Source organism: Macaca fascicularis, chromosome 13 (genome assembly GCF_037993035.2).
Source record: "Macaca fascicularis isolate 582-1 chromosome 13, T2T-MFA8v1.1".
Lineage (NCBI taxonomy): Eukaryota > Metazoa > Chordata > Mammalia > Primates > Cercopithecidae > Macaca > Macaca fascicularis.
The window spans coordinates 11,022,826-11,167,004 of NC_088387.1; the positions used below are offsets into that span (position 1 = coordinate 11,022,826).

At 41.5% G+C, this 144,179-nt stretch overlaps 1 protein-coding gene across 2 annotated transcripts; it reads right to left on the reverse strand.

Annotated features, from left to right (window-relative positions):
• Positions 1-27,269: 27,269 nt before the first annotated feature.
• ST6GAL2 (ST6 beta-galactoside alpha-2,6-sialyltransferase 2) lies at positions 27,270-113,180 on the reverse strand. 2 transcript variants are annotated; one of them, XM_015433351.4, is made up of 6 exons: positions 112,912-113,180; positions 68,874-69,873; positions 59,922-60,019; positions 58,429-58,530; positions 55,924-56,098; positions 27,270-32,581 (listed from the first exon to the last, which is right to left on the reverse strand). In XM_015433351.4, exons 2-6 carry the CDS (start codon positions 69,814-69,816, stop codon positions 32,310-32,312), a joined length of 1,590 nt encoding a protein of 529 aa, XP_015288837.1. In that variant the 5' UTR covers positions 69,817-69,873; positions 112,912-113,180; the 3' UTR covers positions 27,270-32,309. The 2 variants fall into 2 exon arrangements, with proteins under 2 accessions (XP_015288837.1, XP_005575256.1); XM_005575199.4 differs by lacking the exon at positions 112,912-113,180 and adding an exon at positions 112,477-112,837.
• Between the last annotated feature and the right edge of the window lie 30,999 nt (positions 113,181-144,179).

Genomic DNA, 144,179 nt, shown 5'->3' on the forward strand with positions numbered 1-144,179 from the left:
GGCAGAAAGAGCAGAGGACACTTGTTTAAGGCAGGAAATCCAAATATGCAGTTACATTGTTTTCAAGTTAGTGATGTAAACCTTCTTTGTCTCTCTTGAGTTTCGGGAAAATCTGCTCAGAGGCTTTCAAGGAAAATAAAGGGTAAGAGGCTAGTCCAGCTCTCTCTGGTGTGAAGTGGGGTTACAAAGCCACAGATTGTGAAGCAGCGAATGGCAATTTGTCGGAAGCAGAAAGTCCAAATCAGAAGCCTGTACGCACAATGAGAGGCTCCAGAAAAACGCAGAATTCTTAGGGAGACTATTGAAATCACTGAGAAGCCATGAAATGGGCTTGTGGGTCTTGCAAGTGGGGCAGCCTTACAAAAGGGGTCACCAAGATGTCATTTTCTGGACAGTAGAGGCTCTACCCATGAACACAGCATAGTTTCCAGCACTTTCTTATGAAAATTTGCAAGCAGTCATCAAAGTTGAGATAATGTTATATATACTCACTACCTAGTTCTATCACTAACACACACACACACACACACACACACACACATATATATTTAATTGGCCAAGTGTGGTGACTCATGCCTATAATCCTAGCACTCTGGGAGGTGAAGGCAAGAGGATCACTTGAACCAAGGAGTTTGAAACCAACCCTGGCAACATAGAAAGTCCTCATTTCTACAAAAAATAAGAGAAATAGTCAGGCATGGTGTCATGTGCCTGTAGTTTCAGCTACTTGAGAGGCTGAGGTGGGAGGACTTTTTGAACCCAGGAGTTGGAGGCTGCAGTAAGCCATGATAGTGTCACTGCACTCCATCCTGGGCAACAGAATGAGACCCTGTCTCAAAAAATAAAAATAAAAATAAAAATAAAATAAAAACAAATTACATATCTATTTCTTTATCAAATCCTCCATTTATTCATAATTCCTCTTATTTTTGACACGTTTGAAAGTAAATTCCATACCTCAGTATACATCCTTCTAAATACTGTACTGTGTGACTGGGTGCAGTGGCTCATGTTTGTAATCCCAGCACTTTGGGAGGTCAAGGCTGGTGGATCATCTGAGGTCAGGAGTTTGAGACCATCCTGGCCACCATGGTGAAACAACCCTGTCTCTACTAAAAATACAAAAATTAGCTGGGCATGGTGGTGGACGCTTGTAATCCCAGCTACTTGGGAGGCTGAGACAGGAGAATTGCTTGAACCCAGGAGGCAGATGTTGAGAAGGACCAAGATTGTGCCATTGCATTCCAGCTTGGGCAAGAAGAGTGAAATTCTGTCTCAATAAAATGAAATAAAATAGAAATACTGTAGTGTGCATATTGCAGGGGCTCAAGGTATGCCTCCCCAAAATATGCCACTTTGGCCTAAGGATTATTTTGAGCCATAGACAATTGAGAATCAACGGATGCAGGAAGAGTTCTCTTTCTTCCCCTTTTCTGCCAAAAAAGAAGGGCATACATTTCCCTTTGTGAAGTGTTTCTCTGTCCTATACCAGAAAGATGAAAGCAACTCATCACCAGAGACACAGTTGGCACCAACGAGTTTGCATAAACAGACCTAAGGAAAATAACATTCAACTTCCATTAATTTCGCACATAAGTTGGTGCAAAGGTAATTGCAGTTTCTGCCAAAGTAATGACAAAACTGCAATAATTTTTGCACCAACCTAATATTTCCTAGTCACTTTCCCGTAATTTATCACTCCTAGAAGCTCAAACCTTCTTTCCTTGGTTAAAATGGTATATAAGCCCCAAGTCTGCTTCTTTGAGTTTCTCTTCTTTTCTGTGAACTCCCATGTGTGCAAAACATTAAAACATATTGTGTTTCCGTCAATCTGTCTTTTGACATTCTTTGTTGTTGTTGTTTTGCTATTGAGACAGTCTTGCTCTGTTGCTCAGGCTGGAGGGCAGTGGCGTGATCTAGGCTCACTGCCACCTCCACCTCCTGGGTTTTACCAATCCTCCTGCCTCAGGCTCCCAAGTAGCTGGGATTACAGGCATGTGCCACCATGCCAGGCTAATTTTTGTATTTTTAGTAGACACAAGGTTTCTTCATGTTGGCCAGGCTAGTCTCAAACTCCTGACCTCAAGTGATCCACCCACCTCGGCCTCTCAAAATGCTGGGATTACAGACATGAGCCACCGTGTCTGGCCAATCTGTTTTCTTCAGTTAAATTTACAGTCACTGTAAATTTAAAAAAGCAACGACTCTTCTGATTTTTTTTCCTACCATAGGTTAGTTTTGCCCCTTCTCGAAATTCATGTAAATGGAATCCTACCGTGTGTACTCTTTGATAAGGCTTCTTTTACTCAGCATGATATTTTGAGATTCACCCATGTTGTTGCAAAGCACAACATTCAAAGGCTTTCCTCACTCAAACAAGCCAAAACAATTGTATTTCTACTGGACTAAGCATTCAGTATGAAATTTAACATAAAGACATAGACCATCATCATAGTCCATCTTACCCAATATTATCTTTCTGATATTGATAATAGTAGAAAGAAATATCTGTGGACACCATAGTATCACTTCAAACGTTCATGAAGTACAACAATACTAAAACATTGTGTCTTCCTTTCAAGGACATTGGATAAATTCCTCAACCATCAATAGATCATAATGCTTCATTAATTTAGTGTATTCATTTCTTTTCTAATTTTTTATTGTAGTAAAATGCAAATAACTTAAAGTTTACCACCGTAACCATTTTTAAGTGTACAGTTCAGTAGTATTAAGTACAGTTAGATTGTTATATAACTATTACCATCATTTATCTCTAGAACTTCATCTTCCCAAATCAAAATTCTGCACCCATTAAACAATAACCCCATCTCCGCTTCCTCTAGCCTCTGAAAATCACCATTCTACTTTCTGTATCTATGATTTTGCCTACTCTATCTGCCTCATGCAAGTGGAATAATGCAGTCGTTGTCTTTTTTTGACTGGTTTATGTCACTGAGAATAATGTGCTCAAGACTCATTCGTGCTGTAGCATATGTTGGAATTTCCTTTCTTCTTAAGGCTAACTGATAGGGAGAGACTTACTTTTGTCATTTTGCTATTCGTTTTCTACGTGGCTTATAGCTTTTCTGTCTTTCCTTTCTTGCATTACTGTCCTCTTTTGTGTTTAATTCTTTATAGTGAAATATTTCAATTCCTTTCTTATTTTTGTGTATATTCTATAGCTGTTGTCTTTGTGGTTACTCTTGAGATTATCTTTAATATTATAAAGTTAGAGTGCTCTAATTTGTATTTAAACCAGCTTAAGTTCAATAACATATGAAAACACTGCTTCTTTACATCTCTGTCGCTGTCCCCTTTCAGTTGTTAATGTCCCATAATTACATCTGCATACTTTGTATGTTCAACAACGTAAACCAATAGTTTTTAAAAGTGAATTCGTCTCTTAGATTATGTAAGAAACAAAATGTGGTTACAACCCAAAGTTACAGTAATTCTAGCTTTTAGACTAATTGTTTCTTATTTTGTTTTTTAAATAGTCTTTTAGACACACTGAGGATCTTGTGAAGATGGTCATCTACATACCAAGTTGAATGGCCCTCAGAAGAAACCAACCCTATGGACAACTTGATCTTCAACTTCCAGTTTTCAGACCTGTGAGAAAATAAATTGCTGTTGTTTAAATTTTTTAAAAAAAGTCTTTTAAATCATGTATAAAACAAAGCAGTGTTACAAACCATTGTTATATTACTAGCTTTTGTAATTGCCTATGTGTCGATCTTTACTGAGATGTTTATTTCTTCATATGGCTCTGAGTTACTGAGTAGCGTCCTTTTATTTCAACCTGAAGAACTCCCTTGAGCGTTTCTTGTAGGGTATGTCTAGAGGTAACAAATTACCTTAGCTTTTGTTAATCTGGGAATATTGTAATTCTCCTTCACTTTTGAAGGACAATTTTACCAAATATAGAATTTGGGGTTCATATTTTTATTTCTTTTAGCACTTTGAATATATCAGCCCACTGCCTTTTGGTCTCCAATATTTATGATGAGACTCTCTCTTTTTAATCTCATAATTTATTATTTACTATTTTTAAATGTTTCTAGAGATATACAGTAATTAAACATATTTGTGGGATACATGTGATATTTTGATGCAAGAATATACAATGTGTATGCTGTGTATTCAATATACAATCAATGATCAAATCAGGATGCTTAGGATATCCGTCATTTATCATTTCTTTGTGTTGGGAGTATTTTACATCTTCTCTACTAGCTATCATGAAATATGAAATATTTTCTTGTTAGCTAGTCACCCTACTGTGTTATCAAACACTAGAACTTATTCCTCCTATCTAACTGTATCTTTGGACCCATAATCTTATTGATGATCATTTTATGTGATGAATCACTTTTCTGTTGCAACTTTCAAGACTCTGTCTTTGGCTTTTGACAGTTTGATTATATTGTGTCTCAGTGTGGATCTTTTTGAGTTCATCGTACTTGGAGTTACTGAGTTTCTTGAATATTTTTACTTACGTTTTTTATCAAATCTATAAAGATTTTGGCCATCAGTTCTCCTAATAGCTTATCTTCCCTGTTTTATCTTCTCTTTCTGAGCCTACCACCACATATGTGGTTGTTCTGCTCAGCAATGTTCCAGAAGTTCCTTAAGCTCTGTTCACTTTTCTTCAATCATTTTACTTTCTGTTCCTCAGATTCAATGATTTCCTTTGTCCCATTTTCAAATTTGTTGATTTTTCTTCCTTCTCATATCAGCCTTTGAAAAATCCTCTAGTGAATTTTTTATTTCAGTTAGAGCACTTTTTAGCATCAAACTTATTTTTTGTTTCTTCATAGGTTTTCTATATGTTTACAAATATTTCTATTTTGTCCTTAGGTCATTTTCTTGGCTTTTTCTTCATCTTTCTTTAGCTCTTTGAGTATCTTTAAGATAATTGTTTTTGTTTAGTAGATCTGACATCAGATCTTTTTCGGGAGCAGCTTCTTCTTTTTTCCATTAAAATGGTCCATACATTCCTTTTCTTTTGTATGTCTCTTGATTTTTTTGTTAAAAATTGACATTTGAAGTTAATGATTTGATAACACTGGAAATTAGGTTCTCTCCCTTCTCTAGGGTTTGCTGGGCTTTTTTTCTTGGTTTTGTTTTTTGTTGTTGTTGTTGCTTACTGTTTTTGTTTTTTTAAATTGTTGCAGGCTGTCTCAGTGCTGAGGGTTAGCCTGAGGTGTAAACTTAAGGTCTTCTCAGGTCTTTCTGAGCCCGTACCTTTCCTTGGGCATGCATAGTCACCTTCCAATGTCCCCCATACCTGCAGTCACTTTGGAATGTTCCAGTTTCTAATGGATGTCTCCCAAAAGGGGAAAAGATAAAAATTAAAGGGAGGAAAAATAATGCTGGGCTTTTAAGTACCCTGGAAGTCACTTCAGCCAGAGAGAGGCTAGCAATTATGAGGGTGGGACAACAGCAATGGCCACCTGCCTCTTTGTCTATACTTCTGTGATGAGAAGTAGCAATCAGTAATCACAACACAGATATTTGGAGGACTGGGTCCTTATTGCCCACCCTGGCTCCCACAAACTGTATACAGGTTTCTTCATGTGATGTGCACAGCCGCCTGCCACAGGGCTGGAGTGGTCAACAGGTAGTTACTACTGTGCTGAGTCCAAGTTGACCAAAATTAACTGAAATTTACTTCTAAGACAGTCCCTGGAGGTTGCAATCCTTCAATAGACTCCAGAATTCCAAAATAGTTACATCAGGCAGATTCTGCCAGTGCAGTTGTTGTCTGGATGGGGAAACAGATTCCTGGAGCTTCCTATTTCAGCATCTTGCCAGAATCCTCTCCCTATGTGTATTTATTTTATCATATCTTGAGACAGTTTTTGTTTCAGAAGTTTGCTATCCACTATGCTAAGTAGAACTTCAATAGCTGCCCCTGTGTCTAGTAGACTAGAAGTGGTAGACCGCAGCCCGGAAGTACACACTGTGGACACACCCAACCATATGGCAGGAAATAGTCTACTGAGTTTTTGGCTGTCATAATTCTTTGGCATTTCTGGTTTGGTGGCCATTGATTCCTAAATATTAAAGTGGTTCCTAGCATGTATCAGTTGTTTGTTTGTTAAATGACCTTAAATGTTCTGATACTTGCAGAAATGAAAAAAGCTAGTTTCTCTGTCAATAAGACTCTGATCTGAATGTGAATAAATATGCATGAGCAGTAACTTGATGCACATCTTGAAAATATTCCTTCTTAGAAATCTATCACTATTTTTTCTAATTTGGAGAGTTTTTCTCAAGAACAACTGAATATAATCAAATTTAAGGAAATGCATTTTATAAAAAAGTATGAAAGGCTTTATTAAACATCAACTCTTTACTTGAAGAAATAATGTTGTTTAAAAAAAATCTTGTGAATTGGCTCCTGGGAAGTTTGTTAGTGATTTCTTTCTTTCTTGTTCTTTTTCTCCTTATATAAAGTAGCCAAGCTTCATTCCTATAAGCTGTAAATTTTAATAGAAAGCAGACTCACACATATTTATTAACATTCCTAAATTCTCAACATCATTTATTAATCCCTTAAAAGTCATTCCTTCTTTATATTAAGATAATGGCAGCCATAAAGATATATAGTTTCATTATGATGTTCGTGTTTTGTCTCAAGTCTCTTCTGAAATGCCTCCACTGAGTTGGGTGATAATGACAGCACTCAGACATACAGCACAGAGGCAGGGGACAAAGGAATCCCAGGAAAGAAGTAGGAAAAGGTATTTGGTTAGAATTTAAAGTCAAGTGGAGGAATCAATGAGCCAGAAAACAGACAAGGGAAGCTGCTTGTTCATCTGGAGCCTACAGCAGAGCAGGAGTTGGAGTTCACAAAGCAGATGACTGAGATGGGTCTGCCGGGGCGCAGGAGTGACAGACCAAGGTAGGATGCAGCAACCTCTACTCTGGGAAGAAGGTGGCAGCCACTACTGGGCACCATCTCCTTTTAAGGGGTGGACCCACAGAGCATTTAAGGAGGAAGCCCAGTAGATCTAGTTAATTAACATGGTATTGGGAGTCCCTAGAATTTAAGTCCAAAGCATGGTGTGATTTTTCTTTGTTGAACTACCATATGTTGAAGTTCAGGAAAGAAACCATACAGTTGATGTAGCAATAGGATACAAAACCTGCTGGATTATGAGAAATTTCCAAAATTCTTTATTCAACAAGCAAACACTTTTAATGCTTACCTGTGATAGGTTTGGAACTTTTTTTCCCAAGTTGTCACACAGAAGGGAAGCAAGAAAGAAAGCATGAAGACCAATTAGAAGGATCCTTCAATATTTCTCAGAAAAAAAGATGATGGTTTAGACCAGTGGTGATGTTCAAAATCTCACAAAGGTAGAAGATTAGCAACATTTGTGACTGAATTGGATACGGGGGTGTGTGTGTGAAAGAGAAGAGTCAAAGGTGACTTTATTCTTCCTTTTCTGGGCAAATGGAGGAAGGGAGATTGTATTTATGAAGATGGAGGTCTGTGGGAGGTTTTGAGGGGAAAAATTGGGAGCTGAATTTTGGACATGTTAACTTTGAGATCTCTGTTAGAGATCTACAAGTCTCTACAAGTAGAGACGTCAAGAAAGCATTTCGATATAAAATTCTAGAATCCAAAAGGTAAAGAACTGGTTGGTAGTTGTTGGTATGTAGATAGAATTTCAAGCTGTGAGACTGGATTTGACCATCTGAAAAAATATTTAACTTAATATCTGAAATGTCTATTAAGTAGATCCAGAAAAAACGAAAGGACATATTAAAAAAAAATCAGTATTCAAGGAACAATAAAGATAGAATTTATAATTGGGCTTCTGAGAGAGGTGGACAGATTTACAGAAGACTGGAGCTGGGGAACACCTAGCCCCAGCTAAGACTCACAGTGCTTGTCTAATTTATGCCTGTACCTCGAATGGGTGGCAGAGTGCCCGAAATATCACAGATGGCCATTCAATATCTGACAAATGATAAATGAATGGATGAATAAAGGAAGGAAAGAAAGCCTGGTGGAAGGGCAGTCAGGCTTCCTGGAGATGGGACTGGGTTGCGGGGGGTACTATGTAGCAACTGGGTGTCCCTGGGTCTTCCTCACACTGGCTGTTTTCTTGGTTATTTATGACTATTCCTTAGGCTATGACTCTTTGACTTTCTTGCCTGTGCTATGAAAATTAACCTTACTATCTACCTTTTCTTTTACAATAGGGATTCATGGATGAGTGCTCAGGAATCACTAGGCTGAGAAAGGGAAGGGTGAATAAACCAGATACCCCCTAGAGAAGCTCAGGGAAAGGCATTATTGTAGGGTTTACTTCCACAGTCACATTCTTTTATCTTGCAGCACAAGTTCTCGGCATAGAATAGCAATGAGCTGAGGCACATTACTAATTTGCCAGATCGACATAACCTCTAGGGAGAAAAGCAAAAAAGCATTCCTATTAACTTCAGCATTGGGATAATTTGAATCTCTCTTCTAAGACATCTTGTCTCTTTTTTGGTTAATTACTGTGGCAAACCTTATTTTCTCTTTAAATTAAACCCTGAGATGCCTTTAATTCAACCAGGCTACTACTAAAATGTGGTCTTCATGGGAAGGAATTAGGAGTCTTTCTTTTGAGAAAAAACGTATATCATGTTGACTGTTGTCTCTTTGCCACTGATCTTGGAGAGGATGACCTTTTGTCGCTAGCTTACACCTGTGGAGTAGCACACTTATTTACAAACCTGCTCCCAACAAGAAGGTAAGGATGCTTTCCCTGCACAGTCATGAACGTCTGCTGTTCTTCTTGAAAACCACCACCTCTTTCTCTTGTAGCATGAAGTGAGTGCTGTTTGGGAATCTCTTTTAACTTAGAGAGCTCTCAGGCACAGTATTGGCCCCTGGGCAGATTTCTGTGGTTGCTGCTCAGCAAAGAATAGACAGACCTCACATGTGTAGAGCATGCATTGTATTATGGCTGCCTCCCAAGCACTTTATCCATGTCCCCTCATCGAACACCACAACACAAAAGGTTGGGGATGTGAGTATATCCTCACTGTAATATGAAGGAGAGACAAAGGGAGCTCCAGCAATTTACCAGCTGACTTGCTGCTAGTGGGGAGCAGGACTGGACAATAAACTTACCGTCACTACGGTTTGGTCCTTCCATGCTCTCTAATTGAACGGTTCATTTATTCTGTCATTTCAACTGTACTGCAATCTTGTAGAGGTCAGGGATGTTTCCATGGTGCTCATTCCAGGGCTGCAGGAAACCCCAGTGCTAACACCAAGCCAGAAAGCTGACTGCTGAGCCTGCCCTGTGTACCAGGCTTTGGCCAGGCATCCTACCCTGTGCCCCGTTCACGATGTAACATATATGCACTGTCCTTTCTTAAGGAAATGCTGATGGTACTACAATTCCTTTCTCTCCTCTAGAGAGAGCATTCCGCGAGAGTAGGAAGCATTGCTTTCCATCTACCAGCCCACCTCTTCTCCTAACTGACTCTGGGTGGTTAACAGAACATGCCACTCTTCAGGTTGCTATACATACTGTGTCCTCTTACTTTTCCTGGATCCATGTTATTAACTAGTATGGGATGAACAAGAGAGAGAGAACAAGCGGTGGTGTCCATTGGGCAACTATTTGCAAATACTTGTCTCTCTCCTATGAGATGCCCAAAGAGAAGAGATCTTGTGCTTCTCTTTGTTGAATGCCCCACCTGCTAGAATAGTACCTGATACGTAGTACATGCTATTTGAAGGCATCACACAAAAATCCACATAAAATTTTTTGGATGAATTCAGTGCTGATTATTTTCCTTTTCTGATATTGTCTTTCTCCATTGTGAGTGATGAAAACTAGTATCCTATTCAAGAATTATTTTAAGAGTGTAGTTAGAGTGAAATGATCAAAAATGAATTCAAGACTGATGGTCTTAATTGGAGCACACTTCATAAACAACAGCAAATAAAATCTCCATGGCAATTTTAATTTTTTTTTCTCCTACTGTTAAAAATTGTGGCATGTCTTAATAGGCATGCATAGATGCAATAAGTGCTCATATAAATGCAAAACTTGCTCTGATAATTATATATTACTCAGTCACAGTGATTAGTGAAGTGCACAGAAAGAACACTAAGAACAATGCTATTTCATAATAGAGACTAAAGCTGCTGAACTTTTGCTATAGAACTTCTGATAAATGATGAATGATATGAATAGAATTGTACCAATAAACTAAGCCGAGATTCTAGTTTGAGTCTTATTTTAAAACTCAATACACGACAATAAGTACTCATTGTGTACCTTTTGTGTGCCAGGCACTGAAGGTACAAAGTCAGTGAAACACACAAAAGCTAACAAAAAAACTCAGAATGCTTAGATGTTTGACTTTCCATGATCATTTTACAGGTTGGAGTTATGTAACATAAAAGAGGCAACTGAACACAGCTCCTTTGGAAACAGCCAGGGCAGTGGTATTGTCTTAGTCTGTTTTGGGCTGCTATTAGAAAATATCACAAACTGAGCAACTTACAAACAATAGAAATTTATTTCTTAAAATTTTGGAGGCTGGGAAGTCTAAGAACAAGGTGCCAATAGATCTGGTATCTGGTGAGGACCCGTTTCCTGGCTCATAGAAGGCATTTTCTCGCTGGGTCCTCACATTGTGGAAGGGACAGGGAGTCTTTCTTAGGCCTCTTTTATAAAGTCTTTAATCACGTTCACACCGATAATTAGGACTTTGTGGGAAGGCACAAACATTCAGATCACAGCAGGCATTTATATGCAAGTAAAGGAGTCAATTTCAATTTCTTTCTGATACTCAGCTTTGTAGGAGCTGGGAGATAATTCTCCAGGGGCAAGGATCTTTTCAAATGTTCTTTAAAAACATGGAGGAAAAAACAAATGAACATTTACTGAGCATCTACTGTTGCACAGACAAATAGCTCACAATGATAGTGATAAAGATTACTAAAAGACTTGTAAACAGTGCAGATTTCTGGGCTCCACCGCCAGAGGTTCCGACTCAGGGGATCTAGGAATGTGGCATAAGAACCTGTATTGTAATATGAGTGGCCTGAGGGCAGCATTATGAAAAAATGGATCTTGGTGGAGATGAGAAAGATGAATCTGAACCAAATATCTGCTATTTCTGGGCTCTATGAAGCTTGGCTGAGATCAACCAAATGTGGCTTTTCATTACAAACTAGATAGATGTCTGGTCTCAGACTTCTGTTTCTGGCAATATGGGGAAATAGGTACCCTGGGAACCCTCACCCTACAAAATGCCTCTAAATACTAAGTCAAATAGAACAAACACCACCTACTAGTCTTTTATATGAATAGTTAGCTCTTCTCAGTATTGCATAATACTAATGCAGCTTCCAACCTGATTACTGCTCCCAAGCCATTCTTATTTTAAAATTTCAGAGATTCTGGAACTACCTATAGTAGGTGTTTTTGCCTGACTTGACTGATTTACTGACTGGCTTGGTTCTGCCTCAGATGTCACCTCTGACTGTCTCCCACACTCCTTCACTGAGCTTACATGGGTCTTCTTCTGGCTTCAGGCAAAGAACAAATATAGGTTTGTCCCAAGAGAGTGGCTCCTAAGTCTCTAGGTTCCCACAGCTTAGTTATTTACTTTTTAAACTGTTTTCTCCCACATGCCTGCTACTCCTTTATGATTCTGTTTATTCCCAAACCTAGTTTCCTCATCCTCTCAGCTACCAGATGTCTGCTTTAGATGAAGATCAACTGTTAGAAATGACAACTGCCTCACCCCTTACTGGCTCTGCCATCGGATCCTACCACGGGTGCTTTTGCTGTGGTGTTTCCAGGCCCTCTCATGAGTCACAGGTTCAATTCCATGTCTGCTCCTTTACCCCAAACTCTCCCCATCTGGGTCCTCAGCTAGTCTTAAGTCATCCACTCAAGCATGGTGGAATCATACTCTTTTCACCCTTTGAAGGTGTTTACCCTCTTAGAATTCAGACCAGTCGTATTTTCACATGAATATGGGTCTCTTTAAGATAACAATAACAACCACATTTACTGAACATACAGAGAATGTACTGAACACATATGGAGAGGTCCAGAATACGCCACTTCAAAATATGCTACTTTGGGATGAGGATTATTTTGAGCTAAAGGCAGTTGAGAATCAACATGTAAGAAAGCTTCTCTGCCTTCCCCTTTCTGCCTAAAAGCAGAGCATAAATTTCCCTTTGTGCAGTGGCCTAAAATACCCTCAACCCCAGTCCCCATACCAGGATGAGGAGAGTGACTCTTATCACCACAGACAGAGGACTAGAGCTAAGTTTACATAAATGAACCTAACTAAAATAACTCTTATCTTCCATTAGTTTTCCCTACATATTAGCTAGTTCTCTTCCCATAATCTATTGACCCCAGAAGCCCAAACCCTCCTTCCTTTTTCTAGTTACTTCTCCACAATTTCTCACCCTTTGTTAAAATGATATATTAGCCCCCAAGTCTAACATTCTTTGGGTTTTTACTTCTTTTCTGTGAAGCCTCTCTGCACATAACAATATTATAAATATTGTATGTCTTTTCTCTTCTTAATCTTTTGTCAGTTAATTTACAGTCTACAGATTTGAACCTAAGATGGCAGAGAAAAAGCTTTTCCCCATTATGTGTATTGTCTATCAGGCACTGTGCTCAATACGGGCTAGATTTTATTTTAGCCATACCTCACATAGCCATGTAAGGCATTTCTGCTATTATCCACCATGGTTTTAAGACTCAGGAGTTTAACTGCTTTGCCTGAGACCAACAAGAAAGCAAACTGAAGAAAGTATCTCCAATAGAGGAGGTTTGGGTAATGGAGCACAAAGGGGCTGTGTGGAGGAGAGAGAGAGGCCATTCAACTATTGGTAAAATTGTAATTAAATGCATATTTATATGTTCAATATTGATTAGTGGCCTAGGGAATTGGGAAAACAGAAGGGGACAATCAGTGTATCATTTAGAGTAACGTTAGTTGGAATAATACATCAACCCCAAAATATACATTGGGTTAAGACAAGCCTAAGCTTGTTTCCTGCTCATATTGCAGTTCCTAGTAGTTCGGGTCATTTGGGGAGCTTGGTTCCACGCAGCCATTAAGGAAAGAACCTGGAGCCTCATCACACATGAGAAGTGTTTATAGGCCAGACCAGTAATTGGTACCTGTCACTTTCAGTCACATTCCATTGGCTAGAACTCAGTCATGTTGCCCCATTTAATTGTAAAGGAGACTAGGAGATACTGTCTTGCTGAATATACAAAAGGCAGAATAGAACATGAAGTCTGGTGTGATGCCAGCAGTCTCTGTCCTAGTCCATCATTCTGTTCCCCAAATATCCATTCATATCCTTTTTTCCATCTCTGCTCACATTCTATTGGCTAAATGCAGTCATGTGACTACCAACAGCTGCAAGGAAGGATGGGAAATGAAGTCTTTGTGTGTATCTTGAGTCAAGGCTCCTTGGAAGAAGGTTGAGAACATACCTTCTTCTCTCTCTAGAGGAGACAATTTAAGACCTACCCAGATACCACATCAAGTTTAAAGTCCAAGTTCTCCTGGTTATGTGCAGTCTATTCTACCAGGTCTGAAGGTAGCTTTGTATAGTTCGACAAACTAAAAGACAAGTTACCCTCTTCCTACCCTGCCTGGCATCTTCCATTACACTCACTCATAATGCCGAAGCAGGAATAAGATAACCACAACAAAAATGTCCCTATTAAAAAAGGGAATGGTTTTGCACATACAGCAGTCATTGGTCCGTAGCAATAATAAAATCCTTACAGGCAGGAATTGCAAGCCTCTGCCCTGGCATGGGGCACAGTTCTTGATACAATCCTGTTGCTTCTGTGTAGCCTAGAAGGAACTTCCCTATCCATCAATTTTTGTGCTTCCGTCCTCTGGGAGGGCTTTCTTGTTCTTTATTTTATGTGTTCACAGCAGAAGGGAACTTCAGAGTATTAGAAAGGATATCCTCTTAGGGACCATGAACTTTCACTGCCCACTTTCTGCTTATGTGAGTTTGAGGAGCCAAGGTTGCAGTAAGACTCAAACCATCAAAGGCGTTTGTTTTTGTTTTCATTTTGTCCGGCCTTCTTGGCAAGGTAATTCTTTCAAACCTCTGAAGGCTTCCGTCTAATCTGTGTGATTCCACTCTGTTCTGTGCGGGAACACAAGACTTTTCCTAGATGTAATTATCAAGCCTGAATTTATTTTCTTCCTGGACTCCATTATAGCCTCAATGTAATGGCAGCCGCTCTGAGGCCATTTGAACCACTGGTAAGGGTAGGGGAGAAAAAGCCCCACCCTTGATCTGATACTTGCCACAGGACAAGTCACTTAACTGAGAAAACTTAATGGGTCATTATTGATGGAAACCTTTTTTAGTCTTTTTCCTAAAAACGTGTGGTCTAGATATTTTCTGCTCCTTTTAACCCTGCCAGACCCTAAATTTATGCACATACTCTATTCTCTCTCTCTCTTTGATTTTTTTTTTTTTTTTTGCTTACGAACTTGCCAGAATTTCCCAAATTCATCTCTTTCTTGCATCTTGTTAAATGCACCAGCAGGCAGCATTTCAACTGGTTTCCCTCCTTTCCAAGTTGTATTAAGTAACCATTTTACCAAAGTTTTTGTCTTGACCTAACAGGGATGTGTATCGCTGTAGAACTCAGGCTGATGGAAAGTCTGCCATTTTCAGAGTGGCTTCCCAAGGTTACATGGCCTTTGTCACTTGGTTGCAGGGGGGAAAGAACTTGGACATGCAATGTGGCAGGTTTGTAGAGGCTATGGGCGGATATGGTATGCACCATCTCTGCTCACATTCTACTGGCTAAACTCAGTCATGTGACTACTGACAGTTGCAAGGAAGGCTGGCAAATGAAGTCTTTGTGTGTATCTTGGGTCAAGGCTCCTGGGAAACTAGTCATGCCCAGTAACTTCCCACTCACTCTTACAAAACCCAAGACTGACTGCTTTTTAGCCCCAGGAACACATCCTTCTATTGCAGGATTCTCTCCGTCCTTGCACATTCCCCAATCTGAATATCTCATACTGACCTACTTGCTGGCCTCAGACATGCGAAACTCTATGAGAGCTCTGAGCTCTCACAACCCAGATTACCCAAAGTTCCCATACAATCCCCTCCACCCAGCATTTTCCTTCCTCTAGGATGTAACACCTTGCAAATAAAGACTGAAACGTATGTTTTAGCCTCAGAATAAAATTATTTTGTACTCCAAAAGAAAAGTCTGGATTTTGGAGAGCACTAACAATGTTGACCACAATAAGGAAAGAGAAGCTTGTTCGCAGCACTTTTGGGTAGGGTACAGGATAACAAAGAAGAGATTTTTGATCTCCTGTAGCCTTGGAGTTTTGCTTTTGTTATTTTTCTTTGTGGGGTGAGGACTGGGAAGGGGAGTCGTTTCTCCATCAAGGCTGTTCACATATATCAAGGTATTCCTCTCTGCCATTGAAGTACTGCCTGTAAGTAAAGCCTGGGGAATATAATACACTATCTGCTCATTCCTTTGGGAAAGGAATTATAAACTTGACATTTGGGCTGATGAAGTTTTTAATCTCAAATGCTGCCTTTTAGAAACTCCAGGGTCAGCTGTCCGTGTCACTATTACGCTAAGTCCCCCAGGAGCTGTGGCAGCATATTAACTCTTAACTTTCCCAGTGCTCCTTTCCACTGCCACTAGCCAACAAAGAGATAAATCAAAATGTCAAGGCTTGATCCTGCATACACATCCCATTAGCACCTGCATCATTCTTGATAAGCATTTAATTGAGCACAATAAATGGTTTAGCACTGAATCGTGTCAGACTGTACACTTGGGGTCTCATTTAAGGTATCTGGGGAGGGAAGAAACATGGGCAAGGCATGGGTCGTGATTATAAGCCTGAAAAATCTTCAGTCACTTCTCAGTAATGTGCTAGAATCCACTGCCAGACTCTCACCTAAGGAGGAAACATCAAGTCCAAATGGAGATTTGGGTGAACCATCTAGGCTTCTTTTGGTTGTAAGAATAAAGCTTCAGTAACAAAAAAAAATAAATAAATTGTGGCCTTTCCTTTAAATGCAAAATGTCTTTAATCAACAACAAAAAAAATCAGGTTAGAAAAATGCATGACTTGGACATATTCACATCTATGCATGCTCAATCGGCATCAGGAGTCCCATAACCAACGTCCAAGGTCAATGAGGTGGAAATGGGGAGCCAATATTTTGTTGGCGGTTTATGAGAAGTTCCTTGATCCGTGTATTCTAGTTACAGGAAAAATGACAATATATATTGGTCTCTGGTCACATTGCTGTTAGCTTGTTGATGCTACAATTTGTAGTGATAAAGTGTATGGTAAAACCAGTGGATTCCATGGGTATAAGGTCATCACCATACTTCCTGCATTGTAAAATGAGTTACCTGATTGGAAGACTTGTCCTGTGGAATACGACAGAGGATAAGGTCTTCTAAAAGTCCAATAGAGGCACCAGCAGAGGTATTGCAGGCAGGGAATGTGAATCCATATTCAGAGGAAGTGATAATTCCTCTGCCCCCACTTGCTGTGATGGGGGAGGGGGTCCAATGTATCCAACCAGCTGGCCAGCTGACTGCCAGAAAGAAAGTTGCTAAATTAGAGGGCTTGGTGTTACCCTCTGCTGTGGTCAGGATCAGCACTCAGTAGATGCTATGGCCGGGTCAGCCTTGGTGGGGGAAAGCCCATATTGTGGCGCTCATACTTGACCATCAAACCTGCCAGTACAATTACTTCACACATAAGTCTAGTGGGCCCACTTTGGGGAGGTGGCAGAAAGAGTGACTGATAGCCATTCATCAGGCTACCTATTCTGCTGTTTGATAAAAGCCACCTCTACCATAGTTGGGAAGAATTTCCAAGGGGCCCAAGTCCTCATGGTCTGTTACTTCAGAAAGGTCCATTCAAGCACTCTTTTCCCAGAGCATTGATTTTTTCACTTCCAAGTCCCTGAACATCCCATGATGCCATTAGGCGTGACATCTCACTCAATGTGGTTCCATACCTCTGGCCCCTCTCTTCGCAGGTATAGAGAACAAACCTGGGAGGACCCCCCTTTCCACTGCCCTTGAGGTCACTCCCCTGTGGTGCTGTAGAGCTACAGCTGCTGGCTTTCAAAGATGCCAGTAGAACCATATGAAAATGAAGTCAAGGTTCTTTTGGTTTTTTTTTTGTTTTGTTTTTCTTCTTCTTCTTCTTCAATCCACTGGTGTGGCGTGAGTTGAGGTAAAGGTATCAGTGCAAGAGGACAAGCTGCACAAAAGTTGAAGCCACTTGTTCAAGCAACTTACTTGTGCCTTTAAGCCCAATTTCTCATATAGCAGTTTGACTTGATGATGGACAGCAGCTACCATACCCAGCTTTATGGCTCAGTGACTTACAGCAGGACTCCACAATCCTTGGGCCATGGACTGGTACTGGTCCGTGGCCTGTTAGGAACCAGGTCTCACAGCAGGAGGTGAGTGGTCTGTGAGTGTGCATTATCACCTGAGCTCTGCCTCCTGTCAGATCTGCAGCATCACTAGATTCTCACAGGAGCAGGAATCCTATTGTGAACCATGCAATCAAGGGATCTAGGTTGTGTGCTCCTTATGAGAATCTAATGCCTGATGATCTGAGGTGAAACAGTTTGATCCTGAAACCATCCTACCCCCTACAATCACTGTTTGTGGGAAAATTGTCTTCAACAAAACCGGCCCCTGGTGCCAAAAATGTTGGGGATCACTGACTTAGAGAAGATGCACCTCTCAATGTGCATCTTGAGTTACATAATGCTACCAGGGCCCAGAAGCAAGTCAGGAGTTATTTCTTAAAAGGAGAGGAGTTATACGAAGGAGCAGATGATCTTATTCCAAAATTTTAAGGGATTTTCCACATGTAATCTTCTGTCAGGGCCTGCTAATGCCCACATTGGACCTGCTAGACATATGGCCCCTATGTAAGGCCTCTTGCCCAGCAGGCTAGATCAGCTACAGAGCCTTCTGTAACTATGGCACCCATTCAAATCTGGCAACCTGATGGGTAACTTGGGAAACAGGTTGGAACAGTATGGTCAAATAGAGATTTGACCAGGAATCTATTTCAGAATCTATTTCTATACATATTCCTCAGGTTACACTCAATGTAAACCAATAAAATTTTGTAATTATTTTGATGCATATTGTATTAGTCCATTCTAACACTGCTATAAAGAACTATATGAGACTGAGTAATTCATAAAGCAAAGAGATTTAATTGACTCACAGTTCCACACATTGCACAGGAAGCATGGCTGGGGAAACCTCAGGAAATGTACAATCATGGTGGCAGGTTGAAGGGGAAGCAAGCACATTTTCACATGGTAGCAGGAGAGACAGAGAGAGTGAAGAGGGGAGTGCTACACACTTAAACAACCAGAGTTCACGAGAACTCACTCACTATCATGAGAACAACAAGGGGGAAATCCACCCCCACGATCTAATCACCTCCCAACTGGTGCCCCTCCCAACATTGGGAATTGCAATTTGATATTAGATTTGGGTGGGGACACAGAGCCAAACCATATCACATATAGAATCTCTTTTGAGATCACATTTTATACCTCTCCCCTGATGGTCCACGGTGAATCCATAGCTGTTATTTTATTTTATTTATTTATTTATTTTTTGAGACGGAGTCTCGCTCTGCCACCCAGGCTAGAGTGCAGTGGTGCAACGTTGGCTCATGGCAAGCTCCACTGCCCGGGTTCACGTCATTCTCCTGCCTCAGCCTCTCAAGTAGCTGGGACTACAGGCGCCCGCCGCCAAGTCCGGCTATTTTTTTTGTATTTTTAGTAGAGATGGGGTTTCACTGTGTTAGCCAGGATGGTCTCAATATCCTGACCTCATAATCCACCCACCTCAGTCTCCCAAAGTGCTGGGATTACAGGCGTGAGCCACCACACCTGGCCCATCGCTGTTATTAGACTCTAATTACAGATGTGAAAGCTTTGAGAGTTGGTGAGGTGGGTCTGAGGGAGAATCATCACCTCCTGCAAGCTAACTACTTCAAATGCGGTTATTACACAGTCTTCAAGTAAGAGGAGGCTCACTTACTTTGCTTGGGAAGAAAGGGCTACTTTGGCAGGGTGGGGCGCTTGCTGGGATGTGGGATTCTAGGTCCTCAGAATCACAGGAATAGGATCATATTGATCCCATTCTAATCTCAGGGACGTTCTTTCCTGATCAACACTTCAACTTCACGAAAGACACCAGACAACACTGCAATTTCAATTTGTATTATATTTCAGCTACTCTCAGGATTCAGTTTTGGCTTGGTTAGCTTCCCTGAGTCCTGGTTGTTCAGCTATGAGAAACAAGGGATTTCTTGAGGACAGCTGTAGAACCTCTCTATGCATGCCTTAAGATGAGAATTTAAAGTGACAAGCGTGTCACTGCCTTTTCCCCAAATCTTTGAGAAATAACCATTAAGCCCCACATTAAACCTTGGACTCTTCATTTCCATCAGAACATTCCATGTAGCAGCTGCTCAGTTTCCCATATTTCGCCTTCTATAGGCACTTGGTTCCAGGCAACTAACTGCATTTGAGAACTTCAATGGCTTTGCCACAACATGTCATGGGTGGTAAACATCCCATTTTCCACTGGCAATAAGGTCTCCACTACATTCATATCTGGTCAGATCTGAGGAATCCTTTGGTAAGAAAAACCGTGTCCTTCAACATTCAGATAGCGAACAGAAGCCACACTATGTGCTCAAGGTTTAGAGCTTTTAATGTAAGGAAATAGTGGCTTGCACAAACAGTTGGAAGAGGTATGAGTGAAGGTGGGGGAAGCTGCCACCAGTGATCTCAAGCTGGCACACCTGAGGATTGTTCTTAAGTGCACCCCAAGAAGCCCCCATAATTCTCCAGAACTTATGGCAAGCTACTGCCATTCTCCCAGTAGAAGCAATGAAGTAGGGGGGTCTTCAGAAGTTGCTGGGAAGCTGCTGTGAATCACGCATCTGCTCACACCTTTGTCCCCAGTTGCCTCTAGAAACTCATGTCCCTTCACTCTCTTTGATCTTTGAAATCTCCTCTGAATGCCTCTGATTGACACTCTTACCCAGACCCACATGGAGTGAGGATTCCGGAGAGATGGGGTGCACAGCTTCTTTTCTGCATTGTAGAGGGGACCCCAGGGTGCAGCATTGGCAATAGCGAGTCAACTGCAGACTGTCCTGTGCGAGAACATCTCTCTGCTTTTCCATGGGTGGGGAATCTTGCTCCCAATTTGGATGAAGTCATGGGAAAATGGAAACACAGTGACTTGGGCAAGGAGCAATTGGCTTGCAGCAGAAGAAGTGAGGGCTCACATTCAAGTGTGGTGAGCTGCTCTACAGCCACAAATTGTCCCATCTTGACATATGTCCCTTTTCCAGGGTCATTTGGCCACCTTCTCCCTTTTACCCTCTTAGAACCCCACTTTGAGGTCTGCCGGAAGGGAGCCGCCCTGGCTCACTGGAGCCTGGGCGCCTCCATGGAGGAGAGAGGAGGGAATCCAGGCGATGGCCAATGCCACCTGCTGGACATGTGAATGTGACCATCTCGAACCGTCCAGCCCGGCTGCCTTTCCAGCCGAACGTGGCTGCTGGAGCGTGCCAGGAGAAGCGAGCAGAGGAGCTGCCCAGCAAAACCTCGGAAGCATGAGGAATGACACATCACAATTGTTTTGAGCCACTGCAGTCTGTTGTGCCACAAGATAACCAATAACCACAGTGGGAAAGCTCCAGTAAGGCGCGAAGCTGGAAAGAAGAGAGCGCAGAGGGTCGCTGTGCTGTTTACAACACTCCCTCCGTTTGCTAGCTTCATTTGTTTAGTGGGTGTGTGCATTCTGACAAGCATCATTTGAACATGTTTGACCCCGTCCTTGGGGGCCATGAATCGGAGACCTCTCAACAACAGGCGCAGATCCTCTATATGGAAAAAACAAAACAAACAAAAAACACAGGACAAGAAAAAATGTTGAAAAACATTTTTACCTGTATTTCTCATTTCACGAAAAAGGATTCCTGCAGAGTTTTGTTTATAGGACCTTGAAAACAAATCATGACCACAAAGACTTGGTTTTGTTTCACTTTTAAAAATTAAGTAGATGAAACTTCCCTGAAAAAGCAACCATCTGCAACGTCTAGCATTCATCAGTGTTCCCCTCTATTAATTATTTAGATATACTGGACTGGGGAGATCAAAATATAATAATGATAATACCACCACCAATTCATATTCACTAGGTGTCAGACTGTGTTAAATAATTTATATGCAGTGTCTAAATTAATAATTGCAATAAGTCAATGAGTAGGTACTGTCAGTATCTCTATTTTATGCATGAGGAAACTAAACTCAGAGAAAATAAGTAATATACACAAGGTCACATAGCTAGTTAGGGAGGCAGGGACTGACCCATGCCTTTCTAATCAATAATGCGATCCCAGGTGCTTGCCCCAAGGGCTTGGATATAGATGCAATTCTGGTCACCGTGTGCTATGCAGCCAGTGTGGCTGTGGACATCTGGGGCTCTGGCCCTCATCACGCTTGGATTAAAACAATGCATAAACAAAAATCAGGATGTGAACTTTCTTCTCTGATCAGTCACACCATTTATCAAAGCCCAGTCTCTTTTCACTAGACCCCAAGTCTTCCCTAATGTTTTTTAAACTTGCTTTTTAAAATTTGTGATTGTATTTACTGTCCTTCTAAACATGCGTGTGATATAAGATATTAGGACAAGATAGAAACTACCCTTTTCCCCACTGCCCAAAGATAATAACTATTGTTGTATTTTGACATCTTTAAAGATTTTGGTTTTTTGTTTGTTTGTTTTGAGACAGAGTCTAGCTCTGTCACCCAGGCTGGAGTGCAGTGGCCTGAGCTCGGCTCACTGCAACCTCCACATCCCAGGTTCAAGCTATTTTCCTGCCTCAGCCTCCCAAGTAGCTGGGACTACAGGTGCCCACCACCATGCCTGGCTAATGTTTGTATTTTTAATAGAGATGGGTTTCACTATGTTGACCAGGTTGGTCTCAAACTCCTGACCTCAGGTGATCTGCCTGTCTTGGCCTCCCAAAGTGCTGGGATTACAGACATGAGCCACTGCACCTGGCCATCTTTAAAGATTTTTAAGTCATAGAAGTATATAGGTATGACTCATATACATATATCTGTGTATAAATTTATAAGAAATATGTGTGTCTATATGAATAATAAAGAGATTACGATATAGATAGTTTTCTATCATACTTGTTTCCCTTAACATTACATCATATTAGTTCCCACGTCATGCGCTTTTGTTTGAAGACATGGTTTTCATGGCCGCATGGAACTCCCCAAGGCTTTGTTGCAGTCATTCTATGATGTTTTCACTGAGTTAAGACATAAAAGAGCTAAAGTCTAAGACAATCTTCTTGGAAATCCCATTCACGGTGGATGTCCCCATGTTTTTGACACAGGCAAGCCCCCATCTTTATACCTGCATTTGCTTTGTTCCTTACGCAAAGAAGTGGGGGTGAACATATTAGAGACTTTGAGCAAAAGGACCTAGGCTGATATCCTGCCCTGCCACAGTGACCTTGATCAAGGAAGAGAGCCTCCTAGAGCCTCTATTTCTTTGTATATCAAATGGGGGTGATGATATCTATCTTCCAAGGATGTTGTGAGAATTAATGAGGCAATGTTGGTGCAGCATCTGCTACATAGTGGGTGTTCAGTCTCAACATGTATGTTATTTTCTACTTTCCGGGCTTATTTTCCTTGGGGAAGGCAGACAGAGGCTAAATTTTAAATACTAATTATTTGTCTCTCATACTGTCCATTAAGTATGGCTGTTTAGTATGTCTGGTGGCTAATAAGGCTTTGTGGCAGGCTCCTTTTAACAGTCGATAACACAGTAATAGCATAACAAAGGGATCAAGGGCTATGGAGCCAGCTACCCGGATTGGCTCTGCCCCTTACCAGCTCTGTAACCTAGGTTATTTCTCCATGTCTCAGTTTTCTCATTTGTCAAATGCAGAATCAATAGTATTTTGTCTATAAGACTAAATACATTCTTTCATGTGGTATGATACGGTAGGTCATTAGGCAGAATGAAGTGCTTAATAAATATTAGCTCTTAACTATTCAACATCATCTTCCAAATCAGGTAATATACAAGGTCACATAACTAGCATGTGATTGATTTCAGCACAGTGGGCAGAAGTCCTGCATATCATCCCAGGCTAGGCCTGGAAGTGTCCAAGAGGTCCTGCAGCTCTCTCCCCATCTGGTGGCTCATGCAGAGGCTGCAATGGGGGGCGCTGCAGCCTTCAGGCAGGGGGAAGAGCCTCAAGGTGTAGAAACCTGTATCTGCATTCCCCATGTGGAAGGATGTTGACCAAGCACTCTATTGAACTATCATGGATGCACAACCCAAATTTTATACTTGGGAGTTGTTACAACAACAACTTGCTTTATTAATATAGTAATCATTTCCTAATTTACAGGTGTAAAAACTACGATAATTGCTAAATTTTTCTCAATGTAAAGTATGCCATCCATATTTTTCTCTTAAGCCGTTGGCCCCTACTGTTGTCTGCTAATGATGCCAGGAAATGACAAAACTATTAAGTCACAAATGAAGAAAAATTGTAAATTCGAGGAATAAATTATCATTCTTAGCTCAGAAATTTGCTTTGTTGATCTTCAGGCATACTGATGGTTATAATTACAGAAAGTATCAGTAGCTTAGAAGAAAATTCTGGAAACAGTCATGGAGTGCTCTTTAAAAGTAGTGCATTGTCATTGCTTCTGATGGTGCAGAAGACAATTTGGGATAGAAAAAAAATCATAGCAATTGGCTGCGCACGGTGTCTCGTGCCTGTATTCCCAGCACTTTGGGAGGCTGAGGTAGGTGGATCACTTGAGGTCAGGAGTTCAAGACCAGCCGGACCAACATGATGAAACCCTGTTTCTACTAAAAATACAAAATTAACCAGGCATGGTGGCACAAGCCTGTAATCCTAGCTACTCAGGAGGCTGAGGCAGGAGAATCACGTGGACCCAGGAGGCAGAAGTTGTACTGTGCCAAGATTGCACCACTGCCCTCCAGCCTGGGCAAAAAGAGTGAAAACTGTGTCTGAAAAAAAAAAAAAAGAAAGAGAAAAAGGAAGAAAGCATAGTAATTAATGACTTCTTCAAAAAGTGATTCAGAAGAGAACTACTGTAAGTATAAATGTTTTAGGAAAAATTTAAATCATTAGTTTCACACATATTGTGCTTTCCTTTGTAACCCTTGGTGATATGTAATGAAAAATCTATGCCTAAATAAGTCTAAAATGGTTTTTCAACAAATATGGAAGTTCGAAGCTACTATTGTTTGCTGGAAATACAATGTGAGCAGACAATTTTAAATCTTCTAGTAAGCATGTTCAAAGATATAAAAAGGAACGTCAAAATTAATCTTAGTAACGTGTTTTTATTTGAAGAAATATATGGAAAATATCAGTTCAACATGTACTCAATATAACAAAGTTATTGAGGTATTTTACATTCACCTTTTCATACCAAGTCTTGGAAGTCCAGCCTGTATTTTCCACTTCACACCTCAATTCAGGACTGGCCACATTTCAACTACGCCAAATTCACATGTGGCTCATGGCTACTGTGCTTCACAGCACACACCTAAGTGGGACAGGGGACTCGTGTTCTAGTTTGATTACGTTTTTCTTTGTACTAGAGTGCAAAAGAATGGTGCATTTTATACTTTGCGATGTCTTAGATTAGATGAAATAGGGTAGTTTTTACCTTGCATTGAAAAGGGGTTCAAGGTAAGAAATAAATTTAGTTAGGGAAAAATATTTGTTTCTCACGCATACCTACTATGTAGTTTTTAGAAGAAAGTCGTCCGAGAATGCAATTACTTGCACAATATTCCTAAAATGAGATCCGTGAGTCACCATCACAGCTGGCTCTTCCTCTACTTGGGCCCACATGGGTGGCCAAGGTCCCTGGATGCCTTCTTCTAGGTTTTCTAGCACCCACCTCGGCTCTCCCACACCCTCTTTAACCTCTTCATGCCAGCATTGTTTTAAAAACTAAAGAGCATGTTGTTGTTTCTATCACCTTTTTTTCCCCATCCTTGGGACGGTAAGCCAGCAATGACAAGAGAAGACATATTTTCCAAAGTCATTGATTTTTCTTTTGCTTGACTTTTCTGATCAGTTTCTCAGGGGATTCCTCATTCTTAAGTACTGCCTGTTTCTCCAGCATGATACAATTGAGCTAGGAGAGTGGCTGGGCATAGAGTTTGTGGAATGTCAATCTTTCCTGGCTGCGTTCTCTACACCACATCAGAGGCACTCTTTACATTGGGCTGTGACAATCATAGAGGCTGCCTTCTTATAACAAAATAATTGTACTTGACTGACTCATACAGTTCAGAAAGATTCCGGGACTCTGGGGATTTAGAGGACTGGAAAAGCCTCTGGAAAAGCCCAATGTTAGTCTCCATAAATTTGAAAGCACAGTTTCTCACAATATTCAAAGTACAATGATCCTCTGTAGAATTTTTGAGTGTTAGGGCAGCATCCCAGGGCAAGGCTGCTGTTAGAAGACTAACACAATGCTTCTCACCAAAGGCTTTGAAGCCAGAGATTGCATGCCTGGCTCTGTCATTTCCTGGCTGTGTGTCAGAGGCTGACACCTAACCGCTCTGACTTCAACTTTCTTGGGCTAACATAATACCTATTTTAGAAGGTGGTCTTATGATGATTACATGTACATCATCTACCAAAAGACCAGCCTAGAGTTTTCCACAGATTGTATTCACGATCAGAGGTCAGCAAACTATTTCTGTAAAGGGCCAGGTTAGCATGGTGGCTGCAGAGTCTCTGTTGCAACTCAACTCTACCCTTGTAGGGTGAAAGCAACCATAGAAATGTGAATGAATGAGCATGGCTGTGCTCCAATAAACCTTTATTTACAAAAGTAGGCTGTGGGCCAGCCCCTGCTCTAGGCAACGAGGGGCTTGCAGAGATCTAGTGCAGGAGGGCCTTCTCCCTGCCACGCTGTGTGCACCAGGGTGTCTTGAACACAGCACTTCAGTGCATTCAGTGGGGTTGCCTGGGTATGCCTTTGGTTTTGAGGTAGTTCTGTTTCTGAGTCGTTGATTTTGATATGCAAATGGCATCTGGGACCCCTGGACTTACTTTTAACTCCCTCTCACTTTAGCCTTCTCTCTCTATCCTGCTGTTCACTTCCCCTCCTTCCCCTAGCTCCTGCTGTCTGGGAGTGCAACTTATTTTACACAATTCCTTTCTCTTCCTCTGAATCCTGCCAGCAGCATCTAGCACTAACTGACACCAAGTCTCCTGTGTGTGCCCCTCAGAGTCCCTGGGGTTTGCGCATGCCTGGCTTCTCCGAGAACATGGAATAGTATCCTTCCAGTGATCTACTCCAGCCCTTCCCGATCAGGGCTGGTGTAGCCAGGTCTACCTTTTAATTACCTGGAAGAAAGTGGTCATCTTGTGGGGAACGAAATATGACAACAGCACGAAGGTGGTGGGAGTTGTCTCTGATTCAGCACAGCTGTTTGAGGTGATGGAAGACTCTGAATTTCCTACCTGCTCACACTGTCCTCACACCAAAAACCCCAAAGACTTCCTTGATTGGAGGATTTCCTCACATTCTAAACAGAAAGCGCAAATGACCGAGAATTTCTTTCCAGGAGCCTAATTAACTGATTTTCCCTTCACGTCACAAGTATGAAAATATCAAGGCTAATTTGACATTGTGGTGGGTTGCAGGTGACTCAGCTGTCTTTAGACTTTCCTCAAATAACTTATTTATGTTTTCCAAGACTGAATGCCCTGTCAAGCCGAGGAAAAGTCTCCCAAAGCCATGCATTCATCAAAATTCTGGCTTATTAAGTCAACATCAAGATTTCTTAGCCTCAATATGCCTTTTCCACTTGATTTCGCCACTTTCATTCTCCTGCATGTGGCAATTAATCCCTGGAAGAAAAAAACTCGCCCACCTGTGGTTTCAGGCCCAGGCTGCGTCCATATTCATGGCTGAAGGCCTGCTGCTGTTCCTTCTGTTGCCACTCAGTCTTCTAATTAGATTTCAGCTTTACCATTTGTTTTCCTAGGGATGGATTGTTACTTTGCCACTTGCTCATTTGTATGTGTAACTTCTATGAATTAAAACAAGAAACTTCTAGACAAATGAAAACATGTTTTATTTACAAGAAAAAAGTCTGTACATTGTGTATACATAAAAATATACAAAACCAAAATAGAAAATATCAAAGTGTTAAAATGTGTACAAACACTTTTAAAATGCGACTCCTGGAAAACTTCAAGCCTTAATTAGTTTGAAGAGTACACATTTCATTTTAAAAATTATTATACAAAAGAATTCCCAAAGCTGTTAAAAAAGTTCACTGGTTTCCACTGGAAGAACTAAGTATTTCATCTAGAGTAAAACAGGATTTGTTATAAATGTTAGATTTTAACACTCCCAGTGCAATTTGTTTCAAATCTACCTAGCAAGAAGACTATTTTCCATAGAACCAGTAAATGTTTCTTCTAGTCTTTGAAAGCCATGAGCTATAGCTAAGCTTCCCTTCAAAGTTCAGTGTTAAATCAGGCTTCTGACTAGGATACAATATTAAGGTAGTGTTCTACCTACATAGTGCCTTTTAAATAATTCTGTCAGACCATTTTAACGTATCCAAGATGTGCAGAGTATGAGTGTGTGGGAAGCGGTTGGCGGAGGACTGAATTTTTTTTTTTAACAGAAGGACATATAACATTTGTTTCCTTCTCTTAAAATATTAGTGGTTACATAATTAAAATAAAATTTATAGTAAAGGTTTCAGTCAAAAACATTGATGAAAAAGCAATATGAAACCAACCATGTTTGTAGATATGTATATACACAATTATATAACTATATCTACTACATGTATGCTTTTTATACTAAGAACTAGATCATTGTCTTTACTCCTTTAAATTTCATTAGCTCAAGTTTGAACAGAAACATGTTAGATTACTTTTTTTTTAACCAAAAGGCTTCATTCATTTAATAAAACAAGAACTTACATTTTATTTCCTTGAACCGACAGAGAAATACCTTTCATTTATCAAGTGTGTAAATAATGCCCATGTGACACAAACATGCATAATAATCTCACAATGAGAATATCCAGAGTATAAAAGACAAGTTGAAACTCAGGAACATTTTACCTAAACAATTAATTTCCAGATAGAGTTGCCTTGATCAGTCACGTAACCACTGGGTAAGAGTTCTAAACTATCAGAAAGTCAGAAATCGAAACAGACAATACAATAGAACAGACGTGGAAGCTACCTGGCCAATAGGTTCACTCATGTCTCTCTGATAATTCCCCTGATCCCACCTCACTCCCTTTCTCTGTCTCTTACCACAGCTAAGCAGAAATTCAACCAGGTAACTGACCACATGTACTGCGTGTTGATCGATAAGAAAAATTGGAGAGAGAACTTGAATCATGGCATTTGTGTGTATGAAATTCTTCTATCACATACTGGCACTCATCTAAGACTGATCGCACTTAATGCACCCAAACGGGATCTACCTAATTAATGCAGGAGATGTGTTACTGCTTAGAAGAGTCAATCAGCAGCATAAGTATGATCCGTCCCAGCAGAATGACCTGGCTCATACACATGTAAGAGAGTGACTCAGCTACTTTGATTTCCTAATTTTGAAAATGCGAATGATTATTTTAGCACTTCTTTTTGTGCAGATGCTATGGCTACAATGACTGAGGACTACTGGAGAGTCCGGGGTTGATTAAGTGTCTAGCTGAGAGACCAAGAGGACCAGACACATGGGAAGTGCTGTTCCTCAAAGCTCTGCCTTCAGGCAGACAAGGAAATACCTGGTCATTCAAAGATGTATAAAAGCCCCCGCTTGCCCATTTTAATGCACAAGCCTGATGCTGACATGCAACTTTTAATTGACCATCCCTTGGTCCTGAGCACAAAGTTCTCTGTAGGAGCAGCTCTATAAGGACGTAGTGGGAAAGGTCAGCTCCCTGGGACGATCATTGGTATTCCATGAGAACACCAGGTCTGTTAAAGGTTACCTGCCTGCTTGGTGTGACCGGCTGGAGAAATAAGTTAGGGAGAGTCTAGATGTGGTTGAATTGTCACTGCTGGTCAAAATTTATTTCTTTGTGATTACAACAACAACGGGTGAAATTATCTTGAAATACAAAAGAATGTTTGTTGGTCCTGAGAGTGCAAAAAGGAATCCTTAACAGCTTTGGCTTGCACCAAGAGGATTTTTTACCAGCTTCCCTTCATAAGAGAGGATGGAGGATTTTGGAAGAGACAGAACCTGGGAGAAATTCAGTGAGCTGCCACTTATTGTTAACTACTCCACAGAAGAACTGTGTGTTTACTGGAATTCAGTAAATGTAAGGATTTAGGCATGTAAAGATTTAGTCAATGTCTGGCAAAATACTGCCACTTAGGACCCATTTGGCTAATACTAGAAGTAGTCATCACGTTAACTATAACTGCCTAACATTTTTTAGAAGTTAAATAACTTAAACTTTTATAGAAGAATGCCCAGTCAATACTATATTAATATGTGTATTACATTTACTGACTGTTGAACAGACCCTGATTCCCAAGAGTCTTTAAGGCTATAATAAAAGCAAAAATTGTAATTAAATTTCCGTCGTACTCTTCAGTCTTTCTTGTAACCTCAGTGAAACTGAAAGTACTATTTTAAAAGTACAATGATTACAACAAAATTCTATTTAAAAATCTTTTAAGTGTGGGGTTCTGAGGCTTTTGAACTTGAATACTTACACTGACCCCCATAAATTCTCCTCTAACCAAGTTCTCATGTCAGCCAAGGGGGATTGTGCTGGATAGTGAGGATGCCTACAAGTAAATCCACTCGCAAAACTATAAAAGGAGCTTCAATAGTCAGGGGCATTTAATGGCCGGGAAGATCTAGAAAGATCCAAGGATTGTAGGGAGTAATATTCACCCACCAGAGCCACCTCACCCACATTCCAGAGTTGCTGAACTGATTACACACATGTAAACATAAGGACGAGACCAAGTTCTTTCAAGAAATTAGAAAGGAACGGCCGGGCACGGGTGGCTCACGCCTGTAATCCCAGCACTTTGGGAGGCCAAGACAGGCAGATCACAAGGTCAGGAGATCGAGACCATCGTGGCTAACACGGTGAAACCCTGTCTCTACTAAAAATACAAAAAAGTAGCCAGGCATGGTGGCGGGCACCTGTAGTCCCAGTTACTTGGCAGGCTGAGGCAGAAGAATGGTGCGAACCCAGGAGGTGGAGCTGGCAGTGAGCCAAGATGGCACCATTGCACTCCAGCCTGGGTGACACAACAAGACTCCGTTTCAAAAAAAAAAAAAGAAAAATAAATTAGAAAGGAACATGGCTTAACCATGTCTATTTAGACATAAGTTAATACATAGGACAAAGTTATCTATCCCTTCTCATAGACTTAATAACAAAACTCTCAAAATGGGCTTTTATTGGATATTGTTGTGATTAAGACTTTCCAATTTTTCCTTCACGATTATAATAAGCTATAGGAGATGTCTTGTTATTCAGCTCCATATCTGCTGAATAGACTAACCAAACAGAAGCCGCCAGTCTCTGTAAGCCGTTCTTGCTCAAGAAAATAGTCCCGAGAACAGTCTAGAAACCAATCCTGAAACAAGGAAAACTTTTCTACTAAACTCTCCTGACATTCATACACTTTGCAAGGGAGAACGCCTTTAATTAAGCTGCTATTGTCACTGCAACAAGTCTTAACTGTGCCATGGAGATACGTTTTGGTTATACATTGAAATCATAGCATGTTTAATTAAGGTATTACAAAATGTTTCTGTTTCACTATATTCTTGGCAGAAAATGTTCCATGTATCAGTGACAGTTGAGATAAAAAAAAAAAAAAATCAACCCTGAATATAGCTAACATATTGGGATGAAAATTTCCCTCTAGGTGCCTTTCCCTCTGAAGCATCTAGATATTTTCCTTGTTAATAAGCAATGCTTTCGCATAAATGATTTAATTACATGGCTTTGTCATGCTGCTGACATAAAACATATCTGCGAAAGCAAGGATTGGATTCCTAAATGTCTGTAGGAAGATTTAGTGAAGATTCAGTGCTCATCACTGTTGAGCTCCCCCTGGCTGATGAAACCTGCCAGAAACTCATACAATAAAGACAGGCGTGCATCCCTAGAAGCACAGAGTGACGGCTCCGAAATCTTTCCTTCTAGTTTGGAAGGAGCGAGGTGTCTCCTGTCTTCCCCAGCATGGCTGTGCCAATTGTCAGGTGTGTCACTGACTATGCAAAAGCTGTGGGGTAGATCTGCAGGTGAGGAGGTACAAGGCAGAACAGCCGGAACCGGGGAGTGTCCAGGGGCACCTGCAGCCCCGTGATTCTGTGTTACTTGCCAGTGATGTGCCTCCTGGTGGATGTGATACTAATGCTCCTGGTTGAAATTCTGCAGGGAAACAAAGGGCCTCCTCTGTGGTGCTATATGGAATGTGGCTTTTTCTTGGACCTTTCAAGGTGGATGTTTTCTGGTTTTAGAACTCCGTCTTGACGCACAGAAAGCAAAGCATTCAGTGGGCAATGGGAAGCAGAGATGAAGAATGCAACGGTTGGAAACACAAGCATTTACCAGGATGTGCTGGGAATTTTTGCTGTTAAACACATCTGAGTGATAATTTCAGTGTTTGTCATAAAACGTAGGCTATTTAATGATGAAGGCATGTATCAGTGATACACTTGATGCTGTAAATGATGTCCCTCAACTTGGATGTTTCTAAATATAAACCACTTCATGTGGCCAGGAGCATCACCAAAACCTATTACTGAAACCAACCCTGATGAGGGGTACTCATGGCAGAAGAATAAGTTGTTAACATTTCTGGAGGTACCATACCCATGGTCATACACGTTTTCTTTCTAGCTAGCCTTTGTTTTGCATCTTTCTTGTGCCCTACTTTTTAAAAAATCCGTTTCTATATTCAAAGCAGTAATAAATACTCAATGGCTTAGAAAGTGAAGAATTCTCATGACCACCACTAAATCACAGTTTAAAGACTCAAAACTACATTGTCTAAAATCTATCTTCAAGTATTCTTTTGTGACTTTGAGTACAACAGTAGTACCTTATTGCACATTGATTCCCAAGAAACCCTTTTTAAGAGTGTGGAATGACTGGACTCGGTGCAGGGCAGTGCACCGTCTGGAAGCCGGGCAGAACCACCTTGCCCTTGCGATGCAAATCCCCCTGCGTGCCTGTGTTCAGGCGCTGCACCAGAAGCTTCTCATAGAGCAGCGGGTGGTACGCCCCGAGGGTGCAGGCTGCGTCGTAGTACAGCTCGTGGTAGTGGCACAGCTCCGTCTGCCGCACGGACGGGATGTATTCGTACACGTGCACCTCTCTGCACATGGACATCATGATGAGGATTCCTGACATGAAAACGAAAAATTAGAACCTAATGAACAACTCCACGAGAGGGATGATTTTTTTTGTAGGGGGAGGTGGTGGTGATGGGGTATGACCATGGCAAGAGACACTTGCTTTGCATTCACTTTTTTGTTATTGTTACATTTGCAATGTTTATAACTTCCATTAAGTGGTGTGTATGCAGTTCATGGAGTATGGGTGCATATTAAAATGTAATATTATATATATATATATCTATTCACTCATTCAATTTATCACTGTGGGCCTGGTAAGGAGAGATGAAAAGAAGTCAGTGAACTTAAGGGAACCACACTCTAGTGAACGACAGATTTGCAACCCCCAAATCAGAGTCTCCTATATCACGTTCTACACACATGTCCCATCTGGTTTGCAACAGTCCCATCTGGTGGGACTGTTACGTTCCAAAGAAACAAATGCCATAAAAACTAAATTATAAAATAGTTGCTTGATTATAAATTGACTATAATACAGTTGTTCGAAAAGTTGTAACATAAAACTGTACAATGGACCAGCTCTTATAAAATACTATAGTTCTCTGAATGGAAAGAAATGGAGTTAGAGGGACACAGAGTTTAAGATTCATATTAACAAAATTATTTTTCTCACTACACTATCACTGTTAAAGGTTTAATTTTTTCATGTTTCAAATAAACAGCTATAACAGCTAATCATCACTGAGTACATTTTATTCTTTTTTTTCTTTTTTTTGAGACAGAGTCTCACTGTGTCACCCAGGCTGGAGTGCAGTGGCGCGATCTCCGCTCACTGCAAGCTCCACCTCCCAGATTCATGCCATTCTCTTCCCTCAGCCTCCTGAGTAGCTAGGACTACAGGTGCCCACCACCACGCCTGGCTAATTTTTTGTATTTTTAGTAGAGACAGGATTTCACCGTTTTAGCCAGGATGGTGTCGATCTCCTGACCTTGTGATCCGCCCACCTCGGCCTCTCAAAGTGCTGGGATTACAGGCGCGAGCCACCGCGCCCAGCCTGAGTACATTTTATTCTTGATCTAGACTAATGGCTTTCTTTCTTTTCTCAACACCATCAGTGCCACTATTAACTTGAAAGTTAAAAAAAAAACATGCTTATCTGTTTTCTGAAAGGGATATCCCTTGTTATAAAAAACATAAAGCAGCAGTTATTCTTGTTATATAGCCAATATTTATCTGAAGATGACAGTAATATTCCCTAATTAATCAACCATGTGTGCAACACAAAAATCTCATATCAGAGGAGTCCTGTATAAGGGACACTGGGAGAGAAGAGAGAAGGGGCCTAATTTTGCTGAGGGGATCCAGAAAGGCTGCCCAAAGGTGGAGAAGTGTGAAGCTCAAGGGGCTGCCTGGTAGAAGGAAACAGGAGAAGGGATACTGCTCCAGAGACAGCAAGGATAGCTTGCATAGAAGATGTCAGAGTCATGATACGGTATCATAGTTGACAGTAAAACACACTCTTAACAAAGAGAAGGGGATTATGCAGTTCAAATTCTATGCAGTCAAGTTGCTCTCAAGAGCGATGGTCAGAACCTCAGGTTACTGGATCAATTCCTCTTTTCTCCCAGGTCCTTCTACCACTTTCCTTCCTTCTTCCACGGCTGCCTGGCCGCTGCCGCTCCCTTAGGTTAGCCCAAAGCATGTGATTCAGGCATTCAGGTGGCACCAATTGAGAACAAGGAAGCAGCACCCCCCAGATGCTCGGAGTGCCTGCACCCATGGAGAAACATGAATGCAGATGGTCAAAAGTTTGCCTCCTGATTAGTAATGACTGCTCTCAAACATTTTTTCTCCCCTGCATAAAATCATATACAAGGAATTCACATGGTGAATGACATCTGCCCATGGAGAATTAAATTCTTTTATTTCCAGTCACTTGCCGACGTGGTGAAATCCCATCTCTACTAAAAATACAAAAAACTAGCTGGGCATGGTGGCATGCGCTTGTATTCTTAGCTACTTGAGAGGCTGAGGCAGGAGAATCACTTGAGCCTGGGAGGTGGAGGATGCAGTGAGCCAAGACTGCACCACTGCACTCCAGCCTGGGCGACAGAGTGTGACTCCGTCTCAAAACAAAACAAAACAACCCACAGACAAACCTAAACAAACAAGAAACGCTCTGGTGTGAATGTTCTCTGGTGGCTGACGTTTTCCCAGAGCCTGGGTCTGTGGAGCTGAGGACAGCTTCATGCTTTCTAATCAGGGGCTACAGACCAAGTTGCTGTGCATTGCCCAGCATCGGGGGCTCCCTCTCACCTGGGTGTGACATCTGCTTTGCCAGCTCTGCACAAGGAACCACACTGAAGGAGGTAGACTTCATCACGGGCATCATTAATCAATATATTTATTACAACACTTTCCTTGCACATGGCAGGGAGGTGGCTCCAAGGGTGTCTTTTGCACAAAGTCACTGTATAACCTAGCAGTGGAACTGTACCCAGAAACCACAATTCTTTGCTACTTGGGCATTTCTATGAGCTAATAACACAATGGCATCCATAAGGACTGGAGTCAATTGTGTTGGAGTTGTGACCTTTGCAACTCTGGCTTTTAAACTGGATGGTTTTCAAAAGCCAATCTTATACTTAGGGGAGTATGTCAGCCATGCAGTTGGTCCTCCCCATAAAGCAGTAGTCCTCAAAGTTCAGCATAGAAAAGAACGACACAGGCAGCTTGATCAAATGCAGGTTCCTGGGACTTGTCTTCATTTCCAGAAATTCAGGTTCCATTGGTTTGTGCTGGGGTCCAGGAATCTGAATTTTTAACAAGCATTCCCTTTAGGTGAAAGGCCAGTTAGAGAAAATCTCCTAACTATCACAGACCAATGCTTTTGTAAAACACCATAATGAGGAATTATGAGAAAAATGATCACCTATTTGGATGCCATGGCTATGGGAAATTGCTGTAAGGTGTGTAAATCCTTCCAGTTTCTACAGTAATCTAGTTGCAGAGCATTAAGACACGTTCCTGGACCAGTGCTGGTCTCGTCTCCTGCTTTAAAGAAAAGGTTGTTCGAACACACATTTTTTGAGAACTGCTGAGGAATCCCTAAGTTGTCTCATAGGCAGGAAGACATTCTGTATGTTGACAGCTAATCTAGATTTGAACTGCTACCAAATCCAAGTAACTCTGGGGAGTTTCCCTATACATCCTTGCTATCCTCTTGGACTCAGAGAGCTATCAGATGCTTGAATCTGATTGTTTTTCCAGAGACAAATTTTACTCTTGCTGCTAGTTAACCGTTATATCTTAAATCATGTTATCTGCTAAATATACAATATAGATTTTGTCACAGACTATGCAAATAGTTATGCTTTCAATATATGTAAATAGGTACACTTTTAGTATTTTCTTATATAAGTACTCTATATTTAAAAAGAACTTCTTCAGCTTCAGAAATAGAGGGATTTGTCAGTTAGCTCATGGCAGTCCAAATTGAAAGCCAATAGATGCTATGAGAGTGGGTGTTTGACCTGAGTTTTCTGCACAGTTCTTCCTGATCTTTGCCTATTGGATACAGATTTAGCAACAATGATTTCTCCATCTTGTTTTGTAGTCTCATGAACTTGTGCCTGCCTGAAACTATGAACCATGGCTTGGAGCATCCTAAAATTAAAGTAACAGTAGAATCTACCCTGAGTGTTTAAGTGGCAGCCAGCTGCAGCCACTGATATGGAATTGGTATGGAGGCATCTTCCAAAAAACAATGAAAAAATTAATTTAAAACTCACTACGGAGTAAGGCGTGCAGTGGCTCACGCCTGTAATCCCAGTACTTTGGGAGGTCAAGGCAGGTGGATCACTTGAACCGAGGAGTTTGAGACCAGCCTGGTCAACATGGTGAAACCCTGTCTCTACAAAAAAAAAATAAAATAAAATACAAAAATATCAGCCAGGCATGGTGGCTTGTGCCTTTGGTGCCAGCTACTTAAGAGGCTGAGGTGGCAGGATCACTTCAGTCCAGAGGTTGAGGCTGCAGTGAGCCATGATTGTGCCACTGCACTCCAGCCTGAGTGACAGAGTGACATCCTGTCCAAAAAAAAAAAAAAAAAACTAGTAATAAAAATAAAACTCATTGCGTTATGTGAAAGGTAGACAAGGAGATTTATGGTGTCAAAGATGTAGAATATTCTTTAATATTTTTCAGACAGCATGATCAATTCATTTAGCATATGCATACTTTGCTTTTTAATTTTCTTCAAGGCTGTTGTTACACATAAATTTGAGTTTAGATTCAGACTCTGTCATATAATAGTGAAAATTATTAGTATTAAATTTCATTCCATCTACACATCAATTTTCCTAAGAGTTAATAATAGTACTTAGCAATACACAAACACTTGAAGAATAAATTTCTTCATACTTTGCAAAAAAGAACTAGGTAGATGTCAATGTTTGGACATATACAATAATAGCTCTTACATGGTTCAGAATGGGGTATGTGGGGAGTAGATACTGCAGGCAGGCAGAACGGGGACAGGATTAGGGAAGAATAGAGTCTTTAAGTGCTGTTTGAGGCCTCCTCAATTAAATTCAACGTCTATCAAACTGCCCACGTTACTAATCATCAGAGATTTAGAGCACCTTTCTTTAAAAACAAAACGAAGTTAAACAAAACTAAAGATTTCACCTTTAAATTTAATGACAGGTAGAAGGCCCATGACCATTCTCAGGATGGCTTGAAGAAAGTATCCTAAACGTCATACTGAGAAAAATGTTTATGAACTACCATGAGACCTCTTCCGCAATGCCCCAATGCTGAGCCTTGTCATTCACAAATGACTACCAACAGCACACAGCTCTCAAATGAACTCTGCGTCACCACCATTAAGTTACTGTCAGTTCCCAACACACCCTTAGGTTCAATGATTCAATAGGAAGACCCAGTATCTAGCACAGAGTTTTACTCACGATGATGATTTATACAAAATGATACAAAGCAAAATCAGCACAAGCAAAAGGTGCACGGGGTAAACAGTCCAGGGGGCACCAGGTGCGAGCCTCAAGAATCCTCTCCCAGGGAATGGCACAGGGACTGAATTCCCCCAGCACTGAGTTGTGACAACTGCTATGAACCAAATGCGTCTCCATCCCCCACTCACAGGTTGAGATCCTTCCTAATCCTTAATGTGATGGTGTTAGGAAGCGAGGCCTTGGGAAGTGATTAGGTCATGTGAGTGGAGCCCTCATGAATGGTATTAGTGCCTTTGTAAGAAAAGACGTTGTGGAGATGATTTCTCTCTGCAACACCACCATGTGTGGAACCAGCAAGAAGGCTCAGTCTCCGAACCAGGAAGAGAGTCCACACCCGGAGCCAAACTGACCAGTGCCTGCTCTCTAACTTCTCACCTCCAGAACCATGAGACAGAACTTTCTGTTGTTTAAGACATCCAGTCTATGGTATTTGTTATAGCAGCCAGAAATAATGGAGACAGCAACACAAATGAAATGTTGCCAACCAGGGAATCTTTTCAGAGACTCAGTACTCAGTGTTTTTATTTGAAACTGGTCATGTCAGCAGTCTCTGCCTGGCATGTACTAAAATTCCAGACTCTAGGAAGGAAAGCAAGTATTCAGCATAAAACACATTTCTTGCATAAACAGTACACACACAGTGAACAATGCTTATCAATTAGAGGGGTGGGAACCTTCCCAAAAAATCCAAGTTCCCAGACATCAGCCAAGGGCCAGTCTTGCAAGCACGCCTTCCTGAGGATAAGCAGTCAAGCTGGCCATGTTGTCTTTTCTGCCCTGATACCATATATGCACAAATTCAAAGTCTCACATTACTTCGTAATCATTTCCCCATGCCAGATTGATGTGGGGAATTCACATCTGGTTATGCTAAAAATGTTATTGATTCTTTTTTTATTTCCTCTCTTATGTCTGCTCAGGACTACCCAAAATGCAAGAAGAATACAAATCATCTAATAATATGCAATTCAGTAAAGGACAGCTTTTAAAAAGCATTTAAGAAACTTTTATGTTAAGTAATTTTGTTTAAGGACTACCAAAAATTAACAACTTTAATCGCTTATAAAAGTTTTACTGCTTTCAACATGAGGCTGGACTTTTTGATAGGCAGATCAAGATTTAGACACTTTTTAATGTTATTTTTCCAAGCCAATCAAATGGGTGTGGGACCAGCTGTTTAGAATCTTTAAACGGTATGAATGTTAAGTTTCTTATATGGCCAGTTGTTACAAATGAGTCCATATGAGGGATTCATTTGAAGAAAATAAGCATTAGTATTTTCTAGGCAATTATGACTCAAGAAGCATTCATTTGCTAAACTGTATGCTTTTAAACGTTGTATAATGCAAGACAATTATCAAACCAATTAAAAAGCATTTCTACTGGTCTTTATAAAATGTCATGTTATATGATTCAGCATAATAAGCAGAATGAGCACTTATTTGTTCTAAAACCTGGATAAAAGGCAAACTTTGACACATGCTCAGATTATCACAAATTCTAGATGGCTGAGGTTTCCTTTATACATCTTTAATTGGCATATATAGATATATTTGATGTGTTATCAGAGCCTAGTATAATCATTTAGCATTTAGCTTAACTGTGGTTATGCCAAAACTATCTTGTTTTTCACTTGGCAGAATATTTAAAATAACATCCCAAATCATTGAGAAAAACAAAATTTTCTCCTTGATGAAACAGCCTTTCATTAAATAGCAAAATGAGCTATGGATATAAAACAGAACATAATACAAGTAACAGGAAAACTACCAGTTTAAATCAGTTCTAATAAACACTTGAACATAACTCACACATGAAGTAAATTAGCAGTTTCTACGAGTCACCAATAGAACACTGCAGAACACTTTTCTGAATGAGGGGTGAGGGTGAAAGGCTAAGTGTATTAAATATGCCAGGCTAATAAAACTCTAGCAGCTGTTCTGTGGTTTCTCCTTAAATTCAGTCATAAAATGGAAAATAATGAGAGCTACACCTGAGATTCTTAAAGAGATAAAAGTGACTTTTTAAGTGGCAGTTCTAGAAAATATTTGTAACTAAAAGATGCTTTGGAAATTTGAACCTGATGTCATTTAAGAAGACTCTACCACCCTAAACAAAATAGTATAATGCAAGAATAATACTGGAAGGTCAATTTTTAGCTCATTATTTCTTGTTATCACACACTCAGGATTCATTATTTACAGGAAAATACAAAAAGTTGTTCCTAACCAACAAAACTGTGACACATTTTACACAATCCATAGTTTATCATTTTGTGCTAATGTTCTGAGTTTGGGTGACATATTAAAAAATGAGATTCCAAAAACCAATATAAAATGGAAAAGCAAGAAGTTATGACATGTTTTTAAGCCTATTATTCTTGTGCATATATAAATTAGCCTGAAATTACAGTGTTTGCACCTGTAAACTTCAGAAATATTAGTTATAATATTATGAGTAGTGGTTGCATTAAAAAAAGAAAAAAAGTCAGGGTGGGGGTGTTGGTGGCTTCTGCAATGAAAAGAATTGGTAATTGTACCTTAAAAAGGAGTTCCACGTCCGTGTGTATGTTGGGCGGATCCCCTGGCTACAAGGTCTGTTTGCCTGTCAGCACTCAGGCTGGGAGCCAGAGTGGGTGAGGCTGGTGCCTGCTGGTGTGTCTGGATGCCCAACTGCATGCAGATGGCAAACCCATCCAGCCATGCTTGAAGACCCCAGGTGAGATCACTCACCTATAAAAATATGTCATTACGTGGGCAAAATAGAAGCTGCAGGACTCCAAGTAAATTATTCCTTATCCTCAGTCAGGCACATTTCAAAATGACTTCATTGCACTGAATAACAAGATAAAATCTCTACTATCCGACTAGGGATGAAAGAGAGAAATGCTCTTCATATGTGAACAAGTAGCTCCCAATGGGCTGAGTGTAAGGAAGCTAATGAGATGGAGAAGTTGTTCCAAAGAAACGAGTCCTTATGGATCATCTAAATTACCCTGATTCATGTTACATCTTTTTGGTTTTAAAAATACATGTGCAGTCCAATAATAAGTTTATGAATTCCTTTATTGCTTCTCTAGAGAAGGAGATAGTACATGCAATCCAATCCAATGTATCTACTAGTGTCCTTTCTTCTGTGAACCCACAGGACAAACATGGAGTCTAATTAGAAATTCAACTACATAATTCTTGGGAAAGCAATGTATCAGCTCTTATCAACAATCATCAGCATGTCATACCCTTTGCACTGGCACTAATACTCCTGGGAATTTATCTTAAGGAAATAGTTTAAAGAAAAGCCTCTATAGTCACATACTGCACATAATCTATATTAACACATAAATATAGTAATGACTTGTCAACATAATTGTTTGATAATATCAAGCACTCTGAAACAACCAGAATACTCAACAACTAACAAAGGCATACATTATGATACACCTGTTTGATGTAATTATATGATCTCTGTAATAGCAAAGAAAACAAAAGTCTATTTTCACCTTGATTATAGGTCTTAATGAAAGAACAGTCCTTTTCTATTTGGGAAAGAGTCTTATTTGACCTAGCATAAATTTTTAGATGACACACATTACAATAATAGCGAATAGTAAATATTAGTTATTGTGCTTAGGCACATGATAATTCAAAGTTAAAGGTACTATCCGTATCTTCATTTTACAGATGAAGGAACTGGGCTTTAGAGATGCTAAGTAACTTGTTCAAGGTCATATAGCTATTCAGTGGTAGGGCCAAGATTTGATTCTGGTCTCTGTAGAATCTAAGGTCTTAGCCACAGTGCACACATAAAGTGACAGGTCAGGAGGGTGGCCACCCTTCTACATATGAGACCAGTTAAATCAAAGGTGAGAGTCTATAAGATGACATAAATTACAGCCTCCCATTCATTCATTTGTGTTTTCATTCAGGGAACACCGTGCACTGGGCTGTGGTGCTTCACAGTGAGGGAGCCTCATTCATTACAACAATGCTAAGATCTGGATGTGGTCAAGATTTGGAAGAGTATTCACTAAAGTCAAGTCACGATGGCAGTACCAGAAAATGGGGTGGAGTTATTTGGTGTTTTAAAAAATGTGTAAGCATTTAGTTGTATTGTTATTTTCTTTCTTTTTATAAAGACTGCAAAGTTCTAGGGGATTATTCAAAAAAGTTGCAAAGAGAAACTAATGAAGTAAGGCAGAGTCATTCTCTTCCTTAAGGTTTGGTGAAAGCTTTGGACACACACTTATGTGAGAATAAATAGTAACTCTAAACCTCCTCAGCCTTACATATGTTAATAAAATGGGATTTCTTAAAAAGCTATCAGGCTTTTACTGAATTCCAAGTAAGAATCTTGATACCAAAAGCAAAACATATTTGCAAAGTTATGGTTTAAATGTTTTGAAAAATAATTATCAATAATCTATATGCAACTTTGAGTCAGGTTTCCATGATAAATTGCAGTAAATAGTCAACTCTAATAATGATTCTTCAGAATATTTTGTTAGGTGGAGTTGCTCAGTAATAACAAAAATCTGACGTTAAAAACATAGAAAACATGATTTTAAAATATTAATTTAGAAATTTGAGAGGGCTAACTTCAGTATACACTAGTTTTAAAACCTCAATAAAGATATAGGGAGGCAGAGCAAGATGGCCGAATAGAATCCTCCACCAATTGTCCTCCCAGCAGGAACATCAAAGTCAACAACTATCCACACAAGAAAAGCATCTTTGTAAGAACTAAAAATCAGGCGAGTGATCACAGTATCTGTTTTTAACTTCCTATCACTGAAAGGAGCACTGAAGAGAGTAGGAAATTCAGTCTTACACTGCCAGCACCATGCCTCCTCCATCCACCAGCAGGGAGGAGAACCTGTGCACTTGTGGGGAAGGAAAGTGCAGTGACTGGGAGACTTTGCAATGGAACTCGGTGCTGCCCTGTTACAGCAGAAAGCAACACCGGGCAGAACTTAGCCAGCACCTATGGAAGGAGCACTTAGAAGAGCCCTGGCCAAAGGCAAATCATCCATCCCAGTGGTCACAACCTGACCACTGGGATGGTAGTCTGGCAAGCCTCACTACCAGGGGCTAAAGTGCTCCTGTGTCCTAAGTGAACTTCAGTGGCAGTCTAGGACACAAGGACTTCCATTCCTGGGCACGTCCTAGTGCTGTGCTGGGCTCAGAGCCAGTGGACCTGGAGGCATGCAACCCGGTTGAGACACAAGCTAGGGCAGCCAAGGGAGTGCTTGTACCACTCTTCCCCCAGCTCCAGGCAGCACAGGTTGCAGCTCTGGAAGAGACTCCTTCCTTCCTTGTGAGGAGAGGAGAGAGAAGAGTAAAGAGAACTTTGTCTTACAACTTGGATACTAGCTCAGCCACAGTAGGATAGGGCACCAAGTAGAGTCCTGAGGCCCCCGTTCCAGGCCCTAGCTTCTAGATGACATTTCTAGACACACCTGAGCCAAAAGGGAACCTGCTTCATGGAGAGGACTCAGTCCTGGCAGGATCCATCATCTGCTGACTAAAGAGCTGTCAGGTCTTGAATAATCAGCAGTGGTACTCAGGCAGTACTCACTGTGGGCCTTGGGTGAGACTCAAGAGCCATGTTGGCTTCAGGTGACACTCAGCATTTTCCCAGTGGTGGTGGCTACAGAGAGGAACTCCTGCTTGAAAAAAGGAGAAGGAAGAGTAAAGGGCACTTTGTCTTGCAGCAAAGATACCAGCTTGGGCAAAGTAGGGTAGAGCATCAAGCAGGCTCTTGGGGTGCCAGATTCCAGGCCTTGGCTCTCACACAGCCCTTCTTGACCTGCCCTGGGCCAGAGGGGGGCCCCCTGCCTTGAAAGGAGAATCCCAGGTCTGGTAGCATTTACCATAAGCTAACTGAAGAGTCCTTGGGCCTTAAATGTACATTGGTGGAAGCCAGATAATGCTCACTGTGAGTCTGGGCTGGTAGTGGCCATGGGAGACACTCCTCTGCTTGTGAAAAGGGGAGAGAACACGTGGGAGAGGACTTTGTCTTATGCCTTGGGTGCCAGGTTGGCTGTGCTAAGTACAATATCAGGTAGACTCCTAAGTTTCCGACTCTAGGCCCTGGCTTCCAGATGGCATTTCAAGACCCACCTGGGGCCAGAGGGAACTCATTGCCCTGAAGGAAAGGACATAAGCTGGCTGGCTTCATCATTTGCTGATTGTAGAGTCCTGGGACATTGAGTGAACATAGGCAGTAGCCAGCCAGTGGTTACCATGGTCCTTAGGTGAGACCCAGTGCTATGCTGGCTTCAAATCTTACCCAGTACAGTCCCAGTGATGGTGGCCACAGAGGTGCTTTTGTCCCCCGTTCCCCAGTCTAGGCAGCTCAGCACAGAGAGAAAGACTCTGTTTGTTTGACAGAAAGTGAGGGAAGAAAACAAGTCTCTGACTGGCAATCCAGAGAATTCATCTGGATCTTATCCAGGACCACCAAGGCAGTACCTCTACAAGTCTGCAAGGGCCAGAGTGTTACTGGGCTCAGGGTGCCCCTTAATGCAGATACAGCTGAAGTGACCAAAAACTTAGATCATAATACCATACAACTCCTTTCAAAAACCTGGAAAGCCTTCTCAAAAAGGCTGGGTACAAACAAGCCCAGACGGTGAAGACTACAATAATACCTAACACCTGAATGCCCAGACACCAGAAAACATCCACAAGCCTCAAAACCATCCAGGAAAATGATCTCATCAAACAAATTAAATAAGGCACCAGTGACCAAACCCAGAGAGACAGACATACGTGACCTTTGAACAGAAAATGCAAAATAGCTCTTCTGAAGAAAGTCAGTGAAATTCAAGATAACAGAAAGAAGAAATTCAGAATCCTATCAGATAAATTTAACAAAGAGATTGAAATAATTAAATACAATCAGGCAGAAATTCCAGAGTTGAAAAATGCAACTGACATACCAAGGAATGCATCAGGGTCTCTTAACAGCAAAATTATTCAAGCAGAAGAAAGAATTACTGAGCTTGAAGACAGGCTATTTGAAAATATATAGTCAGAAGGGACAAAAGTAAAAAGAATAAGAAAGAATAAAGTACACCTGCAGGATCTAGAAAATAGCCTCAAAAGGACAAATCTAAGAGTTATTGGTCTTAAAGAGGAGGTAGAGCAAGATATAGGGCTAGAGGGTTTATTCAAAGGGATAATAACAGAAAACTTCCAAAACCTAGAGAAATATACCAATATTCCAGTATAAGAACACCAAGCAGATTTAACTTGAAAAAGAATACCTCAAGAAATGTAATAACCAAACTACCACAGGTCAAGGATAAAGAAAGGATCCTAAAGGCAGCAAGAGAAAGAAAAACAAATAATAATAGCATACAATGAAACTCTAATATGTTTGGTAGCAGACTTCTCAATGAAAACCTTACAGGCCAGGAGAGAGTGGCATGACATATTTAAAGTGCAGAAGGAAAAACAAATACACTTTTATCTTAGAATAGTATATCCAGCAAAAATGTCCTTCAAACATAAAGGAGAAATAAAGACCTTCCAAGACACACAAAAACTGAGGGATTTCAGAAAACTAGACATATCTAACAAGAAATGCTAAAGGGAATTCTTCAATCTGAAAGAAAAGAATGTTAATGAGTAACAAGAAATCTGAAGGTACAAAACTCACTGGTAATAGTAAGTCCATAGAATATTATAATACTTAATTGTAGCCTGTAAACTATTCATATCTTGACTAGAAAGACTGAAAAATGATAAAAAAATAATAACTATAACAACTTTTCAAGACACAGACATTTAAAAAAAGATATAAAGAAAAACAACAAAAACTTTAAAACTGGGAGGATGACATTAAAGTGTAGAATTTTTATTGGTTTTCTCTTTATTTATGCAATCAGTTTTGTCATCAGTTTAAAATAATGGATTGTTAAGATATTATATGCCAACCTCATGGTAACCTCAAATTGAAAAACACACAACAGGTACACAAAAAGTTCCTTTTATTCCCACTATTTTGAAGGGATTTTATCATGAAACGATGTTGAATTTCATCAAATGCTTTTTTGATAAAAAAGGTTTTATCAAAGGTTTTACCTCACGGTAACCTCAAATTGAAAAACACGCAACAGGTGCACAAAAAGTAAAAAGCAAGAAATGAAAATACCACCAGAGAAAATCACCTTCACTAAAAGGAAGACGAGAAGGAAGGAAAGAAGGAAGAGGAGACTGCAAAAACAATCAGAAAACAACAAAATGGCAGGAACAAGTCCTTACTTATCAATAATAACACTGAATGTAAGTGGACTAAACTCTCCAATCAAATACATAGAGTGGCTGAATGGATGAGAAAACAAGACCCAGTGATCTACTGCCTACAAGAAACACACTTCACCAATAAAGACACACATAGACTGAAAACAAGGAAACAGAAAAAGACATTCCATGCTAATGGAACCCACTTCCCAACTGAAAGCAGGAGTAGCTACACTTGTATCAGATAAAATAGATTTCCAGCCAAAAACCCATTAAAAAAAGACCAAGTAGGTCATTATATAATGATAAAGGGGTCAATTCAGCAAGAAGATATAACAATCGTAAATATATACTGGACCCAACACTGGAGCACCCAGATCCATAAAGCAAATATTACTAGAGCTAAAGAGAGAGATAGACCCCAAAACAATAAAGGCTGGAGACTTTAACACCCCACTTCCAGCACTGGACAGATCATACAGACTGAAAATCAACAAAGAAACATTAGACTTAATCTGTATCACAGACCAAATGGACCTATAATTATTTACAGGACATTTCATCCAATGGCTGCAGAATACACATTCTTTTCCTTAGCACCTGGATCATTCTCAAGGATAGACCATATGTTAGGGCACAAAACAAGTCTTAAAAAATTTGAAAAAAACTGAAATTGTATCAAGTATCTTCTCTGACTACCATGGAATAAAACTAGAATTAACAAGAGGAATGTTGGAATTAAAAAGATGAATTTTGGAAACTATATAAACACATGAAAATAAAATGGTATTCTCCTGAATGACCAATGGTCCAGTGAAAAAATTTAGAAAAAATTTTAAAGTTTCTTGAAACAAATGATAATGAAAACACAACATACCAAAACCTATGAGATAAAGCAAAAGTAGTAGTGAGAGGAAAGTTTATAGCTATAAGCATCTACATAAAAAAGTAGAACAACTTCAAGGAAACAACTAAATGATATACCTTTAAAAAGTAGAAAAGCAAGAGCAAACCAAAACCAAATTTAGTGGAAGAAATAATAGAGATCAAGCAATATGAATGAAATTGAAATGAAGAAAATGATACAAAGGTCAATGCAACATAAAGTTGGCTTTTTGAAAAGATAAACAAAATTGAAAAAATCTTTAGCCAGACAAAGATAAAAAGAAAGAAGACTCAGATAAATAAAGTCAGAGATGAAAAAGGAGACATAATACAACTGATGTCACAAAAATCCAAAGGCTCATTAGAGGCTACTATGAGCAGCTATACACCAATAAATTGGAAAACCTAGAGAAATGAATACATTCCTAGACGCATACAATCTAGTAAGATTGAGTTATAAAGAAATCCAAAACCTGAACAGACCAATAACAATTAATGAGATCAAAATTGTAATAAAGTTTCCCAGCAAAGAAAAGCCCAGGATTCAATGGCTTTACTGCTGAATTTTACAAAACATTTAAAGAAGAACTAATACCAATCTTACTCAAACCATTCTGAAAAATAAAGGAGGGAATACTTCCAACCTCATTCTACAAGCCATCCTGATACTAAAACCAGACAAAGACACATCGAAAAAGAAAACTACAGGCCAACATCTTTGACAAATATTGACTTTAAAAATCCTCAATAAAATACTAGTAAATTGAATTCAACAACACATTAAAAAACCATTCATCACAACCAAGTGGGATTTATCCCTGGAATGCAAGGATGGTTCAACATACGCAATCAATCAATGTGATACATTAACAAAATGAAGGACAAAAAACATATAATCATTTCAACTGATGCTGAAAAAGCATTTGATAAAATTCAACATCGTTTCATGATAAAATCCCTTCAAAATAGTGGGAATAAAAGGAACATAATTCAACACAATAAAAGCCATATATGACAGATCCATAGCTAATATAATGAATGGAGAAAAATTGAAAACTTTTCCTCTAAGATCTGGAACATGGCAAGGATGCCCACTTTCATCACTGTTATTCAACATAGTACTGAAAGTCCTAGCTAGAGCAATCAGACAAGAGAAAGAAGTAAAGGGCATCCAAATTCAAATAGAAGCAGTCAAATGATCCTTGTTTGCAGATGACATGATCTTATATTTGGAAAAACCTAATTAGAACTGATAAACATTCAGTAAAGCTGCAGGATACAAAATCAACATACAAAAATCAGTAGCATTTCTATATGCCAACAATGAAAAATCTGAAAAAGAGATCAAGATGGTAATCCTATTTACAATAAGTACAAATAAAATACATAGGAATTAACCAAAGAAGTGAAAGATCTCTATAATGAAAATTATAAAACATCCATGAAAGAAGTTGAAGAGGCCACAAAAAATATAGAAATATATTCCATGTTCATGGGTTGGAAGAATCAATATTGTTCACATGTCCATCTGACCCAAAGCAATCGACAGATTCAATACAATCCCTATCAAAATACCAATGACATTCTTCACAGAAACAGAAAAAACAATCTTAATCTTAATATTTATATGTAATCATAAAAGACTTATTCAATAGAATGACCCAGAATAGCCAAAACTATCCTGAGTGAAAAGAACAAAACTGGGGGAAATCACATGACCTGACTTCAAATTATACTAGGTTGGTACAAAAGTAATTATGGTTTTTGCCGTTTTTGCCATGCGGTTTCTCCATTAATAAGAATCTTATTAATATTGAAGTAAGCTTGTAATAAAAGCATAGTTTAATTTCATATTAGAATCTGTTTATATTGTGTCAAGAATATAATTGTTCACATGTTTTGGAATTCATTTATTATAAGGAAAACAATCATTCTTATCTTTGATAAATTTTCTGTGTTCGTAAATTGCAAACTTCTGAAATCAGGTGTTTTTCCAACAATAAAATGACTTTTGTTGAAGAGGTTCTTAGAGTTTGCTTTCTTCAATGCTAGATCAATGTGTTCTTAAAATTTTGAAACCTATTGTTCTTTCTCTTTAAGCAGAAAAGGAAGCCCTGTTATTTTCAGAAAAACAGGAAGAATTTATTGGCTACAAACTTTAGTATTTCTGTCCAAATCTGATTTCACTAGGAAATCTGATTTTCTTTTCCATAGGAAATAGTGCACAGATCTTACAGCACCAAAGAAAACGCTCAGCCCGGCCTATGGGGTACTGGATCAATGACAATTCTGATGTCAAAATATCTCCAGGCCTACTAACCAAGAAACATTCAGACTGGTGCACTCAACAGAAGTTGCTTCTATACTCCTTTTCCCTTTAATATTTATTGCTTTCCTTTTCTCAGCAGAAAACACACGTGCATGCACGTGCACGTGCACACACACACACACACAGAGAGAGAGAGAGAGAGAGAGAGAGAGAGAGACAGACAGAGACAGACAGACAGAGTTCTTAATCCAATAAGACAAGACCATGTGATGTATGAGCCATCAAAGAGACTACTGGTACTGGGCTAGGGGTTGCTAATGAAAGTGCAAAAAGTATGTTATGCTTTTTGAGAGGAAGGTGTTGGCTGAATGTTTTATTCCATTTGGGCTGCTGTACTGAAAGGCAATAAACTGGGTGGCTTATAAATGACAATAATTTATTTTTCATAGTTTTAGGGGCCTGAAAGTCCATGAACAATACGCAGCAGATTCAATGCCTCATGAGGGCCCACTTACTGGTTCATTGATGGCCATCTTTCTGTTGTGTCTTCACAGTGGAAGAGGCAAATGAGCTGTCTGGGGTCTCTTTTACAAGGGCACCAATCCTATCCATGAGGGAAGTTCCACCTTCATGACCTAATCACCTCCCAATGGTCCCACCTGCTAATATCACCTTGAGGGTTAGAATTTCAACATACAAATTTTACAGGGAGAAACATTCAAGTCGATCACACCGAATTTCATCTGCCCAAATGTTAGTGAGAGAATGCCTTCCTGAAATCAACGAGAGTTGGAACTTTGCTTGCTTTTTACAAACTTATACCCCACTAATCAGTATATCCAAGAATCTGGGTCCCAACTTGATAGGAACAAACAAAAATCCACTTTTGAGGAAAACATTTACAGTCCACACTGTTATGTATGTCATTTCACAATAAGTTTTAAGGACAAAACCTGAGTTCATTAGTAAAGTGAGTAAATTTTATAGTTATGTCTTCCAAAGAATCAAAAAGAATAATTGTATTGATAATTAAAACATCCAGTAATGCTGGAATAGGCCAGGCACAGGGGCTCACGCCCATAATCCCAGGATTTTGGAAGGCCAAGGTGGGCAGATCTTGAGTTCAGGAGATCGAGACCATCCTGGCTAACGTGGTGAAACCCCATCTCTACTACAAATACAAAATATTAGCCGGGCATGGTGGCATGTGCCTGTAGTCCCAGCTAGTTGGGAGGCTGAGGCAGGAGAACTGCTTGAACCCAGGAGGCGGAGGTTTCAGTGAGCTGAGATTGCTCCACTGCACTCCAGCCTGGGCAACAGAGCGAGACTCCATCTCAAACAAACAAACAAAAAACACACACACACATCCAATACTGCTGGAATATAGGATTTAATGTTACAGAATTTCAAAAGGCAAAAATATATAAAAAGTTATATTTTTAGTAATATGTTACATTATTTTAACTAAAGACAAATAAAAATAATTATCCCACTTGGGATTGAAGATTGCAATAAGTACATGATTAGTAGTTATTCAAGATTCCTGAGTCCTCCTACTGAGCCAAATGCATATCACGTTGCTGGTACATCCATCAGTACAGAGACTGTGGACTAGATTTCTGAAGTTCTTAAGATTCCACAATTGAACAATAATACAACTGTGACTTAGAGATTTAAAAAATTATCTGCAAATGTTAACATTAGTCAATATGAAGACATTCACAGAAAGACAATGAGGAGATAACATTCCCTCTTTTCTGGAAAGTAAGTTTCTTGTCAAAATAAAGTCTTGTTTCTACTGAAAAAAAAAAAAAAAAAAAGATTCCACAAAGCTAAAAGAATGGTTCTGAAAGCGTGGCCCCTGAACCAACAGTGTCAGTATCACTTGGGAACTTGTTCGAAATGCAAATTCTCACAATCTCCAGCTACTCAAAAACTCTGGGAGTAGGCCCAGTAATCTGGTTTACAAAACTGTGACAGCCACCCTCCAAACTGACTCCATAACGATTGGTGCCTGCTATTCATGTTTTTTGTGTAGTTTCGTCCCATAACAATGGTGCTGACTTGTGTAACAAAGATAATGTAGCAGATGTTTTAGCTTATGACATCATAAAAACATTGGGCCTTCCTCCCTGCTCTTTCTCAGATCCCCTGTTCTCTGGAAGCCAGCTGCCATGTTGTGAGGATGCCCAAGCAGTGCTATGGAAAGAGGTTCATGTGGTAAGGAACTGAGGCCTCCTGCCCTCAGCTACGCAAGTGAGTCATCTTGGAAACACATTATCCAGCCCGAATCCAGACAGTTTGATTGTAACTTTAGGAGACACTGTGAGCCAGAATCATCCAACCAATCTGCTCCCAGATTACTGACCCATGGAAACTGTGAAAGAATAAATGCTTATTATTCTTTTTAGAATCTAACTTTTGCTTTGCAGGAATGGTTTATTAGCACACAAACCTTTTGTGTGATTCTGACGCATGCTAAATTTTGAAAAACATTGAGCTAAAACATTCATTCACTCACCAAGTAATTATTATTTGTATCTACTATGTACCAGGCTAACAGCAGAAATACAATGATGGGCAAAACAGACACAGAACATTCCTTGATGCATTCTTTTCTTTTCCTTCGTTGGACTTATCATACTTTATAACGATTTTATTTACGTCTGCCCTGCAAGTTTTGGGTGGGCAGGACCCTTGCCTGGTTTCTTCACCACCAGGTTTCTGGGGCCCAGTCCTGTGTCTGGCACACAGGAAGTATGCAATTAATATCCACTTGAGTATGACCCTTACCTTCCTTGCTCACTACCTTTCGCCTATATGAAGGATTCAGGCCCCAGTAACGAGGCCTTGAATAGCACTAACAGCACTACATTTAAGGGGCTCAGTAACATCTCCCTGAGAATCCAACTGCCGCTGGATAATCTCCATACAAAGAAATGTCTTTTGTGTTCAAAAGAGTCAGCTTTTTAGAGTCTCTCTATTTCAAACATGCAGATTCCTAAGCATGTATAAAGAAAATGTATGCAGTGGATGTGTCAGTCTGTTCTTGCACTGCTATAATAAAATACCTGAGACTGGGTAAAATATAAAGAAAAGAGATTTAATTGGCTCATAGTTTCGCAAGCTGTGCAGGAAACATAGTGCTGGCATTTGCTTCTTAGGAGGCCTCTGACTTTGGAAGGCAAAGTCAGAGTTGGCACTTCACATGTTGAAAGCAGGAGCAAGAGACAGAGTGGGCGGGAGTTGGTGCCACAACGATCTCAAATAACCAAATCTGTAGTCCCAGCTACTTGGGAGGCTGAGGCAGAAGAACTGCTTGAACCCAAGAGGCGGAGGTTGCAGTGAGCCGAGATCATGCCACTGCACTCCAGCCTGGGTGACAGAGCGAGACTCTGTCTCAAAAAAAAAAAAAAAAAAAAAAAAAAATCAGAAAACAACCAAATCTCATGAGAACTCACTATCATGAAGACAGCAACAAGCCATGAAGGATCTGTCCGCATGATCCAAACACCTCCCACGAGGCCCAGGTGAAGTGGGGATTACAATTCAGCATGAGATCTAGGTGGGGACAAATACCCGAACCATGTCAGAGGGTTTAGAAATGTAAGTAATTGCATGGGAGACTATACGGATGGACACATTAGTAAAGGTTTTAGTTCAAAAATATTGGAAACCAAAAGCCCTATGAAGCCAACCATGCGTGCAGCTACGTGTATATATATGTATCTAATGAGCACATCAGTAAAGGAAGCGGGGCACACTGTTTCACCTCCAGGGCAGCCCCTTGTGGATCAGAACAACCAGAGGCCGGGGACACTGCCAGGGTGATCTTTTGTGATGGTGACCGTCCTGCTGACCGGTGGACCCAGGGCTGAAGATGGGACTGTGCAAACTGAAATGTTCTAATCCCTTCTAACAGCTCTTCGATGGGTTCTTTCGTTCAGCAGCTGACGTTAGAGGTTAGAGCACTTGGAAACAATGAGGTGCTGAGACAACAAGTCAATGCCTTCTCAACATGACCTCAGTACATGAAGGGGGCATTTGGAGAACATTTTTTTGATAACAGAAAAAAAAAAAAAAAACAGTCATTGATTTTTAAAATTCTCATAGCAGACAGATTGAGATGTGGGTGACATCATTTTACTGCTATTTAAGGGTGTCGGATAAATTCTAAAACAGATTCTGGCTCTCAGCCTATTTATGATCAAGATCAAAGAAGAGGGGCAAAGACTACTGCAGTCTTGTGGGTAATCAGAAGGTGCTGGAGGTTTTCTGAGCAGAACTCATCCAAGCTGTCTCCACTGCCCATCCTTGGTGAGGGTTCTCACATGCTTCACCATGACAAGGCACAAGGGCCACAAATAAACTTAACAACGCCAGACCACATCTTCTGTTGCCTCTTCTATCCTCGCCCGACCCTAACCCTTACCCACAGAACACAGCCTGCCCAGTGGGAACTGCGGGATTTCTTATCAACTTGCTGTTTTTCATTCTTTTGTGACTAGCAAAACATAACAGTGCTGTCCTACATAACTTTCTGGGACAATGGAATTGTTCTGTCTCTGCACTATCCAATATGGTAGCCATCAGGAGCATGTGGTGACTCAGAATTTGAGATGGGGCTAGTGAGATTGAGAAACAAAAGGTTTCCTCTTATTTAGTTTGAAGTAATTGAAATGTAAGTAGCCATATTGGTCAGTACAGTGTTAGAAAATAATAATGATTATTAGTACTTCCATTTCTCATCTGTGGATATTCAGGGTCAGAGGATTAAGTAACTTGCCCAAGGTCAGCAAGCCAGCAAGTGGCCGAGGGGAATTCAAACTCAACCCATCCTCTGCCACCTCAACCTCTTGCAATGACATCAAACTGCAGCCCCTTCAAGTCAAAGAAGACTTAAAGATAATCTTCAGCTTCTGAAACTTTAAATTCTCAGTAAAGAGCTTTAAAAGGAAGCTGGCTATACGTGGCATGATTTCTTTTAGCAAAAACAACATAGGAAAGTACTTTTTTTTCAGTTATGACTATCTAACTTGAATTTTTTAAACCACGTGTTGATAATAAGTGTATCTGACAGGCCCCTCTAACTGTGCTTTAAAACTTTTGCTCTCATCAAATATTAGCCACATGAATTTATGAGAGGGTGAGGATATGAAAAAGACTTTATTAAACTTCTGTCACATCTTGTTATGCTGTCTAGGCATTATTCTATCCTGTTTACTCTTTGCTGACAAACTAGATTATACTTTTTTTCCTAAATCAACAAGATCCTATGAAACCACACCAAAGATAAAGAACTTAGGATTTCAAAAGAGTGATTCAGAAACAAAGAGTGTCAAAGGCATGAGTTTAAAAGGGAGAGAAAAAGCTGAGCTTATGGAAAAGAGTATGCAGTCATATTGTAAATTTTTTTCTTAAATTATATGTAAAATAATTCACATTATTATGATACCAAAAACCCACTCTAAAATCTGCAAGCTTCAATTCAGGATACCTGTGTGTCCTGAATTCATAACCAAACCAGTGTTATCTCCACAAGTCTTTCCTTTATTCATGGCGAACCACTGTGCAGCCCAAGAAAGGAAAAGGGTTGTAAATTCATTGAAATTAGGGAAGAGAACATTACAGTTCTTTACAGACAAAACCAATATCGTTTGGTTCTTGTGTAGGTTTTCATATTGCCAAAAGGGTCTAGGATATTCCTTAATATTACCCTACTCAGGCAATATCAAAGAGACAATGGGGTGATGAGCTAAAACAAAGATAAAGAAATGAGGTAAAAACCAAAAACTCTGAGGATCAAAGCTTGACTAGAAGACAATGTAGGCCCAGTGTGATGCTCTTGTTACATAAAACCCATCTGTAGATGAAAGATACTCTTCGGTGAAGAGAGCTAAATGAGATACTGGAACTAGTCTCATCAAAGCCCATACCAACTCATAGTCTTGAAAACCAACACTCTCTCCTGTGGTCACAGATTGAGCTCCACAACCAAGCATGGCATAAGCTACATGAACAGGCATGGGTGGTAGATTCACGATGCCGCACATTCCTGGACATGCCTCCCTCACCTCCCTCAAGAGGCGGGGTCTATGTTTTCTCCCCTGGAATCAATAAGCCCTGAAATGACTCTGGCCGATAGAATTGCACCTGTGATGCTGTACCAGCCCCTAGGTGTTGGCCTTAAGAAACTGGCAGTGGCAGAGAAGAATTCAAATTCTTGAAATTCAAATTCTTGACTTCCTGTGTTTTCGAATGTTCTCCCTGGGATTCATAAGCTGCCATTTAAGAAGTCCAGTTACTTTCAGATCACCATGCAAGAGAGACTATGTGCAGGCACATGGTCAACTGTCCCAGCTGAGCTGGGCCTTTAGCCATCCCTGCAAAGGCACTGGAGGGATGTGGGAGTGAAGTCATCCCATAAAGCAGTGGAATACACCAGACGACCTCCATGGATGCCACATGAAACAGAAAGAACTGCCCAGCCAGGCCTGTCCTGACCTATAAAATCATGAGAAAAATAAAACAGTTCTTTCTTTTACACCTTGAAATTTTGGAGTAGTCTGTTACACAAGTGTTTATTTTTTCCTTAGTTAACCTACCTTTCCTCCAAAACCACCTGTTAATGGCTCTTACTATACAGGTGGAACATGACTAATCTGAATAACCAAAAGCTGAAATGCTCCAAAATTCAAAACTTTTTGTGTGTCCACATGGCACTCAAAGCAAAGGCTCATTGAAGCATTTTGGATTTTTGGATTAGACATTCTCAACCAGTTAAGTATCTATGAATATTCTGAAATCTGAAAAAAATCCAAAATCAGAAACACTTATGGTTCCAGGTATTTCAGATAAGGTATTCTCAAGCCGTATAACATGACTGTATATTTGTTAAATATTAGATCTCATCCTGTCTGGCCCCCACTCATTCCAATTTTTAATATGACACCTACCAATGAAACCAGAAGAAGGTGGGTTTGGCTGAATCTTCTCTTTAGTGTTCTCCTGGATAATATCCCAGAGCTGCCATATAAATTTAGGATGAAGAATGTAAAATGGCTGATTTGGGTTTCTCTGACGATGCTGAATATATGGAGTGAACAGGTTGTAATCCGGTTTTTTGTACCACTAAGGAAAAAAAAAATCAATGCAGTCAAGTAGAAAGAACTAAACCGTGAAAGGAGACAGGGCATGGCTGGTTGATTCGAGGCAGAGGGGCCAGGCTGGGGCTACAGGATGGGGAAGGATCATGACTCACTCCATCTATAGATGCTTCCTCATTGGGACGAGGGGATGAAAACAAAGAGAGACCAGGGTGCTATCCCTAGCAGAGATAATGCTTTGTGCTTTAGTCAAGTGAGAAAAATGGACTAGGTCACAGATCAGCATCCCTCTTCTGCAAAGGGCCAGATAATCAACACCTTGGGCTTTGCAGGCCATAGAGTCGGTCGTCTCTACTCAACTGTACCATCGTAGCACAGAAGCAGCCATGGACAATAAATACTGAATGGGCGTGCTGTGTTCTAATAAAACACTATTTATGAAGGCAGGTGGTGGCTAGATTTGGCCCATGGTGTAGTTTGTTGGCCCCTGGGGACTGGATCAGTGTATTTCAAAAATAAGTTTTCCAAATTTCATCTATAGTGACAGAAATTGTATTGCTGCTGCCTGGGCCTGGGTTGGGGCTGGGAAGATTGACTAGGATGGATTGACAAAGAACTCTCTAGAGTGAAAGAAATGTTCCAGTTTTTCATTATGATAGTAGATACATGAGTATATAGATTTGTTATCATTCTTCAAAATGTACACTTATATTTGTTTACACAATGTATGCTATTGTATGAAAAATCAATAAGGATGTTTTTCAAAAAGGAAGTTTTCAGAAGCGTCTCAGCTGTAACCATGACATGGATTTGGAGAGGGTGGGTGGGAAGAAGCTTAGCTCATAGAACTCCCTTTAAACAGACAGCATTGGTGTATAGTGGGTATACATTAAGATCAAAGGTAATATTTCACTAATGAAATGGCACTGTCACTTTAAAAGCTTTGAGAATGACTGGACCAGAGTATCTTTCATAAACGAAGCCCCAAGCCATGTGATCCTGGCAAGGGAGCAAGAGGAATGTGGGGTCAGAGCGAGAGTCGCTCCTTTACCCTCCCTCCTCTAGGGGCCTCACATGGCAGTAAAGGCCTTACAGAAAGCGGACTTGCCACTGGGATTTTAGCACTGCCAGGTGGCCAGCTCTGTGCCCTGGGTTGGGCTGCTTCCAACAGAGGAAGAAATAAGGTCCAACAGCTAGAAACTCTCAGTCTGTTCACAAATAGCAAGAAAGCTGCAAGAGTTTAAAACCAGGGAGCCTCAGGCTGGAAAGGAAGTTGAAAAGTTCAAACACCCATCTGATGCTTGATTCTCAGTGGAGGGTACATATGAGAATCAAAGAGCCCTCTCAAAAAATATACATCGAGGCTATATATATCCTACATTTCTGGAGATGGGGCTCTGACAGATTTTGAAAAATACTCTCCAGGTGATTTTGACTTGCACGCCAGGTCAGGAATTGTAAGTAATCATACGAGGTAAATGTCCAGCCTCAGTCTCAAGGTCAACAGTGACCAACATGCTCCTTCTCCAGGAGCTGCTTCTATCTTGGGAGGTTACCTCTCGAAGAAGCAAAGATCTTTCCCTGACACTCATCTTAAGAAGGTTGCATCCTCTCTGGTCTTCACTAAACAAGTCAAAGACACTCGTTTACAGAAATGACAGCATCTCTTACTAGGCTAAATACTATCCATCTTTTCCAGCCCTCATTGAAAAACAAGCATGCTGGCTTTTCATGAAAGGTTTCACCAAAAGTAGCTGGTTGCTTGTTTAGATAGGCAATGATTTACCAGAATATCCCAAATATAACCTGTTTGTGTTTTTATGGCTAGTAATAAACTTGTTTCAGCCCTATTGCATAAAATTAAGCAGATTCAGAAGCAGAAGCCAAAAAGGAACACACTCAAGAAAAGCCTGGAACAGGCCCCATTTAAATAAAAATGAGCTGTGGATTCACAAAGTTGAGATTCTCGTGCCAATCACTTTCAATTTATTTCAAAAGGTCTTCCAACTACTTGAAAGGTAATGTAGCCCCATCACAGTGAAACAATTCTGAGTGTAATCAGTCAACCCTTTAGTGTAACTAGAAATTTCTGAATATTTAGATATTCTACATTTCCCCCACCCAGCTGCCCTGCCCACCAATTCTGCACAAAAGTACTTTGGCATTAGATGACTAATGTTCACAAGTGTGCTACTGTAACTGGGTATCAATGTGGTGTTCACAAACATGCATGAAATTGATATTGATGGGTACTTTCGTTGTCTGTCAAAGCTTAATCCTTGCCTAGATCTTATGATCAATTAGTCAAAGCCATTGTCTGACTGTTAGGGTGGGCGAATCCAGGGAAACACTTACCAGGTTAAGATTTGCAGAATATGGCGCAGGATCCCAGGCCACCAAAATGACGTCTTTATACAGTGAACTGTCAATGAAATGATGGCTGGGGTTGGTCAGGATCTGCAAACACACAGAAGAACCATTTTGAAGCCAGGGTTTGGTTTTTAAAAATTGCATTTTAAAAAGAGGTGAAAATTAAAAAGAACTAGGGCAAGAAAAAGGTGGCTCAGACTTTGTAGTTTCTTCTGGGGGAGGGAGAGACGCAGGCATTGCATGCAGAAGCACTTAAAGAATGTTTAAGGAAATTATTATTTTATTTTTTTTTTAAAAAAACACAAGTTCTGACTTTTCACCAGCAATGTACTCATGTCTGGTGGTACTGAATCCAGATCCTGAAGGATGCAACTCCCCAGCTAATTCAAGCCCCACAACCTCTTCTACAATTGCCTCCACATGTAATTTGGAGAGAGCGTTGCAGGTGTGGATGAAGTGAGTCCCGAAGGAGCCTCCAGGGTCCAGCCACAGCCTTCCCTCTGTGGCCCTACCTAATTCTAAATGAATTCTTCAATCTCAGCTGCCAATCATCTTTTTAAAATTATTGTTTCAGGAAAAAACAACATATTATTTTCTCTCGGTTTTAAGACACATTTTTTTTTAACCATTATTACGATGTACTTTTTTCCTTCACGTTAAAGTTTCTAACTTAGAATGTATGTTACAGATGATATGTATTCTAATTTGGTGGCATTTATCTCCTCCTTTGCAAGAAGTTGTTATTAAATGAATGGCAGATTTTACAGTCAAATGACATCTCTGAATTAAGGAAATATGGTAATTGTTTCTTACCTTGAGGCAGGCTGCCTGGTGCAGTGAACTGTGCAGAAAGCTAATCTTTTGTTCTGTAAGCAACTCACCATAAATCACTCATCTCCTCATTTTTTCTACATATTTTGAAACTCCAGAAATTGTTGTGGTTTGTTCTGAGGATAATTTTGCTATACATTTGCAAGGTATTCTTATTAAGAACGTGAATAAACGAGGTATTTTCATTTCCAATTAAATAATTCCTTTTCATTTTTTAAAATTTCCAAATGGCAGACTAAAGTTGCAAAGATCTCCTACGAACTCTCAGATTTTATACTTTGCTTTCTCCCCTTTATCCTCTGCTATCTTTATTGCCATTTCTTCTAAGTTTAACTTTGGTCAGTTCACAAAATGCAACATGCTAAGTCTATGATTACAAATATATATATATATATATTTCTATTTCTACTGATTTTTCCTTTTAATCTGATTCATTTCCTCCTATTCATGTCATGTCTAAATTACCATTTCTCTGCAGTTTTCCTCATTAATGTGCATTAATTATAAGATTGATAGAAATAAACAAGTACCATGGTCATAATTAACCAGGTAACTTCTCTTCACTCATCCAGTTAAACTCATTTCTCTTCACTCATCTAGTTAAACCTAAGAAACATACATCCATGAAAACACTCCATCTGTCTTACCTGCGAATTAATGATGCGTACGGTGGTTTTATTCCCAACATCTTTCTCATAACCACGTGTAGGAGCAGAGTTAAATCTCAAAACTGCATCATGAGAATCTAAGGGCACATAAGTGACAAGCTTACTTTTGTTCTCTGTAGAATCACATAATCTAGGAAAAAATGTTAAAGCAAACCTTTCAATACCTGAAGCTAACGATACACCATCAATAAAGTTAAGATGTCCCCACATGATTTGCAGAGAATTTACTCTTCATGGAGAATGAGATCTTGGCTAGGGGAAACATCAATATGGATATATATATAAAATATATATGGATAAATAATCTGTTCAATTATGGGCGATACTGTATCATCTAAGTGATATTTAGATACCTGCTACCTTTACGGCATTCTTTACAAGTGTCATGCTTGATGCAGCCATTCTCCCAAAGCTTCCAATGCATCTTGAGGGAGACTCTACTGGAGCAGATAAAGACACCAGAAGGCAAGAGCTCCTTTTTGGTGCTGATGTATGCTTAAAAAGAAAGCCAACCCTTCAGCAGAGATTCTGCATTTAATGTCGAAGAAAGAAAGAAAGCCAGCCCTGACTTCCATGCAACCTTACATACTGCTGCCGATGGCAAGAATACCTGTGTGAAAGCAACCTTAGAGCATTCTGCGTTAGCAGCAGACCAGACCGCTGTAGCCCTGAGGATGGGCAAGATAGAGAGACCACCAATGCCACCAGCTGCCAGGGCTCTTATGTTCTATAACCACACACGGTGCTTCACCAAAGTTGAACTATGAATGCAACATAAATCTACATCTCACCTCATTCAACCTGACAGCCCGACTTGCCCAAGTTCTCTGAATGCTGGGCTGGGAGGACCTGGATGAAAACAAGTTACCCCTATCCTGGAGGCTGACAAGGTGGTGAAGAGTGGGAGGCACAGGAAAGTGGGTTCACCTGATTTAGCACTGGGAAGAGGGGATATGTTCCCTTTGCATAAGGCAGTCTATAAACATACATGTGTCTTGAAATTCCTAGAAACCAGCCTGAAGAGTCAATGAGCAAGAAAGCAATTTTCTAAGGGCCATCTTTAGCTGCAAATATCTCATGCAGATTCCAAGCTCCGCCTGGAGCAAGGACAGTGCCTGTCTGTGAGGGAGAGGTGAAAAGAGGTATTTCTGTCATGCCCAAGGGGAGCTGCATGTACAGTCCGAGTCCCACACAAGTGCCTAAGGCAGCCGCCTTCTTCCCCAGTCCCTGCTACCTGCTCCTTTGGAGTCTTCTTCTTGCTCCCCAAATAGCAGAAACTTACCATGCATGCCCCCACTAAAACAATGTGAAAAAAGGTGTCTTCATTGTCAAGCCCTGAACTAAAAGAATTCAAAGTCCAGCTTTAGCGCCAAAATTAATCCACTTTTGGAAGACGTGAATGCGTAGGGTGTAGGTGGCTATGTCATCAAAACCCTGCAACGTTCTTTTAGGGGAAATATTGCAGGAGTTGGCAAACTATGACCTTCTGGCCAAATCTGGCCTGCCACTTGTTTTAGTAAATCAAGTTCCACCATAACATAGACACATCCACTGTACACGCTGTCTATAACTGCAGAGTTGAACTGTTGAGACAGAGACAGAAACATGGTTCACAAAACCTAAAATATTTACTAGGCTCTGTAAAAAAGTCTGCCAATCTCTAGATTCAAGGGGATCTACTCTGGGTACAAACGATGCCAACATACGTAAATGCCTCCAAGTTAAAACCTGTTCTTTACTTCGCAATTTAAGGATTTGTTCATACTTTATTGAGATAATGGATTTATTATTTATTTTTATTGAATAACGTTTTGTCAACAAATTCAAACAATATGTGAGGTGGAAAAACTAGATTACCCCAAACAGTAGACTCTTGAAATTTATTGATAATCCAAACACTTTTTAGGCATATGGAATATATCTACTGATATTTACCATACTAGAAAGTAAAACAGGGAATTTTTAAATGTCTATTAATTTATTTTAAAATACAGTTTTTTCAATTTAAAAAAAAACCCTGTATTTTCAAAAACCAAAAGAATACTGAGAAGACTGGCACCGTTTTCAATGTTTGCAAGTCTCTTTTAGGTCTGGTTTTTTAGAAAGTTGGTTTCTCATATCTGCTTTCGAATTCAACTTGTTGCAATATGTTGTTTTATTTGAAGTATATGAAGGCTCAGACACATTGTTGAATTGAGAAAGCTATTTAAAGAATCCTTTCAAAGAACTGTGAATATTCTTCTTTGATACCTAACAAAACTCTACAAGGGCTAGTTTCTTAGGGTTGGTTATAATTTGGAATCTGAAACCTGTCAATGAACTTTTTGTGCTCTGTTACATTAAAACTTGTGGTCTGTTTTTCTCTTAAAATGGACCTTCCACTCATGCGTAATTGTATAATATTGTACAATGATCACCTGAAAACTATCAGCTAGGCATAGTTATATATAAGTTATATATATATATATGTTAGGCAGATCTTCCAAATGGTGATGCATTTTGTAATAAAGAGTTGAAACACTGGCTGGGCGTGGTGGCTCATGCCTGTAATCCCAGCACTTTGGGAGACCCAGACGGGCGGATCATCTGAGGTCAGGAGTTGGAGACCAGCCTGACCACCAGGGAGAAACCCCATCTCTACTAAAAATGCAAAAAAAAAAAAAAAAAAAAGAAAGAAAGAAAGGAAAGAAGGAAGGAAGGAAGGAAGAAAGAGAAAATTAGCGAGCATGGTAGTGCATGCCTGTAATCCCAGTTACTCGGGAGGCTGAGGTAGGAGAATCGCTTGAACCCAGGGGGCAGACGTTGCGGTGAGCCGAGATCGTACCATTGCACTCCAGTCTGAGCAACAAGAGCAAAACTCCGTCTCAAAAAAAAAAGAATTGAAACACCACATTGGTTAGTATCACCATGGAGTTCACCAGTTTTTAAAGTCTGGATAACTTCCAAGTTCATGGTTCAAAGCTTGAATTTTATCATTGGCAAGAAATACTATCATTTATTTTCCTAAAAGTGACACGCTCCCTTGATTCCTTTTTGAGAACATATCTGTCAAATATCCAAGTCTGAATAATTAACATTTCTTTTCAAGTTGAAATTGCATTTCATGAAAAAAGTGGCTAGTTCGGCTCACAATGCAATTACACAGGGGCTTTTCCTTTGTGAACTGGCACACATAAGCGTTTTTCTCCTATTTCCCCATGCGTCCCACTGAATCTGAAAAACCATGTATTCAAAGGTTGAGCTTTGGGTTCTGCTGCCCTGACTTGTGCTAAGAAGCCCCAGTCCCACGCATCATTGTGTTTGTACCACCAGTGAAAATGTCAACAACTGGAAGGAAAAGAACTCTAAGTATACTTACCACAATAGTTTTTTCTCATGGACCCTCGAAAGGGCCTTGGAAAGTCTAAGGGTAAGCTTAGATCTCACTGTGCCAACTGCCAAGCCAGGGCAACCCTCTGGTTGCAGACAGTGAGAGGAGACTCCAGACAGCGAGGTGACTGCAGGCGCTGGGAGGGAGTCACCCCGAGCCTGAGGGGAAGTGTGATGCCAGCAATCCTCAACCCCAGTTCTCTCCAAACCATGCTGACAACCCCTGAGACACAGCCTAGCCAAGGGCCCCAAGCGGTGGGTGCATTTCTATTAGTTGACTAATAAACGTGAATTAATTGCATCACCCTTGAAAACATCCCAGCATTTAAATGCCCGTTGTCTTATTGTGGAGCTGTGCTCTAAGCCATCCAAGGACTTCACGAGGCACAGGGCACAGAAAGATAAAGCAGTGTAATTCCTTTGGAGGTGGTATTAGTCTGCAGAGTTAAGAGGCCACCTGCGTGCAGATGACAGGGAAGCAGGGTCATGTAGGCTTGTGGCTAGGCCCAGTGCAAGCCCTCTATGAACAGCCTGTATGAGCAGCATGGGGTGGGGATGGAAGGGGAGGGTGCACTGAGACTGTCGTCTGTCACACAGGCATGTTTTATAAACGTACACCTGGCTGTGCATGCCTTGATAATGCACTGTGAGAATAGAAGCTGTCCATTCCTATTTAGACAAAAAGGAATAGGTCAGACAGCAAACACAAGGGGAAGAAAGTCAAGTTTCATTTCTGGAGAAGGCATTCCCAGGCCAGAACCACGCTGTGTTGACCTTGAGAATGGAGCCAGACAAGTGCATCCATGGAAGGAAAATTAAAGTCCTTCAAGGAGCTGCTGGGCCAGCAAGCCCTCCAGCACCCGGTCACTGCCCTGCCCTGGGGCCCATCCCCCACATCCTCCTCCTCTCCTACGCTGATGAGAAAATTCACACAGCGGGAGAGCAAGCCTCCAGTCACTAGAGAATGGCCTGCCTGGGATTGGACGAAGCGATGTTTTCCCAGCACCCCGGAGGCCCTGTTTTTCCCCAGGACCTGTAACCCTCACCTCCTGACTTACTTCCCTCGCAGCCTCAAGCCCAGGCTCTGGCGTGATCTCTACAGCAACTATCTGCGATGGCTGTGCATTGCCGGCACAGGGGTGAGAGCTAGTGTTTCTGGAGACCCACACTGGGGTTTGAACCCAGGCTCTGCACATGTGACTGGAGGTATTTCCTTATCTGTAAAATGGGAACAAACTTATCTGTCAGTCAGGGTTGTAAGGTTTACAACAGTTAGCACAAAAAGAGCATTTTGGGCCGGGCATGGTGGCTCATGCCTGTCATCCTAGCACTTTGGGAGGCTGAGGCAGGAAGATCACTTGAGGTCAGGAGTTCAAGATCAGCCTGGTCAACATGGTGAAACCCCATCTCTACTGAAAATACAAAAATTAGCTGGATAGGGTGGTGGGCACCTGTCATTCCAGCTACTTGGGAGACTGAGGCAGGAAAATTGCTTGAACCTGGGAAGTGGAGGTCGTAGTGAGCCAAGATTGTGCCACTACACTCCAGCCTGGGCAACAGTGGGAGACCCCCTCTCGAAAAAAAAAAAAAAAAAAAAAGGATTCTGAACAGGGCCTTGTCTGTACTATAAGTGGTATCTATGATTACAATTGTTAAGTAAAGAATAATTTTCAGAGTGGCTTGCAAGGACATCTAGGAAGATGATCTGCCTTCCAAGGTGGCTTCTCTCTTCTGTCCCTATGAGCCTGTGTACTCCCTATAGCTCTCACCACCTGTATACCACGCTGTTTCTCACTTCCATATGACGCTGGGCCTTCAGCTTGGTCTCCTCTCCCTGGAGCAGTCTTTACCAACCTCTTCCCTCTGCCCCGCCACCAGCCCTCAGGGGAGTTAGGAATTCATCATCATTTCTGCCTTGTCAGCCTACATATCTCCCTGTCCTTCTCCAATCCACAACACGGGAATTGTCTGTTTACCACTGAAGTGTGCCAGTATGGATGCTCGGGCCCGTGACCTCTTCAGTTTTGTGTCTAGCACAGGATCTGGTGGAGAGTTGGTGACCAATAAATAACGCTCATCGGAAGAGTATATGGACTGCTTTCTTCTTTCTTGCTTTTTTAAAAAAGTAACAGGACACGTCAAATCTCAAGCCCTCTCCACCAGTCTATGCATCCCATCCCCAGTCTCTCCCTCCATGGCCCACTTCCCATGCACTTGCCAGAATCTGAGTTTCAAGTACACAGATCTTGGTTTCCCACATGAAGGCTATCACTGGTGGTTTAGAGCAGAACTTTCTCCTCCGTAACGTGTTTCCACATGAATGCCAGTAGCACTGCACAGAAGCAAATTATTATTGCTTATATGCAGGGGTGAAAACAGATCATCTTATGACTCTAGGAGAGAATGATCCAGGTTTCCAAAACAATTAGTTGGTTTTTCAATAACATATTCATAGCGAAAGTGTCTACAAATGCTATACTTTTCTAACCAAAACCAATTCCTTTGTGTGACTCAGTTCCAACAGAAGGGTAGGCGGATGGGGGGCCGCACTGCCAGTGGAACAAACACCAGGGGGAGCTAAAGGGCAGCCAGTAAGCAAACCTGAGACTGACTGGGTCTTCCCTGGACATAAGGGTGTGGAGGTGGCCTCCTGGCAGAGCGGAGGTAGGGCTGATGAGCACTGACCATCTGAGATACTTTCTAGCTCTGTCTTCAATTTTTCATAAGATTGTGATCTTCGGTAAGTCTTTTGATCTTCACTTAGCCAATTCACAAGTAGATACTTAGGGGCCAACATGAATTTAGCTACAGCTGCCCCCAATACTCTAAGCTGCCTAAAGGAATCTGCTGCCAGAGTTTGTTTGTATTCTGCAAGCCATTCATAACTACGTGGGTTTGCCTGCATATATTCAGGTGAACAGGAAGGAGCGAGGTCGGCACCTGGCATGTAAACTGCTGATGCTGAGATACCAACTTATACAAATGAAACTTTTTGTTTATACAAATTGAGCCACGCTATGGTTACATGTTCTTAAAATAGTAGATACACAATCTGATCCACAGGACCCTAGACAAAACAATAAAGATAATTTGAAAGAAATTTCCAGGCATGTTCTTCAGTTGTTATTCTACCGTTCTTAAAGGCATGCAAAATAAATTAGATTTGGATACTAGAAATTAACAAAGATATAACTGGCATTTCAAGTTTCCCAGAAACATGGACTTCTCAGTGTCTTTCATGCTCTCTTCCAAATTCTAGGGTTTACAAGATTCTGGTCAGGGATATTTACGCAGAAATAAAGGACAAGGGACTGCTCACTGGCATGCAAGAGCAATCCAGATCTTCACCTCTGATGCAGAGGTGTTTAAAACAAAACCAAACCGGAAGCAAGTTACTGCCTGCTTCAAGCATAATACTTAAATTCCTTCTCTACATTATTAATATTGGCCCTCAGAAATGAGAAAGAACTGTGGTGTTATTTCACCCCGGGGACCTCTAAACCACTGCTTCTTCTTAATAAATTGCAGGCTGCTCTGCTCTGGCTTTGGCTACAAGCTTATGTGACACATGGACTGTGTTATTATGAGCCTGCTGTAATGTCAGCACAGGGACACAGGGACCCCAGACCTTGATTCCAGACTCACTATCTTGTTTTTTTTTTTTTTTAACTTTAAAAATATTTCTCATTTAGCCTCACGCCCAAGGACTTCTGCTGAGCTGAGGTCTGGGCTTCTGAGCCTGCCTACAGTGGCTTCACCCTATCCTAAGACAACTCTGGAACATGGGCCACTCTTCCAGGACGCAGAACAACTAATGGATCCACTTAAAATGAAGACAACAAATTTTACTTATTTGCAAAGAGGGAGCAACATTCCCTGAATGTCGCTTCCAGACCAGTTATGACCTAACACTGCCTACTGTGAGAGTGTACAGGACATGACTGTCTTACATCTGGACTTGAGGCTGATGCTGTATTTGATTCACATTTGTTTTACTGCTCCTAGTACACAGTCAAGCACATATTAGGGGTTAAACACATATTTGTCAAAAGAATTAGCCTAAAGGGCCAAGCTGCTTGCTGACCGGTGCAGCAATGGAATTAGCCTGGGAACGGGGGTAGTTCTGGGAGCAAAGGAATCTGAAACTGCTGAGGGAGAAAGCCCAGCTATGGGAACACAAGAGCCTGGGTATCTCTGGCAAGACAAGGTGAGAGGCTGGGGCAGGTAGGGAAGTGAATGTGATCCAGCCAGGAAGGGGAATTCTGAGGAGGGCCAATGCTGGCCCATCTGGTGCAGAACCTACACCACTCTGCAGGAGGCAAATGTATTTGAACCCTGCCATGCCCCCATCAATCAAAAAAGATTAGAACTGGCATTTTACTTCAAAACTAGGAAGACATAGCGATGGCTCATGTTGTGTGCCATCTTGGCTAGGCCACAGTGCCCAGCTGGTTGGTCAAACACTAGTCTAGATGTTGCTGGGAAGGTGTTTTTAAGATGTGATTAACAGTGAAATCACTAGACTTTGAGAACAGCAGACAACTCTCACAATGCAGGTGTGCTTCCTCAAGCCAGGTGAATGCCTTAAGAACAAAGACTGAAGTTTCCTTAACAAGAAATTCTGCCTCAAGACAGCAACACAGAAGCTCCGCCTGAGTTTCCCATCTGCTGGTCTGCACTACCTATTTCAGACTTGCCAGCCTTCACGATTATGAGAGTCAAGTCCTTAAAATAAATCTTTCTCTGTATAGACACATATCCTCCTGGTGTGAGTCTCTGGAGAACCCTGACTGATACAGGAGTCGGGAAACAGATGTGCTCCAGCGCTCTTGACAGGGATGTGAAGACAGAGCCTGGCAGGGAGGGAGGAAGCCCAGGTGTTGTGTGTTATTTACCATCTTGGAGAAGGTCCCCGGTAGGTGCACTGGCAGAGCCCCAAAGGTTGGATATGCGCCAACAGTTGGGAGGCCAGAACTTATGCTCCCATGGGAAAGATGTTCCCAACAGCAGCTGGGCTCTTCTCAGAGCCCACAGTAACCAACATGATCTTCATGCACCCTGCTCTTTGGAGGTGATGCCCTGATTGAGCAGCTCTTGCTTTCCTGCATCCTCCTCCTCCTCTTGTTCCCTTCCCATATTCCCACTGCAAGATGGGTTCACCCGGCTTTCGGGGCCCGCCTGGGAGCCTATCCATGCAGACTGCGGTTTCTATGGGATACGAAGTCTGAACAGCGAGAAGGGCACCTGGGGCAAGGGGCGGCGCTTTCCTTCCACTGCCCACTGGCATCAGCTATGGGGAGGACCCTTCTTGTTTCCCAGCATTCCCCAAATCCTTGCTCTAAGAGTCCCCCGAAGAGTACGTCCGCTGTGACCCCAGAGAGATTCATTCTGCGCCAGCAAGGGGAAATCACCTGAAGAATCTCCAGCTAACATAAGAAACACCTGGTGTGGAGACCCCAGCCTGCCCCGCCAGTGAGATCCAGAGGCGCGCACGGAAAGAACCAGCTCCCAGGGACACACTGGCTCAAGACAAGGCGACCTGGTCCCCGCACTGAGACCTACCTATTTCCTCGCCCAAGGAGGAGTTGAGGATTGAGCCTGCAGACATGACGACAGCGCAGCTGCGCAAGCCGCGCGGGTGCAGCTGGCTCAGGGGCACGGCGGGCACCAGGCGCCGCCAGCCCAGCGCAGAGAAGGGCGCCTCGGTGCCGTCCAGCGTCCGCACGGGCGCGCGGCTCCGCAGCTGGCACAGTAGCTGTGCCCTGCTCAGCCCGGTCTCCCGCTTCCCGCGGAAGCGCACCCCGTGCTTGTTGGCGGTCAGGTAATCCTTCATCGCCTTCTGCAGGCGCGGGTTCAGCATTTTGGAGGAGACGTTCCCCTTCCAGAGCCGGTACAGGAAGGCCCTGGACATGGAGGAGTACAGCCTGTCGCCGTCGTCGCCCTCCTCCAACACGTGGCTCCTTCTCTGCCTCCGGTGCCTCTTCTTCACCCGCCTCCTCTGGACCTGTGCAGCCGGAAAAGCCCCATCCCGCGGGCCTGGCTCCCTGGGGGAAGGGAATCCCAATGTCCCCTGAGTGTGGCTGTGCCACCCTGGCTGCCCAGCAGCAAAAAAGTAGTCGTCATCCTCCGGGTAGAAAGCACTTTGAGATTTTCTTCCCACCTGGGATGAAAAAAACTCTTCATGTTCAAACCCATGTTGGGACTGGGCCCATTTCTGCGGGTCTCCAGGCCCCGCGTGAAAGGAACTGGCTGGGTGGGCGCGGGACAGCCCCTGGCGTGCGTCCAGACCCCCAGGCGGGGAGGGCTCGTGCGCGGCGCCCATGATGGCCCGCTGCTTCCCCTGCACCGGCAGGAGCCTCCTGGTCTCCAGGAAGGAGAGGGAGCTGGGCACAGGCTCAGCGGGGTTGCTGTCGGTGAAGTAGATGAAAATCAGCAAAAAGAGGAGCCCCCAAGCGAATATTCCGAAAAGCATTCCTTGTCTCCATTGCTTCAAGTGTGGTTTCATGGCAGGTCTCTGCGGTCAGCACCTTGTGTCTTAAAGCAGATGGGTGGCAGAATGAACCTGAAAAACAGCCAGATGGCACAGTTAGCCAACATAGGGCATCTGCTCAGATGCTGCTGGGGACATTCTATCCTGAGCAGTGTTTCTCTAGGTGGTGGAGTGGGATTGTAGAAGGGGCACTAGAAACCAGAATCATCCAGGAGTTTTAGCTAAATCCAGGTGTCATATCTGTCCCTGCCCCAACCCCACTTCCCACCAACCTCTGCAAAACAAGGGATCTCACCATTTCAGGTGAGTCTTTGGAGAGAGGCGATGGATGAGTGTATATTTGCAAAATCTTCCCCATGGGACTCAGGGACAAGTCCGCCTTCCCACTTTGATGAGACAGTAGGGCCCCTGCCCACAAGTTCCCCCTACTTTTGAGATTATAAAATTCCAATTTGATAAAGCAAACCCAGAGAGGTAAGCATAGTTTGCCCTCTCTTGCCTGCTTATCAGACCACCAAAAGCTCACAGCTCATAGATATTACAGTAGCTGCTGTGCACTTCTAAGGAGTGACAACCATATCTGATTCTTCCTGTTCTCCCCAGTCTGGAAGGCTGCCTAGAACATACCAGAAGTCCGCCGATGGCACTGAATAAAACAATGCTCCACTGACTGTGTCTGCGGGTGAATGTTATTTCAGGGTGCCTGAACGATGTCCCCAAGACTGCCCTCCTACTTCACCCTTACCATGAACTTTTGGTGAGATAAGAGGGAAGTACATTAAAACTTTAAATAGGAGGAGAGATGAGGAGAGAGCTTGCTGATTCTAGATGAGACTCAGAGAAAGGGTAACAAAAAGGGCAGAGATGAAAAGTAAGATACAGTGAAAGACAGAATGAACCGCTCCTCTGTGCAGTATTGCAACTAATATGTATTGCTACGTGGGTAGCACAGCACTTGGTACCAAAGGAAACAATAAAACATTAATAAGAAATGCTCCTAACCTCAGGAACTTAAGCAAAGTCCTGGAAAGGGAAAATAACCTAAGGTATGTTTGTGGAATAATAAAATAATAATTAAGCTTGCTGGAACTTCAAGCTGAGTACAAAGCCCAGCACAGGCAGATATTCAATACATATTGGCTGGGTAAATGATGTGAGCTTGTGTTTGTGTGTGTTTTGCAGAGGGCCTTGTGTGTCTGTGGCAATGCATGGGTGTTTTGGTGGGGATGCTGAAAGAAGCAGCAAGACCATTTGGGGAAAACATAATTGGAAAGCTATCCGCTTCCAGCTGTGGAGGGTCTGTAGTCCCTACCTGGATGGGTGGGACACATGCCGTATTAAGACACAGGAGGAGACTGAAGTTCTGAGAGCAAGGGCGTGATGCATTGGTTCCACGGGCTTTCAGGAGATTCCTTGGTGGCAGGTAAGGCAGAGAAGAGTGCAGGGAGGCAACACAGACTACAAGGAGGTCACTAGTAGAAATCAGATACTCAGAAAGTAGGGTGATTCTGAGGGGAGGGCCTGCCAGGCGAAATCTGTGACTCCCATGCTCCTTCCTGAGTACAGGCTGACCAATGCCAAAACACAGAGGCATGTCGGGCATGGCTGTAATACAATGGCGGTGTTTTCACTCAAAAAGAAGGAACTGAAAGCAAAATGAATATTCCTACCTCAATGTGGTCACCTTGGGAAATCATACAATGTCGCTGGTGGGAAAGGACATGCTAAAGTAAGAAAACTACATTCCTTTTGTAGCTTTATGGCAGGTGAAAGGTGGACACAGATTCTTTGACCCTCCACCTAGAGAGAGGCAGGGTCTGTGTCTCCCCCTGTTAAATAAGGACAGGCTCAATGACTGCTTGGACTAGTAGAATATGGCGGTGGTGATACTATGCCAGTTACCAGGCCCAGATCTAGCATTTTCCACTTCCCGCCTCTCGGAACACTCACTCTGGGGGAAGCCAGCCACCAGTGAAGACACATCCCTAAGCTTAGCCCAGCATACATCTAGGAAACCCAAGCTAGGAGACTCCACATGGAATGAGAGATACCCAGCCAGCCCCAAGCTGTTCCGGCCGTCCCAGCCATCCCAGCCCAGGCACCAAACGTGAAGCGCGAAGAAGTCATTCTGGATGTCCAGCCTGTTGCACTTTCCAATGACTCCATCCCCAGCCAACATCTGACTGCAACCCTGTGGAAGACCAGACAGGAGAACCAGTCTAGCCCAGTCAGTCCATGGTGAGTGATAATGATAGATTGTTGTTCTAAACCACGACGTTATTTTTTGTTGGCTTTGGTTTGAGATATGTATAGATGTGTATAAATACATTTATCTACCTATTTATGTATTTGTTTTACATTTTAGATTCAGGGGTGCATGTTCAGGTTTGTCACAGGGGCATATTGCACGATGCTGAGTAAACTCCTACATTTTAAGGCGATTTGTTACATCAGAGGATCACTGGAACAGGTTCTAATGGAAATGCTAAATAAGTTCCCAGAATCATCAGTAACATATACAACTATCTTGGACCCATAATAATTAGAAAGAAAAATTAAGCAAAAAAGAAAAAGTCCTAAAAATGCTTCCAACAATTGCAACATTTTCAGACAGTACTCTAGCATCCCAGAGGGATTCTACAAAAAGCAACATTCCCTTACATGTATAAATTGTGGCTTTTAAACAGTGCTTGCTTTATTTTGTATTCACATGAGACCAAGGCCATGGATTTTATATACAGTAATACATCAAACCTACGTAGACAGAATATACTTTAACCAAGCCAGAACCACGGATGCCAAGAAGCAAACGTAGAAGAATTAATACCCACAGTTAACTTACTATATATACAGGTTTGTGGTTAGCATTTGTTCTGGATTATTTTATTTGGTCTTTCCAGCATCGAATTAGATAGGAAATACTGCCATATCCATTTTCTAGATGAGGGAACTGAGTCCCAGAGCAATTAAGTAACTTGCCCAGGACCACAGAGCTAGCAAGCAGCAGATATTACATGCAAATCCATCTGCTTCATCCTATGGCTCACACCTCTCACACTCAGTTCTAATTCCATCTGATCATACCAACCAAGGCTACATTTTCTAAATTTACACTCCTCAAACTATCTGTGGTGAAGGATAATTTTTTATCCAAACTGTCACTGTGTGATATTTTAATATTTCCATTTCTGAATGTCTTGGCATTGTCCAATTGCTATAAAAGTTTCTATATGCCGGCTCTCAAGTTCTGTAAACATCTTACCAGGAACTGGTAATGAACAGTTGTGGATGTGCATAGTCTGGGCCCACACTTTGAGGAGCACCTTCCACATGATCTGTCTAACCTGTCCACCCAGGGACAGTGCTTTGAGCTGTAATGCTCAACATAAAGGTCTAGAAGCCGTTTCTAATATTTCAAGACTTCTGTAAGAAATTGCAAAATTATCCTTAATAACAGTTATTCTGTTGCATCCCACCGGGTGCACTGCAGTATAATTCTGACACTTGCTACTGGGAGTCAGTGCAGACCCCATGGGTTAAGGGCTCAGGCCTCCAGGAGACTGCCCTCATTTCACATGCCAGCTATGTGGATTTGCATGTAGTATCTGCTGCTTGCTAGCTCTGTGGTTCTGGGCAAGTTACTCACAAGTTACTCAAAGCCACTCACACTTTTACCTGTTCAACTACCAATCCCCAGACTCTAGGACACACTTCAGGTTGGATAATCTGCTAACATGACTAACAGAAGTCAGCAAAGTACTATATTTACAGCTATGGTTTTATTGTAAAGGATGCACACAGGGTGAGATCTGGGGTGAATGCAGTTCCACGTTCTTTCCCTGTGAAATCTGGGTGTATCACTCGCCCTGCACATCAGTGTGTTCATGAATCAGAAGCTCCAGTGAACCCCAGAATCTAGAGTTGTTATTAGGGTTCCATTAGATAGGCATGATTGATTAAATCACTGGCCATGTGAGTGAACTTAATCTCCAGTGCCGCTCTTCTCCCTGGAGGTCTGGCAGCCCAAGGTTCAAAAAGCTCAAATCCTACAATAACCCTGCAATTTCTTTTTTCTCCTTTTCCCTTCCTCCCTTTCTTCCTCCCTCCCTCTCTTCCTTTCTTTTCTTTTCTTTCTTTCTTTTTTTTTTTTTTTGACAGAGTCTCTCTGTCACCCAGGCTGGAGTGTGCAGTGGTACAATCTTGTTTTACTGCAACCTCCACCAACTGGGTTCAAGTGATTCTCCTGCCTCAGCCTCCTGAAACCCTGCAATTTCATCTGGTTGACCTTTCTGGTGATCAGAACCCAAGGTGAAGCTATCTGGGAAAGCAAAGTAAGTTTCCTCATTAGCAAAATGAAAACAGTCCTATCACTAAGGAAATTCCACAGGTTTTAGAAGTTCCATGCTGGGAATACCAAGGCTACAGCAGCTGACTTAAAAGCTAGTCTTTTTGTTTCTAACTGGTAGTCATCATTTCCTGGTTTCCCTGCACTGAGCAACAGCTCTGGTGGGCAACTGAAAAACGAGATAGGTTTCTGATTTCAGCAAATCAGAAAATATTTTTGCTCCAGAAAATATTTTTGCTCCAGAAAATATTTTTAAAAAACAGAGGCAAAGATGAGATGTGTGCAGAGTGATGGGAAGTGCAACAACAACAAAAAAGCGTTGAGCTGCTGGGAGGAGCTCAAAACCTCTGGCCTAGAGGGCTTGGAGCTGAGAGCCAGTGCCCCCCACACCACAGAAGCTAATACGACCTTAGTTTGATGAGTCAAGAAGCTGCAGGAACTCTAGCTGAGAAAGTGAACTTGGGAAATTTCATGGCAGGATTCAAATGATCAGATGTAAAATTAAATAATTCAAATTTAAAATAATTCAAACTTAAAGCTATTGGAACTTGAAAATATCTTGAGCCTTGAGAGGAATGTGGCTATGCCGCCTGTGTCAGACAGCTGCAACTTCTGCCTTTTGGTTCCTGTAAATAATCAGAAAGACCAAGCAGCACCAGAGATGAGACCCTCTCAGATCATTACGCCTCCTCATGGAATAGTAAAGTATTCTTGCTTAAAATGGAACAATCTGTAACCAATCAAACAGCTGTGGCATATATACCTGGTCTCGTATGGAAAATGCTGTGATCCTGCTGGAACTTCTCTGTCTCTGCCTATATAATTGAAACTTTAACTTCTCCGTTTTGGAAACACTGACCCCATTCATCTGCAGCTGGTGCTTTCCCAGGTGGCCAGCCTCAAGCTTTGCACTCAAATAAACTCTGTACTTAATCATATTTTCTGAAGGTTGACACAGATGTAAACTGAAAATAAACTCCTAAACCCCTCAACTGACCCGACAGACCCTTCGTGGCCAGACGGACCCCAGAGAAACCTGAAAAACTGAATTTCCAGTCATGACTGGAAGGGAAGTCAGACAGGCCTCCAGATACTCCCTCTCCCTTTGGAGTTTGGACACAACTGACCAGGATTAATATTAAAATAGACATCATAAACCGACCAAACTCTTCGTGGTGATAAGATACCAAATTCCAACCTGACTCTGGTATAGCATCACATGACAGATAGCAGACCCCGAAGGAAATAAAAATATTTTACCCCAGAATATATTTCTTTGACATATTTTGAAATGGCCAAGCAAAGCTGTCTTTGGTGGGGGAAATTTGCATTGGTAGAGAATCTCCATTAACGCAGCCTACCTTTCCCCTTCTAGGCCTTTCCTGGACCTAGGAGAGATTAAATATGAATGTGACACCTTTAAAGTCCCAAAAGAGACATGTACATCTATCCTCTCTGAAGGATATTCCCTATGAGGCGTCATCTCTATAACAAGAACCTTGGCTTCCACAACCCCTCTTAACTCAGGCATGTATTTCTACTGACTTCAAGTCTTGAGACAAAGCTTAACTCTTTCAATCAACTGCCAATCAGTTGGTTGCCAATCAGAAAATCTTTGACTGTACCCATGACCTATCAGGCCCCATTTCAAAATATCCCACCACTTTAGGCTGAACCAGTGCACACCTTTCATGTATTGATTAATGATTGTATCCACAATTCCTCTCTCCCTAAAGTGTGTAAAACCAAACTGTGACCCAGTTGCCTCAGGCACATGTTCTCAGGACTTCCTAAGACTGTTCCCTGGGCCATGGTCACTCACAGTGGCTCAGGTTTAAATATTTTACAGGGCTTTTTTGTTTTTCATTGCATCAACACAGACGTAGCCTCCATTATATGAAAACGCCTAGTTTCGAACCAGAAGGTGGGAAGCCTTGTCTGTCATGGGGAGATGACATACGAGAAAGGAAGGGAGAAGGATGAGAGGATGTCAGAGGACACAAATAAAGAGAAGAAGCACCTGGCAGGATAGAGGGGGCTGCGTCGGTGCCAGGACGCTGTGGCAGAGTTTGCTCTCTCTGCCTGCTGTGCTGGGGAGTAGAAAGAGGCAGGATTTGTGAAGCTCTCTGAGCATCTTTAAAGGAGTATTCCAATGCAAAGAATGAAGACTCTTCATTAGGTGGAGCTTAAGTGGCTCCTAATGCACAAGAATAATAGGAAGGAGTGGATTTGCTGCACTGCCTCAATTTGTGATTAGGTCTCAACTTTTAATAATCCAAAAGCCTCCGCTACAGCCTCTGGAGCTGCAAACCTTCTGCTGCCAATTAAGGGAACATTCTCCAAAATGATTAAGTCTCAAGGCAACGTCAAATCCTCTGCTAGCAAAATGCTACAGAAATCACGATCTGTACCATGGGTCTCAGTCATCAGCATATCTGTAACGAATCCAGGTTAGAGAGAGGCGAGGGACGCCATCAATGTTACAGCCCTGGATCATTGTTTTCCTTGAAATGACCATAAGCCCAATAATAGGAAGGCTTAGCTAAGCAAGAGAAAACACGTCTTTTCCTCTGATATAGTATATCTAAAATCGTATAATTATGCAGCTTAAAGAAAGTTGTCGGTAATACTCACTGCCATATCCCATCATTAGCTGGTGTGATATAAATGACATCAGGGGATATAAGAGGCCCATCAGGCAAATCGTCTGTCCCCAGGCACCAATGGGAAAGTGCTCCTTAATCACACCTTCACATGTGCTTTCTCTGTGATGGTTTAAGTGACTGGGGCTGTCGAGTTCTTGCCAGTTTTCCCCTGGGAATAGCACTGGCAAGATTATACTCATACTGGATTGGGTGTGACTTTCTTTTCCTTTCCACTGCAATTCTAACATTATTACCTGGCAATGCAAAGGTTTGAATTCCCAGTGGATGTTCGCTGCCTATTTGGACTACTTTTCTCCATTTCCATTCTTTTTCCCTGTTCTTTGCCCTTTCTGGCCAGGCCTCTAGGGAACTTCTATTTTTAGAGGCAAAATCAAAAGTGCCCCCTCCGCTGGAAATCACGGCGATTGTTCCACTTGCTTAGGAAGAAGTCAGTACCCATATCTTAGATACTAATTCCCAAACAAAGACACGAGTCACATTTCTTACGGATATTCGAACTAGCACAATAGAGTGTTTAAATTCTCCTTCAAATCGTTCTGAGAGAAATCCCACTTTCCAAAAGGCACAATTTATTACGAGTTGTCAGATGAAACTATGAAATGTAAACACTGCCACAGAGGAACATTACAATGCAGCTTAAGGTTAATGCAGCTAACTTCTTATTTTGTTCAAGGGCAAAGAGAAGTTAATTCTAGGTCTTACCACGTTAACGATGTCCCTCTTAAGCCTTGTGGTTGACGAGCTTTATTGCCCATTTTCTTGACTGCAGAGTGCTTTTAATTTTTTTTTTTTCACACTTTGATGGATGTGTCTGCTATGAATTACCAGCTGCCCAGGTTTTCTGTGGGTCTGAGACACGTTCACGTCCTTTTTTGTGTCGAAGAGTTGTCTGGACTAATGTTAAGTCTAAGTATTTATTTTAATGTTGAAATAATAAAGAAGATTTAGCATGTGAGCTGTGGTGAGATACTTGTGTATCTTAATGGCCTTCAGGAGCCATTTTCTTTCAAGAATCATTTTTTCTAAAATTAGCTCTTGTCACATATCCAAGAAAACATCCAGTCTGCAGCAGAGAGGAAGATACCTCCCTCAGCTGGAATTCTTTTCTCTCTTAACACCCTTATTGGCACTTTTTACAAATGGGCCCTTCTCTTTTCTTTCTTTGCTTTTGGTAAATGTGAGAGTCTCCAGACTGCTAAAGCCAGAACACCAAGAAGGCACTCCCTCATTCATTCTCCCTGTAGTCTCTGTCTATTCTTAAGCCAATGTCCAGAAGAAAAGAAAGAAAAAGGTCGGCCAGGTCAGCGGAGCCTGGGGTGGGGGAGGCCGTCCCTCTCTCTAAGGAGTACAACCCTGCGGGATTTCAAGTCCTTGCCTCCTCAGAAGGGCAGCCCCCCTGCAGGCAGCGCCCCCTCCTTTTGATGGCGCTGTTTGACACCAGAATGCATGGGGCAGTCCCACCTGCTAAGAAGGGCACCGCTGGCCGACCCAGTGACCTCGCTTGCTTGAGTCATAAGTTTAAAACACTGGTGCCTGGGCTTCCGGTTAGTGTAAAATTCAGATGTTTGAGTAACCCTCAATGGGGATGCCTGTAAGGTTCCTGAAGGCGGGGACTACATCTTACTCAGTCTTGTATTCCCACCAACCAACGTGGGCTGGCCTGTGGAAGGCTCCCAATAAATATTCCTGAAATCAATGAATGTCTGGAATTAAGAAAATAAGTGGGGGAAATGTACTGTCATGGCATTGCCTGACCAGGGGCTGTTGGTTGGTTCTGGAGGGCAAGGGTTCCTCATCTACTGTGTTTCTCAGCCTGGCAGAAGTGTCTGGGTGTCTCCAGGCAAAACCACGGTTAGGCTGTTGTAGGGTTAGGTCCGAGTCATTAACAGCAGTCGTGGCAGGAGTCAGCAGGCTGGTGGGTACACGAGCAGCAAAGGTATCCCAGGCTGCCACTGGCCAAATGCCTGTGCTGTGCTGGGCACCGTATCTACCTCACTCACATTGTCTTGTTTCAATTCCTCGTCTCAGTTTAATCTTGACAACAAATTCCTTACTAAACACAATTTGTCTCTAAGCTTAGGCCTACGAAAGCTCCAACTGATTCCCTCTGGTTTACTGTCCCAAAGCCCCTGTCTTTTTTTCACTAGAACACGAAGCCAGAAAAAATTGCTGGAGTCAACTCAAGCACCAGCCTTAAAATTTTAATAAGATTTATTTTTCCTTTTGGCCACAAAGTACTATGTCTAATTTCACTCCAGCTCCCTACATTTAGCAGAACAAGTGATCCTCTGACACCCCTATCTTCGTTTGCTGGAGTAAATGATGTTCCCAGTTAGGCTTTACAATCCATACCTTCGCATGCCCCGCATTTGTCAGAGCTAGCTTAGGCTTGGGACACCTGCCAAGTGGATTTTGCCTGGGCAGAATGGGCTACCAATTTACTAACATTTCCGAAGAGACTACAGGCATTAGGCCCACGGTTGCAGGGGTTTGCTGCCTCGGCAGGAAGGCAAAACGGTTCTGTCTGCGTTGTTGCTTCGTCCCAGGACTGCTAAATAAATGACAAGCAATATGGATTAAAGTAAGCCTGGAAGCCTTCAAAGAAGAGGAGGTCCAGAGCTGGACCTCGAAGGATGCATGGGTGTGGAGGAGAATCAGTGGTTTCAATCCAGTGGAATGCTGGGGTTCAGTGTGCCACGGATGAGAATGTGCATGCTGGACAGACTCACGGTGAGCTGAGGCTGGACAAGGGTGAGCTGCTCTTAGAAAGATGATGCCATTATCTTTCTGGGTCAGGTCATTCCAGCAGTACAGGGTTTTTGCTCAAGAGACAGGGCAGATGGGAACTAGTTTAAAAGGCAAAGATTCACATATGTGAGCCACTCTGGGCAGCTCCCAGTTGAGGAAGGGGGAGGTGGAAATGATTCCAGACGTCTATCAGTGATTGTGCAGAGACACAACACAAGCTGCCTACTAGTTAGGGTCTGCTGGCTTCCAGAAACAACATTCATCTGCTTTGGACTCAGTGGCCTGTTTGTTTTACAATAATTAGCATTCAAATATTTATACTTCATATCAGAAATGTGCCAAGGCTCATGACTGGAGCTGTAAATTCGCTTCAATCCTGATGGCTGATACTAAGAAGATGGACGATGTATACCTGCCATTGAGACTTGAAAGGTTAGGAGAACTCCTAAAATGTGAAGCGGGCTTTGAGGTAAAAGCATAGGTGGCCAGCAGGTGGCTTTTACAAGGAGGCTTCTGTACCAGCAGAGGCCACATTTCTTTCAGTGGGTGTTACAGAGTGAGACAGATAATGCTACCTCCTCTGAGGAGTAAAGGCCGTGCGCGGTTGACCAGAAAGCGCTGTTGGCAGCTGCCTAATTTTGGATAAGCCCTGATGTTGGATAAGCCTCAGTTTCATCAAATGTAAATTGTAAGATCATCACTGCTTGATGAGATGAATGAATACAGTAATGTGCTGAGCACTGTGCCTGGCCCAAAAAGAGAGCACAATAAGTATTTTTCAGTCCAAGTTTTGAAATTCTGTAAAAGTGGAAAAGATGGCATAACGTGCATGGATTTCATCGTATTAGTGTATTGTATTGTATATTACTGTATATTATACTAAATAATTTAATATCTATCACATACAGTAATTTGTTACATTATATGTATTATAATATACTGTATTGGTGCCATGTGTATAAACCTGAAGGTTTACCAGGAGGCACCTCTCTTTAACTGACCATAAACTGACACACCCTGGTTTAGATAAACACGAGTATCTGACTCAAGCTAATAAGCACTGAATAAGGGCTGCCTAAATAAAGCCCTCCCTCTCGTGTCTCAGACATAAAAAGTAACCCTGTCAGGGACTGCATACCTGATACATGTCTTCTAATGGGTTCACTGTGTTAATCAGCTTATTATAACTTATGCTGCTATAATTCAGCAAATATTATTAAGTCTATCATAAGGTGGCACATCAGCACATGATACCTTGCCCTTGAAGAACTGACTCTGTTCTTGGGAAGTATTTAAATTCTTGTGTAACAGGCGTGAACAAAAAGATACTGTAGATTCAAATTCCAGAATCTCTCTTCAGTCCAGACCAGTGGGGCCTCTCACAGGAACCCAGGAAAGAAAAGGTGCTTAGGGGCACCCATTCAGAGGACTGCAAAGGCCCCACATGGCATCTGTTTCTCTCTTTGGAAATGGTGTTTTATGTGATAAGAGCTACACCTAAAAAGATAAAGCAAAGCTAAATCTCTTAGTTCTATCTCTGTGGGCCAACTTCCTGTGTAACAGTTGAGAGAAAAATAGAGGCTGCAAAACCAACATACAGAACTGGGCTATTTATGTAAAATGTTTAAACACGTAATATAAACCACCTAGTAGCTACCTCTGAGGAGGGGGGAAAGGGGTCTGGATGAGTGAGAGAGGGGATGCCTGCTTCATTACTAAAGTATTTCCTTCCTTACAAAGAAAAAGTTGGAAGTAAATATGGCAAAATATTAGTATGTGTTACATCTAGGTACATAAACCCTCTTATATTAGTTTATCTATTTTACCACATAAAGTATATAATAATTTTAAACAATAAAAATTTATAAAAATACGGTTGTAATAAAAGTTGTAAAAAGTTCTAAAGTAAGAGAAATAATTCATATTTCATCTCGATTTCCAAATCAATCCCCTTAGGTAACAATTCTTGCTGATCTAGTAACACAAAACATACATCTAACGTTTTACACTGAACTCCAGATTTAGTTAAAGCTTTCGTCTGGTCTTGACATGACCAGTCAAGACAAGAATTACTGAATGCTATAATGGCTTATGAAAGCGTCACAGAGTGCTGAGCTTCCGGTGGAACAATCCTGACTCCTACTATCCATGTAAACTTGGGCAGGTTTCTTTACCTCTTTGTGCCTTGGCTGCATCTTCTGTAAAATGAAGAGCATCCCAACCTCACAGAGTTGTCATAGAATAACATATTTTAAAAGAGAAAATGCAAATAAAGTGTAACTCCTATAAATAATAGACATGTAAAAATCCCAGCTCTGCCGTGTGCCTGCAGGCTGAGCTAAGCACTCACGTATTCTACCTTGGCTCCTAACTGCCTGGGATAATGGCATCTCTCCTCTTTCCATGTTAGGGGACAGCCCACAGGTAACATCCCTGGCTTCTCACTCCACCTTTTAATCCTTCCCACAGAAAAGGAGTCCCCAGTCCACTAAGAGACATGGATCATGGTGTGAGTCTCTGGAGACCCAAACTGTCCCTCAAATGGGTTTCTTCAAGATCTAGACTTGAGTGTGGAAGGGAAAAGGGAGGACTGGCTACCCAATTTGTTGCTCACCTCCAGGACACAAGCTTCACCTGGCTTTTTCACTAGCATCCTTGAGATTTTTACCCTCCTCTGTTTGACATTCATGGCACCAACTACGGTGTTGAGCAGTTACTATTTCAGTTTCCCTAACATCCTATGACTGAGGAGCTATGGTCAAGCCCATTTTATGGATGAGAAAAATGGGTGATAGTGAGGTATTAATTACTTAAAAGCACCACTTGTTACTGTGTGGTGAAGGTAAGACAGGACCTGGTATCTTTGAAGGCAGTCAAAATAAGGACATTTGACAATGACATTTGCTCTCATCACCTCCTGGTATTATTGAAAATAACCAAGAAAAAATGCATTGGCAAGAACATTTTGAGTTTAGATGTTCTACCAGTTTGTTCAATTTTCATGACATGAGGAACAGTCAATAGATTTAATAATATGCCACCGGAATCTGGGTCAATTTTTGGTTTCATAAAATAAGTGTAAATGAAAAGATGATCCTGGCATGTAGAAAAATCACCTTGGCAGATGCAGAGGGGCCAGTGAAAGTCACAGACAGGTGAGCATTTTTCTGGGCATGTGCAGATGGAAGCTGTTTGCTTTGCAAGGCTATGAAGAGGCTGTGGTAGAGTAGTATTGACACTACTTAAGTTTGATTGCTGAGGATGGAATTTTAAGACCTTATTCAAATAAAATGCCAAGTTGCTAATGACCTAACACCTTGCCTTGTATGATGGGATACATTATCCGTAGAAGTCACAGGAAAAGTCAGCCATGGGGTGTTGATTTTAATAAAAGACTTGGGCTGAGAGAAACCCATTAATTTTTATATTAAAACACATATACGGCCAGGTGCAGTGGCTCATGCCTGTAATTCCAGCATTTTGGGAGGCCAAGGCGGGCGGATCACCTCAGGTCAGGAGTTTGAGACCAGCCTGGTCAACATGGTGAAACTCTGTCTCTACTAAAAATACAAAAATCACCTGGGCGTGGTGGCAGGTGCCTGTAATCCCAGCTACTCGGGAGGCTGAGGCAGGAGAATTGCTTACATCCAGGAGGCGGAGGTTGCAGTGAGCTGAGATTGCGCCACTGCACTCCAGCCTGGGTGACACAGCAAGACCCTATCTCAAAAACAAAACAAAACAGAACCAAAACACACACACACACACACACACATATACACACGTTTTGGAGTCAAATATAAAATCAACTTGAAAATGTAATACAAAATATGGCCCTTCAAAGAAATTTCTTCGTGTGGGGTTTTCAGCTCTGTCCTCTGATCATCTTGAGCTGAGTGTTCTCTGTCCGTAGAGGGGCCTCTCTGGGCAGGTGTGAGCAGCACGGCCTTAGGAGGTTGCTGGGGTGACACTCAAGAACAAGGCCTCGCCGCTAACAAGAATAACCTACACACAGGTCACGTGTTTTCTCTCCAGTCTACTTGTCCAGTGTTCACTTTTCAATGCCAGTAAAAACAGATACTAGATTATGAGTAATTTCTGAATATTACAAAATAATTTTTGAGGTTTCTACCTCTGAGCACTATCTCGCTGTCATATCTTCTTCTTACCAATAAGCTCGTCATGGCCAGTCAGTGAGTCACTGTTCCCATGTGAACAGCAGCATAAAAGCTTTTTTGTGTATGTGCGCCATGTGTACATATGAGCACAGAACTGATCATGCATTACACTTTCACTTACTTTACTCATTTACCGTTTTACTTGCTTTAGTCATGTTTTTTACTCACTTTACTCATTTTGCAGATATTTGAGCACCTGCTCTGTATTGAAGTCTAGGTAAAAATGCTGAGCAAATCAAAAAGAACTTCTCCCGCATTCAGCTGACAATAATGTGGGAAAGAGAGAAATTATACAAATTCTTCAGGACACTGTGTAGTTATACCTGATTTTTTTCCATTCCCTTTTACCACATGACCTTCCTCCATTCACGGTGATAAACTCAAGACTCCCCAGCCCTAAAGGATAATTGGGGCAAAGGAATCAGAGGAGAATTACGTCAATTCTTGGCTTTTAAGTTCAAACGCTGTGTTTCAAGGAGTGAAGAAGGGAGGTCAAAAAATGGAAAGAATACTTGCTAAGCCAGTTTTCTTTTGGCCAAGGGAAGATAAAAATTATCTCTGGGCTGATGGAAAACAAGAGTGGGAGTAGATGAGTTAGACACTGGCAAGTGTCTCCAAAGAGGATTCCCATATCCTGCCAACACCAAACCCTCTTGGGCTAGCACCAAGAGGAAGAGGACGCTAGAGCCCTAGGTGAGTTTGGGGGTTGAATGTAGAAGAGATCTTGACCCACTCTGCACCTCTGAATCTTAGATGTGAGGATCTTGCAGGAATTCCCTACCCTACTGGAAATGGAAGCACTGTGATGAATGTGTGAGCCAGAGTTGTCTGTGCTCAGAATGGCAAGGGAGGACAGCCAGATGGGCCCCAAAGAAGGAAAAATCTGCACAACTAAAGAAGAAGGTGTGCAGGCATGGGAGTGGGGGCAGGCAGCAGACGGCAGCACATGTTGTAATGCTTCACAGAACGGGAGACCAGGCTGGCTGCCAATGCTGGGACAGTACAACATATGTGCAAGTGGATGCTAACTAAGGACCAGACAATCTTCCTGATGTCACGAGGCTGTCTATGCCCTCAGGAATTAGAGGGAGAATAAAGAACCTACGTTTACAATGTCAACTTTATTTAATCACCTAAAAGCGTTGGCTGAATTGGCAGTAAAATTTCCCTGTTCTCAGTGGAATGTGGTCTCAAAATATAGCCTAAGTCGAACTTAGATAAAGTTGCATTTTTTGAATACTTGTGGAAGTGGATGGAAAATACACATCTGCTACACACATGCACAGTTATAATTGTGCTGTGTTCTCTCTATACTGATGTCGCCATGTTGACATCCATATCGTTGGTTTCTCCCCTGGACTGCAGATCCATATGATCAATAAAATATGTGATATCACTACTTAAATGTGTTCTGAGAATCTCAAACTTAACGTCCAAACAAATATCTGTTATTCTCTTTTCCTTCCTTAGTCTTCCCCATCCAGTAAATAGCACGGCCAGTCACTCAGTTGCCCAGGTGTTGTTCTTGATTCCTTTTTCCACTTATAACCATATCCAATCCCAACCACAAGCAAACCCTGACAACCCTAACTCCAAAACGCATCTAGACTCTGACAATGCGTTGCCTTCTCCACTGCCCCCATGTGGACCCAGTCATCTCTCACCTGAACTGCGTAAGAACTTTTGAACTGGTCTCCCTGCTTCCATCCTGTCTGTCTTCTGCAGATGCTCCATGCAGCAATTGGAGTGACACTTTTCAAATGGAACTTCAACGTGGAAAATTCCTGTGCTCAACCCTCCATTATTCTTCCTTATACTAAGAATTAAAAAAAAAAAAAAAAAAAAAAAAAGACCCTTTGCAGTGGCCTGCAAGGCTGTGTCCCTGCTTGTCTCTCTGCTCTCATCACTTACCCATTCCCTGGCCTCCTTGCTCCCTCCTACCCGGCCCCTTGCTGCCCCTGAGTCAGCTCACACAGCTTCTGGGCATTTGCTTGGGCCCTTCCCTCTGCCTGGGACAAGTCTACTCTAGAACCCGGCTTGCCTTCCTCCTAGTTTTGTTGAAGTCTTAGCTCAAATGCTACCTATTCGGTAAGGGTTTCCCTCTAGCACGTTTGCATCCCTTTCTCTCTACCTCTCTTGGTCATCTTTGCTTGGATATTTGGTACTGACGCCACCGGATATGCTTATTTGTTTACTGCCTTTCTTCTCTAGTGAGCCCTAAGCTCCAGCAGGGAGATCTCTCTTTCTGGCTGACCATACATCCTCAGACTGGAACAGTGCCTGGCACATAGTAAGAAGTCTGTCAGTCCAGGAAGGTGGTCGAGGAGGAAATGATTTAGGTGCTGCGGTGAGACAAAAGACTTAGGGCATAATTTCAATGGGGGAGCCTGGGAAGGTCTTTTGGAGGCAGAAAAATTTAAGCAGGGAACAAATGGCTAGTGAGGAGTTAGGTACTTGGGGACAGAGTGCATCTCACGTGCAGGAAACAAGAGCTGCAAAAGGTAGGGCAGCTGAGAGCTGTACACCGTGTACTGCAACACGGGCAGGTACATGGCTGTATCACAGGTCCTCTTTATGAAGATCAAACCACCTGTTACTGACTCTATAAACACATTGTGAAAGAAGCTTCTATGAAATCGACTAACAACAACTTGTGAAATATAATTTTAATGTTTTTATCACATCTAAGTACATGAATAAGGTGCAATGGGTTTCAGCATCCACATCCGAGATCAGTAAAGGCCTTCCCTCACAAATGGTTTTGGCTAAAACTCAACCGTATACAATTGGGATATAAAAACTTAGAATTACGTGTGAAAGCTTATTTTGTGTTGTACGGAACTAGAAAAAGCGAAAAGTGAAAACAATAACATAGCTATACCCTCCCCGCTTCGATTGACTGCACAACATTTTGCTGGCTTCAACAGTTTCACAGTCTAACATGCTTAGGAGACCTGCTAGAAATGCTAGAAACCTGAATCTGCTCTTGAAATGTCAGTGATAGAAATTAAAGGAAGAGTAGAAGAGTGAGACCCTAACTGTGGCTAAATCATCAGACTATGAACATAAAACTAACCAGGATGACACAGGAAAATAGCACAGCAAAGGGGAAGAAAAACGCTATCTAAAAATTGTGTGCCTTGGAGATGTCACCAAGAATCACAAAGCCTGATGAACTCTGCTTTAATATTCATATTAAACAAGTCATCTGTTTTATCTTCTCATCTCAGCCCATCCTGGCCCTTTTTCCTTACTGCCCTAACCTCTCTCTGACCTATGGAAATCTCTTTCTCCCAATTTGTAAATAAGTCATGGCATATAAACTGCCAACCTACCCCTTGATAAGAATACCCATTTTTATATATAATTGTGTGTGTGTGTGGATTAGACATTTATTATATAACCAGGCACTGTGCTAGATGGTGGGGATTTAAAAAGACAATACAACATGGTCTTATCTTTCATGATCCTATAATTTAGTGGAAATAACTGTTGAAGTCTTCATTGTGTGTGTGTCAGCCAAGAATATTTCATTACTAAGTAAAATCGATGGTCTTTTTTTTTTTTTTTTTTTGAGACAGGGTCTCACTCTGTCACCCAGGCTGGAGTGCAGCGGCCGTGATCTTGGCTAACTTCAACCTCTATCTCCCAGGTTCAAGTGATTCTCCACCTCAGCCTCCCTAGTAGCTGGGACTCCAGGTGCCCACCACCGAGCACCATGACTGACTAATTTTTGTATTTTTTGATGGAGATGGGGTTTCAGCATGTTGGCCAGGCTGGTCTTGAACTCCTGACCTCAAGTGATCTGCCCGCCCTTGGCCTCCCAAAGTGCTGGGTTTACAGGCATCAGCCATGGCATCCAACCTCATTTATTCTTATTTCATACTCTTATGTAAATATACAAACGGAATTACAATCAGGGTATCTGCATCTAATCTCCACACTGATTAAATGACAGTTCTGTATCACAAAAGAAAGCACTAATCCAACACTTATTCACTCAACAAACATCTATTGTAAGCCACAGAGTCAGACATGAAATTGTGAGTGATGATTCTGTATATGATATGCAGCTCAAATGAAATGCTAATGCCGCTGCCCCAGAGTAGTGAAGCAGTACCCATCTTTATGTTGCCTCTCACTCCAGTGTGCTTTTGCTCATTTTATTTCTGCTCCTGGCAAGATTTAAATAAAGGCTTTTTTTTCTGTGCTCTACAAATGTTTGCAGCAGCTATATTACAGTGACTTAACACAGCATTAACTACAGTACAAATACATACTCCCTAGATTGCTTTTCAAGAAAGGAAAATGTTTATGATATCTATCAAACAAACACTGAATTCATCAGTCTGAAATTTATTTAAAGTGTCAGACGAGTCTGACAAAAATCTATACCGAGAATTCATTTCTGAACAGTGTAGGCTTATTACTTTGATTTCAAAGAAAAAAAAATACCCTAAAAAATGTTCTGGCTCTCTTAGAATGTAAAGTTCAAGTTAAGCCATGTATGGCTACTATGGGTTTACAATGAATTATGAATTATTTCTGGCTTGGTTGCTTAACTTGCAGTAAAATTTTTAGTCCCAATTCTGCAATAAAACAAAATATCAGTCTAAGTGAAAACAAGTGAGAAGCATGGGCTGAGAGGAATGTACTTTCATTATGCTTTACTTTATGACCCAGGCACCAACCTGAGGCAGGGCACAGAAAAAACATTTCTAGACAGAGACAGGGCAAATCAGCCAAGAAAATGACTAAGTGCTGGAGAAAACAAATCACTGAGCTATTTTAAATCTAATTAATTTGATAAAATATTTTTCCCAATCTAAAAATAAATGAATACAATAATAGCATCATGAGTGCATTGCTTACAATGTAAATGTCTTTTTTTTTTTTTTCTATTAAAGAAGCCAAAGAACAGGGTATTCCTGGGGATATTTTTCTCCCTTGGAAGTTTGCCATCATGTGTGTTACAGCTGGGACAGGCCTTACAAGGACTCCAAATTTCTTTCTTGTACAAATGAGGAGCCCGTGGTCTGGAGAAACGAGGCAAGTTACCTATGGTTACAAAGCTAGCTGGAGGAAGACACAGAATGAGAGGACAGGTTGCCTGGCTCACGTTTGCCCTCTTGTTCTCCATCATGAAGTGATGGAAAGGGACCGAAATACTTACAACCTACAGAAATCTATTCCACTCACGATATGCTCCTTGTCACCCAATGATACAGAACAAATTGGATCATGGATTTTTGCTTCTTGGGTGTTTTGGAGTTCTGCAGCTAAACACGATGCTGCAGAAGCTGGGAATGAGGAACCTCAAGAACAAAACCCCTACACTGTAAAGTGTGTAGAATCATTCCAACAGAGTTCAAGATATTTTGGGGAGCACAGGTGACCCCTTGTCTAACACACAATGTTTCTGAGGCTGGTTCCCAAGCAGACCGCCATGAGGTGGCATCGTAGAACATGTGGGCAGCAGCCCTATGGGGCACTGTGCAATCAAGGAAATACACCTGCAAAATACTGAGAAATCTGGGTCCTCCACTTGCTAAAGGTAGGACCTGGCACTACTTCATTAACCTCTCCTATCCCCAGTTCTCCCAACTGTAAAATAAGAAGAGTAATTAAGTGCTCTGAACATCTCACAAGGTAACTGTGGGGATCGATAGAGACTGGGTATAAAAGATGATGTGGAGCTAGGAAGAGATATTATATTACATGCATGTTCTTTCCTCTTGGGAAGACAGCACAGAAGCTACAAACCAATATTATTTCTGGAGGTGTGGTGCCTGGTGCTGCCTCAGAACCTCTAAGGAGGTGTATTTAAAATGCAACTTCCTGGGTTCTATCCCAGATTCACTGAAATGAAATCTGGGGGGGAGTGGCCCATGATCCTGTCATGTCAAAACTTTCTTTTGGATTGCATGCCCCTAGAAGGGCTTCACTAGAAGAGATCCAGGGACTAAAAGCCAGAGGAGGCTGGGAAGATGGGCAACCGCATTCCACAGAAACAGTGTTCAACCCACTGGTTGGAATCTCCAGACTACCCACAGATGTCTGTGTGATTTCAATCCTGTAATTCTTGTTACCTCTACCAAAACCAAGCTCTCTCCCTGCAGCACTTCAAGCTCTGGAGACTCCAGGCACTGGCAGACACACACCTGCAAGCCTGTGCAAGGGTTGTTTTCTTAAGCCTCCTGCTCTGATGGCCCCCGGGCTTCTCCCATGTTCCTGTAACACTTCACAGGTAATTATTCCTCCCCAGGCAGAACCTTTACATGAGCAGTGACCGGCACATTTTACTTTCAGCGTGTGATGTACAAATACTTGAATGAAAGATAGAATATGGAATTCACAAAAATCTTACTATAGCATTTAACACTATTCTTTTTGCAAAATGTATTCACATTTCCGTTAGAGAAGGCAAAGCTAATAAGCATTTGAGTAACAAATACCTGGATTCAAATACATTTCCAACGTAAGTTTTTTTCCTCATTTACTAGCTGTATCAAATTGGGCAGGTTATTAAACCTCACCCTCAAGAAACTCAAGAAACCATCAGTTTCTTCAACTGGAAGACAGATGTAATATCATACAACCTAGCCCGCCTTCGGAAGATTTTAATTGGGCTCCATAGGAAAGGCAATTAATGTATTGCCAGGCACAGATGCTCAAAGAATGTTCATTCTCTTCTTGTCCTTTTCCCTTTTCACACTTTCTAATGGGTTCTCTAATAGTCTGCAATAGCCACAGCTTGTAACAAATCTTCCAAAAGGAACTCCGACAGTAAATTTGATTCCTACTCAGTAGCGTGCTATTAAATGTTTTACAATCATCTCTCAGGGAGGGGGAGTGGAGGAAGAATCCTGATTGTCAGTGTTTGCGCATTCTATGGTGTAAACGCTTCCGCTATAGCCAATTTCAAACTACCAATGGGATGTTACTGAACAGAACTGGGATGCGATGTGCAAGAGCTCATTATTGTATGAGTATTTCCACCACACAGATACAATAAGAGTAAATAACTTCAAGAGCGCAGATAATATGAAATAAATTGCAAAATGAAATAAAATAATCAGAAAGTGATGAGTGTGCAGCATTTGCCACCTTTGTTTTTAAAGTGGCTCATAAAATTCCTGAAAAGGTACAAGCCAACTCCAGCACACTACTGTATCTTACTCTATCAGGAGAACTCTGCCCTTAGGGAAGCATTAATTCCAGGCATTTCCGCCTACCTGGAGAGCTTTCTTGATGCAGGACCTTTTAAAGAGATGCAGAAAACACATGCTTAAGAGTTTCTACAGAGGTGAAACATAGCTACAAAACAGTACGTGTCTATATAATACTGACATGCTGTACATGTGCATCAGCTCTGCTAGGGAAAAACCTTGTCTGGGGAGAAAGAAAGCTGCATAGGGCTTAACATATGGAAATACCCTGTCAACAGTAATAGGTAGTAAGCAAGAGTAAAATTTGTTACACCTCTTCTCTCCATCTCGTCCTTATTACGTACATTTATTTACGTGGCTTAACTTTTACCTTAGGTCCATCCTCGCTGTACGACACTAAGCCACGATGTAATAATTTTTAGGGTCCATGTCAGACACGTGTGCCACTCTCACTTCAGACACAAGGAAATGGAGGTACAGAGGAGGAAAGCAAGTTGCCCACAGTTAAAAGAGATGTAGGATTGGAATTCAGGCCTTATACTTTTATAAAATGGATTAGCTCTCCAAAGCCTTTAGGCTACTATATTTTATTTGCTTATTCATTTGTACACTGACTGTTTTCAAGAGATAATAAAATATATTTGTGACGTATACAATTTTGTTTGCAGCCTGCTCAGTTCTAGAAGTGACATTTAATGACCCTGACTTGCATTTGCATTAGGCTGTCTTTACCACAAGAGAGCCATCATGTTTGAAAACTTGCTCCGTAGAAGAAGTGGTAGGAATTAATTTTCATTAAAGGTTTATTAGGTACCAAGGATATCAGAAAATAAATTATAAAGATGGCTTCATTTAAACAGAAGAACCACCTACAAGTTAGGTCATATTATGGCCTCAATGTTATGATGAAGAAACGGAGGCTCCTTGAGGTTAAGAATCCATCAGGAGTCTCTAGGGCTGGCTTCCTGGGCATGTGACCTGTGTAGTCATGTGGGACCCCACACTCAGAAGAGCCACACTTGTTTTAATGCTCTCCTGCCACTGGCCTGAATTTCTCAGTAACTCTGTCTTTGACTTTGTGCGCTGTACCTGAAGTTAGATGGGAGAGAGTGGAACGATGAAGCAGACAGGGGTCATATGTGTACCACATCCTGTCCACCGTTCCTTGCTGCCCACTTGCAGACAACATTCATGATGCCTCGTGAGCACAGGACTCTGGTGAGGCCACAATGCTTGGGAGTTCAGCAGGACCCAAAACGAGTGCAAAGTGAGTATGACACCTCTATGAGAAGTGGAGGATCCCACAGCTCCCAGAGGCCATGCTTTCTGTCAGAACCAGAACTAGCTTCAAACACAAAAATAAGGCAACTGTACTTTAAGAAACACAACCGACCAAGGCTCCTATCATGTCCTTTCTTATTTCCTTGTATTGGCCAGCCACTCGTGCTCCAAATGGTGACAGAGAAGGAAGTCCTGCCTTAGTCATCAGGAAGCTGAAGGTAGAATGTGTTGGTAAAACATTCATGTATCAAGAAGTGAAATAAAAACAACAGAATTAGTTTTTGGCAGCGTTTCCTCTGTTCTGGTCAGAAATAAATGCATAGGCATGTAACAGCTATGAAATACAAATTGTGTAACTTCAGTGATTATACAAACAAGTTAAATGCTCTTAAATTTGCAATTAAAATTGGCATTGCACGAGTTAATGAATAGAAAAAATCATACCAATAACTAAATTTTTAATATTTCTTTACTTAGAACATTTAAAATACTGTGACAATTCAAGAGGGAAGGAAGAGAAGGGAAAGGAGGGCAGGGAAGCAGTGGGAAGGAAAGGGCAAAACATTTTGTTTTAGCACCTTGGAGGGCACTTCTTTCCTGGTTTTTGAATAAATAGCTCCACATTCTAATCTCGCACAGGGTCCCACAGCCAGCCCTAGCTGTCACACAACTTGGAAGCATCAGAGTCAGTATCTGAATCCAAACTGACTCCAAAGCTCCTTTGCTTTGACCCCATTTTATTCAGCCTTTTATTTTAAGCAACAGGGCTCTTCAGTTTCAGAAAATTTTTGTCATGATTCCACTGTTGGCAATCTGGACATGTGACAATTGTTTATCCCTCTTCCTTTTTCTTAATTTTTTCCCTTTTCTCTGAATCATTTAACCTGTGCTTTCTCCATTCATTGAACAAGTATTCACTCTGTGCCAGGGACATCTAACTCTGTTACCCGGTGGTGCATCGGCAAAGCCTAGGATTTTAGAGACAACAAAGGCGAAGTCATTTCTAAGAACCTCCAAAATCCCAAGTGACGAGGTTTATGCAACTTCAAAGTCTTTCTGCTTTTTTTTTTTTTTCTCCTAATACTTGATTATGTCTCTAAGCAGAGGCTGCACTTCATGCAGGTCTAATCTTTCAGAGCACAGTGTGGTTACGGACCCATCCCCCACCCGACCCCCACTGCCAAAATAAGCACTGGCTGCTAAGTAGGCATTCAGTTTCAAAGAGGGTTTGTTCCACTGAACACTGAACGTGGACTAGAAGCAGCAGATTAAAATTCTGTTTGCTTGTGTCCTACGGAGGACTCAAAGTCAGGGGATTTCTATCCAAGACTTTGTTTTTCCTTCCTCAACTGCTCCCTCCCCCTGCAAAAGCCATTGTCTGGGTTGTAAGTTAAACCAATCATAAGCCATCTCAAAGGATAAGGTATTATATAAGAAGGTAAGGCAAGAGCGAAACTAACAAACAAAACCCTATGCCACTTACGCTGCTTAAGCAAGAGCCAAAACATGTGCTTGACATGCCGCCAATTCTATTTCTTTTAATTCTTCTATTGTGTCCTAATGATAATAGCCACAAATGCTACCTTTGAGCCCAGCACAGGTGTGCTGGCTGGCAATTTAAAATACTGTTTGTCAAAAGAAACTAGATCATTTACTCTCACTTTACAGGGGAAGAAACTGAAGCCTGGAATACGGTTAACTTTTTCGTGGTTTGTTAAAACAAACAGAAGGAAAAGAAAGAAGGAAAGAAAAAGGTAACTCACACAAATCCCCGCAAGGTGCAGGGCCTGGAATTTAAGACTAAAATCTGTGGACTCCAAAGCCTCTGTCTCTCCTCACAGGCTGCCCCCTACAGGCTACAAAGTGCATTCCTGCACTGCGCATCTCAGTGCCATATGGATTTCGGATTATATGTCCAATTCTGACTTCAGTTTTACTGAAAATAAACTCTTCATAGTTCATAAATTTTTAGAACCGGCCATAATAAACTAAATATCTGTGTACAAGTCCCAAAGCGAAGATCACTGCACTGGAAGCCTCTAGCAGTGCTTCAAACATGCTTGCTGCTAACACTTAGAACTGCCGTTATCAGAGACAGAGACGGGAGATGAGAAAGAAACGGACTGGGAGAATAGAAACTGAAGAATGCCAAGGAGAGAACCCAATATGACAAAACCGTCATCAATCTACCATCTGTGTGGAGTTTGGGGGTCTCAGAGACATCATAGGTCAACTTGTTTTTCAAATGTCTGAAATTTTGTCCCCACGTGTGAATTGTGGCTAAAAACCATGAATCAGGGAGTGCAATACAAAACAACCCCACTTATTAAATGCATTATTCATGGAGGGAGTGTCATTACATTCTGCTGTAAGCTGGTGGTAAGATTCAAAGTAGACTGGCGGTGGGCCATTGTTAGCTTGTAACAAACCCACTATGGTGAATGAAAGTAGCTTCTTTTATTTAACAAACATCTATGGAAGAAATTTGCTAACCACTGGGGATATAAAGGCAAATGAGATGAGCTCCCGTATCTTAAGAACTGGTGGCTGGGGAGGGGTGGTGGGCTTTGGAGGGGATTTTGGGAGTGAACAGAATATTCCACAAGTACAAGACAGGTACTCTAGGAGAGGAAGGCCTGGAAGGGAGCTGCAGACTCCCTAGAATTCTTCATTTGGAGGGGAAGGGCACTTTTCAAACAGGTGCAACCAATGGAGATAGGGGTGTGGGCCTCTGGCAGCTTCCTTGTGCACAGAGCTTGTCTTCTTCCATTGAGATATTTGGATGAAAACAAAAGTAGGGCTACTCTGTTAATTTTCTGCAGCCAACTGTAACACATCTTGTTTCATCCTTCCATCTTCTCCCCCAGGAACTTCAAAATACCGACCGCCCTTTAAACTCAGGGATAACTGCTCCCATCCTTGGAAGCCCGTGATTTGGCAATGGGGGTGGGAGAGGCTCTAGCTCCCACCCAGTCAGGGAGGGCATGGGCTGACTGTTCACAAAGTGCAGACGCCCCTCCCGCTGCTGCTTTGGCTCTCTGGGCAGAAGCAGGGCCTTCAAAGCTGCCAGTAAGACCTTTGAGAACATGAAAGAACTCTGAGGAGGGAAGAAAGGGTTTGTTTGTTTTTAAGCTCTTCTCATTAAGTTGACTGATAGGGAGGCTCACACACAGCAGTGGGGGGCATCCAAATCTGATGTTTGAGCCCAGACAGCTCCAAGGGGACACCCCTTGGCTGCTCTCCCTCGCACCTGCCCAGGTGGCCGGGCCTCCGACTGTCCTCTCTGCACCTCACCCCTTCTGGACACCAAGCAGGACTGAACAGACGGCCCTGCCCACAAGGCACCTGACCTTTGAGCCAGGGAGAGAGCCAATCCTTTATTTAATTGTGGAGACTGTGATGAGGCTAGCCACTGTGCTGTGCCACTTTCCACTTCACCTGGGTGACAGACCAACACAGCTAACGAAGGTGACGTGCCTGGGGTCTGTCTGCAAGATGGCCAGTGAGAGAATGGGGGGAAAGCCAGCTCTGTACAGGCAGTCACCTAGGGGGTAGGAGGTGCTACACTCAGCCGCTTTTTGCACAGGAATCATCTGATTCCCACAGAATGAGATTTTCCCCACCCTTCATTGGCCAGAGAGAGAGTCCTGGAATTGTGCAGAGCCCCCAGCCTGATGCTAGTCTTCTGTTTCCTGGACACCAAGAGACAGCCTTTCTTTCCAAAAATGAATAAAGATGGTTATTTTGATGTATAAACTGAATGTTTAATAGTAATTCACTAACAGGGTGAAAAATGTGAAAACTTCCACTCAGCTCGGATAGTCATGAAATGTAAACAGGTAAACCCAGGCCACTTCTTCTTTTTAGATCCATGTTATTTATTACCAGTTTTCGAGGAAGCCACAAAATTGTGTTTACTTTCACTGCCTGAGCGTACATGTTCTCAAGGAATATAAATCCGTTGAAAAAGCAATCTAACAAATAAACAAGCAAAACACCAAACTCATTACTGAAGGTGTGCCCAGGCCAGGTTCATTTCTTCTCCCAAAAGCTTGAGATCCTTTCAAATCCAGTGCCAATATCCAATAATTACGGGCTTCCTGAAGAGTGCAACATTCTTCAGGTTGACAGGTTGGTTTGGGCACAGGATGAGGGCTTCCTAGACATTAACATTCCGGAATACAGTCACAGACCTTTCTAACCACATCCACTCATCAAAAAACTTCTCCAGGACAACAATATAATTAAAAAGTGCCGAGAAACCAACCGGCAATGTAAACCCTATTAATATGGCATAGCATGGCTCATAAGGAAAATGAAAAGGGCTTGGGGGTGTGCGGGGATCTAAGGTCATTAAGCAAAGTGAAAGAATTTTAACAGATTTTTAAATGTAATACAGTCACGCCTTGCTCATGACAGAGATACATTCTGAGAAATGCATCCTTGGGCAATCCATCGTTGTATGAAATCACAGCATGTACTCACAAAAAATCTAGATGGTACCGCCTATTGCACACCTAGGCCATGTGGTATGGCCTATTGCTTTGCTCCTAGACTGCAAACGTATACAGCATGTCACTGTACAGCATACTAGGCAATTGTGACACAATGGTATCTGTGTGTCTAAACATACCTAAACATAGGAAAAGTACAGTAAAAATATGGTATAAAAGATTTAAAAATGGTACAGCTGTACAGGACACTTACCATAAATGGAACTTCCATGACTAGAAGTTGCTCTGGGTAAGTCAGTAAGTGGTAAGTGAATGTGAAGGTCTTAGGACATTACTATATGCTACTGTAGACTTTATAAACACTGGACACTTAGGCAAATTGTAAGTTTACACGAAATTTACAAAAAACAATGGTTTTCTTTCTTCAAGAATACATCTTAGCTTAAGATTAGTAATTTAGCTTAGTAACTTTTTAACTCCATAAACTTTTTATTTTCGCGGAACTTTGGACTCTTTTGTAACACTTAGCTTAAAACACAAACCCATTGTACAGCTGTGCAAAATACCTTTTCTTTATATTTATTCTATAAGCATTTTTCTATGCTTAAACTTTTTTATTTTTCGCTTTTTAAGCTTTTTTGTTAAAAGCTAAGACACAAACCCACAAATTAGCCTAGACCTACACAGCGTCATGGTCATCAGTATCACTGTCTTCCACCTCCCACATCTTGTCCCACTGGAAGGCCTTCAGGGGCAGTAACACGCATGGAGCTGCCATCACCTATGATAGCAACACCTTCTTCTGGAATCCTCCCGAAGGACCTGCCTGAGACCATTCTACAGGTAGCTTTTCTTTTTTATTAATTAGAAGGAGTACACTCTAAAAGAATGATAGTAGTATAGTAAATACACAAACCAGTAACACATTTATTATTGTTATTTTATTATCGTTTATAATCATTATCAAGTATTATGCCCTGTACATAATTGTATGTGATAGACTTTTCTATGACTGGCATATAGTAGGTTTCTTTATACCAGCATCATCACTTACAAATAACGCAGTAATGCACTGCAGTACAACCTTAAGGCAGCTACAAGTCTCTAAGAGATTGGAATTTGGTAGCTCCATTATAATCTCCGGAGACCTCCGTGTTATATGTGGTCTGTCATTGACTGAATGTTGTATGTGGCACATGACTGTATACTCTCTGAAATAACATCAATGCTGAAGTGCTCTAGGAACCAACTGAGTTTCCTAATAGAAGACCAAGTTTTCTTCTTTGCCTGGTGCATGAGTCCAGGGCCAAACCTGAGTTTGTGCTTACGTTGTGGAAATCAGGAACAGCCCCGGGCAGTGGTGAGGACTGCCAGGCTGACATAGTCAGAATGACAACCACTAACAGTCAGCATCCATGAAGTCACTGAAGTCCATTTCAGTTGCTTATGAAGGTGATTTAAAATGATTTCCACGGATGTGAGGACATCCACACTTAGGTTCTTCTTTCTTCACGTGTATGACAGGTCCCTTGTGTCTAACATAAATGGAGAAGTGACATCATTTATTCAAATGCCCCACACACATCCTTTTGTTATTTATTTATTTATTTATTTATTTTTGAGACAGAGTTTAGCTCTTGTCGCCCAGGATGGAGGGCAGTGCCATGATCTTGGCTCACTGCAACCTCTGCCTCCTGGATTCAAGAGATTCTCCTGCCTCAGCCTCCGGAGTAGCTGGGCTTACAGGTGCCCGCCACCACACCCAGCTGATTTTTTGTATTTTTAGGAGAGACGAGGTTCCTTTTGTTTTAAACTTCATGTGCCTTCATTACATCCTGTGAAGTTCTATTTAACACTGAAGATAACTTAATGTTCCTAACTTCATTTGCTGGTAGTTTTTCAAATTGTGATTCTAGTATAGATTCAGAGAAAGGAAAAGAGTCTTTTTAATTAACTGACATGTGCCAGGCATGCCCCTGATTTTAACCTCGCCTTTGGGAAGCTGCAAAATTTCAGAAAACAAAACTAAACAAAACGCTTACTCAGAAGGATGTGAGTCTGGGAAGAAATTCTGAAAATATACAAAGTTTCATATAAACTCTAATGACCCCAAATGCTCACTAACCCTTCATTTATCTCCGTAGATGTCCCCAGCCCTGTGGCCATCTCCTGCAGGGAGCGATGGCAGAATGAAGTCATGGCCATGCATCTGATACACACAGGCAGGGGACAGTGCAGCAGCTTCCCTGGGCTTTAAGCTAAAGGTGTGCGTTAGTTTCTCCATCTGCAATGGCGTTGGGCTGAACCCAAGATTAAGGCCCTGCATTTATAATTCTTCATGGACAACTGATGTTGTACACTCCCCTGGTGTAGAGGTACCTTTTTCAAATTTTAATAGCTATTCATAGATGATTCTTGGGCGGGCAGCATAATAGCAAAACACTGCTGAGCCCATTCGTTCTGGAACGGCCTTATTATCACACCAGGTGCTGAAAATGTATGTAGTTCTAATTGCAGGATTTGTACAACATTTATGAATCCAAGACAAAGTGCTTTTATAAATTCCAAATGGACATATCCAACCCAAGATATTTACTAATTATTTACTGATTACACATGTCCGTTAGTTCTGAATGCTTTGCTGAAGGAAGAAACAAAGATGCTGAACCTTATTTTTAATAATTTTCAAGAGAAACGTGAATTTCAGGTTTTCTCTGTGAGATTCACAAGTGGCACAAAAATTATGAGGTTGAATGGTTTAGCAGTGATTTCCTAACATTGCTAGCAAACGTGTTTCTCCCAAGTGATTAGTGGCAACTCTGAAGTATAGGACAGTGTATGTGCAGAATGGCCCATCTGGGCCATGGTCTCTTGTCCTTAGAGAATACACTGTTTATAAATGGATCACTAGAATTTGAGGAGCTCTATTCACGGTGATTCAACTTGAAGAAAGAGGGAAAAAATCCAACCTACTCTCTTTTGTTTTAGAAATCGCATTTAGGGAGTGGATAGCCATCCTTTCTATCTAACAGGACTCTTAGATCCATCCATTCGACACAGATTCACGAAGAACCTCCAGGGCTCAGTACCACACAACATGCTTGATAGCTGGGACACAGAGTTCTGGAGGCTGCCTGCAAGGAACTTACAGTTTAGCAGGGATGGGAAGGGAGCAAAGTCAATTACAACAGAGTATAGCAAGTGTAACAACAGAGGGATGACACTGTGGTGCAAGTAGGGACCATTAAATCATGTTAGGTGTGTGTGTGTCAGGGAAGGCTTGCTGGTAAGTTAACGGGAGCCAGTGGAAGTTAGGGGTTGGGAAGCGGTCAAAAGGAGAGGGAAAAAACCAAGTCCGTAACAATCAGGTCAAGGAGAGATCCTGAAGGTAACTGTGGCTAATAGTGAAGCAGGAAAGTGGAGACCATGAGCTTGGACCCAAGCCAGAAGCACATGATGTTCTAAAAATGGCAGACAATGTCCCGTATGTAATGGAGGATGACTGGGGAATCTAAGGAGGAGAGGATGCACACAATCGAGCTTAAGGTTTGGAAGGAGGACTCTTGGCCAAAGCGGCAAAGGGATGGGTGTGCAGGAGGGACGAGAGTGGATGGAGACATCTGTAAAACGAATTCTAATATAAAATGCTCCGTTAGCTATGAGCAGTGCATGGCTTCTACTCAATTTTTTCCTTAAAGAGTGCGATAACCACTGGATGCTGAAGCCCAAGAAACACTTCACCCTCTAAAACTGTAAATGTCACTGTTTCCATAAGGGCAGAAACTGTGGACAAGCATGTGAAGCATAATCACATAGTTTCAAGCCTCTTAAATAGCACATGCCCGAGGGCACGTTGTAGACAAGCCAGCATTTGCAGCAGCAGGTAGCAGAGGCAGTTCCTTTTCAGGAAACAGACACCAAATCATCAGAACCTTAACACTGTGTCAGCTGTGGCTGCCAAATATGCAGCTCCACACCAAACGGTACCATTTGCATCTGGCTGTGAATTTAAGCCAACTTCTTAGGCTTTAAGAAAATTCTGAATTTATACAATATAATACAAGTACATCTGACCTTCATTAGGCAGTCTGCCTGTTCTCCTTTTATACTTTTGAAATCACATTTATATTTCTTATTCTCTTCCGTTCTACTCCATTTTAAGATATCATTTTACTTTTTTTCTTTTCTTTTTTAAATGGGGTCCCACTCTGTCGGTCATCCAGCCTGAAGTGCAGGATGCAATCTCAGCTCACTGCAACCTCCGCCTCCCAGGGTCAAGCCATTCCCTCAACCTCAGCCTCCAGGGTAGCTGGGACCACAGGCAAGCACCACCACTCTTGACTAATTTTTTGTATTTTTGGTAGAGACAGGGTTTCGCTATGTTGCCCAGGCTGATCTTGAACTCCTGAGCTCAGGCAGTCCAATCATCCTCCCAAAGTGCTGGGATTACAGGCGTGAGCCACTGCGCCCAGCCCATTCTACTTTTTCTTTATATTCCTTTGAACGTTAGTTTTTGGTATCATGGACACATCTCTCAAAACTGGCCGGCACACTCCAAGTACGGACCAGCAACTGATGGCGTATGGGACAGGCCTGGACTGGGTTTTTATATTTACATTTATTATTTCCAAATTGCAATGCAGAATTTCTCTATAAGAACAAAAACTACCAGGAATCTATAGGACTTTAATCTTCCATGTCCTGATGAACTTTTCCTGATGAGCTAGTTCTTTGAAACATCTCTGAAGAGAATCTAATTATATTATGTATAAAAGCTTCTAGAACTGTCCATATAATAAGCTTCCATATTATAACGGGAATAGATATATATCATCTGGAAACAACAGAGGTTCCTTGGGCTAAGAGTCTTATATCAATGTCCACTTGCAATATTAAATTTTTCCAAATTCACAATTCAGAGGCTACAAGTTCAATGCCAAATAAAATTGAATTCAGTTAGTAAATTTCTTTTTTTGTAAATAGACGAGGTCTCGTTCTGTTCCCAGGCTGAAGTGCACTGGAGCGATCATAGCTCACTGCAGTCTCGAACTCCTCTAGGCTCAAGAGCTCCTCCTGCCTCAACCTCCTGAGCAGCTGAGATTAAAAGTGCAAATCACCATGCCTGGACACAAATTGCATTTTTAAAGTGTGTTTTTTCCATACAAATGTTATATGTCCAGCATTATTTTTAATAAACTGGAATATATTAAAATACATCTTTAAGATTTAGAGTAAAATGTACTGACTTGTACTATATTTTAAAATTTAATTTTGGTCTTCTGGTTATAGTCAACTGAAGGAAGATCTACAGCACTAAACAAATGGCAAAACTAAGCTCTTATGTTATAACAATCCTGGGGTTGTTAATAACAAAAGGAACTTCAGACAGCATGAAAGTTTCAATGATGAACGAATATTGAACTTTTGTATTTTAATGGCACAACCAATACTTCATTCCTGGTTAAATTTTACTTTAACTTTGAAAACATAAATTGTTTAAAAGTTATTTTGTTTAAACTTTAAGTATAAGCTGGTGAGCAGGTGACACAAAACTAATCTACTCTGATATAAATCAGAATAGTGAGTACCCATTGGGGGACAGTGACCAGAAGAGGGCACCAGGAGGCTTCCGGGGTGCTGGTAAGAATTGCTTCTTGATATGCTGGTTATATAGGTATATTTAGTTTATGACAGTTCATCAAACCGTACACATGCTCTATGCAAGTTACCACTGGCAAAAGATTTAATAATTTTTTTTTTCATGTAGCAATTTTCTGGTTAAGGCATACGGCTGAAGAAAACACGACAGGTAGAGTAACTGCATAAAAGCCAGAGTAAATCTGCACCTTGGAGGCAGCAGGCGCCATAACTTCCTCCCTCCGCTTGTGGACAGAAGAGGCACGTTGGTGAGAAAGACGTGCTTTGAGAGGAAGAAAATGAGGAAGAGAAATCTTCAGGACTCCAAAGAGTCTATTTAGAGACAAAAAAGGTGGTAGGTGGGGGAAAGTAAAGCTGACATGTTTCTTTGTACCCTTTCTCCTCCCAAATCCCATTTGACATCATGCAGAAATGTTCCTTTGACATTTCTGGTTTGAAGACTATGAGGGGAATGCATCCCATGGGCCAGTGGTTACTGACTACAATACCACCTTTAGAAAGTTTAGGAAATCCTCTTATGGCCTCTGTGATTTTCAAGCTGGGGATATAGCCAAGTTGGCTTCTTGTAGGCCTTCGATCCCACAAGGTGGTTTGGGGGCAATATTCCACCTCGATCTTTTGTGCTTGAAGTTGATGAAATCTGACAGGTGAGATTACATGGAGCTGACAATGTCATATGAAAGTAAATCTGGATTAAAATATTACATATATATGTACACACACACGATAGAAGGCCTGCGAGCTCCACACCTTCGTTGTGTGCAATGACGTCACTCACCCAAGCATCTGAACGCATCAGCACCTGTGAGCTTCCTTTGGTAAAATTTAGTGTCTACCTCCCATTCTACCATCACAAACAATGGGGCCTGTGAGTTAGTCTCTATTTCTCCCCCACCTTAGAGACTGTCAGTACCAAATGAAGAAAATTTTGTTTTGAAATACACAGTTGAACATGCCAAGAGGCTTAACCACATCTTTATAAAAATATTTGGTTGGCACCTACACAAGATAAACAAGAGTGCTCAAATACCTTACTGCATTCATTAATCCTTATTTTCTACCCACCATATATATATAAAACAAACAAAAACAGGCATAAGCACCTTCCTATATCCTGTTCCCTACAACCTCTCCTCACACACAGACTTGAATGTTACTGAAGGAGAAACAAACCAATCAATGTGGGTATGCCTTTCGGTTCAGTGAGGAACAGCTCTAAGGAACAGCCTTGTGACCAAGGTCTTACTGTCTGGGTTCAGGAGGGACCTGAAGGGCTGCACCCTGGTGCCTGGCTGGAGGTTGTGTCCACCACCCTGAAAATTCAGTGGCTATTGCTTAGGTGCTGAATGCACACAGTAATTCCCAAACCAAATCTGTATGCCAGTCACAGTTAACCCTCTGCATCCGCAGGTTCCACATCCACAGATGCCACCCACTACGACTCAAAAATATCTGGAAAAAGAAATAAATAAATAACAATACGACAATAAAATGAATACCAATAAAAATACAGTATAGGCTGGCATAGTGGCTCATGCCTGTAGTCCCAGCACTTTGGGGGTTGGGGTGGGAGGATCGTTACAGACCAGAAGTTCAAGACCAGGCTGGGCAACAGAGTGCGACCCTGTCTCTCCAAAAAATTTTAAAAAGTAACCAGGTGTGGTGGTGCACACCTGTAATCCCAGTTACTCAGGAGGCTGAGCGGGGAGGATTGTCTGAGCCCAAGAAGTTGAGGCTGAGGTGAGCCATGATCACACCACTGTTCTCCAGCCTAGGCAACAGAGTGAAATCCTGATTATAAAAGATAAAAACCAGGCTGAGCATGGTGGCATGTGCCAGTAATCCCAGCATTTTGGGAGAGCAAGGTAGGAGGATCGCTTGAGTCCAGGAGTTCAAGACCAGCCTGGAGAGAACAGTAAGACTCCTGTCCCTCAAAGAAAAATAAAACAAAAAACAAAAAACAGCATAACTGTTTAGATAGAATTTACACTGTATTAGGTACTATAAGTAACCTAGAAACAATTGATTTAAAATATACAGGAGAATCTGCCTAGGTTATGCAAAGATACTATGCCATTTTATATCAGGGACTTGAGCATCCATGGATTAGGGTATCCATGGAGAATACTGGAACCAATCCCCTAAGTATACTGAGGGAAGACTATATTTCTACATTATTAAATCACCTCTCATTTTCAACACAGTGTGGTAAGAACAAGATTGACCTAACTTGGGCAATTGAAAGATAGGGATTGACATGGAGTAACATGGGTTTGTTTAGTTTTACCTGTAAAACATGCACATTAAGCCCTTGATTATACTCATGGGCTTCCAAATTATAATTGGGATAGATATGCACCATCTAGAAACAACCGAGGTTCCTTAGGCCAGGAGTCCTTCCATTACCCCTTAAGAGGCACTTGTGTTATACAGTCTAAAGCTTTTCTTTCACCCACTTCTGGTTCTACAACTAATACTGTGTTTAACAGTCCTGAGACAACATTGAAAAAAATGCCAAACAAAAAAAATTAACCCTGCTTTTTCTGTGTATGTATCCAGTGGTGATATGTGGGGTATTATTAGGATATGATGATAATACAGCATGACGTGTTTTAATTCTGTGAGGCAACGTGTAGGGTGAAGCAAGTAACAAATGTTTAGATTTAACTTATGGAAGCAATCACATTATTTTAAAGCCATATCTTTCAGACACTTTCTTACTGCTATCAAGTCAACTCTGGAAACTCTCCCACCTCAAATAGTTAATGAAATAACCTATTAATGGCACCCCATGAATGTTATTCCAACATATCAAGTATTGAGTCAGGGCAATTACTTAATTAGTTCAACTCTCCCAGCTACTAATTTTGAACATCAGGCAGAAGAATGTTTTTTAACGACACTGTCACTCAGAGGGGGTAAGCTGCCCTTTAAACAACAGAAATTATAGACCAATTATATGCATATCTATTATAGACCAATTATATATATATCTAATGTATATGATAGAAATTATACATTGTAGCTCAATTATATACATTACAGACCAATTATATACTATTATATAGACAATCATATACCATTATATAGAGAGACCAACTATATACTATTATACATACAGACCAATTATACAGACCAAGTATATACTATATATAGATAGTCTATATATAAATAATCTATATATAAACTATAATATACACTATATTATACATATAGACCTACATATATACATATAGACCAATTATATACTATTATACATATAGACCAATTACATAGACCAATTATATACTATTATATATACATATAGACCAATTATATACTATTATATATACATATAGATCAACTATATACTATTATATATACATATAGACCAATTATATACTATTATATACACATATAGACCAATAATATACTATTATATATACATATAGACCAATAATATACTATTATAGACCAATTATATACATATCTAATGTATATAATAGAAATTATAGACCAATTATATACATAGCTATACATATATTGGCATACTTTTAAAAGAAAACCATATTACACTTGTCTATTTCCCATTTATTCATAAATTATTTAAAATTTACCTTAGAAATTAGAGCATATAGTTTTCTTTTAAAATAACTCTTAGGCTTACGCTCTTAATTATTTTGCCTATGTCTATAGTGATTAAAAGGCACTATAATTCAGGGCAATTCCAAATAGTTGCCTGGTCTCCAGAAAAAAGATTGAATCACCTATAGTATTTGGTGAACTTCTGCCTGACCTAAAATATCTCAAGTGGTTCAGTCTCTGTCATCACAGAGAACAGCTAACCAATATGTAGGATTCCAGTCATCAGCCTGGGCCAGGTTCCCGGAAGGACCTGCCTGAGAAGCCAATGTCAAAAGTTAGTCTCAACAGTCAAATGCATTCTGCATATCACCAAAGGGACCAAGGGAGTAGAGGTTCTTGCATGTTGAGCATGGTGTCTGCTGTCATCATAAAGAACATTTACACAAACATGCACACTCACATATATTTACATACATAAGTAAAAGTATGTTTTCCATATGTATCCTGTTTATAACAAACTAAGAGAAAGTTTAAACCTTAAACATTTTGGTTGGCTTCTCACAAGCCACATATAATTTGGAACATAAAATTTTCTCAGAGATAAGCCATATAGGAAAGAGAATATTCTTCCTTCAGTTGGAAGGGCTAGGCTCTTGTCCTGATTTTGTTAGGCAACAGCCATGAATCTCAACAATTAATGCTCAAGTATCTTAATTCAAGTTCCCACTCCTGATTGCTGATGTAACAACACATAATGCAAGAATTTATTCCTCTGGTACCTACTTGCAAGTGAGTGTGTCTGTGTGTGTATGTGTGCACATATGTTCTTTTTAAAGACAATCCTTTTTTTCATATGAAAATTTCTTTTATTTATTTCTTTATTTTCTGAGATAGGGTCTCACTCTGTCACCCAGGCTGGAGTGCAATGGAGTGATCCTGGCTCACTGTAGCCTCAAACTCCAGGGCTCAGGTGATTCTCCCAACTCAGCCTCCTGAGTAGCTGGGACTACAGGTGCAGACCCCACACGTAGCTAGTTTTTTCTTAATTTTACGTAGATATGGGGGTCTTGCTATGTTGCCCAGGCTAGTGTTAAACTTCTGGGCTCAAGCAATCGCCTGCAGCAGCCTCCCAAAGTGCTGGGATTATAGGCACCGCACAGGGCCCATACAGAGATTTCCAATGGGGTACACTTGCCCTAATTTTAAAATATGATTTACATAGCAAGATCCCTCTTCTAACAATAAAAACAAATCCATTCATTTAATCCTACATGTCCAGTTCCATTTTGTAACTATATTAACTGTACTTTTTTCTACCCATTTGAGGTCAGTGGCACAATTATGGGTTTTTAACACATAGCAATATACTTACATTTCAGAAAAGTCATCATTACACTTTCAAAGAAGCTACTTTTACATTTTACTTCTGAATAATGAAAGCTATTGGATTATCTAAGAGACCAACCCTTTACCATATTTAATTTAAAGAGAAGTCATTTTAGAAACAACAATTACCAACATGCAAGAACCTCTACTTGAAACATTTGTATAATTTGAACATGAAAAACCAATTGTTTTAAATTTAATAAAGCATTTTTCTCTTGGGCTGAAACAGTAGAAGCAGCCCAGAGTAGAATTTAATGTGTGAATTATAAACTTCTGAAAACAAGGGCTTATAATCAAGACATTGTAGAATTTTTCTTTACAGTGTATTCTCTAATGCTTTAGCCAATGTATTTCTAAATGCACCAGGAGACTACTTTTTGAGCTTGCTCTCCTTACCAACCCAGTAACTCAAAGCAGATGGATCATTTTCTTGAATCTTAGCCTAAATTTTTCCTTGGAAATTTCACTTGATATGACATGCTTCATATCAGCCCAAATCTCATTCTAATATTGACCGCCTGGATATTCCACATTTCATAGTCCATTTTTAAGTTGCAGCTTAAACCTTTTTCTGCTTCCAGGTTCTGATGAACACATGCTTTCTGTATACATGGGTTCCCTGACATCCTCTTCCATTGTATACAATTTTCCCCATTCAGCAGGCTCAGCCTGGTTTGAGGACATGAAACTTATAGTTGGTCTCTGACCCCACACAATGGCAGGAGTTGTCATTCTTGTTTTCCTCTGTTGAGTGGATCTCAGTCTAACAGCATGGGTTTTGGACACTGAGACACAGGTTCAAATCCCAGCTCTGCCAAGGCACTTGACCTTTCTGAGGTTCAGTCTTCTCGTCTGTAAAATAGGCGTAATGATACCTCCCAGGATTGTGGCTAAAGTGCACTTTGATAATCTGTGCAAAGCAAATGGCAGGATGTGGTACCTCATAAGTGCAAATTAGTTACTACTATTATTCTTTGAATTACTCCTATCTCCTGGGGTTGCAGAGGAATTAGCTTTTAAGTATGCCAAAACTTACAATGATCAATTTTGTGGAATCTCACACCAGAAGACATGTTGGAAAGGATTTCATGTCAGCCTTCCGTTTCCAGCCCTGGAAACTGAGCTCTGATAAGGCTGTCTTTCTCCAGTGCTGGTCACTGCAGGAGCACCGGCCAATAGCTTTCCTTAGCTCTCTAAGAAAGTCCAGTGCAAAACTACAAAACTAGACTTCACATGCTTCTAGCTTTGTGAAGCCACCGCCTGCCTTCAATTTGGACTTCTTCCCTAGACAAGACCACAGAGGGCAGCAGAAGCCAGCAGGGCACACAACAGTTCTGTACAGATAGAAGTCCCCCATAGTGGGCAGCATGCCTCTGATGTCAGTTCCATGCACAGAACAATTCCCCCAACCAACCAGTAGGCACTGGCTACTGTGGGATAATCAGGAACCTGCAGGTGGCCAAGTGAAGATAATAGTCCCACAACTGCTGGGACCCTGCTTTTACCAGGGCTAGGACCAATGCTGGGGCTGGACCAGATCACCAACTCCCGCAAAGCCTTAGGACTGCCCAGGTCATACTTCATCCCCTTTAAATGTATTTCACCTGTGGACTAGGTAGATTCCAAGTATTCTGAATTGCAACCGTTCCCCTATCAATCCCATGGGAGGGGTGGGAGGTGGCTGGGACCAAGTAAGGGAAAACTTCAAATTTTAGAAAGGGCATAATAAATCCGTGTTTCTCTAACACTGATATCTTTGCACTGTGTACTTGGTAACATTTAGAAACAAATTTCTCAAAAGTTGGAAGGAGAGCTTTCGGGAAAATGGTAGCCATATTAAACTGAAAATGTGGTAATTGACTAACGGTGCCTGGTCATCCACAGCCCATTCAGTGTTTGGCACTGGCATCAACAATTGGTGTAAGAACATTGAAAATTTCTGTGCAAATATGCACCTGTGTTTCCCTTCCACTTTCCAAAATTAGTATATAATTATATGCAATTATTACTTTTATAGTCATTTGGGAATTTCATCCCATTTTTTTTAAAGGGATGGGCTTTCAGGTTTCAATGCTTAGAAAATCAAACCTTAACATACACCTGCCATGAGGGTACTATCTAATTCCCTTAGATATTTACGCATGTTGAATTAAGTACTTAATTTAATTTAAGATTAAATTTTAAATCAATTAAATTTTAAGATCTTATTACAGAAAATCCAGGAGAAGAAAAAACTCAATCGATCAGGAATAACACAATATTCTTTAAGAACAAATGCATTAACAAAGACTGTCCTTATTATCATGCATAAGATATTTTTATTCAAAGTCTCACCAATGAGGTAGCAAATCTGCAAATTAATTAAGAGCTTCCCAGAGGACAAATATCTCCAAGTTTTTGGAAAGGAACCTATCATTTATTTACCTAAGCAGGAGGGGCAGAAGCCTAGAAATGAGTTTGTCATTTCAGAAAAGATTTAAGCACTTGAGAAATGCTTGGATAAATTCTAAACCTGGAGGGTAAAATTTCAATCAGTATCAGTATAAGCAATAGAACAGAGCCTCACACACTTAAGTCATCTCAGAAAGAGGAGAAGCTCGGGGTTAGGAGATGGAACCTCCAGAAATAAGCACGTACAGGAATTTTTTCAGCAGTCCTTCCACTGTTTAACCAATCTTTGCTGGCTGGATTGGCTACAACACTCTAGACTCAACTTATGTCTTCACCCCACAGAGTAAACCTTTTCCCTCTTAATTATCCTCATCAGAAACTCAACACAGATAATTGCCCTCTGCTGCATAACAAATCATTCACATATTTTCAAATGTTAAATGGTCTCAACCTTGAATCCTCTAGTCTAAATATCCTCAATTTTGTATCCTTGCTTCCTAGATCGTGTGCACCACATAGCAAACTCAACAAATGTTGGGCCTTGCTCTGACCTCTTTCCAAGAGTATCCATCCAAAACCTCTCTGAACTGTGGGGCTCAGTACTCCATATAAAGCGGTGACTCCTATCACAATCTCTACAAGAGATTTAACTCAAAACTGCAGAAGCTTTCACAGCATCAAGCAAAAAGGTTAGATGCTATAATTTATACCTATTGAAGTAACAATCGGAGAGAGAATTGCAAAAAGTCTGAGTACCTTTTTAACTTCGCAGTAAAATTCAAGGCACTTCACCTATGATTTTAAGGTTTCATCAGTTTTGAGCACAATATCCATTTACCTTTGCCAATAGTTTCTTTTAATGCGTTAGTATACAATTCCTCATGTGCTATAAAAATTTTGGTTGTCAGTTCCAGAAAAATAATGGGGGAAGGGGAGTAGGTAAAAACTGGTTCAAGGCCACTCATCATTTTTCCTTTTAAAAGAAGTTTTAACCCTAAATTTTCAGAGTTTTCAGAAGTTTAACCTTAAATTTGCAGCAACAGGATGATATATATATGTGTGTGTGTGTATATATATATCATCCTATGTGTATGTATATACATATACATCATATATATATATAGAGAGAGAGCACTTCCCTTTACTGGAATTCTTCCTTAGTCATAAATTATATTTCAAGTTGGCAAAAAATGTTGATCAGAATTTCAAAAAATTGAAGCATCAAAGTAACCAGCATGCGGTTTTTCAAGTGTGCAGAAAGTTCTCTAAATACAAAATGTGCTGCCCGTCCACCAAAGATCCCCTCACCCAAGCAGGCAGTCTGCGGCGAGGAGGGCCAGCATGTCCCTTTATGGTCAGAAGGGCAGTGGTGCAAAAGACAATGATTTCAACCAAATATGGTTTGCCTCTCGCCAAATTTTTCGCATGTCCAATAACAATAAGTTCACAAAAATCCAGCCAAGCATTACTTTCCCCCCAAAAGTGCTTCTCAGATTACAAAACAGCTTTGAAAGTTCAGCCTGACAAAACAAATATGGTACTAGGAGGAGAGACCTGGAAGGCAATCACAAAAAGTCTCATTTAAATTCCTGGAAAGCACAGCTTCTCCAAACACAGCTATTCAGCTCTTTGGAAGGCAGCACTTGCGAGAGCCATGAGTTCCGTCCCCCAACACAGAACCGGCAAATCCGAATGAGATGGACGTCACACTCCCTACTCCAAAGAATGCATCAAATATCCACTCTGTACACCGCGGAAAGTAAACCCAAAAGCGGAGTTTGCCGCCTGCCAACTACATAAGAATTAACACTCGGGTATTTAGGATTCTAAAGATCCCTACTACCCCTAACATTATAGCTACAGAGAACCAGAAATCAACAGAACACACTTTAACCTTTAAGAAGTGCAGTTTTGTGCTGAAGAAAGACAAAAATCTTCACTCCCTTCCAGAGCCAAAAATAAAAGATCACCGTTACTGAGCCACAGGGGCACAACTGAATCCGCCCTTCCCCAAAGTGCAAGGCGTCCTCCTGTTCGCTTCTCCAGAATTTCCTGCTTCTCCCCAAACCACCTTCAATATTCCCCACACACGGGTCTGGCCCCTAAACGGGAAGTGTAACTCCGCGCAGAGCAGCGCGCAGGCTGCAGAGCCACCGAGGAAGGTGTCGCCCACCCTCAGCCAGTGCCCTCTCTTACCAGCTTTCTGCCTAAACCGCGCCTCGAAGCGCACGACACCGTGGTGCTCGGCGCTCCCCCTGGCCGCGCGGCACTGGAGTCCGAGGCGTGCGTGTCACATTTTATTCCCCAGCAGCCGCTCGGGTGCGCGCGCCACGCGCTCCCACACTCACACTGACGCCCGCTAGAGCTGGGACCCCAGCCGGGGGCTCCCGACTCACGCCGCCGAACTTGGGGGCTGCAAAAGGCTAGTGTGCGGCTGGAGTCGTCCTCGAGTCCTCCTCCTCCCACTCCGGGGTCTTCCAGCTGCCCCGCGCTCCGGTCCCGGGCGGCCTGCGGGATCACCTCTCCGGAGCCAGAGCTGCTCCACGCCGGCGGCAGCTGCAAGCGCGGGCGGCTGGGCACAGCGGGTGGCTCGGCCTCAAAGCCGGCGGGGGGCTGCGCTCAGCCCCGCGCCGCACGCCTCATTGTTTCGGGCAACGCGGCGGCGGCTCCCGCGGCTAGAGGAACCGCGGCCCCGAGCCCCGGGGAGAGGCGGCGGCTCCCGGCCCCCGCACCGAGGCTGCGCCGCGCCCCGCCCCCGAGCTCCGCTAGCCCCCTCCGCTCGCCCCAGAGCCCCCTCCCTCTTTGCCATCCCTTTCATCCTCCCAGCTCCAGGCTCACCTAGCGGGCGGGAGCCGCGCACTGGGAAGTTGGGCTGCCCCCTCCCCGCGCCCCCGGCCCGGCAGCTCGGCCCGCCGGCGAGCGCAGGCGGGGCGCTCCCTGGCTGCGCGCGGATCCCTGCTTCTCGCGGAGAGTGATTGCAGACTTGGGCTGCGTGGGGCGGTGCGGGGCAGCACGGCTGCCTAAAAAGGCGTGTTTCTCCCCGGCCGCCGCCTCCATCCAGCCCTAGTTCTTCCGAGGGTTACCTGCACAGTACCCGCCTGGCACCGCGCCTGGACACCCCCGGGGCACTCGGGTCCCGGGCGGCGGCAGGGATGCAGGAATGCGCACAGGCTGTGGGCGGCGGGGAGGGAGTCCGGGCGCCTGCCCCGGCGGAAGTGAGTCTTTATGTACCCTTTCCAACCCTCCCTCCGCCAGCGCCGAAGGCCGGGCTACCTGCGCTCCTGGCAGCGCCTGGCAGCCGGCTGGGTGGGGCGCAGGGAAGCGCAGCATCCTCCCCAGCTCGCTCGCTCCCTTTGTTCCTCTCTCTCAGCCAGGCTCCGAGCTGCTGCCTGGCCCTTGCTCCCGGAGCTTCTCTAAGGATCTGGGATGGACTTGGGAGCGGGCCACCTTCCATTTGGAAAGGGTCGCTCGCCAAGTCCTGTAACGGTGCTCCCTGGAGACCCCCACCTGCCCGCCCTTCCCCACTGCCAGTCCCCAACCCCAAGAGGGACGGAAAGTTCCTGGGGTAGCGGCCTGCAGGACACGTGGTGAAGCCGCCTCGGGAGCCAGTGGGCGGCTGCGGGCCGGGCAGCTGGAGCCTGCGGGCGGGGCCGCGGGGAGGTGCAGATCGAGTGTCCGTCTGGTCGCGTGCGGAATGTCTATTTGTCACTGCGGCCCTTGCGTTTTCTAGAGGCGGCTGCAGCTGGTCTTAGGACCCCGAACCGCGCCGCCCTTTGTTTGCTGGTAAATACTCTCCTCTGAACTTCAACGTGGCTCTCCGCGCGCGCTCCTGGCATTGGGTGCCCCACCCCGCTGGTTCTCTCGCGGACCCAAAAAGCTGCTCAGGTGTAGGGGAGTGCCAGGCAGATGGGTAATATTGCTAAGGTTGGGCCCATTTCAGGGGGACTGATTAGTCACCCCTCACCCCACCCCACACCCTCAATCGCTACAAGGAGGCACATTTTGGAGACAGAGATCTTCCATTAAATGTATTATTTAAAAATCCCCAATTACGTTAATTTAAGTAGTTTACGCTTTTTTGGGGGGTGGGGAAGCAATTAACTGGCTACCCAATTCGTTCAGCATTCATTAGTGCCTACCTTGAGCCTGGAACTCTGAGTTAGACAGTGGGCGCCCAAAACTCCCTCAAAGAGTTTACAGAAATGTAAAACAACACGGGAATTAAACTAAAATCGAGTGGGCATAATGCACTGTGTTCAAACAAAAGTGTGGGCTGAAAACGCTTACTCAGTATTTCCCCAATTGTATTAATTATGTCTGACACATGGAATTCTGCGGAAATGCCTGAATGAACAATGTGTTACATAAAAAAGAAAAATTATATTTTATAAATGTGAAATACAGTGTGGTTAAAAGTGACAAAAACAAAACAAAACAAAAACAAAAAAACAACCTGATAGAGACCCATGGCTGGTGGGGATAGAGAAAGGAAATACTGCAGACTCACCCTCTTAATAGCAGAGGGGCACAGAGGGCAAAGTCTGTGGGCTTCTGTTTCTCTTCTGTATAATGGGTATAATAGTACCTACCTTAAGCCCGACGCAGTGGCTCACTCCTGTGATCCCAGTACTTTGGGAGGCCGAGGTGGACAGGATCACCTGTCTCTACTAAAAATACAAAAATGAACCGGGCTTGGTGGCACGAGGCTGTAGTCCCAGCTACTCGAGACTGGACAGAAGAATCGCTTGAACGCGGAGGCGGAGGTTGCAGTGAGCCGAGCTGGCTCCACTGCACTCCAGTCTGGGCGACAGAGAGAGACTCCGTCTCAAAAAAAAAAAAAAAAAAAAAAAAAAAAAAAAAAAAAAAAAAAAAAAAATTGTACCTACCTTCAAGGTTTGTTGTAAGAGGTAGAGATCATGTGTTAAAAGCATCTCCCCCAGTGCCTGACATGTTATATCTAATAATTTATAGTAATTAATAAATGACAGTAGCCATTATCTTGAAACAGAAAAAAAATTATACACTTCTTATAGTGTATATGTATTTTATACACTTTCTGCATAAACGTTGCCAAAGTTGATGTCTTAAAGAAATTTTAATGAGTTAAATAAAAGTGTCCCAATAACAGTCAACTTTATAGAAGTAGAAAAACTACCATCTTAAGGAGAATATGCAAACTACTGTTGTAAAATTTTAAGTGGATTGAGTTCATTACTTATGATCGAGGCAGTAAATACACAGTCACTAAACTGACTTAAATCTATTGCTTCCCAACAAAACCACAATGCCAGTTTATATACAGAAAGCTATATGCTGATGATTGCGTCTGTCAAATGTAATGGTAAATAAAATATTTTGGCACCCTTTAATTGCTCAGAGACACCAGGAGCAGATTATTTAATTATTTTATTGGTCTATAGATTCATGAAGAATTCCTGAGCTCCTCTGGCACTATAATATTATTTTCCTTAAAAATATCATCAAAAACAACAAACCACAACAAACTTACTCCTACAGATAGGCAGCATTCAGAAATCCACTTGCTGTTATCCATTTGCTCATAATAACATGAATTTCCTTTCTTTTTTTTAATTCAGGGTTTCTCAGTTCTCCTTTTCTCACCCCGTGTTAACTAACCAGCTAAGCTTTCACAGAGACAATTCCTTCCCATATCAGGAATTTGAAGCACATCATGAACAATGAACCAAATCAGGAAGCTCAGTTACTCAGCTGAGAAGCACTCAGGTGGGCCAGGGATGAAGAGTAAATATTTTCTAACTCCACCATTGGTGAATCTGGGCTATTTTGTTTCACTTAACTATTGTTCATATCAATATATTTTTCTCCCATTCATTATGCTACTCGAATTTCGCAATAAACCTATATAGATTATTTTACAGAAGAGAAAACTCACCGATAGAAACTTTTAGGATCATTTTCTCTAAACACGATTTCTTCGTTTTCTGATTTACCTGAGATTTTCCATCTGTAGCATTGCAGAAACACATTGATTTCTTCCCTTGCTTGGGAAATTAGTACCTCAGAAAGGAAAATCTTCTATATCTGGGCTCCTCCTATTTAATCAGTGAAACAAATTTTCATGTGGCCGATCAGTATAAAAAAAAAAAAATTCAGATTCTTGCTTTTTGGAACCCATTATCCACTGCTAAGATTAGGTAGAAACATTTGTTTCCTAGCCAACTTGTAGATTTTTTTTTAAATAGTTCCCTTTGTCTTTGGAAATATTCATAAGGAAATAGACCACCATTAGAAAAAAAACGCTTCAGGTATTTGGATATGTGTAGGGGCCAAAATCCTCGGCCAGCAGGAGCTTCTTCTACCTTTCTGTCAACATTTTCAGGTGGAGAGAAAAACAGTATTTTTTAGCATCAGATATAGGAATGATGCCATTTTCAGTATCAGCAGTAGGAAAGATAACACCACAATGCAATTGGTTGCCCTTAGGCTTGCTGACACCTGCGCTAGTTTGTGGGCTCCCGTCCAGGAAATAGAGGCTGGTCTCAGAGGTGGGGTCCTGGGGCCACAACCTGACCTCAGCTGGCAATGAGCTCTACCAGAGAGAGCAATAGAAAAACGTGGGTATGTGAAACTATCCTTTCCCAAACTTCTCCTTGTAACCCACTGTCCAATATTAAAAAGACAGGAACTGAAAGCTGGGATCTCTGGGTTTTAGTTCTGACTTTGTCCCTTCAGTGATGTTATTTGAACTTTCTGAGTTCAAAGAACCTCACCAGCAATAGAGACAAAGGTCATCAGATAGCTGCACGCAAGAATCTGAGTTCATATCCAAGCTTACAGGCATTCTCCAAACCACAACACTTCACAGTTTATGTGAAGACTTTTCTATCCATATCTCATTGGATTTCTCCAAACTGTGAATGATGAAGTTCAGGGATGAGGGAATTAAGGATAATGGTTTATAGGCCAGATAGAGGTAGCCTTGCCACTTCTTAATTCTATGATAATAATAATTACATCTAATCATTAATATTTGAAGGTCTATGTTCTAAATCCTTTGTAAGCATTAACTCATTTAATCCTCATAACAGGTTTAATTTTAATTTCTTTCACATTTAACTTTTTATTTTGAAATACTTTCTGACTTACAGAAAATCTAAATAATACCAGTTGTCCATATTTCCCAAATATCACCACTTTCCTGTGTTTGCTTTAGCATTCTTTGACTGTTTATGTTTCCTCCTGAACTGTCAGAAAGCAAGTGACATATAACATACCCCTTTAACCCTAAATACTTCATTTTGTGTTTCCTAAGAGCAGGAACAGTGTCTTATGTAACCAGAGTGCAGTTATCATAATTAGGGAAATAGCATAATTAAGGAAATAGATAATAATATTATCTAATCTCAGTTTATTAGAATTTCACCAATTATCCAACTAATGTCCTTTAAGCAAAAAACAAACCAGAAACCCCACATTCCGTTCAGGATCCAATCCAGAATCATGTGTGCTAGTTAGCTGTCATGTTTCTTTAGCCTATTTAATCTGAAACAGTTCCTCTGTGTACTGGTTACATGACATGAACATTTTTGCAGAATTCAAACTATTTGTTTTGTTAAATGTTCCTCAATTCGGGCTCATCTGTTGTTTCCCACGTGATCAGAGTTAGATTAAATTTAGGTTATGCTTTTTATCCTGTATCTTTATCTTTTTCACCAGGAAGGCCACTGAGTGTTATGTTCCTCTCAGTGCATACTTTGCAAAAGGCTATGTTTATTTGTTCCAATCCTGGATTAGATTAACTGGTTACTTGGTTAAGGTGGTACCTACCCGCTTTCCGCACTGTGAAGTTACTAGTTTCATTCCTTTCAAATTAAAAGGTAATGTACGTGGACATACTTGGAGGCTGTCTCAAAGAGAAACAGAAAGAAACAGTCACTGCTAGTTTAAGCCATCATTTATGGTTCCACTAGCAACGCTGGTGATTTTCTACTTCCATTGCTCCTTTGCACTTTGTGGTTGGTGTTTTGCTATAAAGAAGAGGTTTTTTTTTTTTTTTTTTGTGAGACAGAGTTTTGCTCTGTCACCCAGGCTGGAGTGCAGTGGCGCGATCTTGGCTCACTGCAAACTCCCACCTCCTGGGTTCAAGCGATTCTCCTGCCTCCGTCTCCCAAGTAGCTGGAATCATAGGCATACATGCACCATCACACCCAGCTAATTTTTGTATTTTTAGTAGAGATGGGGTTTCACCATGTTGGCCAGGCTGTTCTCGAACTCCTGACCTCAAGTAATCCACCTGCTTCAGCCTCCCAAAGTGCTAGGATTACAGGCGTGAGCCACTGCGTCCCCGCCATGTGCAAGTGCTTTTGGTCACCCTTTAAAGAGGAGTTCAGTTCTAGAGTTTGTGGATATAGATGTTAATAATGGAACAGGTGCCTGCTCTTACTATCTTGTATATTTTCCAGGAAAGAGAGTAAGCCAAACATACCCCCCCTAACCAATCACACAGGAGACCCTATTTCTAGTTAGTCACTTCCAGCTCCTCCACACCAACAGCCTCCAATCAGGGCATGCCTGGAGCCTTCCCTCCCCTCTTTCCACCAAGAAGGTTTCCCACTCCTCTGCCTGCCTTTGAGTCTCTGCCAACACAAGTGATGGTGGCCAACTCCCTTGCTATGGCAAGCTCTGAACAAACACCCTTCGTTTGTTCTTATTTCAGTGGTTTTTGTTTATTTTCACACAGGGAGAAGGGACACAAATCAGAAAGTTACCAGAAGGACACCTAGCTCCACTCCAAGACCTTGAGAGGCTTTGACGATGGACTAAAGAGTAGTCGAGAATTTTCCATTTTAAAAATAGTGCTAAGAGAACAAATAACCCATATGTGATGTTTCTTTGATTACCTTTTCAAAGACCTCTCCCTAACAAGCTAGCAATATAATTAATTAAAACCCACCTCAACTGCTGGGTAATTTTCCCTTGATTAGCCCTGCAATTTGTTATACATCTCTCACAAAACCCTCATCACTCTAAGGTGAAGCAGCCTGCACTGACGCACAATTACAGCAGAGTTGAAAACACCATTCCATTTCAGAAGTCTAAATCCTACAGCAATTTAAATTTTTTTTTCAGTCAATGATAGAACTGCTATAAAATAGCTTTAGTTATAGAAACTAATGGATAATAATGACGCTAATTTAAGAGACATCAGAAGCATGAATACAAAGTAGAAACTTTGGACTAAATTAAAAAAAAAAAACTTTACACAGTTTTTTAAAAGTACTACTAGATTGTTTCATATTTCTCTTGTTCAGCTCAAGTTATTCCCCCCAACATATTTCTAGGTCTCCAACACAGCTTAAAATCAATACATGTTTCCCAAGAGTATTCTTACATGATTGCAATTGATCGTAAGTTATATATTAAATAGCACAATTCAGATATCCATAAATGTCTTTTTTTGTTGTTTCTGTTTTGAGACAGAGTCTTGCTCTGTCACCCAGGCTGGAGTGCAGTGGTGCGATCTCGGCTCACTGCAAGCTCCACCTCCCGGGTTCACACCATTCTCCCGCTTCAGCCTCCGGAGTAGCTGGGACTACAGGCGCCCGCCACCACACCCGGCTAATTTTGTCTTTGTATTTTTAGTAGAGATGGAGTTTCACCGTGTTAGCCAGGATGGTCTCAATCTCCTGACATTGTGATCCACCTGCCTCGGCCTCCCAAAGTGTTGGGATTACAGGCATGAGCCACCGTGCCAAGCCTAGATAGCCATAAATTTCTTAATTCAAAAAATAAACAAAAGTGAAAAAAATACCAAAGTAAACTGCATCACATTACATGCAAGAAATAGTTTTTAAATTTTTGAGTGACTTGACTAGGGAAACTAATTATCTTGTGACATGTAGAAATGTTAGAGAGACGGAATCAATTTCTTCTACCCTTTTAGTTCAGATAACTTACGGTGGCAGTATTGATGAGACATAATGAATAATTTGTTCTGAAAAGGTTAGCACTTTTTAAAATGTGCCATTTTGTTTTATAGTTTACATGCTGATAATGTTTTGAAGGTTGTCCCCTCTGAATCTCATGTTGAAATTTAATCCTTTGTGGTAGAGGTGGGGCCTGGTAGGAGGTTTTTGGGACATGGGGACAGATCCTTCTTGTTGGGTGCTGTCCTCTGATAGTGAGTGAATTCTCAAGAGATCTGTTTGCTTAGAAGTGTGCAGCATCTTCCCCAACTCTCTCTCTTGCTCCTGGTCTGGCCATGTGATGCATCCACCCTGTTTAATCTTCTGTCATGAGTAAAAGCTCCCTGAAGCTTCCCCGAAAGCTGAGCAGTTGCTAACGCCAGGCTTCTACAGCCTGCAGAATCACAAGCCAGTAAACCTCTTTTGTTTATAAATTGCCCAGCCTCAGACATTTATTTACAGCAATGCAAGGATGGTCTGACACACATGGGTGGTGGAGGATGCTCCGGATGCTCCTATCTATGAGTCATTGAGAGATGATAAGAGGAAAAATACATATACCTTCATGATTTTATTACTGTTGAGAATGGTAATGTCCATGGAAGAATGCTCTAGAAGTCATAGTCCAAACATGTCAGCGTAGGCTGGCCACATGCAGGCAGGTTCTTGGGGCCATGGGCCTCTATGTGTGGCCAGGGGCTCTGGGGTGCTCAAGGTCCTCTCGAAAGGGCTGGTGGAGTCAGACTTATTATTTTTGTAATATTACTAAGTGTTATTTGCCTTTTTCACTTGCTATCTCTTGTGAGGCAACGTGGATTTTCTTGAGGTTGTGGCATGTGATGCTGCAGCAGAGTGACTGCACATGCAGCCATGAGGACCTAACAGTTTTTTTAAGCCAGACATTAAAACAGTTTGCAAAAACGAGAAATGATGTGATTCATCTCATGAGATTTTAAAAAATAGAGTACTTTTCCACCAAAATATGTGCTTTCAGTTAGCATGTGCAGTATTCCTCCCATAAACTTGGTTTTGCTTTTGGAGGTTTTAGTAACCTGCAGAAATGGTCTATCACTGTCTGAAAATAGTCAATGGAAAATTCCAGGAATAAACAATTTCTGAGTGTTAAATTGTGCACTGTTCCAAGCGGTGTGATGAAACCTTTGCTGCACCACTGTCTTGCCCAGGATGTGAATCTTCCCTTTGTCCAATGCGTTCACGTTTGTCTCTGCCACCCACCCCCTGGTCACTCAGCTGTCTCAGTGATCAGATACACCGTCTCAATATTGCAGTATTTTTGTGCAAGAAACCATTATTTTACTTCATAATGGTCCCAAAGGACAAGAGTGGTGATGCTGGCAATTTGGAGATGCCAAAAAGAAAGCTATAAATTTATTCCTTTAAGCAAAAGCAAAAGTTTCTGACTTACTAAGAAAAAAAATTAGATGCTGAGGTTGCTAAGATCTGCAGTAAGAATGAATCTTCTATCCATGAAATTCCAATGAAGAAAAAATTGTACTGGCTTTACTGTCACATCTCAAACTGCAGAAGTTATGGCCACAGTGAGTGCTAGGTGCTTAGTTAAGGTGAAAAAGTCATTAAATTTGTGGGTGGAAGACACAAAGGGGAACATGTTGGGACTGACAGCCATCAGGTTCTGTATTTTCCTTGGTTTCAGGCATCCACTGGGGGTCTTGAAACAGATCTCCCACCAAGATGGCAAGGCTACTGTAATAGCTTATTTTTGTTATTTTTAAATGAATTATTTTTAAAATTTCCCATTTTTGATTTCAAATACAATAAATATCAATAGATAATGCTGATAAAGCCCACATAAATAAAAGTTATTTGGGGGCCACGTGCGATGGCTCAGGCCTGTAATCCCAGCACTTTGGGAGGCTGAGGCAGGTGGATCTCTTGAGGTCAAGAGTTTGAGACCAGTCTGGCCGTCATGGAGAAATCCTGTCTCTACTAAAACTACAAAAATTAACCGGGTGTGGTGGCTCTCACCTGTAATCCCAGCTACTCGGGAGGCTGAGGCAGGAGAATCGCTTGAACTCCGGAGGCAGAGGTTGCAGTGAGCCGAAATTGCGCCACTGCACTCCAGCCTGGGTGACAGAGTGAGACTCCATCACACACACACACACACGAGATAAATTTAAAAAAATAAAAATAAAAACATTAAAGTTCTTTGGGATCTTCAGTGGTTTTTAAAAGTGGAAAGGAGTCCTGAGATGAAAAAGTTTAAGAACCACTGTGGTGCAGGATTGGAGCACGTTTTTCCATGAAAATGTTCTAAAATGTGACCAGGATGCTCAGCTCCTCCATAATAGCCAGAGCTCCACAGTCTCCGTTCAGCTTGAAAAAGGCCCTCAATAATTGCCTTCCCCTGCCTGTGAGGTTCACATGCAGTGGCTGTCTTGCAGCTCCCTCTTCCTGCTCGCACCCATCCCCACACTCCTTGCACAGGGCCTCCCTGCCCGGCCCCTGCCTGCTCCTCCCTGCCTGGTGCCTGCCTTCTGCCTCCTTGATCCCCTTTCTTCTCAACCTTCTGGTCTCAGTGAAGCGGGAAGTAGGGTGTGCGATGGGGGCGTGGCTCGCTTGTTCAGTGCCCCGCTGCTCAAACCTCTAGGGAAGCATACAGACAGGCAGGTTGTTGGGCTCCGACACCACAACTCCACGGATGTACTAGTCTAAGGGTGCATGTTTACAGCTGAAACCCCAGTAGGCGTGTGTTACAGGATGCTCTTTTAGCTCAGCCTTCCATAGGCGGCTTGTGTTAGCTCAATTAGACCCCTGCCTTATTGCAAAGACAGGGCTTTCTGTATCCGGGGGTTCTTGCCTTGGTGTACTGCAAGAAATGGATCACATGCAGGCTTGGCGAATGAGTTTAAGTAGCTCTCAGCAGATGGAGAAGCCAGAAGGGCGATGGATTTCCCCTGGAGTCAGGCCCCTCAGAGACCGGGGCTCTCCCGCGCTCCCAGTCTCCACATCGTTCTGCGGGTGGATGGTCTCTTGGCCTGCCAGTGCCTGTTGGTGCTTGCCTCTGGACATCCAGCCGCCAGTGTGTTCCTCCGCTGATGTACTTCTCTCGACTGCCGGCCGCCTGTGTGTCTGCCTGCTAGGCTCTCAGGGTTATTACAGGCACAGGATGGGGGCGTGGCAGGCCAGGGTGGTCTTGGGAAATGCAACATTTGGGCAGGAAAACAAAATGCCTGTCCTCACCGAGGTCCTAAGCACAGGCCCGGGGGTGGATCCCTAGGCGGGAAGACACCCTTCCCCACTTCCATATCATTTAAAGGGACCACTCTTTTCCCTTCCCATCACTTCTCTTACCCGCTTCCGTATCATCAGCTTAAATCTCATTTTCTCAGAGAAAGCTTACTGATACCCCAGACCGATCATGTTAAGTTCTTTTGAACTACAACGTCATGGCATACAGTATTTTTTCTTGTTGTTGCATTTAACAAAACTGTAACTACATTCAGGAAATATTTATGGAGTGTCTTCTATATGCTAGGACCTATTTCAGATGCTGGAAAACAGCAGTGAAAAATATGATTTAAAAAAAAAAATCCCAGGTTTTATAGGGTTGACATTGTTGTGTGGGGTGAAGAGGAGATAGATAGACAATAAGCACATTCATACATGAATTATATAGTTATATTAGGTGATGATAAGAGCTACAGAGAAAAATAAGACAGAGAATGCTGGGAGTGGGAGTTTTGCTATTTTTAAAGGGCTGTTCAAGGAAATCCTTGCTGAAAAGATGAATGAGAAAATCCAACTGGATCAAGCCCCAGGATATCAGGAGAAGAAGGAATAGCAAGAAGCAATGATCATATAGGTGAGCTATTTATTAAATATTTTAAGGCAGTAAATACTTTTAAAGTATAATTACATATATTCTTCGACATCTCTTTCCCTGCTTGAATCAATAATAGCGAGGATGTCATTGTTGTGTTCTGTGTTCTGTAAATATTTGTTAGGCGAATGCCAAATGATCAGTGCTAGCTCTGCCTCTTCACCTGACATTCATGAGGTAGCTTCCATCTAAGTACACTGTCCTCTTGCTTGTAAAATCTGGCTGCCCTTGCTTTAGTTTCTTTCCCTCAACCTACCCTGCAAATGGAGGCTTCCCTCAGTAGGGAAAGGCTTGGCCTGCTCAGCTCCTCGGCGGGACAGCAAGATACCAGCCCGCTCCTGAGATGATGTCTCCCTGTCTGGGGGCACCTACTGACCTCTTCCAAAGGCCAGATCCAGGAGTGTGTCTGCCCACTGGGCACCTAGAACTCCTCAGGCTTTGACTGTGGTCAAACTCACCCCAACCTCCTTCTCCTCTAGTAAGCCCTGTCTCTGTGTTTAATGGGCAGTGTTTGCAATCCAGAAGGAAGATAGATGTTAACTGTTACCCATGTGTGCTCATTGTAGAAAAGTTGCCTGGATGCCTTTACTAATGGGCATAGGTTTGACTTAATAAGGCTTGAATTGAAAACAAAATCTGAAAATAGCCTGGAATGTATAGGCTTGGGCCCTTGAAACTCTAAAATTAGCAATATTCCTTGCCTTCGGCATGGAATATGGTTTGGCATTGATAGAAAATGAAACAGTGATGGACACCAGCAGTGATGTTAGAGATCACCTGACGCATGGACTAAACTGAGTTTTAATTTATCCACAGCTCACAGGAGTGGAAAGAATATGAAAGGCAGGTCAGGATATAGCTTAGCTAATAGCATCGTCTTCCACCTAGCTGCTCAATCTAAGAAGCCAGGAGTCCGAGGATACGTACACATCACTTTATTTCTAATAGTGAACTAAATCCTTTGAACCCTGTATTCACAAAATCTATTTAGTATATTCTTTTATTTACTTATTTTTTTGAGACAGAGTCTCACTCTGTCAACCAGGCTGGAGTGCAGTGGCACCATCTTGGCTCACTGCAACCTCCACCTCCCAGGTTCAAGCGATTCTCCTGCCTCAGCTTCCTGAGTAGCTGGGATTACAGGCGCACACCACCATGCCTGGCTAAGTTTTGCATTTTTAGTAGAGATGGGGTTTTGCCATGTTGGTTGGCCAGGCTGTTCTTGAACTCCTGACCTCAGGTTATCCACCCACCTTGGCCTCCCAAAGTGCTGGGATTACAAGCGTGAGCCACCACACCCAGCCAATTTAACATATTCTTGAAAAGAGTATTTTCCTAATGCTTTGGGTAAGATTCTTATTCAACTTGCACTAAAATTATTATATGGGCCAGTCTCTATGCCTATAATTTCTCCTGAATTCAATCTACCCCTCATGGCCACCATGTTATGCTCCTAAAACTTAACGATAATACACAAACACACACACACAAACACGCACATGCACACATAAGTTTATCTATCTCTATGCATAGATATATCTATATATAAGTATATCGATGTACAGATTTACCAATCCACTCTCTCCTCTTTAAAACTTTCTTTGAATCTCTGTTAGCTTCAGAACAAAAACTAAACACTTTCAAAGTGGTATTCATCTGCTAGTTCAAAATTCATTTTCCAGCCACATTTTTGCCATTTCTCATAAATTTTCTATGTTGGAAAAATAACCATATTGGTTATCTCTCAAACAGAATACAGTTGATCCTTGACCACAAAAATGTTATGAAGAAAACAATGAAAAAGAGAAAATACATTTACTATTGATTAAGTGGAAGTGGATCATCATAAAAGTCTTCATCCTCGGCATCCTCACGTTGAGCAGGCTGAGAAGGAGGAAGAGAAGGTATTGGTCCTTCTGTCCCAGGAACAGTGGAGGCGGAGGAGATGGAGGAGGCAAGTGGAAGGGGAGGCAGGAGAGGCAAGCACACTCCACTTGTAATTTTTTAAAACTTTTTTTTAAGTTCTGGGGTACATGTGCAGGATATGTAGGTTTGACACAGGTAAATGTGTGCCATGGTGGTTTGCTGCATCTATCAACCCATAATCTAGGTATTAAAGCCAGCATGCGTTAGCTTTTTTCTCTAATGCCCTCCCTTGACAGGCCCCAGTGAGTGTTGTTCCCCTCCTTGTGTCCATGTGTTTTCATTGTTCAGCTCCCGCTTTATACGTGAGAAGATGCAGTGTTTAGTTTTCTGTTCCTGTCTTAGTTTGCTGAGAATAATGGCGTCCAGCCTCATCCATGTCCCTGCAAAGATACATGCATGTGTATGTTCATTGCAGCACTATTCACAATAGCAAAGACATGAAATCGACCCAAATGCCTATCAATGATAGACTAGATGAAGAAAATGTGGTACATATACACCATGGAATACAATGCAGCCACTTGTAACTTTTATTGAAAAAAATTCATGTATACGTGAACCTGTGCATTTGAAATCCATGTTGTTCGTTGCCCAACTGCATTTAATTTCACTCTGGCTTTATACTTTCTTTAATTAGACCTACAGTTCCCAAAGAGTGTGCTGAGGTGCCCAGGACATCATAGCACATTTACTAAGATTCTGCAGGATAGTTTAAATTTCCAAGGGAAGCACAGAAGACGCAATATTCCTGTGGGATAATGTAACTTGCCTATCTCATCATTAGAGCATGCAATATTTGTATTGAAGATGTTACATCTTCTTGAAATTGTGTTTCCGGCAATTGTTGTTATTAAATGTATGTGAAAAGCAAAGTGGAACCAGAAACGAACGTGGTGGTTCTCAGTCTGATTCCACGTTTGAGAACTTGTATAGCACTCAGCAAGAACACGCATTCTTAAGTGATTTGGGATATTTAAGAATGAAGAAAAGGCATGTTTTTCCTTCAATTTATATGTATTGTTTTTCAAATAACTACAGTTAATTCTCATTATCCGCAGTAGTTATGTTCCATAAAGTCACCTCGGACACTGAATTCGCTAATACTGAACTATTATTCCTAGAGGAAATACAGGAGTGGTTCCTGCGAGCTTCTGACCACAACAGTTTCATCAACCAACCAATACATAACCTTGCTTTATGTGAGCTTCTGTTTAAAAACACCCTATTTTATATATAGTGGATTTGTTAATATAGAACTCTTGGCCTACAGCACAGTAATGTAACTCCTGCCTGAACGAAGAATATCTAACAAATATATGTTCTCTGTAAGTTACATCACAGCCTTCCTGAGCTTAGGGACACTAGAAAGCACTCCAATACTATGTTTCGGGTCATTTTAAACAGCAAATTCACTAACGTAAAACACAAAAGATGAGAGAAATGTGGCACCAAACCACAGAAAGTACATTCACTTTAACAAGAAGACAAAGCAATGCGCTGTCACCTCTGCTGGGAACATGTGGCTCAAGTGACTCAAAATGTTCACTATCTTGTTCTTGTCCCTGAGTGACTTGAAAAAGCACTGTGAGGCTTGGTCTTGGGATTACAAACACATTGTAGCAAGTAGGCAAATAATGAGGATCCTCTGTAAGCTGTCAAAACAGATACTTTTTAAATTGTGCCAACTTAACTAATGATTAAATGGAGCTACACTATCAGATATTTCTTTTGGCCTAGATGCACCTTGAAGCATTTCTGAGATGTTAATGGTCATGATAAACTCAGTTTGAGGAACTTTCGTTTAAACTTCTCTCTTTCTCAAGTTATTTAGATCTCAGTTTTTTTTCCCAACCCAATGGAGCTATCCCTTCCTGACATTGACCACTTCTTTTGACTCCCATATCATAACAGCTACTTCTATCATGAGACTGGTAACTCTCTGAAATCCAAGGAAGTATTTCTTTCTTTGCCCACCTTTAATTTTTTCCCCTCTAGGTCACAATATCCTAGCACCATCAACCCTAACAAGTGGAATTTTGCAAGCTCGTTTTCTGGTTCCTCATTGCTAGACACTTTGTATTGTCTCAGTCTCAGTCTTGCCCATTTTATTTCCAGGATTCCTGAATTTGGAGGAAGGAGGGAAGGGTAGGATCTCATTTGTGTTCAAAAAGCTTTCATGTGCTTCAGTCCTTGCTGAGCACTGTCTGCCCTTCAAGCTGTCAGTGCCTCCTTTGGGTCCTGGGGTTGGCACAACAGCTTGAGGGTGCTGCTTACTGTTGCCTCAGTACACCAAAGGTGCACCAGGAAGCATCCTCACCTATGGACTTCATCCTTCTTCCAAAACTACACCATCTTTATGGAAACATGGTAATGCCTTGGCCTCTCTCTTCCCTTGAAACAGGAAATTTCTCTATACTGTATAAAAAGGGTTCATCCAAAGACATTGCTAAGAGAAAATGCAATTCACAGAATGGAAGAAGACACTTGCAACATTTACAAATGAAGAAGCACAGCAGCTCTATAGAAAGTAAGCAAGACTGAACAGGTGACTCCCAAAAGAGGACATGCAGATGACCCACAAACCTGAAATGATAGTCAACCTCCTTTGTAAGCACAGATATGAAAATTAAATCTGTAATTATTTTCCATAACAGAATTATTATAATTTAATAAAAGACTGACAATACTAATAATTATAAATATCATCACTGTATTATTTCTATTATCCCAATGTGCAAGCATTCGGAAGTCCTTCAACCATAAAACATAAATAATGATGTGTAATATTATACTATAATAAAATAAGTAAACTATAGCTACATGCAACAACATAGGTGAGTCTCACAAACATAATGTTTAGTGAACTAGTTCAGACACAAAAGAATGCATGTTCTTTGAGTATTGCTGGATCATTTTACATTCCCACCAACAATGTATGAGTGATCCATTTTCTCTGTATCCTTGCCAGCATTTGGTATTGTCCCCATTTTTAATTTTAGTTGCTCTGGTACATGTGTGCAGATATATCATCATGGTCGTAATTTGCATTTTTCTAATGGTTACTTATGTTGAACATCTGCTCATGTGCGTATTTGCTGTTCATATATCTCTTCATGTTGTTAGCCATTTTTTAATTGGATTATGTTTTTAATGTTGATTTCTGAGAGTTTTTTATACAGTATAGATTAGTCTTTTGTTATATATGAAATTTACAAATATTACTTTGTCTTTTCATTTTAACAGGGTCTTTTGCAGAGCAAAAGTTTCAAACATTGTTGTAGTCCACTGTGTCAAAATTTTTCTTTTATGAATTATGTTTTTAGTGTTTTATTTTAGAACTCTTCATCAAGACCTAGGTCCCAAAGAAATTCTCTGTTGTCTTCTAAAAAGTTTAATGGTTTTATGTTTACCATTTAGATCTACATTGAGTTAGATTTGACACTTAGGTCTAGGTTCACTTTTTGCCAATAGATAGCCATCACTCTAGCACCAATTGTTAGAAAGACTAGCCCTCCTCCATGTAAACGCTTTTAGGCCTTTGTTATTAGTTGGTCCTAATTGTGTGGAGCTATTTGTCAGTCTTTGATCTGAACCATGGATCTATGTGTTGTTACTACCCCAGTCCTACACAGTCTTGATTACTATAGCTATCTAAGTTTTAAAATTGGATTAAGTGATTCCTCCTACTTTATTTTCAGAATTGTTTTAGTTATTTTATCTAGTTTCTTTGCCTTTCCACATAAGTTTTAAAATAATGGTGTCTATATCTACAGAAATTATTCCTGGGATTGTGATAGGAATTTTGTTAAATCCGTTTATTGATTTGGAGGAAATTGACTTCTTGACTCTATTGAGTCTTCTAATCTATTAATTTGGTATGCCTCTCCATTTATTATCTGCTTTGATTTCTTTCATCAGTATTTTGTAGTTTTCAGCATACAACTCCTGTACAGGTTTTAGATTTATTTCTAAGAATTTCATCCGCATGTTCATTGCTAGTATATAAACATACAATGTATGTCTGTATGTCAATCTTGTATCGTGCAAACTCATTGAGTTCACTTATTATTTCTACGAGGTTTTTTGTAGATTCTTTTGGGTATTTTCTACGCAGACTATCATGAAATTTGTAAATATAGACAGTAATATTTCTTTGTTATAATCTGTTTATCTTTTACTTCCTTTTTTGTCTTCTTGCCCTGTCTAGACCTTCTAGTAGTATGTTGAATAGCAGTGTTAATAGTGGAAATCCATGCCTTTTCCTGGTGTTAAGGGCAAAGAATTTACTCTTTTACCACTATGTATGATATTAGCTGTAGGTTTTTAGAAATGTTCTTTATGAAGTTGAGGAAGTTATTCTTTATTCATTGCTTTCTGTATTGTCAGTATTTGTCATTAGTGAGTGTTATATTTGACTGTCAATCCTGTATCAATTGATATGATCACGTGATTTTGCTTCTTTAACCTGTTAATATAGTGGATTACATTTATTGCTTTTTGCATATTGAACCAGTCTTGCATCTCTAGAATAACCCCTACTAGGCCATGACATAAAGACCTACCTTGTCTTTATAATATCAACAATTCCATTTGCTAATATTATATTAAGAATTGTCACATCTATATTATTAAGGGATATTGGACTGTGGTTTTGTTTGTTCTGTTTTGTATTTAGGTCTTTAACCTGAACCAAAAGAAAAGTGATTCCTTCTCTTTTATTTTTTTGGAAGGTGTTGTTAGAATGGTGTTAATTCTTTTTAAAACATCTGTTTGAATTCTCCATTCCCCTTTGAGCCTGGAGATTTTAATTGAATTAAAATTAAAAATTCAATTCCTTTATAGTTGTAGGGCTATTCACATCAACTATTTGACATTGAGTGGGTTGTGATAGTGTATTTTTTGAGAAATAGGTTCATTTCATCTCAGTTGTCAAAATTATATGTGTAGACCTCTCCATAGTATTGTATTTTTTAGTTCTAAACATTTTTCTGGTACTTCTTTATATCTTCAAATCTTTTCTGAGATTTTTCATATTAAAAATTGGTTTTAAGTCTTTTTATAATTGGCAATTGAAGCATCTTTATGATGACTTCTTTGAACCCTTGTCAGATATTTCTCACGTTGATTTCATCTTGGTGTTGGTGTGTATTATCTTTTCTCATTTAGTTTGAGATCTTCCTAGTGTTTTGTATGACAAGAGATGTTTTTTATTGAAACCTGAGTGTTTTGACTAATATAAGATTCAGGATCTTATTTAAATTCTGTATTTCAGAAGGGCGCATCTGACACCATTCCATTGGGGAAAAGTGGCAGTCAGTTGGTTATTCTCAAGGTGGTGGAGAAAGCCCCAGTTCTTCATTTGGCTCTGTTGATAGCTGGGATCAGGGTTAGACTCCCTGGTGTTGCTAGGTAGGGAGAAAGTTTAGGTATTCACCTAGGCCTCCCCCCGCCCCATGCCACCTTAGTACCCTGGTATATTATCCTTTCTAGGTATATTAAAAATGATAGATCTGAAAGTATTTCTCTGTCAACAATTAAATCGTAAGGCAAGAAGGAAAATGTGAATTTAGACCAGATAACTACTCTGGTTGAGCTTTTCTTGAAAGAAGGAGAGCACACTTCAACAGAGAAGGTTTTGGAAATGCAAAGCCAGAAGTCATTTAGGCAGAAGAGAGGTTCTCCCTACAGACAATTTTGCCAACCCTCCTAGTTTGGTTTCCCCAGAATCAGACCTTGAGACAAGCGTGTGCTTGTTTGGAGCTGATCTCAGGAAACACTAATAGAAAGGAAAAGGAAGACAGGAAAGGAAGACAGCCAAAAAGAAGTGCACCGTGAGGCAAATGACCAACCTGGGCATTGGACCTTGATCTTGCTGCTATGCTGTGGGTACCAGCACGGTACCCATAGCTCAGAATGTGGAGGAGCTGGGGTATGGATACATGATTTTCTGTTCCTGTTAGGAGGAATGCTTCAGAACAGCTGGGTTTTGGATGCATGAGTCTCTGTTCAAGGGCTGCCTGGGGATAAAGGGGGTGTTACCAAGCTGGAGTGACAGGACTCCAGCTGCCAGAGGATGTTCCCTGGCGCAGAGATGAAATACTGGCATTTGGGCTGGGTGTGGTGGCTCACGCCTGTAATTCCAGAACTTTGGGAGGCCGAGGCAGGTGAGTCATGAAGTCAGGAGTTCAAGATCAGCCTGGACAAGATGGTGAGACCCCGTCTTTACTAAAAAATACAAAAATTATCTGGGCATGGTGGTGGACACATGTAATCCCAGCTACTCGGGAGGGTGAGGCAGAGAATTGCTTGAACTCAGGAGGCGGAGGTTGTAGTGAGCCAACATCATACCACTGCACTCCAGCCTGGGCATCAGAGCGAGACTCTGCCAAAAAGAAAGAAAGAGAGAGAGAGAAAGAGAGAGAGAGAGAGGAAGGAAGGAAGGAAGGAAGGAAAAAGAGTGAAAGAAAGAAAGAAAGAGAAAGAAAGAGAAAAAGAAAGAAAGAAAGAAAGGAATAATGGCATTTGAAAGTCAGCCTGGTGCACTGCAGTGGCAAAGCCTGATACAGGGTGGCACAGTACCACAGCATCAACAACATTACCTAGAGGGTACCTGTAATGCTCCACTGCCACATTTTGGTAGCCAGCATAAAATACCTGGATTTTAAAAAATGCCTCCTTTAGTTGCATCCTTCTGTGATTTTTGTTTCTCTGTGTGGTGGGAGCATTATTTAGGAGGAATGCTTCAGCATCTCCACTGCCCTTTGTGAGAACTTTCCCTGTCCCAGTCTTCTTCAAGAGCATCCCCATGCTCTCAAGAACCTCATGCTTCATCTCTTTATATGGCATTGGACAAATCCATGCTGAAATGATAGCAATTGAGTGTGTTATCGCTGCAGGCTGAGTTGCATTCTGAGAGGCGAATGAGGATCTAATGGCAATTCAGGCATCTGAGCCTTTGAGAGTGGCTGCCTGTTGTGGGGTGGGAGGGAGATGCCAGCTTCGATTTTTTCTGGCGTTGATAACAGACATAAGCAACTGCAAATGGATAGCCACCTACAGCTATTCTGGAAGCAGCTGTTCTGGAAGCAGTGCACACCTGGCTTCGAACTAAGGACAAGCAGTGCCTCTCTGAAGATTTGACTAGGCAGGTAAGCAATATGGATGATTAAATGAATACTTAGGACCCGGTGTTCTAAAGCAAATGCCTGGGAGACAGAGCTCTATCCTGAGCCACTGCAGGCTGTGGGGAAAATCATTTAACACTTCAGTTCTTCATCAAGAGATTGGAAAAAATATTGAACCACCACACTGGGGCATTGTAAGAATCAATTAAAATATAATTGCTTAATTTTCCTTACAATCACTTAGGATGATTTCCTTGCTGGGGACCCTATGATGCTTTCTAAGAGGGAGGTGCCATTGCTGCTCCTTGGTTGCTACAAGCCTTAGAAACAGGTAAACATATGAAGAAATGTATGGAAGAGACTGTGTCCCCTATTTCCTAAAGGATAACAGCAACTTTACCCTTTCTGCATGTTTTCTCTTAGCCTGAAATGTAAAATTATGGAATCTGACAAGGAAAGTCCTTTTAAATGCCATAAGTGTATCTGTCAAAATACTCACATGGTTACAAACGTCTTACCCTATATAAGAAGTCTGAAATTTATTTAAAGATAAAGGTTCTCTTTTAAATTCTCTTTATCTGCTACCTCTAATGGCAGTCAAAAATGACATGGATTTTCACTTAACAAATAGAATTCAAAGCCCATCTGTGAAACCAAGCCAGGACTCTCCCCAAATCTGGCTTAGCTTGAAAGAAAATATTTTTGGATACACACCAAACATTTTATTGAATTTTCTTTTAATGTTAGACCAAGAATTAACATAAACAGGAAGCTGGTTTTAGGTATATACCTCCTAAAGCCAAAGTTTTGAGGTATGTAGCTCCTAAAGCCAAAGTTTTGAATGATTCAGCGAACCATGGTTTTTATATAACATTTGTATTAGTTTTCTAGGGCTGCTATAAAGAATTGCCAAGAAATTGTTGGCTTCAAATAATAGAAATTTACTTCCTTCCAATTCTGACAACCAGAAGCCCCAAAATCAAGCTTTTGGTAAGAGGACCCCCTCTGAAGACCGTATCAGGGAGAATCCTCCTTGTGCCTTTCAGCTTCTGGTGGCTCCAGGTATTCCTTGGTTTAGGCTGTATCACTCCAGTCTCTGCCTTCATCTTCACAAAGCATTGTGTATCTCTAGGTCTGTCTCCTCTGTATGTCTCTTATAAAGATACTGGTCATTGAATTTATGGCCCACCTTGGTAATCTAGGGTGATTTCATCTTGCAATCCTTAATTCCACCTGCAAATACCCTTTGCCCAAACAGTGTCACATTTATAGGTTCCAAGGGTTAGGACTCAAATATATCTTTTAGGGACCATCATTCAATCCACTTCAGCATTTTTTTTTTTAGATGTACTTCCCAGAATTAAAGTTATAATAACATTAGGCTATATTGGAAAAGCAAACATCTTTCATTCTCTATTTATATTTTCCCTTTACAGCATTTCTGCTCTCCGAAAAAACAGCATTAGTAATCCACTTAAAGGTTTGCAAATTCCTCTAAAGGTTTCCAAATGCCCACTCTTCTCTGCTAGAGCAAGAAGCTTCCTCCACATGGCAGGGGACAGGGCTTCAAGAACTGAAGTTAGCTTCTCATTTGGTCAGCTCCGCAACTGCAGAGATCAGAGGTCTCTGGTCACCTGCCACCCCTGGCCAGCTCCAGACAGACCCATCAGGCAGGAAGATCTTGATTGGCAAGACCAGGGTCCTGGAACCATCCATCTCAGCCAGTGCAGGGGAGTGTGGAGTGGCAAAAACAAGAGCTAACATAATGTCTTAAAACAAGTCTCTGTTGGGAATTTTAGTGGCAAGGATTGAGTCAGTGGCCGAAGAAAGAGTGAAGACAAAGAATGTTTCACTGGCTGACCAAAAAACCAAACTTCCAAAATGGGTCCATTTCTCTTTTCCACTGTTGAGGTCCCTGTTTTCTTGGCATGTCTAGACAGCCTGATGAGGCCACCCCAGACTGCTCTTTTCAAATGGAATAACTGTAATGCCACACAACCCTTTCATGACTGGGTTGCCCAGGGAGCTTACCTATACCAGAGCAGCTAAAATTATGTCTTTATCAGCTTAACTGTAGATGTCAGAGTTGGCGTGCTGCATTCTGGTTGCAGACCTCTGTGTCTTGTGACTTTTCCAAGGGAGGGCCAACACCTGGTGAACTTTCAGGATTCATGCTTCTCATTCCCACTCAGGTTGAAAACTGGTTGTTTCCCACAAACATCCTGACACCCCCTACTCTTCCCTCCACTCTCACTATGTGGTCTCTGCACACACAAGCTCCCCATCAGCTTCCGCCATGAGTGGAAATAGCCTGAAGCTCTCACCAGAAGCAGACGCTGGTGCCTTGCTTCTTGTACAGTCTGTGGAACCATGAGCCAAATAAACCTCTTTTCTTTATACATTACCCAGCCTCAGGTAATCCTTTATAGCAACACAGATGCACTAAGATGGAAGTCTTCCCGATCCCATCAAATATGGCTAAGAGTTTGGGGTCACACTTTACAAAAATGGCTGCTATGAGTCAACTCCTGATCTGAGGAAAACGAAGGGCAGGTCATTTTTCATGGGATGGGTAGATACCTTAAAAAATGTCTGCCAGGCGCGGTGGCTCACACCTGTAATTCCAGCACTTTGGGAGGCTAAGGCGGGTGGATCACGAGGTTAGGAGATTGAGACCATCCTGGCCAACATGGTGAAACTCCGTCTCAACTAAAAATACAAAAATTAGCCGGGCATGGCGGCATGCACCTGTATTCCCAGCTTCTTGGGAGGCTGAGCAAGAAGAATCACTTGAACTTGGGAGGCAGAGGCTGCGGTGCTGAGATCACACCACTGCACTCCAGCCTGGGTGACAGAGCAAGATTCCGTCTCAAAAAAAAAAAAAAAAGGTCTCTTTTATCTTACTCACTCTGTTAACTAAGCTTAGAGACATTCTTCTTTTGAAAGTATTGTTTTAATACCTAGGAGAAAAATGGGCCTTAAATGCTTTAAAAAGTAGATGGTTAATAAAAAAACAAAACAAAAAAACCCCAAAAAATGAAGAAGTAGATTATGATACATTTTTCCTCCAAAATATTTGTGGAGTGAATGAGTTATGATAGTGAATATCACACTATTGTAATTATTCATTTTCATCCCATGTTCCTTCAGTCGCATGGTAAGCTTTGTGAGGCTATAAATGGGCCTTGATAATCTCTATATCTTTGGTTTTTGCCACAGAGAAGACTGAACTGTGCTTATATGTGTTACCCCAGGTCAGTGCTGCACAAGCAGACCTTCCGTGAAGATGGAAATTATCCTATCTTTGCACTGACTGATATGGTAGACACTGGTCATAGGTACCTCCTAAGCATGTGAAAAGTGCCTAGTGTGACTGATGAATCCAATGTTTAGTTTTATTTATATTTAATTTATTTACACTTAAATTTAAATAGTCACATATAAATCAAGGAGGATGGCAAATATTAATACACAATGAGAAAAATAATTTATGTTTAAGGTTTGTGGTAGAGATGATGGGTTCCTAATCTAAAACCAGTCACTAACTGTGGCGTGTCTCTCTTGCTTCTTCCTTACTAACCCCAATTTTGTTTGGGTATCAGGAGGCCTGTGCTTCCAGAAAGGCCAGGCTCTCTTCCGGTTTTTAGGGTGTAAATCTTAATTGATCTAATCCAGAGGTTCTTAACCTTGGCAGCATAATACAAACATCCTGGGAACTTTTAAACCTCCAGATGCCCAGACTGCATCCCAGACCAAGAAAATCCGGATCTCTGGGGATGGGACCTGAGCATCAGTATTTTATAAAATGCACCAGGAGCAATGGTTAATTTTATGCACAAACTTGTAGGGTAATTTTGGATGAGATTAACATCTAAATCAGTGAATTTTGAGTAAGCAGACTGACCTCCATAATATGAATGAACCTCATCCAATCATTTGAAAGCCTAAAGACTAACCTCCCTAAACAAGAGGAAATTCTCCAGCAGACTGTGTTCAGACTTAATCTGCAGTATAGGCTTTTCTGGGCATCCAGCCTCCTGGCCCACATTGTAGATTTTGAACTCACAAGCCTGTGTAATAACGTAAGCCAATTCCTTATAATAAACTTCTTTATATGTATGCGTGTATATATATGTGTGTGTATGTATATATGTGTGTTTATATCTATCTACAGATACATGGATGTGTGTGTGTGTATACGCATATATATACACACATATAGATACATATATACAAATATACATAGAGAGAGAGAAAGAGCACTATAGGTGTGTGTGTGTGTATATATATATGTATTTATCACTTATAGGTCTTATTTCTCTGGAGATCCTTGACTCGCAGGGATTTTGGAGCCAAAAACAGTTATAGAGAAATATAATTTTAAGTATGAGTTTTCTGAATTTGCTCTGGGGTTTCTGGAATTTGCTCTGTATTTGAATTAGACTAAAAAATTCTGATGACTCTGTTTTCAGTACTAAGGAGAACTCTGATTGTTCATGGTGTGATCTGGCAATAATAATACACAATATATCTGCATGGGTACTTTTTATGAACCACTTATAAGAAGCAAGAAGCTGGGTAACTGTACGTAATATTTTGAAACATTTTTGGAAAACTAATGAACATAGTAAGGTTGCCTAATTGCTCCTAATGTCACTGGATAAAGTGGTGAAAGAAAAAGTTGAGCTCAGGGATTTGAATTCGTGGCTCCAGTCCCATACAAATGATTTAAAGGCTTTAATGTGTGCCTGGAAGGAAATCCTTATCTCCTGTAGCGGCAGAGCTGAGACTGCTGAAAATCAAATGCAGAATCTCATCTTGTCACTGGTTGAATTGAATCCCCTGCCTCACAGTGTTCTGTTATTAGATTGAGAGCATTGACTGAGAAAGAATGGGACTCTATAAGTTGAACTGGAGACATGTAGGAAAGTACTGGTGAAGTTGTGGAAATTGAGCCCCTACATTCTTAGTCTTCTTTGCTAGTGAAAGAGGTCTCCCCACCCCTGGTGGAAGAAGCTACTCTATCCCAATGGCAGCAGCCCACCCCTAGTGATATCTGCCTTTACACCCCATTTGAGGGATATAATTGTGCATTGCCTGAGTAAAGTGGAATGGTCTCTCCTCAGGCAGTTGCTATGCAAGACAGCGCTGTTTCTCCTCAGTACCCACCACACCATCTCTCATTGTTCCTAGACCATTACTTCAAATCCCAGAAGACCCCTAATGGTACAAAGTATGACCCATGACAAAGTGTGCTTTGACCCATGACAAGATATGCTTTGGATCTTTGACCCAAAGGTACAAGGTATGATGCATGACTAGGTGTGCTGCACACCAAAATAACGACTTGAATTTTCTGATCTAGGGAAAATGTATGGGAATAGACGCTAAGAGTGCGGGCTAAGGGTGGAAGGAAAATAAAGTTGAAGCAGGTCAAATTTATTGATATGAGCTCACTAAGTAGAGATTTGGCATTAAATATTGTAGCTTGCAGAGTCATAAAGGGTTTTAACTCTCTGGTTGGTTGGCTGAAATACAGACCAAAAGATGTCCCATGGTGAGCAAATTGGAAATGTCTAGTGCGTCCTAATTTAATGTGGAGGAAGAGATTCAAAGACTTAGAGTGGAATGTTACAGTGGATACGTCATTTAAGACCTACTCATCCACACGGAGGATAAAGAAGACTTGCTTTCACCAATACTGTGAGAAATGTATTTGTGGAGGGAGCTGCATTATTGTTGAAGAGCTCCATAATTACTCTTCTCTGTAGGCCAGACGTCTCAGTGGGAACTATGGCCACTTAATTGGGAAACCTAAATGCAATGGGTGCAACTGAATCCCAGGGTGGCAAGGGCCAAGTGGCAGCTGCACTCAACCATCAAAGGCAGGGTGAGCATGACTAAGTCAATGGACAGTAGAGTCAAAGCAGCAAGCAGAAGGATTTGACTACTGCAGACCCAGGACATGGGCTAGCTGATGACCGTGTTCCTAGAACCAAAATAGAAAGCCTACTCAATGTTTACTTGATCTGTATAAGCAGAAAGTTCTAGGTCAAGTGAACAAAAGTCTAACCTAAACTATAAAAATAGAGAGTCACAGTCCCTGAATCGATTACAGACTTGAGTCAGTTCACAGACCCAGAACCTCTTGGATGAAGGGGACGCTGCATTGCATTCCGTTGAGGAAGGACCCTTAAATACTACCAAACATTTATATTGTTAATCTTTCTCTTCTCTTTCCTTCAGTTTTTTATTAGGGTAACAGTGCATTGGGGAAAAGGAAATAACCGGTCATTTTGGGAACTGCTGGACACTGGCTCTGAACTGACACTAATTCTAGGAGACCCAAACATCACTATGGTCTATCACTCAGAGTAGGGGCTTATGGAGGTCAGGTGATCAATACAGTTTTAGCTCAGATACATTTCAGCGTCGGCCCAGTGGGTCCCCAAATTCATCTTGTGGTTATTTTTAGTTCTGAAAAGCATGATTTAAATACATTTAATCAGCAACTGGCAGAATGCCCACATTGGTTCCCTGAGCTATGGTGTGAGGGTTATTATGATGGAAAAGGCCAAGTGGAAGCCACTAAATAAACCTCTGCCTAGAAAAATAGTAAACCAAAAACAATATTACATTCCTGGAGGGACTGCAGAGATTAGTGCCACCATCAAGGACTTGAAAGATGCAGGGGTGGTGATTTCCACCACATCCCCATGTAATTCTCCTATTTGGCCTGTGCACAAGACACATGGATCTTGGAGAATGACAGTGGATTGTTGTAAGCTTATCCAGGTGGTGACTCCAATTGCAGCTGCTACGCCAGATGTGGTTACATTGTTTGAGCAAATTAACACATTTCCTGGTGCCCGATATGCAGCTATTGGTCTGGCAAATCCCTTTTTCTTCATCCCTGTCCATAAGATCCACTGTAAGCAGTTAGCCTTAGGGATTTATCAGCTCGCCAGCCCTGTGTCATACGTTATTTCACAGAGATTATGATCACCTTTCCCTTCCCTGAGATATAATGTTGTTCATGACATTGATGACATTATACTAACTGTACCTAGTGAGCAAGAAGTAGCAACTATTCTAGACAAATTTGTAAGATATTTGCGTGCTGAAGGATGCAAAATAAATCTGATAAAAATTCAGAGGGCTTCCATCAGTGCCATTCCTAGGGGTCCAGTGGTGTGGGGCACGTTGAGATATCCCCTCTAAGGTAAATGATAAGTTGTTTCATCTGGCCCCTTCTAATACACACACACACACACACACACACACGCACACACAAAAAATAGGCACAAAGCCTAGGGACCCTCTTGGGATTTTGAAAGCAATGTATTTCCCATTCGGATATGTTGCTGTGGCCCATTTGTTGAGTGAACCAGAAAGCTGCTAGTGTTTGCTAGTGGGTCACTAGGGGTAGGAGTGAGTGGTGGGACCCAGAACAGAAGAAAGTTGTACAACAGGTCCAGGCTGCTGTACAAGTTGCTCTACTGCTTGGGCCGTGTCATCAGCAGATCCAATGGTGGTTGAAGCATCAGTAGCAGACAGACATGCTGTTTGGCACCTTTGGCAAGTCCCTACAGGTGAATCACAGTGCACAGATAACTATTTTTCTTTTGAGAAGCAGCTCTTGGCTTGCTACTGGGCCTTAGTGGAGACTGAACGTTTAACCATTGGCCGTGGAGTTACTATGAGACTTGTCTTGCCCATCATGAACCAGTGTAATCTGATCCACTAAGCCATTAAGTTTGGCAGGCACAGCAACAGTCAAATAGAAGCGGTATGTATAAGACTGAACTCAAGCAGGCCCTGAAGGCACAGGTAATTTACATGAAAAAGTAGCACAAGTACTCATGGCCCTCCTCCTGCTATACTGCCCGCCCTCTCCTAACCTGCATCTGTGGCCTCATGGGGAGTTCTTTTGGATCCATCTGCAGAGGAAGAGAGGACTCAGACTGGTTTACAGATGAGGCTTCACAATATACGGGCACCAACTAGAGGTGGAAAGCGGCAGCACTACAGCCTGTCTCTGGGACATTCCTGAACACTGATGAAGGAAAATGCTCTCGGTGGGCAGAACTTTGAGCAGTGCACCTGATTGCTCACTTTGCTTGGAAAGAGGAAGAACAAAAAGGACAATTATATACTAATTCATGGGTCGTGGCCAGTGGTTTCGCTGGATGGTCATGAATTTGGAAAGAACATAATTGGAAAACTTGGCCACAGAGAAATTTCAAAAAGAGGTATATGGATAGATTTCTCTGAATTTGGCAAAAATATGGGGACATTTTTGTGACATGACTTCAGCAGAAGATTTTAATAAAGTGGATGTGACAATCCATTCTGTGGTACGAGTCAGCCTCTTTCTCCAGCCACTCTAGTCATCACTCAATGAGCTCATGGAAAAAGTGGCCACGGTGGCAGGGGTGGAGTCGACGCGTGGACTCAGCGACATGGACTTTCATTTACCAAGGTCAGTCTGGCTATGCCACCACTGAGGGTCCAATCTGCCAGCAAAAGAGATCACACTGAGTCCCTGACGTGGCCCCATTCCTTGGGGTGATCAGCCACGTACTTGGTGGTGGATTGATTACATTGGACCATTTCATCATGTAGGGGGCAGCAATTTGCCCTTATTTGATTCAATATTTATTCTGGATAAAGATTTGCCTTCCTTGTATGTAGTGCTTTGGCCAAAACTACCATCTGTGGACTTACAAAATGCCATATCTGCTGTCATGGTATTCCACCCAGCATTGCTTCTGATAAATGACTGAGTTCACAGCAAGAGAAGTGTAGTGATGGGCCCAAGCTCATGGAATCTACCAGTCCCACTATGTTCTCTGCCATCCTGAAACAACTGGTTTGATAGAATGTTGGCATGGCCTTTTGAAGACTCAGCTATGGTGCCAGCAAGGTAGCAATGCCTTGCAGGGCTGGAACAGTATTGTCCAGGAGGCTGACTATGCTCTGAATCAGCATCAATATGTCATCCTGTTTCTGTCATAGCCAAGATTCGCAGGTCTAGAAATGAAGGGGCAGAAATGGGAGTAGCAACACTCACCATTATCCCTAGTAACCCACTAGCAAAAATTTCGCCTTCTCTCCTCATGACTTTATTCTCTGCTGATCTAGAGAACCTATTTCCAAAGGAAGAAATCCTTCCACCAGGAAACACAAAAATGATTCCACTGAACTGGAAGTTGACTGCCACCCAGCCATTTTGGAATCCTTATGCCTCTGAATTAGCAGGCAAAGAAGAAAGTTACTGACTGGAGCAACTCATCCTGACTACTCCACAATGGAGGTTAGGAAGAGCATATCTGGAGTTCAGGAGATCCCTGGGGCCTCTCTGAGTATCGCCACGCCTTGTGATTAAAATCAATCGGAATTGACAATAGCCCAAATCAGACTCTGAATGACCCAGACTTTTCAAGAGTGAAGGTTTGAGTCACCTCACCAGTTAAAGCACCATGGCCAACTGAGGTGCTTGCTGAAGGTAAAGAGGATATGAAATGCCAATCTGGGCAACATAGTGAGACCCTGGCTCTACAAAAACTACCAAAATTAGCCAGGCATGGTAGTGTGTGCCTGTAATCCCAGCTACTCAGGAAGCTGAAGTGGAGGGATCGTTTGAACCCAGGAGGTGGAGGTTGCAGTGAGCTGATATCATGCCACTCCACTCTAGCCTAGGTGACAGAGCAAAACCCTGTATCAAAAAAAAAAAAAAAAAAAAAAAAAAGAAAAGAAAGAGAGAAAGAGAATATGAAATGAATAGTGGAAGAACATGGTATGAATACCATCTGCATGTAAGTAACCTGTTACAAAAATGAGGACTATAATTTTTGTGAGTAAGTTCTCCTTATTATGTTATAAATATGTGTATGTGTGTGTTTGTGTGTGTGCATGTATACAGTCATATGTTGCTCAATGAGGGGAGTATGTTCTGAGAAATGCATTGCTAGGCAATTTTGTCATTGTGTGAACATCATCGAGTGAACTTAGACACATGTAGATGGTATAGCCTGTTATACACCTACGTTACATAGTACAGCCTAATGCTCCCATGCTACAAACCTGTACAGCATGTTACTGTACTAAATACTGTGGGCAACTGTAACACAATGGGAAGTATATGATAAAAATACAATATCATAATCTTATGGGACCACCATTATGCATGTGGCTCATCACTGACTGAAACAGAGTTATGTGGCACAAGACTATATACATATATATACATATATAACAAATATCTTCATTTTCTACCCTCTCTTTTCCCCTTATCCAGTAACATAAGTTGTTTTGGCTTTTTAGGTTAGCATTTAAGTTATAAGATATCAAGAAGAGTAAACATCATCAAAAATATCGAAAAAGGACTTTTAGTCCTTTTTAAAGAGATGCATGCGAGTGCCAAGTTGACAAGTTTAGACTTGTAGTGGATAATTTTCTGTGTCAACTTGGAGGGTGTTTTTGGATGAGGTTGACATTTTAATAAGTGAACTTTAAATAACCAAATTGTCCTCCATAATGTGTGTCAGCATTATCCAAACAGTTGGAGACTTGAATAGAAAAATAAAAGGATACATCCCCTTCCCCCGAGCAAAGGGGAGATTCTCTATCAGAATGCCTTCAGACTGGAAGTTCATCACTGGCTTCTCTGAGTTTCCAACCTACTGGCCCAAATTGCATATGTTGTAACCCCCTGCCTTCATAATCATGTAAGACAATTCTTTATAATAAATCTCCATATTCATCCCCGTTTTTCTGTTTCACTGGAGAATCCTGACTAGTAGGTCAGATGACTCAAATGTCAGGAGAAATTTGATAATCAATAGTTGAAACCAATTATGGTCAGTCCATTCTTCTTACCAGAGATGGTTGTAGGAATGCAAATGTATTTCTGCCCATTCCTACAGCAATCACTGATAAGAGAAATAGAATAACCGTAATTGCAAAAGTCAAAACTATAAAACTTCTGAAAGATAACAGGAGAACATCGAGGTGGCCTTGGGTTTCTTGATGACTTTTTAGATACAACACCAAAAGCATGATATGTGAAATTAAAAAAACGAATAGGTTGGATTTGATTAAAATGAAAACGTCTGACTCTGTGAAAGACCCTGTAAAGAGAATGAGAAGACATCCATGGCCTGGGAGAAAATCTCTTCAAAACACATATCGGATAAAGGACTGGTATCCAAAATATTGATAGAACTCTTAAAACTCAGCAATAAAAAAAACCAAATAACCCAACTTTTAAATGGGCCTAACATCTGAACAGAATTCAATATTGGTAGTAGCAGTGCTGGGGCTCTCTAAAAAGGGTTCCTTCATTATTAAAAGGTGGCATGAAGAAGGACCATTCTCTTTGTAGGTCTTGGATGTTGCTATGTGAAGATCGGATGTTTCGTTTTGCTTCAGCCTTCTTGCAGCCATGCGAGGGAGAAGTGAGGTGACAGAACAAGAGGTGGACAGAATCTGAGTCCTTGGGGAAGTTGGTGTGATTCTCAGCCAATTGTCAAACTACGTTGCACCTGGACTTCTCATTATATAGCGTAATAAGTCTGTTTATTGTTTAAGCTAAACGGCTCAAAGCATTCTGACTCAGTCTTTTTTTTTTTTTTTTTTAATTTTAAATTGCTTGTGCTCCTTGGATTTTAGCAGTTAAAT

What these genes read in the sequence shown, in the direction of transcription:
- ST6GAL2 (XM_015433351.4), bottom strand. Translation starts at nt 69,816, where the DNA reads ATGAAACCACACTTGAAGCAATGGAGACAAGGAATGCTTTTCGGAATA. An exon ending in TACGCATCATTAATTCGCAG is followed by an intron (nt 58,531 to 59,921) that starts GTAAGACAGATG and finishes GTGTGTTTGCAG; the next exon opens with ATCCTGACCAACCCCAGCCA. An exon ending in ATTCTGCAAATCTTAACCTG is followed by an intron (nt 56,099 to 58,428) that starts GTAAGTGTTTCC and finishes TTTTTTCCTTAG; the next exon opens with TGGTACAAAAAACCGGATTA.